General features: G+C 36.2%; 27 protein-coding genes and 2 non-coding genes across 38 annotated transcripts; 18 read left to right on the forward strand and 11 right to left on the reverse strand.

Annotated features, from left to right (window-relative positions):
• Window positions 1–1,579: 1,579 nt before the first annotated feature.
• Window positions 1,580–4,067, forward strand: LOC18012984 (putative pectinesterase 52). Its single transcript, XM_024151409.1, has 5 exons — window positions 1,580–1,825; window positions 2,212–2,371; window positions 2,487–2,705; window positions 3,337–3,587; window positions 3,681–4,067. Exons 1-5 carry the CDS (start codon window positions 1,611–1,613, stop codon window positions 3,844–3,846), a joined length of 1,011 nt encoding a protein of 336 aa, XP_024007177.1. The 5' UTR covers window positions 1,580–1,610; the 3' UTR covers window positions 3,847–4,067.
• An 82-nt stretch (window positions 4,068–4,149) lies between these two features.
• Window positions 4,150–7,562, forward strand: LOC18013059 (solute carrier family 40 member 3, chloroplastic). 2 transcript variants are annotated; one of them, XM_006394849.2, is made up of 12 exons: window positions 4,150–4,602; window positions 4,705–4,918; window positions 5,012–5,075; window positions 5,170–5,384; window positions 5,528–5,704; window positions 5,788–5,862; window positions 5,953–6,054; window positions 6,314–6,425; window positions 6,518–6,664; window positions 6,778–6,884; window positions 6,981–7,094; window positions 7,182–7,562. In XM_006394849.2, the coding sequence occupies exons 1-12, from the start codon at window positions 4,433–4,435 to the stop codon at window positions 7,476–7,478; spliced, it is 1,794 nt and encodes a 597-aa protein (XP_006394911.1). In that variant the 5' UTR covers window positions 4,150–4,432; the 3' UTR covers window positions 7,479–7,562. The 2 variants fall into 2 exon arrangements, with proteins under 2 accessions (XP_006394911.1, XP_024007175.1); XM_024151407.1 differs by having other exon boundaries at window positions 6,778–7,094.
• Window positions 7,563–7,788: 226 nt separating this feature from the next.
• On the forward strand, window positions 7,789–12,138 carry LOC18013060 (threonine--tRNA ligase, mitochondrial 1). Its single transcript, XM_006394850.2, has 19 exons — window positions 7,789–8,040; window positions 8,129–8,366; window positions 8,451–8,510; window positions 8,742–8,831; window positions 9,008–9,082; window positions 9,210–9,338; window positions 9,422–9,511; window positions 9,598–9,686; window positions 9,766–9,862; window positions 9,937–10,023; window positions 10,146–10,230; window positions 10,485–10,579; window positions 10,666–10,698; window positions 10,784–10,870; window positions 10,973–11,158; window positions 11,251–11,472; window positions 11,558–11,629; window positions 11,722–11,793; window positions 11,900–12,138. Exons 1-19 carry the CDS (start codon window positions 7,805–7,807, stop codon window positions 11,993–11,995), a joined length of 2,139 nt encoding a protein of 712 aa, XP_006394912.1. The 5' UTR covers window positions 7,789–7,804; the 3' UTR covers window positions 11,996–12,138.
• A 242-nt stretch (window positions 12,139–12,380) lies between these two features.
• Window positions 12,381–13,346, reverse strand: LOC18013239 (agamous-like MADS-box protein AGL53). The gene has a single exon (XM_006394851.1). It carries the CDS (start codon window positions 13,344–13,346, stop codon window positions 12,381–12,383), a length of 966 nt encoding a protein of 321 aa, XP_006394913.1.
• A 1,218-nt stretch (window positions 13,347–14,564) lies between these two features.
• On the forward strand, window positions 14,565–20,210 carry LOC18012079 (protein EFR3 homolog cmp44E). Of its 2 annotated transcripts, none has more exons than XM_006394853.2 (18): window positions 14,565–14,654; window positions 15,169–15,309; window positions 15,459–15,533; window positions 15,618–15,733; window positions 15,834–15,948; window positions 16,136–16,264; window positions 16,367–16,614; window positions 16,702–16,898; window positions 16,993–17,429; window positions 17,509–17,886; window positions 17,964–18,113; window positions 18,227–18,305; window positions 18,386–18,510; window positions 18,585–18,776; window positions 18,952–19,080; window positions 19,173–19,298; window positions 19,399–19,593; window positions 19,846–20,210. In XM_006394853.2, exons 2-18 carry the CDS (start codon window positions 15,175–15,177, stop codon window positions 19,969–19,971), a joined length of 2,952 nt encoding a protein of 983 aa, XP_006394915.1. In that variant the 5' UTR covers window positions 14,565–14,654; window positions 15,169–15,174; the 3' UTR covers window positions 19,972–20,210. The 2 variants fall into 2 exon arrangements, with proteins under 2 accessions (XP_006394915.1, XP_006394914.1); XM_006394852.2 differs by having other exon boundaries at window positions 18,973–19,080.
• Window positions 20,211–20,426: 216 nt separating this feature from the next.
• LOC18012049 (lon protease homolog 1, mitochondrial) lies at window positions 20,427–26,223 on the forward strand. The gene is made up of 19 exons (XM_006394854.2): window positions 20,427–20,873; window positions 21,350–21,415; window positions 21,784–21,969; window positions 22,069–22,134; window positions 22,287–22,328; window positions 22,435–22,557; window positions 22,645–22,743; window positions 22,826–22,891; window positions 22,989–23,075; window positions 23,183–23,222; window positions 23,418–23,589; window positions 23,691–23,815; window positions 23,936–24,066; window positions 24,167–24,271; window positions 24,411–24,524; window positions 24,666–24,833; window positions 24,920–25,021; window positions 25,100–25,726; window positions 25,823–26,223. Exons 1-19 carry the CDS (start codon window positions 20,427–20,429, stop codon window positions 26,003–26,005), a joined length of 2,949 nt encoding a protein of 982 aa, XP_006394916.2. The 3' UTR covers window positions 26,006–26,223.
• Window positions 26,224–26,437: 214 nt separating this feature from the next.
• Window positions 26,438–30,912, reverse strand: LOC18013054. 2 transcript variants are annotated; one of them, XM_024151287.1, is made up of 6 exons: window positions 30,354–30,912; window positions 29,919–30,043; window positions 29,574–29,623; window positions 27,840–29,450; window positions 27,570–27,684; window positions 26,438–27,328 (listed from the first exon to the last, which is right to left on the reverse strand). In XM_024151287.1, exons 2-6 carry the CDS (start codon window positions 30,025–30,027, stop codon window positions 26,706–26,708), a joined length of 2,508 nt encoding a protein of 835 aa, XP_024007055.1. In that variant the 5' UTR covers window positions 30,028–30,043; window positions 30,354–30,912; the 3' UTR covers window positions 26,438–26,705. The 2 variants fall into 2 exon arrangements, with proteins under 2 accessions (XP_024007055.1, XP_006394917.1); XM_006394855.2 differs by having other exon boundaries at window positions 29,574–29,626.
• Window positions 30,913–35,636: 4,724 nt separating this feature from the next.
• On the forward strand, window positions 35,637–38,422 carry LOC18013143 (calmodulin-binding protein 60 G). The gene is made up of 6 exons (XM_006394856.2): window positions 35,637–35,847; window positions 35,947–36,022; window positions 36,385–36,916; window positions 37,004–37,164; window positions 37,277–37,628; window positions 37,722–38,422. Exons 1-6 carry the CDS (start codon window positions 35,768–35,770, stop codon window positions 38,213–38,215), a joined length of 1,695 nt encoding a protein of 564 aa, XP_006394918.2. The 5' UTR covers window positions 35,637–35,767; the 3' UTR covers window positions 38,216–38,422.
• A 1,268-nt stretch (window positions 38,423–39,690) lies between these two features.
• Window positions 39,691–40,107, forward strand: LOC18013167 (GATA transcription factor 23). Its single transcript, XM_024151138.1, has 2 exons — window positions 39,691–39,780; window positions 39,892–40,107. The coding sequence occupies exons 1-2, from the start codon at window positions 39,691–39,693 to the stop codon at window positions 40,105–40,107; spliced, it is 306 nt and encodes a 101-aa protein (XP_024006906.1).
• A 1,308-nt stretch (window positions 40,108–41,415) lies between these two features.
• LOC18013168 (exonuclease DPD1, chloroplastic/mitochondrial) lies at window positions 41,416–43,599 on the forward strand. Its single transcript, XM_006394858.2, has 4 exons — window positions 41,416–41,443; window positions 42,022–42,662; window positions 42,740–42,945; window positions 43,189–43,599. The coding sequence occupies exons 2-4, from the start codon at window positions 42,139–42,141 to the stop codon at window positions 43,407–43,409; spliced, it is 951 nt and encodes a 316-aa protein (XP_006394920.1). The 5' UTR covers window positions 41,416–41,443; window positions 42,022–42,138; the 3' UTR covers window positions 43,410–43,599.
• A 251-nt stretch (window positions 43,600–43,850) lies between these two features.
• On the reverse strand, window positions 43,851–45,286 carry LOC18012668 (F-box/kelch-repeat protein At5g26960). The gene has a single exon (XM_006394859.2). It carries the CDS (start codon window positions 45,219–45,221, stop codon window positions 43,977–43,979), a length of 1,245 nt encoding a protein of 414 aa, XP_006394921.1. The 5' UTR covers window positions 45,222–45,286; the 3' UTR covers window positions 43,851–43,976.
• Window positions 45,287–54,242: 8,956 nt separating this feature from the next.
• Window positions 54,243–57,301, reverse strand: LOC18012669. The gene is made up of 6 exons (XM_006394860.2): window positions 56,922–57,301; window positions 56,686–56,772; window positions 56,012–56,194; window positions 55,152–55,322; window positions 55,004–55,057; window positions 54,243–54,802 (listed from the first exon to the last, which is right to left on the reverse strand). The coding sequence occupies exons 1-6, from the start codon at window positions 57,084–57,086 to the stop codon at window positions 54,767–54,769; spliced, it is 696 nt and encodes a 231-aa protein (XP_006394922.2). The 5' UTR covers window positions 57,087–57,301; the 3' UTR covers window positions 54,243–54,766.
• Window positions 57,302–66,042: 8,741 nt separating this feature from the next.
• LOC18013459 (protein DEHYDRATION-INDUCED 19 homolog 6) lies at window positions 66,043–68,504 on the forward strand. Its single transcript, XM_024151560.1, has 5 exons — window positions 66,043–66,372; window positions 67,064–67,206; window positions 67,525–67,602; window positions 67,715–67,980; window positions 68,066–68,504. Exons 1-5 carry the CDS (start codon window positions 66,297–66,299, stop codon window positions 68,172–68,174), a joined length of 672 nt encoding a protein of 223 aa, XP_024007328.1. The 5' UTR covers window positions 66,043–66,296; the 3' UTR covers window positions 68,175–68,504.
• A 211-nt stretch (window positions 68,505–68,715) lies between these two features.
• On the forward strand, window positions 68,716–68,986 carry LOC112083375. Its single transcript, XM_024151064.1, has 2 exons — window positions 68,716–68,736; window positions 68,847–68,986. Exons 1-2 carry the CDS (start codon window positions 68,716–68,718, stop codon window positions 68,952–68,954), a joined length of 129 nt encoding a protein of 42 aa, XP_024006832.1. The 3' UTR covers window positions 68,955–68,986.
• Window positions 68,857–69,007, reverse strand: LOC112083594. The gene has a single exon (XR_002897730.1). It is a non-coding gene; the product is annotated as a U4 spliceosomal RNA (small nuclear RNA).
• Window positions 69,008–69,268: 261 nt separating this feature from the next.
• Window positions 69,269–69,432, reverse strand: LOC112083566. The gene has a single exon (XR_002897703.1). It is a non-coding gene; the product is annotated as a U1 spliceosomal RNA (small nuclear RNA).
• Window positions 69,433–73,392: 3,960 nt separating this feature from the next.
• On the forward strand, window positions 73,393–78,690 carry LOC18013460 (kinesin-like protein KIN-14G). The gene is made up of 19 exons (XM_024151897.1): window positions 73,393–73,609; window positions 73,908–74,074; window positions 74,156–74,290; window positions 74,373–74,621; window positions 74,702–74,773; window positions 74,951–75,019; window positions 75,118–75,318; window positions 75,458–75,539; window positions 75,633–75,728; window positions 75,834–76,010; window positions 76,105–76,211; window positions 76,309–76,487; window positions 76,582–76,743; window positions 76,826–77,079; window positions 77,192–77,355; window positions 77,464–77,658; window positions 77,742–77,968; window positions 78,058–78,261; window positions 78,360–78,690. Exons 1-19 carry the CDS (start codon window positions 73,486–73,488, stop codon window positions 78,475–78,477), a joined length of 2,982 nt encoding a protein of 993 aa, XP_024007665.1. The 5' UTR covers window positions 73,393–73,485; the 3' UTR covers window positions 78,478–78,690.
• Window positions 78,691–79,475: 785 nt separating this feature from the next.
• Window positions 79,476–80,009, forward strand: LOC18012492. Its single transcript, XM_006394865.1, has one exon. It carries the CDS (start codon window positions 79,476–79,478, stop codon window positions 80,007–80,009), a length of 534 nt encoding a protein of 177 aa, XP_006394927.1.
• Window positions 80,010–80,133: 124 nt separating this feature from the next.
• LOC18012287 (topless-related protein 3) lies at window positions 80,134–87,056 on the reverse strand. Of its 3 annotated transcripts, none has more exons than XM_024151896.1 (25): window positions 86,711–87,056; window positions 86,113–86,292; window positions 85,912–86,025; window positions 85,634–85,792; window positions 85,370–85,544; window positions 85,148–85,283; window positions 84,936–85,042; window positions 84,708–84,843; window positions 84,497–84,606; window positions 84,272–84,341; window positions 84,120–84,193; window positions 83,945–84,040; window positions 83,777–83,869; window positions 83,514–83,641; window positions 82,947–83,181; window positions 82,684–82,854; window positions 82,516–82,590; window positions 82,273–82,407; window positions 82,063–82,173; window positions 81,807–81,986; window positions 81,541–81,669; window positions 81,263–81,358; window positions 80,932–81,114; window positions 80,624–80,787; window positions 80,134–80,538 (listed from the first exon to the last, which is right to left on the reverse strand). In XM_024151896.1, exons 1-25 carry the CDS (start codon window positions 86,788–86,790, stop codon window positions 80,337–80,339), a joined length of 3,339 nt encoding a protein of 1,112 aa, XP_024007664.1. In that variant the 5' UTR covers window positions 86,791–87,056; the 3' UTR covers window positions 80,134–80,336. The 3 variants fall into 3 exon arrangements, with proteins under 3 accessions (XP_024007664.1, XP_024007663.1, XP_024007661.1); XM_024151895.1 differs by having other exon boundaries at window positions 84,936–85,048; XM_024151893.1 differs by having other exon boundaries at window positions 84,120–84,341; window positions 84,936–85,048.
• Window positions 87,057–88,709: 1,653 nt separating this feature from the next.
• On the forward strand, window positions 88,710–89,636 carry LOC18012288 (agamous-like MADS-box protein AGL93). Its single transcript, XM_024151065.1, has one exon. The coding sequence runs from the start codon at window positions 88,710–88,712 to the stop codon at window positions 89,634–89,636; it is 927 nt and encodes a 308-aa protein (XP_024006833.1).
• Window positions 89,637–95,104: 5,468 nt separating this feature from the next.
• LOC18012762 (probable protein phosphatase 2C 73) lies at window positions 95,105–98,283 on the forward strand. 2 transcript variants are annotated; one of them, XM_006394868.2, is made up of 6 exons: window positions 95,105–95,386; window positions 96,212–96,501; window positions 96,613–96,927; window positions 97,025–97,142; window positions 97,281–97,504; window positions 97,916–98,283. In XM_006394868.2, exons 2-6 carry the CDS (start codon window positions 96,256–96,258, stop codon window positions 98,141–98,143), a joined length of 1,131 nt encoding a protein of 376 aa, XP_006394930.1. In that variant the 5' UTR covers window positions 95,105–95,386; window positions 96,212–96,255; the 3' UTR covers window positions 98,144–98,283. The 2 variants fall into 2 exon arrangements, with proteins under 2 accessions (XP_006394930.1, XP_006394931.1); XM_006394869.2 differs by having other exon boundaries at window positions 95,106–95,272.
• Window positions 98,284–102,175: 3,892 nt separating this feature from the next.
• On the forward strand, window positions 102,176–105,257 carry LOC18012763 (F-box/LRR-repeat protein 3). Its single transcript, XM_006394870.2, has 7 exons — window positions 102,176–103,095; window positions 103,301–103,426; window positions 103,517–103,621; window positions 103,722–104,121; window positions 104,225–104,354; window positions 104,471–104,765; window positions 104,865–105,257. Exons 1-7 carry the CDS (start codon window positions 102,469–102,471, stop codon window positions 105,108–105,110), a joined length of 1,929 nt encoding a protein of 642 aa, XP_006394932.1. The 5' UTR covers window positions 102,176–102,468; the 3' UTR covers window positions 105,111–105,257.
• A 5,687-nt stretch (window positions 105,258–110,944) lies between these two features.
• On the reverse strand, window positions 110,945–111,778 carry LOC18012975. Its single transcript, XM_006394871.2, has one exon. The coding sequence runs from the start codon at window positions 111,776–111,778 to the stop codon at window positions 110,945–110,947; it is 834 nt and encodes a 277-aa protein (XP_006394933.2).
• A 3,071-nt stretch (window positions 111,779–114,849) lies between these two features.
• LOC18012686 (putative pectinesterase/pectinesterase inhibitor 28) lies at window positions 114,850–117,176 on the forward strand. Its single transcript, XM_006394872.1, has 2 exons — window positions 114,850–115,852; window positions 116,065–117,176. Exons 1-2 carry the CDS (start codon window positions 114,850–114,852, stop codon window positions 117,174–117,176), a joined length of 2,115 nt encoding a protein of 704 aa, XP_006394934.1.
• A 475-nt stretch (window positions 117,177–117,651) lies between these two features.
• Window positions 117,652–119,140, forward strand: LOC112083412 (protein FAM133B). The gene is made up of 6 exons (XM_024151366.1): window positions 117,652–117,917; window positions 118,193–118,259; window positions 118,343–118,405; window positions 118,627–118,671; window positions 118,755–118,811; window positions 118,906–119,140. Exons 1-6 carry the CDS (start codon window positions 117,697–117,699, stop codon window positions 118,996–118,998), a joined length of 546 nt encoding a protein of 181 aa, XP_024007134.1. The 5' UTR covers window positions 117,652–117,696; the 3' UTR covers window positions 118,999–119,140.
• A 451-nt stretch (window positions 119,141–119,591) lies between these two features.
• Window positions 119,592–121,143, reverse strand: LOC18012687 (60S ribosomal protein L18-3). The gene is made up of 5 exons (XM_024151818.1): window positions 121,056–121,143; window positions 120,683–120,772; window positions 120,459–120,587; window positions 120,025–120,207; window positions 119,592–119,941 (listed from the first exon to the last, which is right to left on the reverse strand). Exons 1-5 carry the CDS (start codon window positions 121,056–121,058, stop codon window positions 119,783–119,785), a joined length of 564 nt encoding a protein of 187 aa, XP_024007586.1. The 5' UTR covers window positions 121,059–121,143; the 3' UTR covers window positions 119,592–119,782.
• A 1,282-nt stretch (window positions 121,144–122,425) lies between these two features.
• On the forward strand, window positions 122,426–124,354 carry LOC18012935 (serine/threonine-protein phosphatase PP1). Its single transcript, XM_006394874.2, has 4 exons — window positions 122,426–122,892; window positions 123,089–123,648; window positions 123,762–123,944; window positions 124,077–124,354. Exons 1-4 carry the CDS (start codon window positions 122,700–122,702, stop codon window positions 124,098–124,100), a joined length of 960 nt encoding a protein of 319 aa, XP_006394936.1. The 5' UTR covers window positions 122,426–122,699; the 3' UTR covers window positions 124,101–124,354.
• A 1,624-nt stretch (window positions 124,355–125,978) lies between these two features.
• Window positions 125,979–127,877, reverse strand: LOC18011706. 4 transcript variants are annotated; one of them, XM_024151336.1, is made up of 4 exons: window positions 127,584–127,877; window positions 126,858–127,228; window positions 126,444–126,766; window positions 125,979–126,363 (listed from the first exon to the last, which is right to left on the reverse strand). In XM_024151336.1, the coding sequence occupies exons 1-4, from the start codon at window positions 127,663–127,665 to the stop codon at window positions 126,237–126,239; spliced, it is 903 nt and encodes a 300-aa protein (XP_024007104.1). In that variant the 5' UTR covers window positions 127,666–127,877; the 3' UTR covers window positions 125,979–126,236. The 4 variants fall into 4 exon arrangements, with proteins under 4 accessions (XP_024007104.1, XP_024007103.1, XP_006394938.1 ...); XM_024151335.1 differs by having other exon boundaries at window positions 126,858–127,242; window positions 127,584–127,797; XM_006394876.2 differs by having other exon boundaries at window positions 126,131–126,372.
• An 82-nt stretch (window positions 127,878–127,959) lies between these two features.
• Window positions 127,960–128,523, reverse strand: LOC18011707 (50S ribosomal protein L18). Its single transcript, XM_024151622.1, has one exon. It carries the CDS (start codon window positions 128,495–128,497, stop codon window positions 128,153–128,155), a length of 345 nt encoding a protein of 114 aa, XP_024007390.1. The 5' UTR covers window positions 128,498–128,523; the 3' UTR covers window positions 127,960–128,152.
• Window positions 128,524–131,796: the final 3,273 nt, after the last annotated feature.

Here is a 131,796-nt window from a genome sequence, read left to right on the forward strand (position 1 = left end):
CATATACCATCTTAAGTTTGAAATGTAGAAAAAAAAAGGAATTGTATTGTCAAGTGGTCGTTGAAGAAGCACGAATATGAATATAAACTTTGGAATGAAGATTTCAAAGTTTTTAAGTGTATGTGGTATCATATAGGACGTAATTATGTATGCTTTTTTTGTTTGATTGTTGTATTTTTTTTTTTTTTTAACATAAACCAGAATCCACAACATTTTAATATCAACCAGATCATCAACAGAAACGTCACGAGCATAAAACTTAGACATAATATTTATGCCATCAGTGTTGATGCAGAGACATTACAATGGATTCCAAATTAAGTTTTTTTTAAGAAAAAACTTCTTCTAGTGTTGATGCAGATACTTTAGCTTGAAACGCTTTTTTTTTTCTTTCAATGGTGTCTATTTCATTGTTATCTCAGTTTTTTTTCAGCTTCTTGTAAACAGCGATTATGATTTTGAAAATCAATAAACCATTAGCTGGCTAACAAAAAAAATCTGCAACATTTTAACATGTTTATATACATTATATTATATTTATAAATTTAAACGTAAATGGATATTTTAAAATTTAATTAGTTATAATTTTATTTGTTGATATATAATTTTCAAGAGTGTAATATAATTTGGATTTTATAAATGATTTTCATATAGATTTTTTACATTATATAGTACGTGTATATAAAATAAAAATTTACATTTCAAATCTAAATTTGGTTAGCTATGTAAGCAATTAAATGATAGATTTGTTTAACTATGTTATAAGCAATTAAATGAACTTTCCTAAGAAACAAAAGGAAACAAAAAACTAATATAGAACTCAATCTTGATTTTATCTCCACTAAAAGAAAGAGAGTTCTATTAACTAATTTTTTTTTAATCATATCTTTCCACATAATAGAATTTATTAATTTGTAGTGGATTTTAAATACAGTAAATTCACTAATTAAAAGAAAAAATTAATTTAGTTATATTTTATCATTTAGAAAAGGAAAAAATCCTATATATTTTTTTTATAACTTATAGTTTTATACAATGTCTAACTATTTTGTTTTATTAAAATCCTGGAATTGCCTGTGTCTGGAATGACAATTAAATGATGGGTACTATTTTTGTAAAATGTAAATTTACTTGTTTCTCATTTCAATTTTTTTTAACAAAATGGAAATTTACTAGTATAGAAGTAAATGGAAATTTATGTAAGTTTTACCAATTTAATTAATCAAATGCGTCGAAACTCATGTGTTAAACTTTATATTTTAGCTTAAACTTTTATTCGAGGTTTTATTTACATCAGGCATAACAGTTTTATCACGTTAAAGTTCATAAAGATAAAATAGAGTCAGCAGTTCAATTAGGCACAGTAAATTCAAGAAGTTTAAACGTTCAATCAATTTAGTATATAGAGTAGTATCTTTTTAGGTTCCCATAACGAGCAAGATTAGATTCATAATATACTCTACATTAAATAGGAAAAATACCATTATCAACTTAAAGCAACAAATCATTCAACCCTCACCATAATTATATTACACTTTCATTCTTCTCCATCTTTTGTGTCTTCTTAACTTCTTTTCACCAAAAACAAAAAAAATAAAAACAAACAAAACATGTCTTTTTTGTTCATCTTCATAGCTTTGCTTCTGAGTTCTTGTGTTGGATCGTCGACAGCAACTGATTCAACTTGTGGCAACAAAGTCGTAAGCACAATCGTCGTCGACAAAACCGGTTCAGGAAAATTCCGTACGGTTCAAGCTGCCATTGATTCAGTCGGTGACATGAATTCTCAGTGGATCAAAATCAAAGTAAAACGAGGTGTCTACGTGTAAGTAAAAAGACCAGCTCGCTGCTGTTTTTTTTTTTCTTTCCAACTTTAGAACGCAGCGTTCTCGACCACGAGTTTGATTGTTTCGAGAAGATAGAAAACTGTTTTTGGTGTAGAAATAATGACCTAGCTAGTAATATGTCACTTCATCTTCGGTCTCTCCTCACTTCTGCATAGACAGATATATACTCTTATCTAAATTTTTTTTGTCTAGATTTCCGTTTTTATAGAAAACTCAAATTCAAACATAGATGCTACACACAATCCGTTCGATTTTTTTAGTAATTAGGTTTTCAATCTTTATTGTTTTTGGTTTAAAAAACTTGTTGAATCGTAATTAGTTAATAGCAAAGTAATATAACATGTTATTTTGTGATATAACGCAGAGAGAAGGTGACAATACCGTTGAGAAAACCGTGCATAATAGTAGAAGGAGATGGACAAAGAGTCACGACCATCACGTACGATGCTCACGAAGCGACTGACGTCAGCTCTACTTTCACTTCATATCCATCCCACATTGTCGTCCGAAACTTAACAATCATGGTTACGTACCCCAACCACATTATATCTTTTGACTATACTACTATGTTTTTTTTTTTGACGTAACAATATACATTAATATATAATGTATTTTTTATAAATATATGTTTGGTGGCAGAATACGTATAATCGTTTGAGTTTTCGAAGTAAACCGAGTTGGCAGATAAAGCCAGCGGTAGCGGTTGCGGTTTATGGCGATAAATCAGCGTTTTACAACTGCGATTTCTTGGGTTTACAAGACACATTGTGGGATGTTCAAGGCAGACATCACTTCAAGGACTGTTACATCGAAGGTGCTATCGATTTCATTTTTGGCAGTGGCCAATCTGTATACGAGGTATATATGTCTACATAATCTCTTTCTCTCTCTATATATATGATTATGCACTTCAGATTTTGAATGGGAAAGTGTGGTTGCTACTTTTGTTATACTGTAGCATAAACAAACTTTATCACTGTTTACACTAGAATTGTTACATTCTCACAAAGACACACTTTTTTAGGAAAATCTTTTTCAGAAAACCTTTTTTGGTTGATAGAAAGGAATAGGAAAAGGCGCCTTTTATAGAGAAAACATCCAAACATTGGACAGAAAATATTAGCGTACATAAGCATTTGTAGTTATTGTGTTGTAGGAAATAAAATTACGAAATATTATGTAGGTTTGTTTTATCCACTATAATTTTTTTTTCTTAAGACGAATAACATTCTTGGTCATCCAAAATGATAGAAAAGATTAGTTTAAAATTTGCTAGTATAATATAATGTTTTGTCAATCGAATGAACAAGTATAATACTGTTATTACACCATTTTAAATGACTATTACAATCTTTATATTGCTGTGATATTTGGTTGGCCGACATATTTCGCTGTTTTGTTCTACATATTATATCCGTTCCATCGCCATCGATTCTTCGTGTGTGTGTATATTAACATTTTAGTTAATAATATATAAAATGTTTGGCAGGATTGTCATATAAACGCAACGGCGGGAGCATTAGCATCAGAAGTGACGTTTGGGTACATAACGGCTCAAGCAAGAACGAGTGTTTCGGACCCAAGTGGGTTCGTGTTCCTACGTGGCAGTGTCTCAGGGACCACCAATGTCTATCTTGGACGAGCCTATGGTCCATTTAGCCGAGTCGTTTTCATCCAAACCGATCTCGCTTCCGTCGTCATCCCTGAGGGTTGGCACCCTTGGCACTACGCTGGCCATGAGTAAGCATATCTATATATATATATATATCAATCACATTACTATATGTGATGGTGAAAACTTTATATTAAAATTCGTTCTTTTTTTGTTGTTAGAATGAGTTTCACGTACGCAGAAGTTGAGTGTAAAGGAGCTGGATCGGATATATCTAAAAGAGTCCCATGGATTGCCAAACTTCAGTCTTTCTACAGTAAACAACGATTCTCAACCTCTACTTTCATTGACCAAGATGGATGGATCTCTAATATTCCTCCTTTTTAATAAATCTTTTGTTACATTTTTAATTATCTCCTATTCTAAAGAAATCTTGTTAAATACTGCTGTGTATTAACTGTGTTTGTACTCATGAAGGACTGTTATCTTTTTTTTTTTTTTGACAACGAAGGACTGTTATCTTTGATCGCTATTTTTCTCTAAAACGCTCTTCTATTATTTTTGGTCGCCAACCACACTCGTGGATGATTCGGTTGGCCACGTGTCTATGTATTATTGGGTATAAATAAATCTACGTGGCCTAATCTCCCTTACACAAACTCTCTCTGCCTTTCTTTTGCCCACTTGAGCTTCTCGTAACGGTGTGCTTCGCGATGAACCACCATAGATAAGGTTTTTTTTTTTTTTTTTTTGAAGTTCAAAACAAAATACTCTCTCTGGATTTTCTTTTTCCCAAATTCAGTGGCGATTAGGCCTTTAGGGGAAAAAATCCCAGAGAAGTTTTGAAGCGGATTAGAGGTGAATTCGAGTTTTGTTTGGGAGGCTGCATGAGTTTGGAGAAGCCGAAGAGAACGAACAACGACTCCTTAAAGTTGGATTACTTGAAAAAAAGAGAAGGGAGTCAATTTCTGGGATGGTTGTTTCCATGGCTCTGGTCAGGCAATCGCCGTCTTTCGATTTCCTATTTCATTTCCCGGTCGAAAGAACCCGTTTTCTGTCGCCGGCGGCTTTTTCTATAGCTCGCCATCGCTTCCCTTCTTGCAGATGGCTAAGTCTCAGCTCATCAGCCTCATGTTCTCGCAGGTTTTTGCATTCGAATTCTTCTTATATGCTTTTGTAACGATTTTTCGATTTTCTCATTACGGTTTGTGCTAAATTGCAAATTGTTCCTTTACTTGGTGATAGGTTAAACAGTTTTAGTACAAGGTGTTCGATTATAAACACAGATGTATGTCACGAGTTCGTCACTACTGATGATGAAATCCACGAGGACTTGCCAGCTCCACCTGAGGATCATTCAATTCCAATTGTTCATCTTGATACCAATATCGCTGTATCTGAATCACTGAGCTTACTCACCGAGTGTACTTACGTAGATACCGTTTTGACAGCATTGCCCGTATGCCATCTTCCCTTTGTTGGTCAAGAATTTAAATTTCCAACATTTTCAACAGTAATGCTTAAGACCAATCAATCTTCTTCTGTTTCTTAGGTATTGTCTGAGGAGGAGCAGACTGTACTTGCAGCCACGCCTGCTCATCCTGAAGGATTATATGGTTAGAGCTCTCACTAGTTTATCATATTAGAGACCGTGAATGATGTTTTTATATGGCAATTACCAAGATGATAACATTTACTTGACTTTACCAGTGTTATATGCAAGCTGTTTGGTCGGGAATTTGGTTGAACAACTTTGGAATTTCGCTTGGCCGTCTGCTATTGCGATGCTGCATCCGAGCTTACTACCTGTGGCAGTCATGGGATTTGTCACCAAATTGGCAATAATTATTGGAGGTCCAGTTGTTGGAAAGTTTATGGATCATAGTCCGAGAGTTCCTACATATATCTCCTTGAATGTCGTTCAGGTAATATTTTTATAACTAAGACGAGTTATTCAGCATAGTACAATTTTATACAAGAATCACAAATGACTTCTTGATTACTTTCCTTCAACTTCTGTCATCGGAATTAAGTGTTATAAAAACATTTTGTCGTATCTACATTTCAGGCAGCCGCTCAAGTGCTATCTGCAGGAATGATAATTCATGCGTACACGGTTCCTTCCACATTGGGGTCATCAATTCTTCTCCAGCCTTGGTTTTTTGCATTGATATTCGCTGGGGCCATTGACACACTATGTGGAATAGCATCTGGAGTCGCCATAGAACGTGACTGGGTTGTATTGGTATGTTTTCTTTGTGATGCCTTAGAATACCTATTTCATCAGAAGAAAGACCGATTCAAGTAATTTAATTTATCATTTGGTAGTTGGCGGGCATAAACAGACCAATTGCTCTTGCACAAGCAAATGCTGTCCTCAACAGGATTGATCTGCTTTGCGAGGTATAGTAATTTTCTCTATAGATTTTATCTGCTTTGTGGCCTTTGAATACCATCTTTTTCATCAAATGACAAAATTGTAATCTGAAATAGATAGCTGGGACGACGTTATTTGGCATTCTCCTATCCAAATATGACCCTGTGACCTGCCTAAAGTTTGCTGCCACTCTAATGATGGGATCTTTGCCAACGATGGTAAGTACTGATGCCCTATAAATTATTGGTTAGGCTTTTTTCCCCCTAGATAAACTCTTGTCATCAACAATGGAGTGATGCTGTTTTGTATCATACTCGCATTACTGCGTCAATAATCCATTGCTCAAATGCTAGAAGCAGTTCCAGTTGCCGAATAGTCATTTTCAATCTTATTGCGTGCTTTTTCGGTGTGTGATAATCCCTGCAAAGTGTCTTGCAATTCTGATAAACAAAATATGTTTTTTTTTTTTTTTTTCAGACAGCTCTTATATGGTTGACCAACAAGTTCTCCTCTGGAGTTCTCGACCGTCCTAAATGCTCCCAGAGCAACTGTGCTACCGAAGCACCTCGTTCTGATAATAAAAGTATTGGTAAGAAGACCTTTTACTCCAAAATACTGGGATAAGCATATAATACGACCCGAGCATTATACATCACAAGTAACAATTGCTTTGTTCATCAGTTGATATTGGCATGGAAGCTATCAAGCTTGGGTGGAAAGAATATATTCAGCAGCCAGTTCTTCCCGCTAGCCTCGCATATGTCCTTCTCTACTTCAACATCGTCCTCACCCCAGGCAGCTTGATGACTGCATTTCTAACACAACGATGTATGCTTCTTTAACCGTAGTTCTCAACGATTCATATCAAAGTTACACCGAAAAGGGAGTTTTTTTCCCTAGATTACTCACCCGAAATCGTCATTAATCTGTCTTTTCAACAGGTGTGAATCCATCAGTTATTGGGGGTTTCAGTGCATTATGTGCTGTGATGGGAGTCGCTGCCACTTTCTTATCAGCAAACTTGGTCAAACGATTCGGCATTCTAAAGGTCAAATTTTCCCCGCCATTTATTCTCTTAAATTTTAAGCATGTATTGCGTTCAAGCTGGTTAATGTTATTACGTTTGCGTTTAAAAACGATGCAGGCGGGTGCAGTAGGATTGTTTTTCCAAGCTTCACTCCTTGGTGTCGCTGTTGCAGTGTATTGGAGCTCTTCTCTATCCCAGAAAAGCCCACTCTTCTTCTTCTTGTCCATGATCGTAAGCTCGCTTCTTCTTCTTCTTCTCTCTCTCTCTCAGGAACTGTAGTAGAACAGAATTTGTTTGACCAAAAGGGAACAAATGTAGGTATTATCGAGGCTAGGTCACATGTCTTATGGCGTTGTGGGAGCTCAGATTCTTCAAACCGGAATCCCATCGTCAAAAGCTAATCTCATCGGTGCAACAGAGATATCAGTGGCTAGTCTAGCTGAATCTCTGATGCTCGGAGTAGCCATAGCCGCGAATGATGCTTCGCATTTTGGCTTTCTCGCGGTTCTGTCTCTTTTATCAGTTGTTGCAGCCACTTTGATATTCTGCAGATTGCTGAGAAATCCCACCGATGAACAAAGACGGCTCTTCTCCTTCGACCCTCTCTCGAATTGACTTTGGAACATTGAAATGTCTTGTATAGTAGTATCACTTTCGGTGTATAAATTCTTTATCTTGTTAAAGTAAAGGAAAACATGAGTTATTCTCACTAGTGTATACAATCAAACTCACAAACTCAAACATGACTTGCAAAAATTAGTCTCAAAAACCAAATGATCTAATGGGTTTTCGGCTATTGACCGAACCAAACCGAAAACAAATGATTTTAACTCGGTTTGTGTTGATTTTCCCGGTTAATTTTTTTTTCCTCCCTGATGACAAAACCCTAGCCTCACTGAGATAACAAAAACATTTTCAACGGCAACCGCACTTACCATTTGATGCTCCTCCGTCTATCGGCTCGCTCTATTCGTCGTTACACTTGCTCTTCTTCTTCGTCTCTACCGTTTCGCTTTGCGACTTCGTCGTCGTTTTGCACTGTTCCATCAATGGCAGCTAACCATCCAAAGGATGAGGCGTATCTTGCCACTGTCATCCCCAAGCGTATCACGCTCTTCGAGCAGATCCAAGCTAATCAGCTCGAGAAGCTTAAGTCGCTGCCGCACGATCCGATCAAGTACGATGTGGATGTTTATATGTATCAGAGTGTTTTGCTTAGCTAAGGTTTCAATTCTTAAAAAGGTTTTATTGTGGTGTGTATTTAGGATTACGTTGCCAGATGGGAACGTGAAGGAAGGGAAGAAATGGGAAACCACTCCAATGGATATCGCTGAGCAGATTTCAAAGGGTCTGGCAAATTCGGCGCTAATTTCAGCGGTCAATGATGTGCTCTGGGACATGAGTAGGCCATTGGAAGGTGATTGTAAGCTTGAGCTTTTCAAATTTGATAGCGACAAAGGCCGGGATACTCTCTGGCATTCTAGTGCACACATTCTTGGTCAGGTAAAGAGTGTTTAGTTGAATCTTATCTAATTTGCTAAAATATTGAATGATTCGTTTACTTTGGATATGATCTTGGTGGTGCAGGCTCTCGAGCAGGAATATGGGTGCCAGCTATGCATAGGACCATGTACAACGAGAGGGGAGGTAAGAGCAGCTTGTTTTGTGCTAATTGTTACTCCATTTCAACATAATAAAGTGTCTGCTCTTTGTATACCATGTCCTCGATCAGTTTCTGTTTTTTATTTTGTGTAATGTTTCATTGGCTATAAGAGTAGAAAAAGAAAGGAGGAGACAATTATTCTGGTTCTTGGTATTTCACTGTGATGCTGTACAAAGGTGGCTACAGCTGATGTTTGTAGTGGGTTGTTATTGCAGGGTTTCTACTACGATGCATTTTATGGTGACTTAGGCCTGAACGACAATCACTTTCCTAAAATCGAAGCAGGTGCTGGAAAAGCTGCTAAGGTATTGTTTCGTCTTTTGGGTGATATATTATTCGATTATTTGGAGCTTTCTTACAATACAAACTGTAACTATTTGCTTCTTTTCTTAAACCTTTCAAGTGATAATTGAATGAAATATGTCACCCAGCTTTTAGTCATACTTTCTATTTCTCTGATTCTCTTCTATTTACATCTCAGGAAGCGCAACCATTTGAAAGGATTGAAGTGACGAAGGATCAGGCGCTTGAGATGTTTTCTGATAATAAATTTAAGGTGGGTTATGGTGTTTATTATAGTATCTTTGGATTTGTAATGCTCCCCCTAACGGCCTTACCCCACATTCATATATGTCCCCTTTGAATTTGTTGTTTGGACTCATCTTCTGCTGTTAATTATCTAGGTTGAACTCATCAATGAATTGGCAGCGGACACGACCATAACTGTCTACAGATGTGGTCCTCTGGTTGATTTGTGTCGTGGACCGCACATACCAAACACTTCATTTGTGAAAGCATTCAAGTGTTTGAGGGTAAATTGCTACTCTATATTTAGGAGCTACATCTCCGCAGATTCTAGGTTTTTTTCCTATGCTGACCATTATATGTTTCTTAGGCCTCATCAGCTTACTGGAGGGGTAACAAAGAGCGTGAGAGCTTGCAGAGAGTTTATGGGATATCATATCCGGATACGAAGCAGCTAAAGGTACTTATACTTCTTAAAATATTGTGACAGCTATGCAGCGTCTTGCGTATGCATGATATCTATCAACTTTCTCTTGCTCGTTGCAGAAATATCTTCAATTTCTAGAAGAAGCGAAAAAATATGACCACAGACTACTGGGCCAAAAGCAGGAACTTTTCTTCTGTCATCCACTCAGGTTCGAAAAAATAAAGAGTGTTTTCCTCTTTGTGTTTCACTATACTAATATCTATGTACTCATCACCCTTGAGCTTCAGCCCTGGGAGTTGGTTCTTCCTTCCACTCGGCACTCGTGTATACAACAAGTTGATGGAATTCATCAAGGAACAATATTGGAAAAGGGGTTACACAGAGGTTATTCTAATCTCTCATCGGATATTTAATCTGCTTGATGAGTGGGGATGACTAAGTTAACCTTGCACTGGCAGGTCATTTCACCAAATATGTACAACATGAATCTGTGGGAAACTTCTGGACATGCTGCAAATTACAAGGAGAATATGTTTACGTTTGATGTAAGAGTACCTGGAAAGCTTAAGTCTCCCCTTGACTCCGCTACTCTAGCAAGCTTCTCCCTAGAAGCCAATGTTTGGCTTATACTACGTGTGAATAACTTTTGCGAATGTTCCTTATGCAGATTGAGAAGCAAGAGTTCGGGCTCAAACCTATGAATTGCCCTGGTCACTGCTTGATGTTCCAACACAGGGTTCGTTCATATCGAGGTGCGACTCTGTTCTTGTAGTGCTGTTTCATATCATCAAAAACAGATCTAGGAATGATATTAGTAGAAGAAATAAAAGTTCACTAGATAACAGAGTATCTAAACTCTCTAGTGGATTACTCGGTGTTGATTTTTTCTGTGACAGGAAACTTTGCTCCAAAGTTTAATTTGTTCTTTGTAACCTATCGTCAAGGACAATATGGATAATGTTTATCGTTGCTGATACCATGTTTTTACGGCTTATATGGTCTGTAGAGTTACCTATTAGACTGGCTGACTTTGGAGTGTTACACCGCAATGAGGCAAGTGGAGCACTTAGTGGGTTGACTCGTGTCCGACGGTTCCAGCAGGTACATTTTATATCATTGTTTACTTTTTTTTATGTATTACTTTTTCCCGTGTCATGTTGCATATAATGATCGCATACTTATTTCAGGATGATGCACACATATTCTGTACAGAGGATCAGGTTTGTGATATACTCATGTCTGACAATGATGGAGCTCCTTTTCGTCCCACTTTTTTTTTTTTTGGTTAATGTTATCTGTTTGCAGGTTACAGATGAAGTGAAGGCTGTGTTGGAGTTCATTGACTATGCGTACAAAATTTTTGGGTTTACCTATGAGCTAAAGCTTTCAACGGTACTATATCTGAAGTCTTCTTCACTGTATCTATCAAATTTTAGACTTTGCGTGATATGGCCCGATGGCTCATTATTTTCATGTTAATTAAAAAAATTTCAGAGGCCAGAAAAGTACCTTGGAGATCTGGAAACATGGGATAAAGCTGAAAAAGATCTCAAAGTAGCCCTGGATGCTTTTGGAAAAAAATGGCAGTTGAACGAAGGAGATGGGGCATTTTATGGCCCAAAAATAGACATCACAGTTTCTGATGCAATGAATAGGAAATTTCAGTGTGCTACTTTACAGGTTATGGTCCCAAACTCTTTTAGTTTTCCTTGTTTTCGCTTCCTAAAGTCAAAGCAGGAGTTAATTGTATATTTCTTGTCGCCTCATATCAGCTTGATTTTCAACTTCCGGATCGCTTCAAATTGGAATACTCAGCTGACGACGAAGCGAAGAGGCAGAGACCTGTAATGATACATAGAGCTGTGTTGGGATCGGTGGAACGTATGTTTGCCATATTGTTGGAGCATTACAAAGGAAAATGGCCCTTCTGGCTTAGTCCGCGCCAGGCCATAGTTTGCCCTATATCAAAGAAATCTGAGGAATATGCTCTAGAGGTTACATTCGTGGCTGCACTCTTTATTGAGCAACTGTATTCTTATCAACTTATTTGCTTTTCTTATATCGCATACATTGTAACAGGTGGAGAAAAAAATTCACGAGGCTGGGTACTATGTTGATGCGGACATAACAGACAGAAAAATCGATAAAAAGGTAACAGTTTTTGGGGTTCATGATCAAGTTGCGTTCTGTGGTTGGCTGGTGATTCCTAATATTGAGTTGAGTGACGTTTGTGGTGTGTGTAGGTGCGAGAAGCTCAGCTTGCTCAGTACAACTACATACTGGTAGTGGGTGAAACTGAGGCTAAGACAGGACAGGTTAGTGATTGGCATATTCCTTATTTCGAGTCTCTAGTGTGCTTAATTAATTTGTTTTGTCTGAACATTTCAAGACCATTTGTTTTGTTGGACTCAACGTTTTCAGGTGAGTGTTCGGCTGAGAGACAGTGCGGCCCACTCAGTGAAGAGCATCGAGGATTTGCTGGAGGAATTCAAGACCAAGACTGCCGAATATCAATGAGATCCAACTCGTAAAATTCATGTTTGATTTTGCTCTGATACAAACTGTTTTTACTTCTTTTGGCATAATTATAGTCCAGCCCTGATTTAAGTTATTTACTTATTGTTATCATTGAACCATTTATTAAAGTTTCGTCATTCTGATTTCTTTGACCAATTTTATTTCGTTATCTTATCCCCACAATCTGACAAGTCTAAGGAATATGGAAAAAAAAGGTAAGAGAAGCATTTATTAAAGTGTTTAGAAACTTGGAGATTTAGCATTTTAGCTGAGGGAAACAGAAAAATTACAAAGTCCAGGTTCCAGAAGAACAATGGCAGATAGACTAACAAATAGAATGCAGACCCTAATCAGAACAGCAGACCTAAAAGATAACAAGATAACATCATTGGACTCCAAAAGATGGTGTTTGATTCCACCCTCCGAACTGATCGTAGTGGAAAAGTGGGTTTAGTGTCTGCATCTGAGGAGGAATCACCATGTTGTTGCTATTAAATCCTTGTGGCCCAAGTAAATCCATACTCAGAGGAGCCGTCGCTTGGTCAAACCTTGAAACAGAGTCACCGAGTTGGTAGAAGCTGTTGTTGTCATGGTTATAGAGAAAGGTTGAAAACCTGCTCTGATGATTCGTTGTTAATGATTGATGATGAGGATCTTCAATTAGCGACGGAGATAAATGTGTTGTGAAGCCGGATGAATTAGCCGCAAGGCTCTGATCGTTAATCAGTGGAGTTGATAAATTCATCATAGGTGGTTCATTGATGAGAAGTGGATTAGGAGATATATCCGATGAGAAGAAGACAGAAGAATCCATAAAGTTGTGATTTTGCACGGTACTTGAGGATGAACCACAATCGGATAAAACCGCAAGGCTTTGGTTTGGCTTGGTCTGAAGAAGCCGAAGCTTGTCTTGGAATATCCGTAAACGAGTCTCCAACGAATGCTCAATCGCTAAGACTTTATCTGAGAATTTGTTGTCGTTTTGATCGAGAGATCTCTTCTTCTCGTCGTTGAGCTTCTTGTTGAGAAATTGAGAAAGGTTGGTGCTTTTCTTGCGTTTTTCATTGTGGCTTAGTTTGTGAAACTTCTCGGCCATGGCTCTGACCTTGGATTGATCCTCGGGCCATGTCTTGATGAGTTCTCCGTCGCGACCGTAATAGATGACGCAGGCTTGGATGTCGCATAGAGTCGAGAGCTCGTAGGCTTTGTTGAGCATTGTCTGTTCTCTCATAGAAATATTCATGTTCTTTTTTGAAGCTGGAATAGTGGAAGAGAAGGATGCTTTCTTGAAACTGGTTTGATATCTCTCAGACAATTTGGTTTTAGACTTTGTCGAAGAAGAAGAATCCATTGTCGAAGAACAAGAGAATTGGTGGGGATGAATTAGCGCGCAAGTAAAATAGTGAATAATAAACACGAAGAAGGTCTAGGGTTGTATATATAGAAATTGGAGTGTGGTTTTAATTTCCTTTTTTGGGAGCATATGATCTGTTCATTAAATGATCCGATTCAATATTTCCATTTTTTTCATATTAATCTAGCCGCGTTGATGATATCTTCCAGCAATAATAATGAAGAGCTTTGATTGGTGAGAGCTGTAGAAGCTGCACATATCCATTATCCAAAAAGAGACTCTACAACACAAATTGATATACCCAATCATTGCTTTCAACGTTTTTTTTTTTTTTGCTAACCGGTTCCGAGCTTATTTTCTCCCGCCATTAATCTATGAGTTTTAAAGGGGCTGTACTGTAGAGTACAGTTTTTTAAAAAAAGGTAGCACATCTTCTTTGCTTTTTACTACATTAATTTTTTTTGATTTCCTAAACTTTTGTTTTGTTTTTGATTTTTTGCTAAAATTCCTAGATTTTTGTTGTTGTTTAGGTTTTCTTCTCTACTGTATCACTTGCATCTAGTATCGATTCATCAAAGGAGAGGTCGATGCCAATTTACCATAAAATTAAACAACACAAAATAAAAAAACGTTAGCTAATTACCATGTTAATTTTTTTGTTGACAACCATTTACCATGTTAATTGTTTAAACTGAATTTACATAAAATACCTCCTTCTCAACTATTGCCATCAACCAACTAAGAGTACTCCACAGTTTGTATGATCCGTTTGATATTGAACATGCAAACATATGTTTTCTTTTGATATCACATCATAGAGTAAACTAGGACTTCCCCGATCAATCTATTACTAATATTCACTGTAATACCAACAAAATGAACTCAAGTCTAGTAACGAGACACGTCAAGGGGGGGGGGGGCATTTGAATGAAGTTACAATTATTTGACGGTTCTGTGAGAATTGAATAATTGTGGAGCAAATTTCCGAAAAATATTTTTCCAGAAAAAAAAATATATTCGAAAAAACCTAAATTGTTCGAATTTTTGGTTGTCAAATGTCAACAAAAACAAATCAATGGAGCTTCTGACACAAGACAGGACTAGTTCTGCTTTTTTCTAGTGAAAAAGAAAAAACATTAAAATCTGTGACATCTCACGTGCTCTCTCTCTTTCTCCTCTCTCACTCCCTCTAATTGTAGTTTGTATCCAAATCCACGCGCCTTTTTCCTCTCTCTCTCTCTAGATTAATCAAAGCAGTTTCCCAGTTTCACTTCGCCTCTCTCCAGATCCGTCCCCGAGAGCTCTGTATGCGTCTTCAAATCTCTTATCTTTTTGGTTTCTTTCGTGATTTCTCGAGATTTTCTTGTTCTGCTTACTCGGTATCCTTCGGAAATTAGCTGAAATTTGGTTAGGGTTTGTTTTTTTCTAATATCGGTATGCACATTTGTGTTTGATCTTGTTCCTCCGTCTCCAGACGTAATATCCGTCTCTGATTCATACCCTGTTTTGTTCTTGCCTTCTATTATCTTCACATTCCCTAGGTTTTGATGTTTGAACCTCGACAATTCATCTTTTGAATTTTGAATTTTGAATTTCCAAAGTAATGGGTTTCTGAATGAGGTCTGCTTTCTAGTTTATGAGTCCAGAAAGTATGATTTTTAAAAAATTCTGACTAAGCTTTTTCTTTTTTTCCTTAGCAGTTCTGGTTTGGCTTAGTTTAGCAACTTTGTGTCCTCTTAAGGTTTTCAAAAAGATTGAAGCTTTTGTCCTGTTCTTGTAATGTACTAACACCACTTTCTCTTCTTCTGAGTGTTTGCAGAAGAAAATGGGGTTTATCTCGAGGAATATTTTTCCAGCTTGCGAGAGTATGTGCGTTTGCTGTCCTGCTCTCAGGTCGAGATCTCGACAGCCCGTCAAGCGTTACAAGAAATTGCTCGGCGAGATCTTCCCCAAGTCCCCTGTAAGTGTTTCCTTGAAGCTAGTTAGTTAAAGTTTCCACTTTTCATTTGTAAATTGCTTGGTGTAATCTTTGCTTCTGGGCATACTTTCAATGTAAATTCATGTCTAGCTCTATTTTCAATTTACTTTAATGGTTTTTTTTTTCTGTAGGATGGTGCGCCAAATGAGAGAAAGATTGTTAAATTGTGTGAGTATGCTGCGAAAAACCCAATCCGTATCCCCAAGGTATAGTTTTTGTCTTTACTACTTTATTGGTGGGTAGGTGTCTTGTGTGTAAGTTGAGCAGATTGTGTTTTGTGGCTGTCACAGATTGCTAAGTTTCTTGAAGAGAGGTGTTACAAGGATCTTCGATCTGAACAGATGAAGTTCATTAATATTGTCACCGAGGCTTACAACAAAATGCTCTGCCATTGCAAGGATCAGATGTAAAATTTCTATGTCATAGCAACATCTATTGCAGCCTTCTTTTGATCATTCTTAACTTTTCACTAACACTTGTGTGTTTTTTTTCCTCTCTTATTTAAGGGCGTATTTCGCTACAAGTTTGCTGAATGTGGTTACAGAACTACTTGACAACTCAAAGCAGGACACACCGACCATTCTTGGATGCCAAACGTTGACGAGGTTCATTTACAGTCAGGTAAAATGTTGTTGAAGAAAGTTTCGTGTTTTAGTATCTAATTATCTATGTTTTATCCCTTTGTATGCAAACCTTAATTTGGAGACTTTAACAGTTTAATAACTGATAAAGTTAATGGCTTCTACACATATATGCTAGTCCATTTTAAAAAATGTGAAATATCTCACTCTTTATTTGGTGTGAGCAGGTTGATGGAACTTACACGCACAGCATTGAAAAGTTTGCACACAAAGTATGCTCATTGGCTCGTGAAGAAGGTGATGAACCTCAAAAGCGGTGTCTGAGAGCATCTGGCCTCCAATGCCTTTCAGCGATGGTACTAAAACTGGTTCTTTATCTTCTACATTCAGTCTTTCTCACTCCCCAAAAGTTTCTGTCCGGTTTTAATCAGTGTTTCTCATGTTTGTTACTACGTCAGGTATGGTTTATGGGAGAGTTTTCGCATATCTTTGCTGCTGTTGATGAGATTGTACACGCCATTCTTGATAATTACGAGGCAGACATGATCGTTCAGACCAATGAAGACAGAGAAGAGCAAAACTGTAACTGGGTAAATGAAGTGATCAGATGTGAAGGCCGAGGAACAGCAGTCAGCGGTTGTAATAGTCCTAGCTACATGATTATCAGACCGAGAACTGCAAGAAAAGATCCGACTCTGTTGACCAAGTGACTGACTTTATCCTCTAATCTTTTCTGTCATTCTTTTTTCTGTTTGTCAGGTCTCTCATTCTCTTGATTTTTCTATTGATTTAGAGATGAGACTGAGATGCCCAAAGTTTGGGCACAGATTTGTCTCCAGAGGATGGTTGATTTGGCTAAAGAAAGCACAACTCTGCGGCAAATCTTGGAACCTATGTTCAGCTATTTTAATTCTAGACGCCAATGGACTCCCCCAAACGGGCTGGCCATGATAGTTCTGTCTGATGCAACATACTTGATGGAAACCTCTGGTATCTTCTTCCTTTCTCTCGTCTTTTCTGTTAGAACATAGGTTGTTGTCTAGACATGTATGTGTACTAACAGTTCTGTTTCTTTATGTATTAGGGAGTCAGCAGTTGGTGTTATCGACTGTTGTACGCCATCTTGACAGTAAGCATGTTGCCAACGATCCTGAACTTAAGGCCTATATCGTACAAGTTGCTGGTTGTCTAGCAAAGTTGATCAGGACCAGCTCATATCTTAGGGACATAAGTTTTGTTAATGACTTGTGTCGGCATCTGAGGAAAAGCTTTCAAGCGACAGCTAGATCAATTGGAGATGAGGAACTTAACTTGAACGTGATGCTTCAAAACTCTATTGAAGATTGTCTTCGGGAGATAGCCAAAGGAATTGGAAACACACAGCCATTGTTCGATATGATGGCTGTTTCAGTCGAGGGTCTCCCTTCTTCAGGAGTTGTTTCACGTGCAGCGGTTGGATCACTGTTGATTCTCGCTCATGCAATGTCTTCATCATTATCGCCATCTATGCGTTCACAACAGGTGAACTATAACTTTGTGGTTCCTCTCAATGTGTACCAATATCGTTACAGTTCATTTAATACTTTTTATTTTCATACAGATTTTCCCAGACACACTTCTTGATGCGCTTCTAAAAGCAATGCTGCATCCAAATGTGGAAACACGTGTTGGAGCGCATGATTTATTCTCTGTAATTCTCTTGCCAAGTTCTGGTCAATCTCAGGCTGGACTTGCATCAGTGAGAGCTTCTGGTTATCTTAATGAATCCAGGAATCTGAGGAGCGATACAACCTCTGCGTTCACATCTATCGCTGCTCGATTAGACAAGCTCAGAAAGGAGAAGGATGGTGTCAAGATTGAGAAGAACGGTTATAATAATGCTCACGATGATCTTAAGAACTACAAATCTTCCCCAAACTTTCACAAGTTGAATTCCATAATTGATAAAACTGCTGGGTTTATCAATCTAGCTGATATGGTAACATTTTTCTTTGCTTACAGTTTGATGTTATGTCACATGTTTAAGCAATCGTCTGATACTATCTGGTGATGCAGTTACCAGCAATGATGAAGTTTACCGAAGATCAAATCGGGCAATTGTTGTCTGCGTTTTGGACACAATCGACTCTTCCCGATATATTACCTTCAAACATTGAAGCTATTGCTCATTCTTTCAGTTTGGTGCTTCTTTCCTTGCGACTGAAGGTCAAACAAATTTCTCCTCTTCTCTGGCTCTCTTAATGTGTAGCTTTCATGGAGGAAAAACCTTCACTTTCATGATGCTATACTTTAGCCTTTCGTGATCATTGTAATTGCAGAATCCTGATGACGGGCTTGTTGTTCGAGCCTTCCAGCTTCTCTTCTCACTGAGGAATCTCTCTTTGGACCTTAATAACGGTACTGATTGATGATACTCTCTTAATCTGATCAAAGTTCTTGAAATTGCTTATGTATAATCAAACTTTTCTCATCGCCAGGCACATTACCTACGGTTTGCAAGCGGTTGGTCCTTGCTTTATCCACAAGTACACTGATGTTCGCTGCCAAGATATATCAAATTCCACATATTTGCGAAATGTTGAAGGCTCAACTTCCTGGTGATGTGAGTTCTCAGTGTGTTTTTACCTTTTATTCATGGAGGTTGTGTATAACTTGATTATGTGGTAAAATTTTCAGGTAGATCCTTATCTGTTCATTGGCGATGACTTACAACTTCACGTAAGACCACATGCAAATATGAAAGATTTTGGGTCCTCCGGTGATAGCCAGATGGCTACTTCGATGCTGTTTGAGATTCGAAGCAAAATAGAGCTGTCCAACACTATCATAACCGATATCGTGGCAAAAAATCTATCTAAGATTTCAAAGGTAAAGCTTTTATTTTATTTGTTTCTCAGTGATCATTAGCTCTAAAGCCCCGGAGTTTGATTCTCTTACGTGTAATTGACCAATATCTAAATGATCAATGGCTTTAGACACCAAAAAGCAGAGTATAAACATGGTGTTTCTTGTGCTGATTAATTTTATATACTCTCTTGTTAAGCTCGAGGAAGCTGATGTGCAGATACAACTCTCTGAGCCATTCACTCCTGATGATGCTTTTATGTTTGGATCACGGCCTATCCTTGAGCCAAACCAAAGTATCTCCAAGGAATCGCTGTCCTTCGATGAGGTAAACTATTTCTCTCAAGACCCAGATTCGGTTTTTCTTTTGGAGTTTGATAATAATTAGAATTGTATATGCTTGTGTTTCTTTTCTTACAGGACATACCTGCAGGTTCCATGGCTGAGGACGAGGTGACAAGTGAACTCTCTGTACGTTTTCGCCCAAGATTGTCCCCCTCACCATCTATTCCTCAAGTTATCAGCATTAGCCAGCTTATGGAATCGGTAAGCGCAGACTGCATTCGACAGAAATAAGAAACTGGTCAATGTAGATTTGTTTCTTCACCAGTGTAGATTTATGATTGGTTAATGTTTTGTTGTCTAGGCGCTTGAGGTGGCTGGTGAAGTGGTTGTGTCATCTGTCTCTACCTCTCCGCTTCCTTATGACACAATGACAAACCGCTGTGAAACCTTTGGAACTGGAACAAGGCAGAAGCTCTCAAGGTGGTTGGCAACTGAGAATCGCCAGATGAATGGGCTCTACAAAAATTCTCTGGAGGAATCATCTGCACTTGAGAAGGTACACAACAGCTGAGTCTGGTAGTTTTTACCTTCAAAGCAGTCAGATTTTGAGGTCAAATGTTAATTTTGCATACCAAAAACCTACTTCTGTCTTGCTACAATATACAGTAGGAACTGCAAAACTGTTAATCTGCTCTCTCCCTCAATGATAGTGAAAAAGGTCTTGACTTTGTGATACCATATAGGCTGGTCAAGAGAAAGTTTGAAACTTTATCATATGAGGCTTACACGTTGATACCAAATGTTACAGGTAACAGAGGATGGGAGCATCTATGGGAGAGAATCTGGTGTGTTGCATGATTCGTGGTCCATGATGAGGCTGCCTCCAGCTAGCCCCTTTGACAATTTCCTCAAAGCAGCAGGAGCCGAAAGATGATGATACAGTTAACTTGATGATATGAAGTCCCTGTAGTATAAGCAGCATTGTGTGTGTGTAGTGTAATCTTATTGTTGTTATTGGGTTTGTAGAGCTAACTATCTAGGCCAAGCACAATGCTTCTCTTCTTGTAATGATTTAGAATCAGTAATCAGTAGTAGTGACTTGTTTCCTTAGGGCTAGAAGAATCTCTGTTGTTGTTAATTGTTATGATCAGTAGTTTGCTTTCTTGTGTCAAAGGCTCTTCAATGCGGAATCTTTCAAAGCTTAAACGAAAAATTTGAAGTTTAATCAATAATCCAAGATAAAGATTACCACTTTTAAAGCTTTAAAGGCCATATCTTTGACTAATGACGGTGAAGGAGACCGATCTAAAAAACGATGTCGTCTCGATGTGAGGCAAATGGTTGTTCTCTTGTCTCCTTTAAATTTGGGGTTTTGCTTCGTCGGGGTTTATGAAGGGCTTTGATACTAATCTCCGTCTACAAGCTTCTTCACTTTCTCCAGAATTCTCCAATGGTTTCTTGCCTAAAAGGCAAGGAAGCGTAAATAACCTTAAGTTAAGAAATTGTCACTCCAGATCTTTCTCTCCCACCATGTTGAAGCTCTTCTCTTCGACGGGGTCCCGAGCCCACCATTTGACTCCGGCAATTCGGGTCGGGTCTCGCTCAGTGGATTCTCCGTTGTTCAAAGCTCTGAGTCAGCTCACTGGGTTGAATCGACGATCTACTTCGTTGGGTCACCGTGCTTTCTTCTGCTCCGAGCCCACCGATGCCGCGTCCGACTCAGAGGCGGCGGCTGAGGCCGAGGCCAAGGCAGCTGAGTCCGATTCCGATGGGTCTGACTCCAAATCCTCATCAGCGATTGTGCCCACTAATCCTAGACCCGAAGATTGCTTAACGGTTAGTTCAATTGTATTCAAGCTCAATTTTTGTTTATGTTCCTTGGGAAATGCATAAGATTATGGCTTTCTGTAGTATCCACAAAATAGTGTTTAATTCTATTGGTGGTGCATTTGTATATGCTTTATTGGATCGTTGGCAATTCAACTGTATAGGCTGCAAATCTCATTCTTGTTGAAATGTTCCGAAAGTTGTAAAATCCAGGTAATATTCAGTGTTCTAGAATTTGTGTTTGTAATGACTTGAGTGCATGTTGCTTATGAGATGCCTTTCATCTTTGTTCTATTGGTGTAGAAATATCTGAAGCGTGTGCACTTGTACGCGTTCCATGGTGGTTTTGTATTTCTTATTAGCATTTTTGAATATGGATTTGGTGGTTTCTAGTTACTAGGAAAAGTATTGGCTTTTGTGAGCATTATACATTTTAATCGTTGCCATTTTATCTCTTGATGGTTCTTTCCGTTGTTTAAATGCAGGTTCTAGCATTGCCGGTGCCGCATAGGCCTCTTTTTCCTGGTTTTTACATGCCAATATATGTCAAGGTACGTTAATTCATCCTTTTCTTGCCTTTAAATATTCTCCAAAATTACTTTCCCTGGTTCAGCCCTCAAAATCTCAATGAACTCTTTCTAAATTGAATTGTATCTAGCTTTAGAAGTAGAGCCGATATCTTCTTTTATGATTGATTACGTAGCTACTATCTGCTGGTTGTATTTCTTTCTACGTATAGTTAATTTTTAGCCTCAATTGATGCTCAAAATTTTGATTTACTATTACATTGTTTCTTGTATTGTAGTATCTCCTGCAAAACTGCTTATGTCCAATCCAATCGATAACATGATCTTTAGTTTGGGAAATGTCAGACTTTGCGTCTCTGACTAGCATAGCATGTGCTTTTTCCTGTGTGCAGGATCCTAAAGTACTCGCAGCCTTACAAGAGAGCAGAAGACGACAAGCTCCATATGCAGGAGCTTTCCTTCTGAAGGATGACCCGGCAGCCGATTCATCTTCAAGCACTGACATAGAGAAAAACATAAACGAGCTGAAAGGACAAAATTTGCTTGATCGGCTTCATGAAGTTGGCACACTTGCTCAGGTACTGTGATGCTGCTACTGCTTTTAGCGTCTGTTTAGTGTCCCTATGATCGAATCAAAAGAAATAACTAACATTACGATTTCCGTACTGATTTTACAGATTTCAAGTATCCAAGGGGACCAAGTTATCCTCGTTGGTCACAGGCGGCTTCGCATAACAGAGATGGTAAGTCGGTTGACTAACAGGGTTCATAGTTTGTAGAATCTTTTGTTTCGAAAGATTTGTAGTTCAAAAGCTTCGCGACTACACCTTCACATATATTGTTTGGTTTATCAAGTCACTTTTCTTTAAGTGGGAAATTTATGTCTTTTATACAGGTGAGTGAAGAACCACTTACCGTCAAAGTCGATCATATTAAGGTACATTTCTGTTTCTATGCTTTTCCTTGTTTTGTTTCCTTTTTTAAAAGAAAAAAAAAATCTGAAGTCAGGAACCTTACTGCTTGCTCTCTCTCTCTCTCTGCAGGATAAGCCGTTTGACATGGATGATGATGTCATCAAGGCAACATCCTTTGAAGTTATTTCAACGCTGAGGGATGTCCTAAAGACAAGTTCGCTATGGAGAGATCACGTTCAGACATATACCCAGGCATGTTCTCTTCATAATTTTCACTTGTGCAAGTTAATAAGCCCGAGGAGACGAGTATCTTAGTAGATATCTTTCAAACTTGTGTAGCATATAGGTGATTTCACTTATCCACGACTAGCCGATTTTGGAGCAGCAATATGTGGTGCAAATAGGCATCAAGCTCAAGAAGTTCTTGAAGAACTGGATGTAAGTAGTTTCACTATTATTGTCATTTGTATTGTATTCCTGGCTTTTTCAATCTCTCATCTCTGTTATTTTATCGACCCAGATTCACAAACGTCTACGGTTGACGCTGGAATTGATGAAAAAGGAAATGGAAATTAGCAAGATTCAGGTACTTCATTCCCTTCTTTTCTGTGTCTTTCCAACGAAGGGGCTACTTAGCCGGTAACTCTTTGAATGAGATAAGAAATATTTTGAGCCTTTAATAGGAAACCATTGCAAAAGCAATTGAAGAAAAAATTAGTGGTGAGCAACGACGTTACTTGCTAAATGAGCAGCTCAAGGCTATAAAGAAGGTATCTTTCAGCCCGCCTCACAAATTATGCTTTCTATTTTCGTCCACATACCAAGTATGTGTGGTATATAGCATATTTGGTTGATTCATTTAAGTAATCCAATGCAGGAGCTTGGTGTAGAGACAGATGACAAATCTGCACTTTCTGGTCAGTATTAACTTAGAATATCTTTAATTCGATGTAGTCATTTTAGATTTACAAAAGAGATTTATAGATTCACTGCCTAATTGATTACTATGCATTCATGAAGCGTCAATGTCTTGGTATGAGTTCGGAGAACCATACACTGTTAAATTGTAAGGCATCTGTAGTTTACAGTCGTCTGTCTGTTCTTTACTGCAGCAAAGTTCAAGGAAAGGATTGAGCCTAACAAGGAAAAAATACCACCGCATGTATTACAAGTTATCGAAGAAGAGCTTACAAAACTGCAGCTGTTAGAGGCGAGTTCAAGCGAGTTTAATGTGACCCGTAACTATCTTGATTGGTTGACCATATTGCCTTGGGGAAATTACAGGTTTTCTACTCTTGTTTACTTTAGAATTGTATCATCTCATGGCACCATTTGTATTTGCTTTGTGTTCGCTAATTGAGGAATCTATTTTCTCAAATTTGCAGTGATGAAAATTTTGATGTTGTGCGGGCACAACAAATTCTTGACGAGGATCACTTTGGCTTATCTGACGTAAAGGAAAGAATACTAGAATTTATCGCAGTCGGAAGACTTAGAGGCACTTCACAAGGTTTGATACTTACACAGTAGTAGTGGCCCGTTTCTGATTTGATCTTGAATTGATGAAAAAGAACCTGTCCTGGTGTTATGAGCTCCGTTGCTGAAAATTTGAGTAAAAATGTGTCACCAGGGAAAATCATCTGCCTCTCGGGTCCTCCTGGAGTAGGTAAAACTAGTATTGGTCGTTCTATTGCACGTGCTCTGAATCGCAAGTTTTTCCGGTTCTCTGTTGGAGGATTAGCAGATGTCGCTGAGATCAAGGTATAACACGTTCTTTTTTTTTCTTGCAAACCTTAGTCAAACATTTACGACAGAATTCTGTCCTAGAAACGATAAACGATTCTTGTAATAACATGTTTAGGGGCATCGTCGAACATATGTTGGCGCCATGCCAGGAAAGATGGTGCAATGTCTCAAGAACGTGGGGACAGCAAATCCTCTTGTTCTAATCGATGAGATTGATAAGGTAATACTTTGTTAGTATTGTAATTAGCTTATTGAAGTTTGTAGTCATCATATGTTAGCTTCTTTTATTCATCGATGCAAAACTATACAACCACTAGTTAACGAAGCTGCAATAAAATTGTTTTATTGTTCCTCGGCAGCTCGGGAGAGGCCATGCTGGTGACCCAGCCAGTGCTTTGTTGGAGCTTCTGGATCCAGAGCAAAATGCAAATTTTCTGGACCACTATCTCGACGTTACTATTGACCTATCAAAGGTAATTAATGTTGATCAGTGACCAAATTTCATCTTTCTTTTCTTCGTGATGTTTTGATCCACCAATCAGTGATATGGATACCGTTTTGTTTCATGCGACTCTAGGCTTTTTAAATTTAATTGTTGATCCATTTCTCTACAGGTTTTATTTGTGTGCACAGCAAATGTGATAGACATGATTCCAAATCCTCTGCTAGACAGAATGGAGGTGATTAGTATTGCTGGGTATATCACCGATGAGAAAGTTCATATCGCAAGAGACTATTTGGAAAAAACCGCACGTGGAGATTGTGGCATCAAGCCTGAACAGGTCTCACACTCATCCTATTCTGAATTGTCTCCGGTTTTAACATACTTTCTTCTGGGATTTGCTCAATCTCTTTGTACTAATTGCAGGTTGATGTGAGTGATGCAGCTCTTCTTTCCTTGATTGAAAATTACTGCAGAGAAGCAGGTGTTAGGAATCTCCAGAAACAGATCGAGAAGATTTACCGTAAGGTAAGTTTTTGCGAGGAGACTCAGCATTTGTTTCCTCAAGTCCGGAGAATCTAACATCATTTTACTTCTCTCTCGTAGATTGCTCTTAAATTAGTGCGCGAAGGAGTAGTCCCAGAAGAGCCTGCAGTTGCAAGTGATCCCGAAGAAGCTGAAATTGTGACCAAGCTCGACGTGGAATCCCCAGAGAACCATGTTGACGAACCAAAGGAAGAGACTCAAACCGAGAAGATAGCTGTCGAAAAGGTTATGATTGATGAATCAAACCTTTCAGATTATGTAGGCAAACCTGTTTTCCATGCGGAAAAGATCTATGAGCCCACACCGGTTGGAGTTGTGATGGGTCTAGCTTGGACATCAATGGGTGGTTCAACATTGTACATAGAGACAACTGTTGTGGAGGAAGGGGAAGGTAAAGGAGGCCTGAATATAACAGGTCAGCTCGGCGATGTGATGAAAGAAAGCGCACAGATAGCTCACACAGTCGCCAGAAAGATCATGCTAGAGAAAGAACCAGAGAATCAGTTCTTTGCAAATTCCAAGCTTCATCTCCATGTTCCTGCAGGAGCCACTCCCAAAGACGGTCCAAGTGCAGGCTGCACCATGATCACATCATTGCTATCACTTGCCATGAAGAAACCTGTTAAAGAAGATCTTGCAATGACTGGAGAAGTCACTTTAACCGGTAGAATCCTTCCTATTGGTGGGGTAAGTGAGAAACTCCGGACACCTCCCACTGTATCAAAGCTTTTTTTGGGACATTCTACAGAATTTGCTGCAAGTTTCTTACACAAAATATTTCAGGTGAAGGAGAAAACTATAGCGGCGAGGCGGAGTCAGGTGAAGACTATAATATTTCCGGAGGCAAACCGGAGAGACTTTGAAGAGCTGGCGGAGAATGTGAAAGAAGGGCTTGATGTTCACTTTGTGGATGACTATGGAAAGATCTTCGAGCTTGCCTTTGGGTATGACAAACAACAAGACTGAAAACACACACGTCACTTTGACATTCTTACTCTGTTGTTGTCTCCATCCAAACAGGAAGACCATTCTTGATTCTTTCTTCGTTTTTCTTTCCTTGAAGACGAAAGTTATTCTGTAACATTTTTTCTTATGATTAGGGTAGTTTATTTATGTTGTTGGATTTCTTTGGTATGTAACCAAAGCAAAATCTTGAAACATCAAATAAAATTGTTTTTCATTTTCTGCTTGTCATTTCATCAACATTATCAGCGTCTTACTAGTCGAACAAGAGGAGAGACGGGAAACACACTATCACTTCATGCCGCTTCCAATATAAGACACGAAACTCCTTTTGTTGTTCCCAACGAGAACTTTGGTGCCATTTTTTCCCGTTTCCTACACAATTCCTTTTGTAGGAGAAAGCAATACTCCCTGATACTATAAGACTATATCATCTGAATGAAGGACAATTATCGCATTATTTGCATTTCGATCGGTAAAAAGATTACACATGTAGACAAAAGAAAAATAAATAATATAAAACTGTAGAAACGATAAAAGATGGAATACTCCTGAATTACATTGTGAGAGAATGCTCCTCAATATTGGCTACTTTTTCACTTTTTTCTCAGTTCTCGTGTCAAAGAAACTATCAAAAGAAGCTTCTAAAATGCCGAGGGAAGATCAGACTCAGCCAAAGCAGAGACTAACCCTTTCCTTAGCTTCAATGTTCTTCTTTAAACACCGAGACAAGATCAGTAACTAAATCATCAACCAACGTAGAGACTATCTCTCCCTCAATGTCAATGCCTTCCTCATAAGTCTCTCTCCCGAAATCAAGCCAGCAACCTTCGAAACTGCTCATTTCTTTGTCAAGAAGCTCGTCCATCATCATCTCTCTCATCTTCTTCAACCCGTGAATCTCTCTGTTCAGTTCTTCAGCTAACCAATCTCTCTGTTCAAACAATATCCCGTCTTTCCCCAATAGCCCTCTGCAGCTACCCATAAACATCTGCTCGCATTTGAGCGTTAAGCACATATTGACAAAATCAAACAGTGTCTTTCTCTTGAGTTTGACTGCTGTTGCTTCTCCCCGGCCTTCCATTTCGTCAAAGAGGCTCGCAGGTAATATGTCAGTAGCCATTCCCAAAGCGAATTCTTTCACCATCAGTTGGTCAGAACCGAGGATCTCGGATATGTACTCAAGCTCCCAGTCGAGCCTTTCTTCGTCTTCTGAATAAGTCAGCGTTATTACAGATTCTGAGAGCTCGGACTCGTCTAGTGCTTGGTGCAACTCATTTGATGAAACCCACGTGAATTCTTGATCTGATGAGGACTGTTTAATCCCTGTAATCAAAATTAGCTGCAATCAAGCTTCCTTTCAAGCCATTAGATCTAATACCTAGATCCTATTGACTGCAAACAGTTTTCTGGACGATACATGTATCTTAAGTTCAAGTTTTGCAGGACGAGTGTGGACTTCATGATATGCATCGATCTAATGGACTCTTCGGTTGGAACTTTCACGAATTAAAAATCGTGGGAGAAAAAAAAAAGACTTTGCTTGTGAAGTATTAAGAAAACGAACCATATTCTGTGGTGTGTCTGCATTCTGCGAAACCCTTGCTGCAGGAGCTTCTGAGATCATCTGCTTCTGTCACAGTGCTAATGCTGCTAACTTCTTGCTCTTCTGATTGTATCACCTTTTTTCAGAATAAACGAGCAAACTAATTAATAATGCAAAGATGTTTACATGTAGAAACAGTGCCAAGATACCAAAACTATAGAATGGTAAATATAAGAAATTGCATATATATTGGAAAACTTCATCTCTTAGGTGCATCAGGAAGGAACTAACCTGGAATTTATGTTTGTCATAGAATGAAGTGCAGTCAGAAACAGATTCACTCTCTGATAAAACTTTATCCAGACCGTTTTGGGTCAACTTTTCATACTCTGACGATGCTGAAATCATCTTGTTCACCCCATCCTTTGCACTGGAAAGTAAAGACTCATCTTGGGTCAGGCTACAGCTAGAAGACTCAAGCTTATAAGTCAGCTCTCTGAGCTTTTTCTCTAACAGAACATTTAAAGAATCGCTGCCAATCATATTTAAACTAACTGCAGAGTCTGTGTCTTGATCAATTCCTTGAATGGAAGATAGTGAATCAGATGATAAACCTTTAACGGGGGATGAGAATGTGAAGGAAATCACATCCATTTCCTTTTTCCGATCATCTGTGCCTGTGTTCAAGCCACCATCAATGGTAATGTTACATTTGATCAAATTTTCTCCCCTTTTGAGCCGTTTATCATCGGAGATCCCAGATTTTTGCAACCCATTTGGAGGTTTTTTGCTCCGGGGAAGAGTCTTTTTGCGGGACAGAGATAAAGAAGTATTCTTTCCAGCCGACGCCGTTGTTAAACCCGACTGCTTTGGTATCGATCCGCTTTCCCTTGGAACCTTGTTTACAATTTTTTTATTTACTTTGCTGCTTTTTTGGTTTGAAACAGAGGTCATCAATGGTTGGTTGTCTCTGCCGTTCTGTTTCTGGTAATTCTGCTTAAGCACACTCTTTCCCGTGCTAATGGGAGGTCCTCTGAGACCATTCTGGCTTTTGACAATGCCCCTTTTAGCTTCTGCTTTCTCTTTTTGGCTTGCAGAGTTTCTGGTGACACTTACGGGCGTTGTGTTGGTCTTTGCTTGTGCAGATACATAAGGTGGCCTCACTTTACCCTTCAGACTATCAGAACTGCTTTTTCCCATGAACTTACTAGTGGACGGTGTCATGAGCGGTGTTGAGGCTCTCTTCTCGTTTTGCTTTCCACTAGGGTCCTTAAGGTTGAAGGTATCATTGTAGATTTGGCGGCTTGACACTTTCTGTGTAGCTTCTAGTTTCTCTCTTAAATCTCGAATCCTCATAGGAACTGATGAAGGAGAATCAGATGGCGAAAACCGAGTTCTAGCAACCATCCTAGAACTTGGTTCAATCATTCTTGAAGCCGCTTCCATAACATATATAGGGTTCCTAGATGGGACAAACCCAGGACTCCGGATAGGAGACAAGAGCCTATTGTTGGTAACACAAATCGGTTTAGCCGACCTGGGAGGAAATGTCTCAGATTGAAACCGCTCAATGGGTCGGTTGCGGCCATCATTCGTTCTTGAATCCAAATGTTCCCAGGAAATTCCATCATAGTCACTACGGAGATTTACATAACCAAGATTCTCATATGCATTCCATTTGTTTGTGTTTCGTGAAGGTCTGAGGAAGAATGGATCGAGATCAGGATTAAACCGAGGTTCCTGGACATTTGGTACTGGTAGAGACTCTAAACCCATGAGCCTCGCAACCACACTCGGGGCTCTTGTCCCCTGCCCATCATCACTGGTAACAGAAGATGCACAACAGCTCGAGTCACTTCTTGAGTTGTAACTCGAATTTTTGCCAATCTCATCAACCTCAATCTGTAAAAAAGGTCACATCAAACAAAATTGCTTCTTGTCATCAATTACACTGACACGAAACAAAACTGAAGAAGACAGAAAGTCACTTGACATAAACAAGCGAATAGTATTGAGAAAACTCACGAGAGAAAGCTTTGAGAGGTTTTGAGCATTCCGTTTTGTCTGCTTTGATTCTTCTGGTACAAAAACAAGAAGAAGATCGCTTAAGATTACTGATCGAATAACCAAACAAGATAGAAAATGACTTGTTATATTTACAGCATTATGAACCGAATAACCAAAAACATATTACAAATAGAAATCTTGAAAACACGAACTGCATTGTCTTTAACCGTGATCAAAATCGTTTAAACCAGAAGTACATTGTCTTAGACCATACATTTCTACGTGCCACAGAGACTTCACAAGAACTGAACCAAACATTTCTAATTATTAGTGAGCATTACAAAGGCAATACCGCAGACACACCTGACAGTTCCGAGCTGCTGGAGGAGAAGAGCTTCTTCCGGGATTTTCCAGGCCAATCAAATAGATTTAAAAACCCTCCTCTGGATCGTTTCCTTTCAACAACCTCCATTGTTTAATTATTCCATCTACAGATTACAATCACTGAATTACTTTCATGGAATGTAACTTACAAGATGCAGCAAAATGAGATCTTGATTCGAGAACTGTAGTAGTTAACCAAAAGATACCGGACCAAAACCTCAATAATTCAGCCCAACTTTTAGCTGAAGTAAATGGAGATTAAGACAGTTTTCATCAATATTCAGAAGTGGACACCACAGGATAATACAGAACGGAGTTGTGAAGATAAGACAACTCAAATAATGTAGACATATAAAAAACTTGAATTTTGATTAAATGTTTGTAAGAAATCAGATCAAAAGTGAACCAATTTACCTATTAGCTTTACTTTGGATGACCAAAGACCTCAACTTTCACTTATGGGCTCATTACATTTGGGTTAATTGCAGAAATCCTTGTGGAGGAATCAACCGAATTCGAAGACTTTGACACGTTAACAGTAAAATGTAGCCACTGGAGCAAAACCCCAGAAATGCTGAACCTTAAGGTAAGAACAAAACGTACGTTGGCGTTAGCAAAAGATCTAACCCTAAAACCCCAGAAATGCTGCGGATTTTTCTCACTAGGGGGGTCTTGTGTTCCTCAAACCCACAACAATTGAGAATTGAAATCGATGAAAGTTAAAACATCAAGAAATTAGAAAGAGAGAGAGAGATTCTTGAGAAATGGGTCAGATCAGGAAAAGGTTAAAACAAGGGAAGAGGAAGGAAGGTAGATTTTTAAGATTTGGGATTTGGGAAGTGAAGGGACCAATAGAAGTGCAGAAGCAGCAGAGAGCTTGAAAAACAGAAACTTAACAGTGTGGATTGATGTGACGAGAGAGAAGACGAGCTCAAGAGCGAGGAGAGAGAAATTCTGCGTTTGAATTTTCCAGTCTCTCACTCCACCTCTGGAAATTACATTAAATTATATTAAATGTATGTATCCTGTTTTTATTTTTTTTTATTTCCTTGAGCCGAATTTATTTTACAGCTTTCAGTAAAAAAGTGGAATTCTTCTGCATATAATCCAAAATAGAGTATATATAGTTTCAATCTTGTGTTTACTGTATATGAGGCAACGATCTAGTATTAAATTCTAAAGGAATGAACAATAATCATAAAGAGAATAGAGTTGAATAATATTCAGTTCAATTAGCTGAATCTGTATCAAAATGAGAAATGGGACATACATACGTTTCTTCTTTTCAGTTATAGAAAAAGGCAAAAACATTTATAGTAAACAGTGCAAATGTCTAATAGTATGACAAATCGCAATAAGTTAATAATTTCCCATGGATTTTGGGAAACATAAATAAAATGGGTTTCCGGGCTCCACTTTCTCATTATTTTTTATTTTAATACGTTGTATTAATTCAATTGTATTTTCAGTTTTTCTTCTGTAACTACAACGTTATTTACCGGTATCACTGTATCAGACTCAGTACCATTCAAAGTCTTTTTTCAACATTTTGGTGACTAATGCTTTATAGATATATCATCACAAAATTCACCTTTTCTTTTCTTGTTGTTGTCGAACAGCACTGTTAAGCATTTTCTTCTTCCTCTATATATCTTACATGGTTAATCCGAAAATAGAAACACGTTTGTGTATAGTTCTCGAACTTCGTTTGTTTCAACCACACCGTACGGACTATTGTTTTTAAGCTAGTGGAAGAATGGGCACGTCAAAGTAGTTCATGTTTGAATTGTCGCATATGAATTATATCGCATGTGAATACTTTCTCCTATATATTCTGACCAAAAAAGAATAGTTTCTCCTATTTTAATCATTACACTTCGTTGCTACTATTATTGAGTGCACTTTACGTTTTACAATTCGATATGCACAAGTCTGTATATCTGTATTTTTACTCCTCTTATATTTGAATATCAAACCTAATCAAATCATGCAAAAACAAGAAAGATGGAACTAAGATGAAGTTTGGTTTAGTACAAAACAAATCAAATTGAATATACAAAATATGAAATGGAAATAAAGTTGTGATCAGGTATAATAAGTTAAACTAAAATTTATGTTGTTTGATACCAAACTGAAATTTATTTTAAGCCATATGAAAAGTACAAGAGAGTCATAATCAAAAGAATTTGTTGAGATATTTGTCTAAATTAAACTTTTGCGACTAAGATTCGATAAGTCTTTTCAGTTGGATGATAACTATCCCAAAACACATAATCAGATGTTGAGGAACATATTGTAGCTGTGAATTTGTTGCAAAACACAGCAACTTCTAATAGTCCCGTTCCACAACATCCTAAATCAACAACCTGAAATCCTGTAGCATCCATGACAAACATGCATTCTCGTTATGCGATAACAAGTTGACTGTTTCAAGAAGAAGGTTGTAGATGTTTTATTAAAATGATCTTAAAATAAGAAAACTTTGATTACCGTAGGTTTGAGGTTTTAAAATGATCTCAAGAAGATCTAGGATTGTAGATGTCAACGTAGATTAAAGTTTTTTCCAGTAGAGTTCTTGATTGACAGCAGCATATCAATATTTTCTGAGAGCTTGTCATTGTAAAGTTTTGATGCATCATTATATTTAACGACACAATCTCTTAAGACTCCTCCTGCAATGGTTCTCTGTGATGGGATACATCCTAAAGGTGGTACACCGAATACGAGTATTCTTCTTGCTCCATGTTCATCTAGTTCCTGCAAATATAACGTAAAGATATATTAAATCAAATGCAAATTGGGCTATAGTGACAACATTGTGTCCCTTTTGGGAGGTGACTTCATGTCCTTCAGGATTTTTTTTAATGTTGTAATTTTAAATAGTTATGGAAGCTTTTACAACACTTGCAGAACATTGTTTTCCAATAAGATTTTGTTTTTTTTTTAAGAACCGCAAATGGACCCGATCGAAACCCATAACTGTGCATAGTTTGTTACCTTGTTTGTTCATGTGAAAGTAGAAAAACACATGATATCATACTAAAAGTACTTGTGCAAGAAATTTCAAACTTAGTATCTAAAAGAGAATCTATACCGTCATATTCAGTTCAGAAATTTCCTGGATGCTTGGTTCACTAATACAGTATTTCATTTTTAAATAGCAAGAAAATCTAACGTGGATCTACATATACTCTGACTCATTCATGACCGTATATCCATTCGAAGAAAAAAAAATTCTAGAACGGTTTATAATATAATAAAATAAGAAAAACAATTACAAAGGTACATTATCTTTCAAAGCATTAGGTGTGGAGCAGAGAACACTGCAAAAGACAAAAGACAATCAAAGAAAAAGACGATTGAGTAGAACAAGTAAGTAAGCTTCAAAAACTTGTAGACTATATATAGATTCGAATTAATTTCTTGTATTGGTTGATTTTTAAAATTAGACAAAAGATGAACTAAACATTAAAACGGTTCGTATGCATATAGTTCTCGACTGTTTTTGTGTTTTCCTTTCCATGTTAAGAAGATTAGAACCAAATGCAAACCTAAATGCAGAAAAAAATCAGGACCAATATAAGAAACCTTTAAGACTCGTTTAACCTCTCATTGCGCAGCAAAATTAACAAATGGACTAAAATTTAGCACTGATCACAACTTTTTTTGTGTAAAGAAGTTTTGATCACAACCTTAAGTACATTTTGTTCAACTTTGCTATACGATGGTCTGGATGACACATCACCAAACAAATTAAAATAAAATAAAAAACTCAACATAACAATTTAATTATTACAGTGAAAAATATAATGAAAGACATATCGAAGGTGATTGGTTAATGAAATGGCTCGATCAAACTTAGATATCAATCAACATATAGTTTGACTATTCGGCATATCTTCGCTTCCTTTCGTGTTTCCTCGAATTTGGAAGGAAAGTTTCTTGTAATATAAAACCAACAAATTATCTCTTAAGGAACTCATCGGCGTTGATCTCAACTCTACTAAACGATTTTTTCTTACATGAAGCCCCCATTTCACTATTTTACGGTTTTCTTGTTTTTGATTGCTTAAAGCCAATTGTCCAATACATAGTGCACATCTTGATTTTCTATTTTTTGTTTTGTAAACTATGTTTGTACGAATCTGGATAATAACTAAACCATTTAATTAATATAATTGTGCATGATGACGAAATAAATAAATAAATCTGAAACTGTCAAACTCTTTTGGGTTATAAACAAAAACCTACTTTTTCATTTCTTTAAATTCTGAAACTTAATTTAAAAAATATATTATTAGCCAAAAAATTGACGTGCTAGATTTTTTCCACTAACAATTATTCAGATATTCTTTTACGTACTTTGTTTTTTTTTATCTGATATACCAATCAATTTCATAATATCATCATTGTCGTTCTAGTTTATTTTTCTTTTTTTAAGTTCCCAGTTTGTGTCGTTGTATTTGGTTTTCATCAAACAAGGACATCGGCCATCAGCCGAACGCGTAGATGGAGAAAAAAAATGTGCATCTTTTCTTCTGATTTTTTGAAACATGAATAATTATGTTGAATGTTCCAGTATTTGGTTGTAATAAATTACTTTTTAAAACGCGTTACGGCACCTAGGCTTGGTTTTGTTTTGTTTTTTTTTTTTTTTTTTTTTTTTTTTGCTTTTAGTTGACGACGAAGCCTTGTCAACGCTTATGTCTACGGCTGTTTTGTCTGATTCAGGTAAACTACGATTGTGGCCTAGCTTGGTTAGATTGTGAAAATTTTATCGTTACACTTTCCTTATATGTTTTTTGTGTTTTTACGCCCCACTGTTTCAAATGTTGATGAACAAACAAATTGGAGCGGAAAATTTAACGCAAATCATATAAAGTATTGTAATTTAAAAAAAAAAAACTCTTAAAGACTAAAACCATACTTTTGTATAAATATCTTAAATAAAACGGAGAGACTATATTTGAGAACATGATCAAACAACTCCTAATATCAGTGGGTGAGTAGGATATGAGTATGCATGTTAGCACGGTGCTCGTAAAACCATAAGAGTTAATGATTGAGAAACGGACAAAAGCGTCGAGTAATAAATAATGCTAAAACGCGTAAATAGTTACTTTCTTTGGAAAAATACTATTTCAATTAATGTCATATCAATTCTATTTCGTAAAAGATTCTTAATAGGCGTCAAATTAATTAGATGAGATAATGGATTTGTTAAGCAGAAATTGAGATAGATTTAGGGAATAGATTTAACCAAAAAAAAAAAAAAAGATCTTTGAGTTGCAGACAAAAGTTACTTATTAAATTGTTCCACTTCATATCCGACTTTTCCAATATGCAGGGATGTTCTTTCAGAGACCATTATATATTATGGATATAAATACGTGTAATTGTTCGCCGGGTCGAGAGTATAGTCTAGATTATTACAAGCTGAATTATAGTCTATACCAAGCAGCAAATAATATAATAACGAATCAATATATGACACACTACACAAGTGTCTTTATATTTAGTTTAAATTAATTAGAAAATAACTAAATAACTAACTTCAGCGTGGTTAATGAATAGCACTACAAAACTACGGAGAGCAGCGAATCTTCCTGGAAATTTCATAGTACTACTTTCGTCAATGCTATCCCTTTATAACTGGGATCCATCTTCTACTCTTTCTCAACTCATCTCTTGCTCTCTTTTCTATCTCTTCTCTCTCTCTCTCTCTCACACACACACAAAGATCCTTTTCTTTTTTTAGAAAAGACTTATAAAATCTTTTGAGATTTTAAATCTGATAAAATCTCTTTAAACCTAAAAGTGATCAATTAATGAAGATGCGAAACAGCCCTTTTAATGGGGCTAGTGGGTACAGTAGTGGCTTAAGAGCTCATAACTTAACGTTCAAGAAGTGAGTTTCTATTTTATAAACCAAATCTTTTGTGTGTTTCCGATTGATTTTCGGACAAGGGTTTTAATGCTTGTTTAATTTTCTCATGTAAAACCACAGAGTTGTGAAGAAAGTGATGAGAAATCAGACAAATAATCAATTCATGCTTCAGATGGAGAACATGCTCAGAAGAATTGTGAGTTTTCTCATCGTTCATAGTTTAACAATTCATTAATTAAAATCTTAATTAATCAGGGGACTTAGATAAATTAACCCGTTCCTATATAGCCACCAACTTTGACCGACTTCTTCTTTCTGTACTGTTTTAATATTCGTGGTTTTAAATTTTGTGGGCTCCGTATCAAACAATGAATGGTCCCTGAGTGATCTAGTTACTATACTATATGATGTATAATCAAAGTAAAACATATAACTAAATGTTACATTAATGATCGAATTTATAAACATATATATATATATATAACGAAAAGACATGTTTCTTTAAATATTTTGTATGCACAAGAACGTGATTAAATTTCTTCAAATCTTATGATTTAGGTTCGAGAGGAGTTTGATCGTCTTAGTCAACCCCATCTCTCTTCGTCGTTGTCCCCAATCGAGCGATCGCGTTCGGAAACGCCGTCGACGCGTTCAAGATTCAAGCTGCGTTTCATAAACTCTCCACCGCCGTCGATATTCACTGGAGCCAAGGTCGAAGCCGAGAACGGTTCTCCGGTAGCGGTCGAGCTCGTGGACGCCGTCACGAACGTTCGAGTCTCCTCGGGACCGCTCTCGTCTTCTCGCGTCGAGATCGTGCCGCTAAACGCTGATTTCACTGAGGAAAGCTGGAGCGTTGACGTGTTCAAACGGTATATTCTCAAGCAACGCGAAGGTAAACGCCCGTTACTTACCGGAGATTTAACGTTGACGCTTAAAAACGGCGTCGGAGTGATCGCCGGAGTCGTCGCTTTCACGGATAATTCGAGTTGGATGAGGAGTAAGAAGTTCCGGTTAGGTGCTAGGTTAACCGGTGGTGGAGCCGTGGAGGCAAGAAGTGAAGCCTTTAAGTGTAAAGACCAACGAGGAGAATGTAAGTAGCGTTTACTGCGTTTGGTCGCGGTTAATGCGTTTAAGGTGAATTACATTTTATTAATCGTTTTTTTTTTTTGTTATGCAGCTTATAGAAAACATCACCCTCCGTATCCCGGTGATGAGGTTTGGAGACTAGAGAAAATCGCGAAAGATGGCGTTTTGGCGGTGCGTTTGGGTGAATGGAAGATTAATACTGTCAAGGATTTCCGCCGTTGGTATGCGATAGATCCAAATGCGTTATGCAATGTAAGATTAATTATAAACCTAAAATAGTTGAAATCATGAATCTTCTACTAATGTAAATAAACTTGTAACCATTCACAAAACTGATTCGTTTGTTTTTATTTTATTATAACAGAAACTTGGAGGGGTCTCAAAGAGAACATGGGAAGCAATTGTATTTCACGCGATGCAATGCGTTTTGGACGAAACAGAGTATTATACCTACGACTCAACCGCTCATGACGTATCACTTAGATTCAACTCTGTGTATGAAGTGACCAAAGTGTTTAGTGGCGGTGCGGTTCGAGACGCCGATCAGATACCTAGATATCAGCTGGACCAATATAAGTGCGATGCTTATCAAAACCTTGACCGCTTTAGAGACGGTAGGACCTTTGGGGATTATCCACAAAGGTCCTTACAATGCCCGCCACCAAATCCTGGATTTGGCATTGCATGTCCTGGACTGCACCACCTCGACATTCAAGGTATACAATTTTATTCTAGTCACGAGTCTAAGCTCTTTTGATATTCTTAGACTTAATAAATGATTCGATGTTTTTACCTTTTTGGATATTTAGGAATTTCTGATCCATCAGAGTCTTCGAGGTCTCTTTACTTCACAGCTGCAAGCTCCACGGTCCAACCCGAAATGATTATGAGTTTCGATAACTCACCAACCACAACGTTTCATATCGACGGAAAATTCTTACAGAGAAACAGCTTCAGGGTAAGTGAACACGATCCGGTGCACGGCGAATCACAAACTGTGATGACAAGAGGTTATAATGTCGAGAATGACGGCGCTTTTGCTTATGATCAGTATCAGGACATGGCCTCGAACTGGTCACCTGGTATGATGCATTTTGCGGAACAAGAGTTTGACAGTTTGTGTGTTAGCGTGTCTGGCACGGAAGAAGCTGGAATGTTTGATGTTCGTATTGCAAATATTGTTGGGTCTCCGAGAGCTAGGTGGTGTAAGGTTAAGGCAGCTTTTAAGCTCCGAGAAGTTTGGAGACACACAACTGCCAGAAAACGAGGGAAGGCTTGTAAGAAACCTTGCCTGCTGTATTAGATCCAGACGTTTCTTTTGGTGCACGAAAGTTGTGTGTGTGTGGATATATGAAATATGTATTTATGTTTGTATTTTTTCCTTTTGATGGAAAAATAGGGTTAGATAGATGGATCCCGGCCACTGACTGTTTCAAATGGTTTTATAAGTTACGGGGATTAGTCTTTGTGTATATACCATGTTTGATATTTATCACCAAATCTGTCTACATTCTTATATTTTAAGTATTTGTGCTGCCCTATATCGAAATGGTTTTATAGCAAAAGGCTTCTAAGTTGTAGCCTATATTAGATTCAAAGGATTCTTTCGGGGCACGAAAGGCTATGTATAAGTATATGTAAGATATATATTTTTAAAAAGTGGTTTTTTATTTTGACAAAATCAATATACAATTTTAAAATGTTTGTAGATATATGCTGCTTTTCTGCCTTCGTCAAGAATTATTTTGATCACGGGAAGTTTAACTTTTCAACGTATTACACTATTGCAATTTATGGATATGCAATTTGGTGTTCTATGAATGTTTCGAGAATGTCCTCCAACAAAGTGTAGAATCATTATCCTTTTGGCTTTGCCAAAAAGATGTTAAGTAACTTTCTTCCAATTCACCATATAATAGTACTCAAAACATATACTTTTAAAAACAGCATCGTAATATATACCAAATCAACTTATTCCATGAGCTCTCATAAAATAATCAACTTTCAAATAAAATCCCCACTTATTATATTAATCAAAAAGTTTGATAATTGGTTGGAACTTCAAATAATCTGTTTGGACAGACTATTTTTATTGCCTTGCGTACTTTTGCTTTTCCGCGAACTGATCTAGGAAGAACACTATTGGCCTCCTAATCCCCAAAAAAGTCTATGAATAAGTGATAACATTGCTAGCTTTTGCTTCATTCCTTTTTTTTTCTCTGTCTTCATGTGAACAAGTTTGCAGAATCTGTGGTTTCTTTTACTTTCTTTTCTCTAATAGACTAATACACACACACACTCAAATTATTAAAAACAATTCCACAGATCCCGGTCTTGCGTACTGCCACTTGGCTTTCCACCCGACAATAATTTGGCAGATGTTTTGTTTTGTGTCAATAATCTTACCAGAAAGGCCATAATCATTATTGAACAAAAAGAGCGGCCAAGGGCATTTTTGTCTTCGTGCCCCAGTCGCCCTGGTTTAAAATGGTTTTTAAGGAGCTCTTAATCCTTTCTTGATGACTCATACGGTCATACCACAACAAAAGAAGCAATCTTCCCACAGTTTCTCCATATCAGTTCTCTAGGGTTTATAGTGATCAGACCTCCAAAAGAGAAAGGACCTTTCTTTTGCTCAGAGTTGTCCAGATAATTGGGATATATAGTTCTTGGCTACTACGGTATCAAGGTTGATTCTTTCAATTCCATAGATCTAAGAAATCTTGATCTTGTTCATCCTCTAATGTGTCAATGCTGGTTCTAAACATTTATAGATAAATGGAAGAAGAGAAGGAGACAATTAGATGTTGCAGTGATTGCAAAACCACCAAGACACCAATGTGGAGAGGTGGACCATCTGGTCCCAAGGTCTTTTCTCCTACCTTCAATTAAAATAATTATAACTTTGTTTGATCTTACAAGAAAATCAAGAAGTATTCTTTAAGTTGTTTTTTTTTTTTGTGGTGGTGGAATTCGCAGTCACTTTGCAATGCATGTGGGATCAGACTCAGGAAACAGAGACGATCCGAGTTATTGGGTATTCGTATTATTCAAAGCCACAAAGCCTACAAGAAGATAAACCCATCACCATCATCACATGGTGCCGTGGCTTTGAAGAAACGACGGAGTCTAAAGGAGGACGAACAAGCTGCTCTATGTCTACTCTTATTGTCTTGTAGCTCTGTTTTCGCCTGAGAGAAAGAACAGAGTGTTTCGCCGAAAAGACAGTTTTGTCCATTATTTTGTCGACCCTCTTTGGGCCACTCTTTTGAGGATATATGTATGTATAATTTAACGAACTAAGGTTGGGGCAAATTTGGCGCCAACGGGCAAATTGTAGGTCAAATCTCAAATGAATGGAATTTAGACCCAAGCATTTCGGTTTTGGCTTTGCATTGACTTTTCTGACTCGAGTTGCTTGAGATTCGATTCTGGTTGGTACATTAACATTTTTAAGAATACGATTAAAAAAACATTAGGGGCAAGAATTCGTAATTTTAGCTTCGTCAAATGAACGTGAGATAAGATCTAACACCAACAAAAATGCCCGGTTAAGTTTTGGTATATAACTGTTGTCTGAAATATGGTAACAGAAAAATTATTATATTTGCGACAAAATTTACAAATGGGTCTGAATGGTAGAGAGCTTGTGTATGGGCCTCCATATCAAATTACATAGGTTTCTGTGTAAGTCCACAACAGATTCCGGGTTAGCCGAACCAAACCAGTTCTTTTCTTTGAGTTAAGTAATAGAACATGGCGTTTGAACAACAAACAAACAAAAAAAGTTAGAACATGGCGTATTTTGTTTTGAAACTCTTTGACAAAATTTTCCTTTTTAATTACCTATAACAAACGTTTACGGATATTTCTGACCGCTCCATTTATGTTGTCGACTTACAACAAAATGCTGCATTATTTAGGTGTCAGCAAAAAAATAAAAAACAAAGAAATACATTAGAAACAGAAACAAGCTAACTAAAAAAAGTCATATACGCAAGTTCAACCAAGTGACTTGTTGGGATGTTTTTCCTAACATGTAGGAATATTCCTTCCTTTGCTTGTAGATAACATTATTATTTTAAGAACCGGGATATTTAAAAAAAAAAACAAACAAAACATTAAACATTCTCCAATAAGTCGATGATTGGATTACCATAATTTAAATGTTGTAGTAATCATAATTCATTTATGTTTTTAACTTGGATCAGTTTTGTATTAGAATAGTTTGAATAATAATTTCACAATTTACTACCTGAAATGCCTAGGTCGGATGAAATTTGCCAAAGAGTGGAAAAACATGCATGTATCACCCTCCTACTTAAAAAAAAAGCAAACTCGGATCCTAGATCCGTATTTGTCGGATCGGGTACAGATCCGAATTAAACGGGTCTCCCTCTCACGCGAGCGAATTACTTCAATCTCCTCCATTCTGCTCTCTCTCTCCCTCTTTCTCTATAAACAGTCGATTCTTAAAACTTATTTTAATTTAGGAGATTTGAGGTGTTGTTTCGAGTTTTGATTACCACAGGCAAGTATCTTCTCCTTTGGCTTCATTTCTCGTTCTGGGTCAGTTTAGTTGCTCAAACCTTTCAGAAATTTCGCTCTTTTCCGGTCTCTTCGATGAGCACGATTAGAAGAAAAACTCAGATTTTGCTCGATTCATTTCGTCATTTCTACAGTTTCTCAGTTGTTTTCGATTCAATACCGGAAATTCGTGTATGTTGATGCTGAATTACTCCTTTTTTTCCTCTACGATTTGTTTGGATGCTGATAAAACGAGGAAAAACCTATTGCTTCCCCGGTGTCAAGGAACAATTTTTATGCCTAAAGGCTCGCCATAATTCATTGGCTTGAATTTTGTGCCCGATGCTAAAAGTCTGTTTATTGATTTTTCAGATTGGATTGTCAAAATCTTGCTTTTGATTTCAGTAATTTCGTTTTCTCTGCTTGCTTGCTTGCTTTCTTCCTACTATGCTCAGAATAGAGAGTAAATTGGGTTCTATTGTCCTTTTCTTGTTCCCTTCTATCATTATATGTCGATCACAACGGGAAACTTCGAAAGTTATTAAATTTCCTATTTTTAATCTTCATTCTCTGGATCTACAGATCGGAACAGTGGTTTCTTCTGCTGGCAATCTTCTTACGGAACAATAATATTGTCATTTTGAGTCTTGAGCATATTTGAGGGAGGTAAAGAGAGAAAGAGAGAGAGAGAGAGATCTGATGTGTGTCTCACTCTCGCAAGTCTCTAGATTCAGAATCCACTTATTGGTAGGAAGTTCTTGCTGTGAACGTGTCCATGGCTTGCTCAAGAACAACTCAAGCCCTAAGGTGCTTGACGTCAGAGCTTCCTCGGTTGATGGTAAGAGCAGATGGATCAGAAGAAACGTGAGTACTACTACACAAGGTAGTAGAAGCAAGACCAAGAGCAGTGTGTTGGGAGGAGCAGTTCCCGTTACCAGGATCATAGATGCAGAGAGCAGGACCAAGATACAGCCTTGTGAAACTCTTCAGCAACGGCTAGCTGAAAACAAAGACCTGTCTAAACTCCTCACGGTTATAGTCACTGATCTTGAGACAACCGGCTTGAGTAGGGTAAAAGAGAGGATTATCGAAATTGCAGCTCAGGATCTAGCTGGTGGTGAGTACAGCACATTTCAGACTCTCATCAACCCGAATGTTCCTATATCAAATGCACATATCCATGGAATCAGGGATGATATGGTTTGTAGACCCGAGGTTCCAAGGTATATACACTCGTATATATATTCCTTGCGTGGCTTCCCAATGAGATCAAAAACTAATGATGGTTTAATGTTGATAGGATGGAAGAGATGATACCAATATTTCTGCGGTATGTTCAGAGTCGACAGAAGCCTGGAGGCTATGTGATGTTTGTTGCACACAATGGCAAACCATTTGATTTCCAGTTCTTGGTCAATGAGTTTAACCGTTGCTCTTACGAGATTCCTGATAACTGGCTGTTTTTCGACTCACTCCCACTTGCCAGAGAGATCATGAAGTCTGTAGGTAAAAGTTCCTCTGCTTGTATTTCACTGAGATGAAAAACAAAAGCCTGTTTATCACACTGGATAGTTATTTTCCCTTTCCTCGACCTGCATAGTTTAGGGCAAAGCTGCAAACTGGACTCTGCTTGTTAGGATTAACAGAACAATCATGTTTTCTTGTTCGGGTATATTGTTGATTGGTTTGGTCTGTAGAGCTCAGAAACTGATAAATCTGGTTCTGTTTCTTATTCTTTCTCTTGCGCAGATGCAACAGTCAGGCCAAAATCGTCATTATCAGCTCTGGGGGATTACTACAAGATTCCAAGAGATGGTCAAGCTCACAGAGCCTTGTCAGATGTGTTACTCTTATCTCGGGTGTTTCAAAAACTCACCATTAGTTCTAAGCTCACACTCTCTGATCTTGTCCTCCGCTGTCTCACCGCAATCGAACTTACTACTGCCATGGCAAAGAACAAGAAGCCCTGAAACATTTTAGAACCATTGATCTCGTAGCTTCTTTTTGATATTGATCTTTGTTTCTATTGGTTCTCTATATAATGGATGTAACTCTGCAAAATATCTCAGTTATGTAACCCATTATTTAATTTATCTTAGAATCATAAAAGTGAAAAAAAAACAGATGTATTTTCATTACTCAGTAATAAAAATATTCAATACAATTCATTGATAATATTTACTGCTTCAATTTGGGCACATCCCTAATAAACCACAATCCCTAAGAAAGATTAGTTTGTTAATCACTATCTCCCAATTCAAAGAAAAAAAATTACAGAATCTCTTATCTTTGAGTACAAAATCTTAAGCTCAAATCCAAAGTGATAAAGAGACTTGTGCATACTCACTCTGAAACAAATCAGCCAATAAGGTCACGAGCTCGAGACGTCGTTGCCCTTTTTTCCTCCTCGAATATCCAAACCACTTATAGAGTCACATGCACCTATCATAATGATTTTGTTTTTGTCCCCTTTATAACCCGCGTACGTTAGACTCTTTCCACATATCTTAAACTTAATCCTACGCCGTAGGCCCACTCTACCACTCAACACACGCGCAGGCGGCGCGTGTAATCATCTCCGGCAGATCCGCCGCTCTACTCCACTCTCCATCCGCCGTATCGTACAGCAACACAAGGCTTTCTCTCAGCCCTCTCTCGCTCCTCCCACTTCGCCGGAGCAAATCGTCGATGCATCCCACTACCTGAACCACCGCCACTTTATCTTCCACTCCGACGCAGCTAAACCTCACGGTTCCGTCTAATCTCACCTGTGCCGGCAACGGCGGGCTTTTCAATCTTCTCCACTCCCCGAATCCGCCGCCACCACGACGCCCATCGAATCGCCAGAACGAGAGCTCCACCGCGTGGCTACTGAGCACGTACACGTGTCCAACCGCCGCGCACGCCGCCACGACGCATCCACCGCCGGGAACCGAACGACTCCTCAGCCACTGACGCGATTCCACATCGAACAGATCCATGGAGCTTGCGTAAACGTGCGCCGCCGAGGCGCGTGAGGTCTCGTTCCCGATTTTTAATCCGCCGATCACGTAGAAAACTCCGTCGACGGCTGCTCCGATGCATCCGTATCTCTTCCGCGCCGCTTGAGTGACCACTTCCCACCGATTTTTCTCCGGATCGTACTCTTCCACCGCCGCCGTGACTTCCGAACCACCACCGCCACCAGCAACGTAGATCTTACCGGAAATGACGGCGATTGCGAATTTTTTGCGAGGGAAAAGCATCGGCGACCTCAAGTTGAGAGTTCCCATCCACGAATCGTATCTCAAAACGGCATTTCTGCTGACAACGTAAACCCTAGGTCCAATCGCCGCCGCGCGAGCATGAGGCAGGCTTCCATGGCTACCGTCGAAGCAAACGGAGCTACTGGAAACAGCGAGTGAGACTCTCCAATTCACAATCTCGGACTGGAACTGCAAAACCGCCGCGAAAAGTCCGGAATCGACGGCGGAGATGGCGAAGAGAGAATGCCGGAGAAGGCCTAGACGACGGCGGAGATGGAGGAAGTAAGGAGAGAGGAGGAGGCGAGACCAGCGGCGGCAGACGGCGGTGAGAGAAGGAATTGAAGAGGAAGGGACTCGGGAGAGACATTCGAGCAACAAATCGTCCGGTAGAGAAGCGACGGTCGTGGCCGTAGCGGAAGGATTAGCCACCGTCGAGGAGTGGTGGTGGATCGGAACGAGTGATTTGGCGTCGGAGGGATTTGGTAAGCAAGATTTCATGAGCCATGAGAAGTGCCGAGAATTGCAGCTCTCTGACATTAGAGATTTTTCTTCGCACAACAAAATTTAATCCTAAAATAAGAAATAAATTTAATAAATGTGTGCGAGTTACCGAGTTGAGAGGGAAGTCATTTAAAAAGTAAAAGACTTTACATTAAAAAAAATATATATATACAATTCAACCACTTAGCTTGCGTTTATGGTTATCGATTAATCCTTTTATGATTTTATTAAGGGTATTGATAAAGTAATCACTACTACTTCCTCTATTTCATATGATTTTCTAAGTTTTTTTCTTGTTTCATAATATTTGATTTCTTGTGTGTAATTAATACATGTATGTTTGTAATTAATGCAATGTTTCCATTTTCTATTGATGGAAAAGTTAAAATAATATTAATAAAAGTAATAAATTAATTATAAAGTAAATTAATTCAAAAAGACAAAATAGAAAATAATTAAATATTTATTACTTCTTAATTTATGTGCAATATTTCAGAAAATCAACTATTATGAAAGAAAGAGAGTACAACTTTTTATTGTTTGTAGTAGATCTGGCATACATAAAATTCTACAAATAAGATAGAAATAGAAAGTTCAGTTGTTAATCTATCGTTAAACAATAATCAAACTAAGTATTCTGTACTGGAGTGTTAATACTAGCTAGTTCATCGCAAAACTATTTCGGCTAAGCCAAAGCAAAATTGGATATTTATTTGTCTAGTGATATAGTGATATCTTGTAGAAAATGATAAGTTGAGAATAATTATTTATTTTTTTCTTCCTAATAACTTATATTTATTTTGAAAATTTAAATTTTTTTTTAAAATTTGATAATAAAACATTATTAATATATTCCGATACTTGGATATTATTAAAATTTAAATCTTCTGTGCAACCTTTCTCTCATTTTTGGTCTATCTTCAGTGAAGTGGATTATATAATCGGCTTTAAATATATTTTTGTACAAATTTGTTTAAATTGACGGTCTAATATTTTTTTTCTCTCTGATTTGGATTGTAAAAAAAAATGAGTGAAACTCTGTTAAAAGACAGTCAAATTGTAAAAAAAAATTAGTCAAACTTTGTAATTTGACTGTTTTTTAAAAAAATATTTACATTTTTTTGTAATTTTCTGCTATTATAATGTTGCGTTTAAACTTACTAATTTTTTCTAATAGTAAAAAGACAGTCAAAATTTTTTTGGATTGTAAAAAAAATATAGTCAAACATTGTTTTGATAAAAAAAAAAGTTAGTCAAATTTCATATCGAATTGTGTATTCTTTGTTTAACATTTAAACCAGAAAGAAAAATTATGTATTTTCAGTAGAAAAAGAAAGTATATTTGATGTCGTTAGTGATACAAAAGCAAAAGCATAACTACCAATTTTGAAATAAAAAATATATACCATATACTACGTTATAATTAATTACAAAACTTTTCAACATTGGTTATGCAATAAATCTTGCATTAAACTTGAGATATTGATTGTTTTTTTTGGGTCAATATATTGATTGTTCATAATGATAATATATATACAATAAATTGTTTTTGACAAAATTTACAAATGTCAGATTTAAATTATATTCTTGCACTTTTATTTGAGACTAATGCTAAATGGTACTCTCTACACTTCACTAAAAGCTAATTGTTTTTTAATTAGTCTTAAATAATTTTCTTTATCATCATTCCTTTTTAAAGAAACTATGAAAATAACAAATACGGAGTAAATGTTAGTACTTTTTTGTTAAAATTTTTTTTTTCACACGCAAACATGGAAATCAATTAATAGTCAAAGATTTCGAAAGACCAAAAGATATACTACATACTACATATATATGTGTATGTAAATATATATGTATATATATATATATAGAGCCTCTCGTTAAAGTCCAAAGAAATTAAAAATAAAATCATCTCTATTTCTTAACAGATTTGATCATACAAAAAAGATATTATGGGTCGTAACTTGTTTATTTGTAGTGATATTAGCAGTTTCATTGTCCAGTCACAACATTCTGACCTCAGATACATTTGTTTTTTAATTTTTAGTTAGCGTTGATCATTTTAAAAGCAATAGCTAAAACCATGTCGAATTTGTAATGGCCATGTGTTTGTGTTTTTGTGCGTATATATAAACATGCATTCAAAAGTTTCCGTATATATATCAGTGTTCAAAAAACTGTCAAGTCGGCGGCTAGGCGGCCGTCTAGGCAGCTGTTCGGGTTAGCCGACCCGATTTTCATAAAATCAATAAAACAAATTTGGTTTAGTAATAAATCGGAACAAGTCAGAGAAAATCGGAAAAGTCGGACCAAATCGATAAAATCGATCAAATCAAACTAATTATTTTAATCCTTTTTCAATCAATTTTTATGGTTTTAGATGGCAAACCAACATCGGTTTACAAAAAGAAGAAAATAAAATAAAAAATGAACAAATTAGATGTTAATAGACTTAATTGTCTAGTCTACGTCCAATTTAATGCTAAGTTCTTGAACAAGCTATAGAAGATCAGAGATAAAAACAATGATGTGATTCTTGATGAGGGAGATGAAAGTTTTTCTGAAGAATGGTTAGTCAATCCACTTGAAATCAATGAAGAACCTAATGGTCATCCTAATTACCAAACCAAAGTGATGAGCCTAGCGGAGATATCAATTCTGACGATGAAAATGATATAGCCATTGATTTTGAATTTGAATCTGAAATTGTGCAGGTGGTGGATATGGATGTGTTTGAAAAATAAGTTAGATAGATTTCTCTTTGCTTTATATTTTTAAAGTTGTATATTAAAATTTACTTTTTAGTTTGAAGAATTTGATGATTTTTAGTTTGGTTTCTATGTTAAACTTTATTCTATAATTTTATTTATCAGTTTTTTTTATCTTTTTATTAAAACATAAATTTTGATAAAGTAATTTTCACGAAAACAATTAAAACTTTTTTTATTTTTTAATTTCAAATTAGTGTTGATCATTTTAAAAGCAATAGCTAAAACCATGTCGAATTTGTTGTTATGGCCATGTGTTTGTGTTTTTGTGTCATATCACACGTCTAACCACCGCTTAGCGATTTTTAGAACATTGATATTTAAACTGTCTTTTTATTGGTATGATATATAACTATATAGAGGGATATGTATATGTTTATATCTATTACAATTGTTTAGCATTTATGTCGGTTTGTGTAGGTGCAGAGATCGAAAAATTCTCATATGACCACTGCAATACTCTGTGTTCGGATACCTATGGATGGTTTGAATGTCAACATGACTGTTCTATAGCTGGCTACGAAGGTTTTGGGAGTTGTGCTTCTCGTTCTCCTAAAGAACCTCAGCGATGTTGTTGCCAAACCGAATAGACTCATCTTATAAAAATTGGCTATTATAATGTTCTTTAAGCTATTGGAATTAGTTTGTCTTTCGTGTTTTATTTGAAGTAAAAGCGATGAAATAATAACAATGATCTAGTATTATATTTATACATATGCTTTGTTTTTCTTCACATCTAATATTATATAACGTAATCAAAACAAAACAAAAAACTAATAAAGCAACAAAATACCAAAACTAAAATACATAATATAGCTCGATAGAACATGAACTGCATTTGACTTGAGCTTCTCCGGACCCCCATAATAAAAGGTAGTGTTGCTCAGCTTCTTGGCGCCGTAGTATGAGGAAGTTACTCCTGCCACGAGGTCTTGAAGCGGCTGAAAATCACTTTCAGACAATGCTACTGAGATGTTACGCATATACGCAACTTTTCCCAAGCCGCTATCGGGAAAATAACCCGACCCCATCTGTGTGATAGTGTGCCGGCCAAAAGTGTGTTTGTTAATGATCTCGCCGCCCCACTCTACTTCTTCAGCGTAATGGGTTTGGAGGGTGAAAAGGAAAGCCGGCCAATATCCTACCGGTTCGAGTACTCCATGGTCAGGATGACGCCTAGCCACCAACTCCGAGCTTTTGATCCTATAATTGTGATTGTTTATGTACTCGTTAGAAAACATTTATGTATATAATAAAACAAAAATAAGAGAAATCTCCTAACCTTCCACATTCTGATAGTCAAATCGACTTGGGTGCCCCCGAAAACGGACGTTTGAGAAATGGCCCCTTCAACCATGACTATCCGACTTGTTGTACGAAACCGCCGCACCGGAGTTGTTAACATCCCGTTGATAAGCTTCATAATGTCTATTACAAGAAGAAGAAGAAGGAGTTAGTTACAGAGCCGTTGGAAGAGGTTAACGGCGCAACGGCTAGTGCTGAGCTGGCAAGAGGATAAGATCAATCTAACGGCTATGCATAGACTCGGAAGGAATGAGAGGGTTTGACCACGAGGAAGAGAGTCAAAGCTATATAAGAGTGTAGTGAGCCGTTAGGAGAGTTTATGCAAATTGTATTCTAGTTTCTGTAAAGAGAGCGTCATGAGCTCTAGAGGATCGTTATGAGATCCTGGATTCGAGAATACATTTGTAATTGATCTGTAATTCTTCTCTCATATCAATAAAGAGTACATTCAGTAGCTGAGGGAGATCAAAACTCTATCATTGGTGCGGTGACAAAAGACGAATCTAACGCGATGTCAAATCGAGAGGCGACACCGACGAATCTCCAGTTCGCCGACGAAGAATCGGAGCCAGCGACGGAGCTAAGGGAACGAGTTGAAGAGATTGTGTGAATCCAAGGTGGAAACAAAGACGAGAATGTCAGCGATGGACGAGAAGCTAAACGCGATGCTGATGATGATAGAGAAGCTGATTCCAAACGCGAATAAGGACGGACGCGAGCTTCCGATAGACCAGAATCATTGAATGAGCAATTCCAGGTACGATCTTCTCAATTGGAACATAACCAGAATGATCTACCGCTAGGTTATCGAGCTGGGAATTTGAATGTAGCGAATAGAGAAAGCATGCTCAAAAAAATTAAAATGCCAAGCTTCGATGGTACCAAACCGTATGAGTGGATAACAGATGTGGAACATTTCTTCTTTGTGGGACGTTATGTTGAATCAGAGAAACTGGATCTGGTATCTTTGAGCTTATCAGGAAAAGTGAGGAAATGGTTTGGATGGGAGGTACATCGGAATGGATTCAGAAATTGGTCAGAGTTTAAAGAAAAGTTGCTGCTACGTTTTGCTGAATCAGTGGACGACGAGCCAGAGAACAGATTGTTGTCAATACGTCAAACAGGATCTGTGAGTGATTACGTATCGGAGTTTGAGGAGCTGTCATCATTGGTATCGGGTTTAGAAGACAGATATTTGATCAAGATTTTCTACAAAGGATTAAGTCAGGAAATGCAGGAAGTGATACGTATGAAGGAGCCAGTGGGGTTAAGGGCACATATTGCTGCAGTTCTGAAAATGGAATCAAGCACTTTCTGTAAAGTGGTGGGTGATGCAACTCGTACAGAATACAAAGGACAGATTCGCAACACCGGGCAACTAAGAACTTCATCTGGATACAACAGCAACAGATATCAAGCCCAACGCGAAAGTACAGGAGGAAACTGGAATGGAGTGGGGGCTGGAAACAGTCAGAATAAGCCACAACCGAGCGGAGGTGAACAGAAACTGAATAAATAATCCCAAACAACAAACAGACAGGAATTGAGACCAAGACAAAGGTACTCAGACCTGCAACTAGATGCGATGAGAAAGGAAGGATTATGTTTTAAATGTGGAGCTAAATGGTCCAAAACACATGGAAGAGAATGTCCAATGAAAGAACTAAAGATATTAACAGTCATTAATGGGTATGATATGGAAGTTCTTGGGGAAGAGGAAGACGCATACGAAGGAGAGCAGGCACTAGTGGTGCAGGAATTGATGGTTTTAACACTAAGCTCATTTTTGGGACTTCATTCTCCTAAGACTACTAAACTCTATGGTAGGATTGGGAAAGACGAGGTGGTAGTCTTGCTCGATAGTGGAGCATCACACAATTTCATTTCACCAGAAATTGTGAACAAGCTACAACTGAAACTTTGTGCGGATAGTTGCTTGGACGTGTTGTTAGGCAATAGGATTACAGTCAAGGGCACAGGCATATGCTGAGACTTAAACTTCCAGTTGTCATCTGTTAACTTCACGTCAGACTTCATCTCGTTAGAACTAGGAATGGTGGATGTAATACTGGATGTTCAATGGTTAGAGACATTAGGAAAATGTGAAATAGATTGGAAGAAGCAAGAAATGTCATTCTGGCATGAAAGAGAACTAGTGACATTATACGGTGATCCAAGTCTACATTTTCCTACTCTATCACTGAAAACCTTGTTAGCAAAGTCTATTATTGAAGAGGAAGGTGTAGAACTCTTTAGTAAAGACTTAGCAACATCTACAGAGATTCCTAGAGTGCCGTTGGGAGTAACAGCTGTATTGGAACAGTTCACAGAAGTTTTCAAGGTTCCTACAGGGTTACCCCCATTCAGAGGCAGAGATCATGCAATAAACTTGAAGCTTGGGGTCTCAGATATCTCAGTGAGACCATACCGATATCCACATGCAAGTAAAATTGTTATGGAACAAATGGTTCAGGATATGTTGGCTTCAGGGATTATCAGACCCAGTAATAGTCCATTTTTGAGTCCAGTGCTTCTGGTTCGAAAAAAGACTCTTCTTGGAGGTTCTGTATCGATTATAGAGCTTTGAATAGAGCAACAGTTCCTGATCGCTTTCCAATACCGATAATAGATCAGTTACTGGATGAGTTACATGGTGCCAAAATCTTTTTCAAAGCTGGACCTTCGATCAGGGTATCATCAAATAAGGATGAAGGAATCAGACATTGAAAAAACAGCCTTCAGAACTTTAGAGGGCCAGTACGAATTCCTAGTCATGCCATTCGGCTTGACTAACGCACCTGCAACATTTCAAGCTCTTATGAACTCAATATTCAGAGAATTCTTGCGTGACTTCGTGTTGGTTTTCTTTGATGATGTGCTGATTTACAGTAAAAGCATGAGTTACCACGCAAGACACCTTACAGCTGTGTTGAAGGTTTTTGAAGAACAACAGCTTTTTGCAAATAAAAAAAGTGCTTATTTGGCCAGAATCAAGTGGAATACCTTGGCCACATCATTTCGGAACAAGGAGTGGCAACAGATGCAGTGAAAACGGAAGCCATGAGAAAGTGGCCTACACCAAGAGCCGTGAAACAGCTTCGAGGATTCTTAGGTCTCACAGGATACTATCGAAGATTTGTTAGAAATTATGGCAGCATTGCAAGACCTTTAACAGAATTATTAAAGAAAGATCAATTCTTATGGTCTGAAGAAGCACAGAAAGCGTTTGACAAATTGAAGGAGGCGATGATAACAGCACCAGTGTTGGCTCTTCCGGATTTTGACAAAGTATTCATCGTAGAATCAGATGCATCAGGCTATTGGCTAGGAGCAGTTTTAATGCAAGATCGCCAACCTATTGCTTTCTTTAGTCATGGACTAACGGCTCGGGAACAACTAAAACCGGCATATGAGAGAGAGCTGATGGCCATTGTGATGGCAATTCAAAAGTGGAAACATTACCTTTTGGGTCGAAAATTTGTGGTACACACGGACCAGAGAAGCTTGAAATACTTATTGGAACAGAAAGAAGTCAACATGGAGTATCAACGTTGGTTGACAAGATTGCTAGGCTATGAGTTCGACATACTCTACAAACCCGGATGTGAGAATAAGGCAGCCGATGGGTTATCAAGGATACCTGAACCACTTTCAGCGACAACAAACTCTATGCTATTGGCTTTAACAGTTCCATCTGCAGTACAGTTACAAGATCTGTATGAAGAGATAGCAAGGATTCAGCAATACAGAATTTAATACAACAGCTAAAGGAGGAAACAGATGAGTTCTCATTACAAAGTGATAGAAGAGAAACTATGGTACAAGAAGAGACTAGTGATTTCGAAAGTTTCCAAATTCATTCCCTTGATTCTTCGAGAATGCCATGACAGTCAGATGGGAGGCCATTCAGGGGTTCTGAAAACAAAGAAACGAGTGCAACTGTTATTTCACTGGGAAGGATTACAACGTTCAGTACAGCAGTATGTAGCAGAGTGTGAAGTTTGTCAAAAGCATAAATATTCAACATTAGCACCTGCAGGATTGCTGCAACCGTTGCCCATACCAGTGGCTATTTGGGAAGACCTGTCAATGGATTTTATAGAGGGATTACCAACTTCTCAAGGCTTTAATGTGATAATGGTTGTGGTGGATCGGTTAAGTAAATACAGCCACTTTCTCAGCCTCAAACATCCATTTAATGCCAGTGATGTTGCTTTAAAGTTCCTGAATGAAGTGGTAAAGCTACATGGGTTTCTGAAGAGTATTGTATCAGACCGTGATAAGATCTTTTTGAGCAACTTCTGGAAAGACCTCTTTCGTCTATCAGGCACGCAACTGAAGTTTAGTACGGCCTTTCATCCACAGACGGATGGACAAACAGAAGTTCTCAATCGGTGCCTGGAAACTTACTTAAGGTGTTTTGCTTCGGGTCATCCTCGAACATGGCACAAGTTTTTAGCGTGGGCAGAGTTGTGGTACAATACTTCGTTTCATTCGGCCTTAAAAACATCACCATTCAAAGTTGTCTATGGTCGGGAACCACCAACACTCATTTGCTTTGAGCAAGGATCTACCAACAACTTTGAATTGGAAGTCATGTTAAGAGAGCGTGATGAAATGTTGGAAGTAGTTAAAGCCAAACTAGAACGAGCTCAGCAATTAATGAAGAACAATGCGGATAAGAAACGCAGGGATGTGGAGTTTGAAGTGGGAAAATGGGTCTTTCTTAAACTCAAGCCATATCGACAAAGCACGGTGATTCGAAGGTTTTGTCAGAAACTAGCCGCGAAGTACTTTGGGCCATACCAGATCTTAGAACGAATTGGCAAAGCGGCCTATAGACTTGATCTTCCCACTAACTCTAAAATTCATCCAGTTTTTCACGTTTCCCAGTTAAAAGCAGTAGTGGGAGCAAATCACACCGTACAACCAATGCCTCTGGTGGATTCGGATTTGTTAGAAACAGAGCTGCAACCGGAGGATATACTAACTTCGAGATACACGGAGAATGGGGGTATTGAATATTTGGTGAAATGGTGTGATCGTTCAGACTTGGAGAACACTTGGATATTGTCAAAAGACTTTGTGAAGCAATTTCCAACCTTCAAGCTTGAGGGCAAGCTTGCTCTCAATGGGGGAAGTATTGATAAGCTTCATAATGTCTATTACAGGAAGAAGAAGAAGGAGTTAGTTACAGAGCCGTTGGAAGAGGTTAACAGCGCAACGGCTAGTGCTGAGCTGGCAAGAGGATAAGATCAATCTAACGGCTATGCAAAGACTCGGAAGGAAGGAGAGGGTTTGACCACGAGGAAGAGAGTCAAAGCTATATAAGAGTGTAGTGAGCCGTTAGGAGAGTTTATGCAAATTGTATTCTAGTTTCTGTAAAGAGAGCGTCATGAGCTCTAGAGGATCGTTATGAGATCCTGGATTCGAGAATACATTTGTAATTGATCTGTAATTCTTCTCTCATATCAATAAAGAGTACATTCAGTAGTTGAGGGAGATCTAAACTCTATCACCCGTCTCGTTGTATGCATCAGTCTGCAATAGTATAAACTAAACTTTTGATAAACTGGAATTTTTTACAAAAATTATTTTCATCGCTCAAATCATTTTTATAAATTTAACAAGATTTTTAATAAAAGCATATTTATGATAAAAGAATCGAACATATAGCATATCTACCCAGTTAATAGAGGTAGACAATAATTTGATTCTAGTAGTATTTGAATTGAAACATACCGTCCAATAGATAAAGAATCGCGGCTGATAGTCATGATATAAGTATGGATAAACCTATATAGTAAAAAAAAAAAAAGATTAATAGATATGAAATTTAGAACTAGTAAAAATAAAATAAAATCATTGTTTTAATTAAGTAAAAGCCAACCTGCCAGCCAGCCTCGATACTGTTGACGTCGTTGTTGTTGTAGGAACCAGAAGTGAGCCAGATCTGACCCAAGCTAAACTCATCCGACCCCTCTATGTGTGGATGCCATACGTTCATAGTTGCTTGCGTTCCATATATTTTTGGTCGTTTTTTCATTCTGCCTATTGCATACTAGATTTACACACAAAAAATTATACAAGTTCTCAACACGTTAGTTTTATGAACTCTATATGATAGATGAAAAAGAATATAGAAAATGTGTTAGAAATTTTTAATATACTTTCATGCATTCAATTTTTCGGTATAGTACTCTAATTCCAGTTTTTCAGGTTTTCAGTGTTTAGAAAATAGGCTCTATGAAAACTGGGTTATAATTTGGTTTCACTTCGGTAATTCGGCTAAAAAAAATATAGTATAGATAGAAAGACAAAGACAGTTAATTTTGTTCACAAAAATAAAAACAAAACTCACTCAGTTCAAGCAAGAACCTATCTTAGTGGGCTGCCGTTTTCTTCAACCTTTTCGTTTGGGCTTATTATTACGTTACTGGGCTCGATTTATTGCCCTAGATCTTGGTTGGTTCATATAAGCTTCTTTATATATAGGATATATATAGCTATATATCTAAGTTGTAATAGGATTAAAAATAAACTCAGCCTTCTGGTTACTGCACTTTTTCATTTTCTACTGTAATTAATTTCATAAGAATACCTTTTCATATATAAAAATAATTCATGTTATAGATTTTAAATAATCTTTAAATGTATATTTCTATATATTTAAAAGAATAATATTAATTCTAATTTTGGTCAGTAAAAAACAAAAAATCAACCACGTATAATATATATATATATATATACCTCGTGATTTTTGGTGGCTCTGTCCCCGGAATTAGAGCTAGAAGTCTGGTTATGATGAGAGAGCACCCTTCTTATTGGAATCGATCCTTCGGGGCATTTGGTTCCGCTCTGGTGCCAAATTTGCCAACCATATCCCATTTCCGTTTCTTTGTTCACCATATATGGTAGTTTCGTCGGTCGTTCCTATATATATTATATTTACAAAACAAAACAAAAACAAAGAAGTTTATTAGTTTCTTCCCTGAAATAACAGTTCGACTATTGGAGGAATTAAGAATTCGAAAGTCTCATTGTTTGGTTGTTCTGTTATTTTGCGTTCTTGTTAAATTTCTTCAGATATTTGCGATCATCGATATCAGGCCCATCTCTAAGAGAGGTGCTATAACTGTCGTCAAACACATAGCTTAAAACAAGTGCCCAAATTCTATTTATTAATGACCAAATTGACAATCAGTATAAATGAGATGTTGAGGATTTTTTTTTTAAAAAAGAATTTAATTAAGGTGTGGTATTATAACACAAAACCCATAAATTATTTGGGCAGTCCCTAGTCGTTATTAACTCTAATTAAATTTGTATTTCATATTATTGGCCTGTGGTTTTTTTTTTTTTTTTTTAACAAAAGTTGGCTTATGGTTTTAATAAATAATTTCAAAACGAGTAAATACAAAAACCTGCAGTGTATGGTTCTTGAGAAGTGGATGCCGAAACGCCGGCTGTTCTTCTCTTTTGACGCAGTCGACAATATCGCCGTCGGGGCTCTTTTTTTATATCATGAAAAGAACAAGTCAGTCTGTTAAAATGTGTGTAATGTATAAGGTAAATCAAATTAATCTATCAAACATTTTTTTTTTTCGTTTCTTTGAACTATAAGTAATTATCAGACCTAAGTATTAAGTAGATTTTATACCTTGATCGTTAAGACCGGGGTTGGGTTTGAGACCCCAACTGCGAGGCAGAGGGCGAGAGCCAGTAATGAGGCTGCCGCGAGGGACAAACGTCGATTTTCACAACCGGAGGGAGGAAACACAGCCATGGCGGAGAAAGCAGTCACCATCAGGACCAGGAAGTTCATGACCAACAGGAAGAGCCAATGTTTCAAAGGCTGAGCTGAAGGAGAAGTTGGCAAGGATGTACATACGAGGTTAAGGACCCAAACGCTAACTTTGTCTTCAAATTGAGAACCTACTTCGGAGGTGGTAAATCTTCTGGATTTGGTTTGATCTATGACACCGTCGAGATTGCAAAGAAATTCGAGCCGAAATACAGACTGATCAGGAACGGACTTGACACCAAGATCGAGAGATCAAGGAAACAGATGAAGGAAAGGAAGAAGAGGGCGAAGAAAATCCGTGGTGTTATGGTGGCCCCAAGAAGAAGTGAGATCGATGTTGAAGACAACAGCAGAATTAATTATAGGGTTTTATTCTGCATCATCGCTTCTTTATGGCCATGTTTGTGCTTTGTCATTGTCACACTCGTTTTATCTTGTTTTGGGTTTTGCTTAAGGGTGAGAGCTAGAACCCATTTGCTAAAGATGTTGCCTAATACATTTATTTAAAAGTTAACTTCAAAAAAAAAAAGCGTATCAATAAATATTGAATATGCATGCTTTTTGCCCTAATTAATACTTATCAATTAAGTTAGTTCGGAATTGTAGATACCTTCCGGTTTTGGTTCCCGCGTAGTTTCTGCTGGCTTTGATCGCTTTAGTGTAAATACAGTCTCTGATCGGAGAAACGTGAGCTTACGAACGAGGGCACAGATACTCCCAAAACCCTATGTGTAATTTGGTTGTCCACTTTCTCAGTTTCAGGTCACTTCTCAAACAACCATATACTGTATATATAATACTCGCTCGTCCACTTTTTTTTTTCAGGTCACTTGTTAATTTATCTTTTGATTCAAATTTGGTTCATTTATTGTGTAAGAATTTGCTTTACGTTATTTCCATTCTAGAAAAGAAGATGAAGAAAAAATTGACATGTACACAAGATGAAACAAACAAAGAGGAGAAGATGCCTTTTAACTTTTGTTCTTGGTTTTTTTTTAAATAGATTTCGGGATGCCTTAATTATAACTTGTATAATAGATTAGGAATAGTTCGATTATACAAAACCTATATATTCTCGTATGTTTTGGATACTGATTTGTAATTCGTATAATTATATCATTTCTTAAGAAAATCATAATTTTGTAATTTCACATCAATTCTGATTTTATCAATATATTTTTGTTAGTTTTTTGAAAATTATTTAGAAAAACATATGTAACTACTTTTAGTTTCAAATAATTTGAAATCATTATGTGTGGACAGAGAATTGATACCAGAAACATGTTTTAGTTTAGTTTTGTAAGTGGAGTTCACTTATATGAATGACCATATAAGAATGTTTTTCGAAACCGGACCTTCGTTTTCTTTACATCCGGAGCACCATGCTGTCCATGCATATATATAGATAAAGTCATTACGTAAAAAATAAAATTGGATCATCCCAAAATGGAAATCTGCGAACAAAAATTCCACGATTAAGTATTTAGTGGATAAACCACTCTCTCTCTCTCTCCACACAATTTTATGTTTATTTATTTATTTTGTAATGTCTCTTTATTATATTACACTTTTACCACCCAAAAATATGTTGGTGATATAATCAGAAGAATTAAAAGATTTAAGTGATGTTTTTTTTAAAGATTCATATAAAGGTAAAATTTTATTAAGAAAAAGCTCGAATGAAAATATGTTTGATGGTGTCAAGTGGGTTTGGCTTGTTTAAAATAATTAGTCAAATTTTAGTGAATCTTTAATTTTTTACCGCAACAAAAGTATGTGTCAAAAATAAAGGAGTGAAGGGTAATTAAGGGAAATGAGTGTGGCTAAACAAAGCAGAGGGACCGTAAGATATGAAGGGTCCAGTGAAAGGAATTAAGGAAAAAGAGAGTTGTGCAAAACTTTGCAAAAGTACATATTCCACCAGAAATATATAAAGAGGGTACATAATCCGGCCTGTTCTAATTCTATATTACTATATCATAAGAAATTGCATGTCAAAATATTGCGTGTACTTCAATTAACTAAAATTCAACACAGTATGGATAGCTAAAAAAATATGGCCAAGGTCCAAGACAAAAGGGAAATTTGAGAGGCAAATAATTCTAATGGCGAAATAAATTAAATATTGCTAAAAAATATAAAATATACTGTATAAAACAAATAAATATTTCTAGAAAACATATTCCCTGGATTTGTTAGATCAAGGGACTTAACCTCAAAAATCTACGATTTTGTTTATAAAAATATCAAATTAAATACAGATATATAATATACATCCTAATTACAATTTTGTCAATGCTAACTCTTATAAAAGAGAAACTTCAGCAAATTTCAGACATTTCCATCCTAAATCGAAACCAAATATCTACAATTGTACTTCAAATTTTTTTATTAAGACATTTCCATCCTAAACCGAAATCATAGTGTTTTGGAGGATAAAAGGGAAACTTCAGCAAATTTAAAATTTTCGTTTTATCTTTATAGATTCTACTTTGCATTCACTTTCACTACTTGTCAAAAGTAGCTTTCACAGTCTCAAGTTGGCTTTAAGTGTGCATGTCTTTGCAACAATTGATGTAATCTGCGGATATTCCCCCTCATCTCGTTTAATGATTAATATTTTTTTCTGGTAAGAATTTTAATGAATAACTAGATTCTAACTCCGTGCATCCGCACGAGAATATTTTTTATTGTTTAACAAATTTTGTAATATAATTTGTGTTTTTGAGTTTAGATATAATTATTTTTATAAATATATTTTTTAATAAGTGAAAATATTGATTTTTGTGTTTAGATATATTTTTATAGTATTAAAATAAATTATGATTATAAAAATATAATTTTAACATGTCCGCTAATATTAATTCAAAATGAACTATTATAAAAACATAATTTTAATTTTTCCGTTTATATTACCGTATAATATAAATATTTGTTAAAAGTTTGAGATGTATTAACAGTATTATTTTAGCATTATAGTTTTCTAAAATTTAATCAACGAAGAGAGTTTACAACTAGTTTTTCAAACCACATTATAGTGTATGCAATAATTTTTAAGTTTTTATGTTTTTATTTTGTATGAAAAATATATTTTCGATATACATGTATAATTCAAAATTAGTGATTTTAGTTACCAAAATATTTTTAACTCGGTTTTTATATATATTTTTAGTTCTATAAATTTTAAAAAATATATTTTTAATATTTAAATTATACATTTAAATTTTACCTATTATTTTATTATTAATTTGTAAATAAATCATAATCGTAAATATATTATATAAACAACATAAATATCATATCATTTACATCATATAAATATTTTATATTTTAAATATGACCATTATTTTTTATATGTAAATTATTTTTTTTCAAAAATTCTACATATTTTTGATAAAAATGTTTAATAGTATAGAAATTATTTAAATTAGAATCTTTAAATCAAATCTAAATTAATATCTGATTTATTATTTTTAATCAAATCAAATCAAATCTAAATTACCTATATTTAAGGAACTCTAAAAATATTTAAATTAATAACTAATTTTCGAAATTAAATATAAATAATTATTAAAATTATTTTTAAATACTTAAAAAAAAATTAGGAGTGTTTGGAAGCAAGTACTAAATATGCTTTTGTTTTAATATAATAGATTCAGTAACATATAATGTTGCAGTTCAATCAAACCAAAGTCGATTTGATTTGGACAACATCAAAAAATAGCTTAGAATTTCAAAGAAAATATGTTTGTATAAATTGGTTTGGTTTAATCAAATCAAGATTGAATTGTTCGAGAGATTTAGTCAATTTTAGTGAGATTTTTTTTTATATGTTATTTGTTGTGACAAACAAAAAAATCTTTGTTCAGTTTTTCATTTGCTAGCTCCACTTATAAGTCAAATGAAAAGTTAACACAACTTATTCTTGTAATGACTCTTATAATTTTCTATTTACTTATTCTTTTCTGGCGGTATGACTAGATCATTACCAATTAGAATTCTTTTTATTTTTCATAAAGTAATCACAATTAGATTCTTAGAGAGAATCTACACATCGATTATGAATTCAACAATAACTAAACAATATAAACGACACAAGTCTTCTATTAAGGTCAAAAGCAGCTACTAGAAACACAAGAAAAGATTCGGAGCTAGGTTTTTAATTTGATGAGTTTTTCTTCGATTATATTTTTCTTATATATAATAACAGTATAGCAAAAATTCGAACATATTCGAACTGAAACGGTTGTAAAAGAAATTCGCTATATTTCGTACGAAATCTGAAATCATACCGTACCAAGTTTAACGATGAATTTAGTGACTACACTAGAATCTGGTCTTGCAGCTCTTTTACGATTGTTCGTGAGATGTGAATATTAACGATCATTTAAAAGTAATCCCCATTTTGGTTTGGAATCTATAAAACTATAATGACAACTAATAATAACAAAATTAAATTTTAGCCTAACATTATACCGGCTCTGAAAACAATGCATTGGCCTCGAGAGTAGCATTTATCATTTTAAAAGAAGTAGCTAAACTTGTTCTTCTTTCTCTTTATTTGTCGGCCGCTAAACATGTTCTTAATAAGAAAGAAAGCTTTTATAAAAAAAGGGCTTAATTTAGATGAGAATCGGTAATGGCCTGCTTATGTATGTGCATCAGTGCGTGTATATATCTGGCCATTGTATACGAAAAAAATGGACAAGAACTATTATTTAGACATATTATATAATGAGTATAATATTCATGTGAATTGAGGTATATGCAGAAATTGAACTAGCAAGACTTGGAGATTGCCCATAAGGGTGTTGTTCATCATACAGAACATAAGAATGCATCATGGTCTTCATGGACTGTGCAACGTTAAAGTTCAAGTTCGGAAAATGTGTTTCCTCGATGCTGTTTGCACCAGTTTGATATTTGCTTCTATCAAATTTTATATGATATACTTTTCCTTAATAGTTATTGATATTGATCTGTTGTCTTCGGCAACTACTTACTAAATAAAAGCTATTTTCTAATTTTTATCACAACTTTTCTTCTTAAACGTCAAAATTCATAATTGCCACGAGCCGAATTAAATAGGCGTTTGCGTTTTATAACTTCACGTTTAGGTTAGTTACATTTGTTTATTGTAGTTGTTTTATTATTTATTTCGCAGTTACTACAAAACAAAATGTAACTGTTAAAGTAACGGTAGATGAAAGACCAATTCATTTACACAATCCAATGCCCAAATAATTACAAAAGTATATTCCATTCCCTTAATTTGTTTTAAAGAAAAGGTTACGGTATATATGACCCGACCGTATGAGTCTAATTCCAAAAGTATATTCCATTCTTTTGTTTTAAAGAAAATGTTCCTCTTTCTACTATTTTCTTTCACGATCCATCTTTCTTCAATTGCTGTATATTACTCCACCCATTGTCCTTTACGACTTTATTGTTCTTCAATCAATTCAAACTACCTCTCAGAATTTTAATGTCATGAAATTACGTGAACATTTTCTTTTGCAAAATCGCAAAATAGCTAGAAAAGTTTTCATATAAATTTTTAATGGTATCGAATAAATAAAGTTGATTTATATGTTGTGTCAAAAAGGATAATTTGATGTTAATTATATAATTATTACGCTCTTGCAGTTTTATTTTCCAAGATTATCGATGTTGGCATAGCCGCATAGGCATAGGTATGGTAGTTTTTTTCATTGTTTCCACTTTCCTTGATATTATATGTGTGATTATCACAAGATAAAACTTAATTACATGTTTGTTATACGGGACCTTTGTTATACCGATCGTGTAAATCTGCTGGTAGTTTACTAATTTACTTAAAAGCCCATAAATGAATTAGGAAAATGATAGAATACATATGAAAATATTTTACAAATGGCATGGGTGTAAGAATATTGATATATTTAAAGTTTTTTTCAATTAATATATATTCATTTTGTTTCAAAAAGAGTGTCATTTTAACATTTTATTTTTGTTTTACAAAGAATATCACTTCGTATTTTCAATGCAAATATTTTTTTTTAAATCTAATTTAACTTTATTGTTTTAATGTATTAATTAAAGAGAGAAATTTTGTTTAATGTATTAATAAGGGATAGAATAGAAATTTTATTAGTTTCCTTAATTTATGATGTGTCAAAATGACACTATAAGATAGAGGAAGTAGAAGATAAGGCTCAACAAAAAAAATATAACAAAAATAAAATTAAACAAAAGTAACACTGATTCGGTTTGTTATAGCTAGCAAATACTTGTAGAAAGTATCAATACTAAACCCTAAGGTTTCGAGAGAATATTGTGATTTCTAAATGATGTGATTTTTTTCTCGGTGTTAATGATGTTATTTTTAGTTCGATTAACAAAACTGATGAATATAATTAAACAATAAAATCATAAGTACAATATTTATTAATATAATAATAGGAAATATTTGTTTTAGTGTGATATTTCATGTTGTGATTTGAGAAAAAAAGTTTAATCTTAAACTACATCAAATATGGTGTAATTTATTATGTTCTCATGATTGGAGAAGTCCTTAATCAGCACAAGATCATTGTAAATGCAAAAGAAGTTGAAAAACAAATCCATGGAGGCAGAGCATAATGTGTGTTTTTTAATTTTTTCTTTAATGTCCTTACTGATCATACCTTTAGAAACAGTGTTTCTATAACCGAAATAGAAAACAATTGCAAGCAGAAAACATGTTTTGCAGAAAATATACGGCGCGTAAAAGATTATAACGCCATGCATTCGTGCGGGCTGTTGAAAGCGAGAGATTAAGTTTTTTTTTTTTTGGTTAAATCGAGAGATTAAGTTTTTTAAAAACTAATTAATTTACATGTGATATAAATTCAATTTATTCATAAGAAATTTATTTAATATAATCTATTATATTAAAACAGAAGCACTTTTAGTGCTTGCTTCCAAACACTCCTAAAGTTTTTTAAAAATTATTTTATTTAATATTTATATTTAATTCCGAAAATTATGTATTAATTTATATATTTTTAGATTCTCCTTAAATATAGGTGATAATTAATTTAAAATATTTATTTTATATTGATATTTAATTTCGAAAATCAGTTATTAATTACGAAAATTTAGATTTAATTTAATTTAAAATATGATTTGAGGTAATTTATAAGATATTAATATGATTTAAGGTAGTTAAATGAACAAGTTAGCAAATTTATAAATATATCTATTTTTATAATAACACAAATGGTACTTGAATATCTTATTATATTTTATTACAATTAAATCGCCCTAAAATATCAAATATTTAATATTAATAAATATTTTTATAATTTTTATATTATAATAATATGATAAAGCAAGTTAGAGTTATGCATTTATAATTACATTTTTATACAAGTTAGTTTTTAAAAACATGTAAGATATTAAAAAATAGCTCGACATCAGAATGATTAAAACTTAACACATTTCATTCTTATTATTTTTTTATATTTGAAAAATTAAAAAAATGAATATTCTTGATTTAAGAAAATAAATAAATAATAAAAACAACTTATATCTAAACAAAAAAATAAATACAAATTATATTAGAAAAAACAAAAAATTCTCGTGCGGACGCACGAGGTTAGAATCTAGTATTATATTGAAGTCGTTTCTCACATTCTATCCAAAGAATTTTAAAAAGAAGGTCACTGTGCTGAAGCCTAAAAAAATTTTAACTAACAAGGGCCCAAAATTCTATTTGTTAATTTGTTGACAAAAATAAAGCTATATGGGACCTGGTTCATGATATTCAGAGGCTGAAGAACACTTGGTACTTAGTTCTTTAAAACCGATCCAACAGTTGTGATTATTGTTTATGGCATTAACATTACATGATCATTTATTATCATTTTTTATTATATTTTGCTCATATTTCACATATGTTTTATTTTTCTTTCTGTGTTACGCATATGTTTTATTTTCTTTTCTGCATATATTTTGCTTATAATCAGGGTCGGATCTGGCCCAAGTCCATTGAAACATTTGTTTCAACCCCTAAATTTTTTAATCCAATTTAACTTATAAAAAATTTTTTAACTATAAATCTTTTTTTATATAAAACTAATTATAGGCCTTCATTTCTGTTTTTGTTTTCAAATCCCCAAAATCTTAGATCCGGCCCTGTTTATAATATATTTATTTTTATCTATTATTCATGTGTTATTGTACCTACTAAAACTCAAGTACTAGAGTAGAATATAGACACTCTAAAATACATGATTGAGCTAGTTCATATTAAAAACCATTCCAATGCAAATATCAGTAGCTAGTACAATCCAAACATTACCGAGATACAAGGGAAAAACAAAATCTAAAAGAGTGAAATACAGAATAACAAAGTCCAATATAGGATAAACTACGTTCGAATTAAGTTGCTCCAGACCCTGTAATTAAAATGACTACTATTCAACTTCTTGCCACAATGGTAACCAATCACAGCCATAGTAAATATAAAAAAAAATTATTTATTTATATAAAAAAACTAAAAGTCAATTCTATTAGGAAGTATCTCCCTGAGCTGTGTACTCTTAAAAACCTCCTCTTTTGGGCTTACAATTCTGTAAATGTGCTCGAATCATTACCCTAAATTGTTTGGTTAAAACATAAAATATGTTAACAAAAAAACCTTTCAAACAGTAAAAAAGCTCGGTTGCGCGGCTAAGTACTTCTGTTTCACCTACATACCATAATTAAACCATTAATATTACGACTCGTTCAGGCAACAGCACGACGTTTTATTAAAGAAAATCGTGTCAACTTTATATTACCAGAGGAAAATACACGGCGGGTAAGAGGTTTAAACGGCATGCATTCGTGCGGGCTGTTGAAAGCGAGAGGTTAAATTTTTTAAAAACTTATTAAATTACATGTAATAAATTCATTTGATTCTTAAGAAAATATAGAACTCGTCTCCTGTCTCTGACACTCTATCCAAAGAATTAAAAAAAAAAGAAGGCCATTAAAAAAAGAGGAAAGACAAATTCCAGAAAACAGACGCAGAATCGTCGTCGTCTTCGTAATCCATCTTTGCATTCCGTCGGAATCTTTTGATTTCATAAATCGGAATATCTGTTTTTCTTTGTCCGGCCAAGAATCATTTTTCCCGGAAGCTAATTGTTGATTTCCCTGGATTCTTCAAATTTTATTTAATCTGTTCTTTGTTGAAAAGTGGATTCTTGAGTTTCGATTGAAAAAATGGATTCCGATTCCTGGAGTGATCGTCTCGCATCAGCTTCAAGAAGATACCAGCTGGATTTCTTGTCGCGATCTGGTGAGTTGAAAGAAAAATGTGGATTGTTTTATTTGCAAATAATTTTTATTTGAGATTTGATTTTGTTGCCTGAAATGAAATGTACGAAGGAGAGAAGTGATATGGTTGCGATTCTATGCGAAAGTCACTGTCTTAGAACTCTGTTATTTCGTTTGATTGATCAAAGATCGAGGTTGAATAACAAAATGGAGATTTTTTTTTCAATGTGTTTTGTTGATGTTGAATTGGTTTTCCTCGATTGTTTAGAGGAAAATGGAGGAAAATCCATCGGAAAAAATTCTGTCTTTGAGGCATTTTACTCATGTGAGGATATTAGGGGACTAAGCGTGTGTGTTAGTTATACGGAGATCTTCTTATTGGGTTTTGTGATAAACTTCTCAAAAGCTGGAATCTTGATTCTTGTTTGACCAACAAGAAATACAAAACTTGTTGTTGGTAAAGTAAAACGTGCAAAGCTAGTTTCATCTCAAAAGCTAGACATCTGTGCCAGGGAAGATTACATATTTTGATGTTCCTTCTAATCTCCATTTATATTTGTATATTGTAACTGCAAGAATGGAACGCATTTTTAGTACTCCCATTTTTGTCTAGGCTCTGTTTTGTCGTTGTAGCATTTCGGAATGTTCTCTTTGCTCTGTAGTTTTGCGGTATTTGACCATTTGTCCTTCTTTCTTTTTTTATGAAAATGCAGACAATTTCTTGGGGTTAGAGGAGATAGAAGGAGATGATGATTTCAGGGAGGAGTATGCTTGCCCGTTCTGCGTAGACTATTTTGATATTGTGGCTCTATGTTGTCACATAGGCGAAGATCATCCTGCGGACGCAAATAATGGGGTAAATTGTTCCCCAATATCATTCTGTTTATTGTTTTCATCACCCATGATACTTTGTAGATTGAGCAGAGCACTGTTCTTTGCTTAGTAGTCGCTCCTCTTGGATATAAGATATTGAAAGCAGCCAAATTTACAAACACTGATGAGCTGTGAAATATTTTGTTGTCAGAAAAAAGATTGGAGTTGCCAATCGGTTTGCTTTAGACAAGATATCAATTATAGGATTGTCAGTAGAGTTGTTACTATAGGAAGATTTGTTTTTCATTATGCGTTCCAACTTGTGTTTAAATCCTGGAGATTGACATTTTGTTCCTTGTAGGTATGTCCTGTTTGTGCGGTGAGAGTGAGCTCTGATATGGTTGCTCATATCACCCTTCAACATGCAAATATGTTCAAGATATCCTTTTTTTTTTCCCGACCAGTTTTTTATATTTTTTTTTAACGATCATTTACATTATTGTGATTCCTCAAAAGAGTTGTGTTTCATACATTCCTTAACGAAAACTTACGTGACGCGGAAAAGGAAATCAAGAAGAAGCGGTGGGGCTCAATCCATGCTATCGATCTTGAAGAGAGAGTTTCCTGATGGAAATTTTCAGAGCTTATTTGAAGGATCTTCACGTGTTGTATCTTCTTCTTCGTCCAGTATAGCTGCTGACCCTTTGCTGTCTTCATTCATTTCGCCAATGGCCGATGACTTTTTCATTTCCGAGTCAAGTCTATGTGCAGAAACAGGTTCTGCCAAGAAAACATATAATCAGAGTTTGCCTGAACGGTATGCTTAACTCGTTCTCAGGTTGAATATATTCTCATTTCATATATCCCTGCTGAATAATTTTTGTCTTGACTGGATTGTACAGAAATGTTGAAAAGAAGTCACTTTCAGCAGAGGATCACAGAGAAAAGTTGAAACAGAGCGAGTTCGTTCAAGGGATTTTGAGCTCTGCGATTCTTGATGACGATTTATGAAGGAGAAACGTTGTAGCAACTTTCTGACGATTATTGAAATTCAGCAATTGGGAAAATGTAACGTATTTTTTCGGGGTTTGGGTTGAGAGCAGAATAATGTTTAAGAGCTTCGTAACGAAGAGGCAAGAGAGACATGATAGTATTAATGTTAACTTATGGAACACATTTTCTCAAATGAAGACACGAGTTGTCTGTAGACTGTAGGTCGTAAGAAGACAACAGGGAAGAAAATGTATGCATTTGATCATATATGGCACTGTGTTCTGTTCTTGAGATTTTCAGTATAGTTCCAGTTTGCCTCAGTGAATATTAGTGTGGTGTCTGTATTACATTTTTTTTCTAATAAATTATGAACATCTTTTTTAATTTGGACAAAGACGCATGATATTTGGACACAGCCTAACAAACAAGTTACTGAACTATTTAGCAAAAAAAAAGAAGCAAGTTATTGAACTAGAATATTGAAGGGATTTACACCGGAGCCAGAGGGAACCTTTCTAATGTGTTATGAATATCACCAAAGGAAGTATTTTTAAAAAACATGGTTATTGTCTGGCTGTATGTAAGACGTTGAGAGACCAGTCCAATTTACCACCTTCCTGGTCAGTTTTTTTTTTTTTTAAATTCAAACAGATGCGGTATATATAATTTAAGAAAAAAATATTAGACTAGATGATTGTAGGGCTTTACCCCGAAGGGAGCCCTTCCAGAAATTCTCGAAGGCCCAAGACAAGCTTAGGCCCAGGAGGGGGTTTGGAAATAGTTTTCAACCAGCAATAGACGCGCCTCGGTTAGTACCTCATTAGCTGCGTCATTGCCCCAAGCGCAAAGATGAGTTTTAGTGAAGGAAAGCCTCTTTATTTTATATCCAAACAAATCCGACCAACTTGCTATATACTTCCGATGTGGGATAATTGAATCAGAATGGTGTTTCAATTTTTTTTCTTAATACAGTCGATTTACTTACGAAATAAATTTTGCCCAGAAAACATTTTATTAGCATTCCGTGACAGAAACATAAAAGTTAAATAATTATTAAGTTTCTTTATTAGCATTCCGTGACAGAAACATAAAAGATTAAAAACTGTAGAATGGTAGGGACCGCGCGAACGCAGGCCCCCTCTGCCACAAATAATGACGTAGGCTCTTCCACTTGGGAAGACCTTAAGCTAAGCACCCTTCCGATATGTGCAATGGAAGTCACTAGCCTAGGCCACTCGTCTTCTTGATCACGAGTTGACCCCGTCCAGGTAAGTGATTTGCTCAATGTCTTCTCTTCTTCTCTTATACTCTGCTTCCTCACCCATTCTTTTCACGTGTACCCGATGTGGGATATATTAACGCTCCTCACATGTACAGTCTTGAAATGGCAAATATATTTGGGTTTTATGAATTCATGGCCCGAAAGCTATAGGCCCAGTTAAGTATTTGAGAATCTGCAAATGAACCAATCTCTAAATTAAGTCTTATAGTATGAGAAAAAAGAAGTGTAAGCAATTTAGTTATGAGCAGTTAAGAGATTGATGAAATAAGAGAATCAAAACAGAAGAGTAATACCGCCATACGTACACTTCATCGATCAAACACTAGTTGCTCTTGCTGCCTTCGTTGATCTACTTTGGAGCACAATGGAATAATGGATGAAGAAGAACCTCTTAGTCGAACTTTAAGGACAGGTGTAGAACCTTCACTAAATCCTCCCACCAAAACGTTATTGAAAAAAAAGGCACAACCATATATATTTCTAGGCCATATCCGGCCATTAATTTAGAAATTAAGAATTGTATTGATTTGTAGGGCAAGAGACTCTTATATGATCGATTGATATAGGAAATTGTCTAGGGTATCGTGGTAGTTAAAATATGGAAGATTGAATAGTGTAGTAGTTCTAATGCCCAGCTCATCGTTTTTATTTGTCGGAATTTTTAGAAGTAATGATTAAATTAAGAGAATCATAATATGAAAAAATTTCTTTATTTTTTTTTAATAATTAATCGCGCATTATATATCTCCTTATAAAAATCGACCATTATTATATATTTTTCACTAAAATTGTTTATACCTTATTCTCATAATGTATATCGTAGTTGGAACATAATTTTTTTGCATGTACACATTTTTGCTTAAACAGTTCATTCAATCACTTATTGAAGACTGTTAGTGGTCTACGTACATATATCTAAACTTGCGTGTTTTCTAATATTTCCTAAATTATTATGAAAGAGTTTAGACACTGCACACAAAAGGGAAAAAAAGAAGAAGAACATATACTTAGTTGCTACCATAACAATGGCTGTTGTGATCTGACAGTGTTATACCACAACATCTATTCAAGGCCAAAGTGTTTAGGTCGGGAGAGACAGTAGACCTTGTTTGCTATTTTGAATGTTGTAATCCCAAAGAAAAAGTAGACACTTGAGGACCCCCTCCAAAACCCTCACACATCAAAAGTGTTTTCCAAGTACATCAAATCATTATCCTCTAACCTCTTTTGTCGTGTTCCGTCGACAGGTTGATTATCTATCAATTATGTTAACTGTTATTGTCTATTTTTTGGTCAGACCATTGTTTAATCTATTTATTTTTAAATGTATATCGTCGCCCTATACAATACGCAGTGTTGATCTCATATCATTTCGTTTTATTTCACACTTTGAGAAGGGTTATTGGTCTAATAATTTAAATTAGTTATATAGCTTTCATCATTCTTTAGATTCTCATTGATAAATATTTATATGTGTGGAGTTCAAACTCTTTGTGGGGTTAGATATTGAGTTTTGTTTACGGTACTTTAAACATGAAAATATACAAACTTAAATATTCCATTATACACATAATTTACAACTCTTTTGAATAATAACAATTGAAGCTTGCAAGCTTCAATGGAATATGGAAAATAATAGTTGAATTACCGTAAAAACATTTAAAGTGGAAGTATAATTTACTAGTAACACCTTTAGATATCTAAATAGATATAAAATACTATGTGTATATATAAGTTGACTATGACATGTAGTTCAGGTGTTTGTTAGTGTTCTCGGAGTGCATATCATCCGAATTTAGTCCAGTCTAATGTATTTTGTTGGAAAGAAAAATCATTTGTAAGAAACTGGAAGTGATGTTTGGTCTGTGTTTCCTACTAATTATAAGGAAGCAAATGAAATGATTTCGTCCACTTGACACTTTGACAGTCTAAAGCATAACTAGCTATCTCAACTATTAAAATTACGAACTTAAGGGCTTAATTGTTAACAATTTATAATTAGTGGCCCCAGGTCAGAGGCAATAATCCATTTATCTATTATTAAGATCCATTGAACTGAACTACCCACAAACGAATTGAATACATACAGACGTCGTACCATACATACACATTTATACATGCATATATATATATATATATCATAATATCAAAAGAGATATCTAAGCAAAGTTATACTTTTACAGGTTGGTGTGTTGTGTGTTTGGCAAAAGGGTTCTGTTCACTTCTAAAAGTATACTCAAAAATTCTAAATATATAATTTTGGTTAAAGGCAAAAAATCTGAATATTTTTCTGAATATTATATGTTAATAGTCCACTTCAATGCCAATCAAAGACCGGATAATAATAAAAACTAATATAGTAGGGTTTGTTCGTTTACACATAATCTTCTATGGTTAGACCTTAAACATGGAGAGATTTTTTAAAGTTCAGTTCTATATATTAATATTCCGACCAACTAAATATTACAACACTTGTAGATCATGATTTTCGATTTATGGGGGAGGTGTTTAAATGCAAAACTACATGTAATTTCAGTTTTAAAGTTGAAAGAAGAGAAAATGTGGGAGGTTCTGAAATTGATGTGTACTTTTGATCTGAACTTGCGTGCCTAATCCTCACTTTAGCCAGCATGTTTCTGGGCTACCTTTAAAAAGTGGGCCCATTCAATTTTCGGCCCGAGTTTTTGTTTAATCCTTAAACTTAAAACTAATACATCGATAATTAATTACCACGGCTATCGAAAATACGCGCCTTTTTTTGGGTTCGTTTCCGAAGCTCCGGTTTGAATAATTATGATCAGGTCATCGATGTTTCTATTTTTTTTTTGTTACCACTTTCAAAACTGTATGAAAGTGCATGAACAAATTTCAAACTACCAAGAATTTTATGATACATAAAAATTTTCACCTCATAATAATTTACAATTTTAGTAATAAAATATACTTCTCATTTACGAAATCACTAAAAAGATTTTATGATCTAAAATGAGCTAAATTTGAAGAATCTATGTATGGATATTAATGCTTTTGATATACCCATAGTTAATTCTTAGCTATAAAGGTATAAATGTATTAGATAAGATTTTGTAATCACACATTTCCAAACATAACCTTTATTTAACAACATTAAAATTACAACAACTCAGCCACAACAGTATATTCAGATGCACCAATCTTATAAGTAATTATTTATAATTAATTCACTCAATTCAGATGCACCAATCACACTTTAAGTTACATCAATTTATAGGTGTGCAGTTTACATATGTATTCAATTCACCAGTTGGATATACCTCTATATATACATTTTATATAGCATATCATTTGATTTATCCTGAAATGTACATATATTATTCAATTTGAATGAACAAAAAAAATACTAATAGAGGTAATTTCGTGATAAATTTTGAAAATTATGTTTTTGTAGTATTAAATTGCAATAATAATATGGTATTTTATATACAAATCTAAATTAAAGTACTATTTATTTTACCCGAAACAGTAACACACCATTTTTTTTTGTCGCTAGTAACACACCATTTAATTAGATTTTCTTATGGCGACAATCAACAGTAATTAATAAAGGTTTGCGTTTGAAAGATGTATATGGAATTTTATATAGCCTCTAGAACTGCCAAGAAAGAAAGAAATCGAACCGAAACAAACCGAACCGGGACGTCTGGAGATATATAGGTTCGGAGCGTAATGCGTCTCTTTCTCCTCCTCCGCTAGATTTTTTTTGGGTTTTTTTTGTTTGTTTTTGTTTTTGTTTTTTTTTTAATCTAAAGAGAGAGAGAAGAAAAGGGGTGAGAAAGTGTGAGCGAGAAAGTGAGGGAAAATATTCATTTGAAAAGACCTTCTTTTTTTTCTTTCTTCCGTTGCGCTTCTTCTCCTTATATAATCCGCAATTTTCTCTCTATCTTCCTCACATAGATTCTTCTCCCTCAACAAACAACAAATAACCTCATAATTTCACCCAAATTTTTTTCCTTCGCTGAGTTAGTTAAAAGGAGAGGCCTTTTTGTTTTGATCTCCGAATCCCTGCACATGGCGACATCGGAGATGAATGATCTTTCGTTCTCCGTAGTTTCCATTGTGGAAGATGTTCTTCAACAGCATAGTAGCCGATCAAGCGACGTTGGGTTGCTACCCCGGAGAGTCGAGGAATCTTGTGAGTTTGCCGATATGTTTCCTAGATCCTTTATCGTTCAAAAATCCTGGACTTTTATGAAATTAGGAGCTGGGTTTTCTTTAGGAAGTAGGATTTTGTAATAAAAATAGCCGGAAATACGATATCTCCGGTGAAATTCGGATCTATCCACGAAATGGGTTCACAATGATTTTTGCAAAAGAAGCTCCTTTGTTTAGAGAATTTTGTTCACGGATTGGTTTATTGCGTTATGTTATTAATCGAAACCTCAAGCCTCAATGTGGCTGGTTCTTAATTTAGTCCAATGTTTGCTATGTAGCTCTAAGAAGATACGAAGCTGCCGGGTGGCTTAGAGAAATGGTCGGAGTTTCTAGCGGCAGAGACTTTCCGGCTGAGCCTTCTGAAGAAGATTTTAGGCTTGGACTGCGAAGTGGGATCGTTCTTTGTAATGTTCTTAACAAAGTTAATCCCGGGTCAGTGTCAAAGGTAAATTTTTCACACTTTTACATACAAATCGCTCTACTTTGATACATATATATATGTGGAGAATTAACATCTTCTTTACAGGTTGTTGAAGCGCCGGATGATGTTGCGGATGGAGCTGCACTCTCTGCTTTCCAATACTTTGAAAACATCAGGAACTTTTTAGTTGCCATAGAGGAAATGGGCTTGCCATCGTTTGAAGCTTCAGACATGGAGAAGGTATAAAAAATGGAAGACTTGAAGAAGATACAGACGTGTAGCTTTTCCATAATTGATTTTGTTGTAACATACAATTTTTCAGGGAGGCAAGTCTGTAAGGATAGTGAACTGCATTCTTGCACTTAAATCATACAGCGATTGGAAACTGAAAGGTGGGATTGGTCCGTGGAGGTATGGAGTGAACATGAAGAATAATTTTGGATCGAGAAAACCATTCGTTAGAAAAAATCCAGAGCCGTTCATGAGTTCCATCTCAAGAACTCATTCTAGTGAAATCACATCAACTGATCAACATATGTGTTCTGATGTTGGGCAAGATCTTAGTGAAAAAGTAAGTGAAAAAGTGGAAATGTTTGTTTCTATGGCATGGGTTGTGGTTATTGATAAAAATGTCTCTGTTTTACTCTGCAGGGAGATTCTAGATCTATCAACGCGCTTGTTCGCTCATTTATTTCAGAGAGAAAGCCTGAAGAAATTCCAAGTGTAAGTATTCTGCTTGTATAGCTGTCTTTGCTGAATGAAAGCTTTCTTCTTGGCATTGATCTGTGTAAGCTTTTTAGGAGATTGTTAGCAATCCTAAGCTCAGGAATTGTTTGCAAGACTAATAGGCACCATCTCGAAACTTCTTATTGATCTTTTTTCCTATTTCAATCTGCTCAGGTTGTAGAGTCTGTGTTGAACAAAGTTATGGAAGAAGTCCAGCAGCGGTTGTCAATCCACAATGAAATGGTGAGGGCAAGTGAAATCAGTTATGATGTCATTTTTCTGGGGTGAAAAAAGTACAGCCAGTCCAATGTTTTGATCTGGCTTTCAATTTTTTTTTTCAGATCAAAACAAGTTCAAAGCCTATTCCAGAAGATGATTCTTCCTGTGAGACAGTGGTACGGTCTCAGCAGCGTGACGTAAGACAACATGAGGAAGCAAAAGAAAACAGTCCGTCACAGGTCGTACAAGAAAATTTTCAAAGACCAAATACTGAACGCTACGAAGAACAGGGGATTCTTCTGAATCAACAAAAACACATCCAGGTAACTTCCATTGTGTTGCAACTCTATGGCGTTTTAGGATCTAACACCATAGTGTGAAAATGGTTGCTTTTTACATTTCTATTCTCAGTATAGCAATCACAAGTTAGAAGGAGTTTGAACTTTGTTTTATTTCCTACAGGAGTTGAAGCAAAGTTTAAATACTACAAAAGAGGGAATGAATTTACTGCAGATGAAGTATCAAGAAGATTTCTTTCACTTAGGTGTCAACTCAGATCATGTTCTTGCTATGTCCTTGTTCAGGCCTCAATGTTAAAATGGTGAAAATATAATGTGTTTTGGGTTTTGTCACTCAGGAAAGCATTTAAATGGTTTAGCTTATGCGGCTACGGGATACAAAAGAGTTCTTGAAGAAAACCGCAAATTGTACAATCTAGTGCAGGACCTAAAAGGTAACTTGACAGAAAAAAGTTTGATTTGTGTCAGTCATACTTGGAAGATCTTGGATCACTAAGACAGTTCCATTTAATCCTTACCTTACACTTGGTAATGATTAGGAAATATACGAGTGTACTGTCGGGTTAGGCCATTTTTGCCAGGGCAACCAACTACTTTGAGTACCGTGGAACACATAGAGGAAGGGACTATCACGATCAGATTACCACCGAATTATGGGAAAGAAGGACGAAAACCATTTATGTTCAACAAAGTCTTTGGTCCTTCTGCAACACAAGGTTATCGAAAGGCTTTGAATTTATGTCCCTATAATGTTTATTTGAGTCTGTTTCTCCGTGAATAACATTAGTGGATGAATCCCTTGTTCTTCAGAGGAAGTGTTTTCAGACATGCAGCCTTTGGTACGGTCGGTTCTTGATGGCTACAATGTCTGCATCTTTGCGTACGGCCAAACCGGTTCGGGGAAAACTTTTACCATGGTAAGAACTGTTACTATGCTTGTGTTTGTGATCTTTTGCTGATGATTAGATAGTTGTTGATCCAATATACTACGGATTTTTTGAATAACTACTCTAGACAGGGCCTAAGGAATTGACTGAAGAAAGCCTAGGTGTGAACTACAGGGCACTGGCAGATCTGTTTTTTCTATCAAATCAAAGAAAAGACACGACCAGCTACGAAATCTCGGTTCAGATGCTTGAAATTTACAACGAGCAAGTTAGAGATCTACTTGCCACAGACGGCCCAACTAAAAGATATCCTTTCGATTAGCAAAAGTTTTACTGTGTCTTCATCTCTTAAGCACTGTGAGATAGTTTGGTTTTTGTTTGATCTTTAACTCGTGATTACGTTAGAAATCAGAAACAACTCTCACAATGGAATAAACGTTCCGGAAGCAAGTCTAGTGCCTGTCTCATCGACGGCTGACGTTATACAGCTGATGGATATGGGACATATGAACCGTGCAGTGAGCTCTACAGCCATGAATGACAGAAGTAGTCGATCTCATAGGTTTGTTTGTCCTTTGTATTCTTTCATGATTACTCTGTTGCATAATATGTTCTAAACACCCAATTCTTCATTTCTTTGGCAGCTGTGTCACTGTTCATGTTCAAGGCAGAGACCTCACGTCTGGGACTATCCTCCATGGCTCTATGCATCTGGTTGATCTTGCAGGAAGCGAGAGAGTGGACAAGTCCGAGGTGACTGGAGACAGGCTGAAAGAGGCTCAACACATCAACAAGTCCCTCTCGGCTCTTGGGGATGTTATCTCTTCGCTTTCACAAAAGACATCTCATGTGCCTTACAGAAACAGTAAACTCACACAGCTGCTGCAGGACTCCCTCGGTAAAATTCTCAAAACCCTCACAACTCGTCGCATTTGTGTATATACTCGCAACTCGAATTTTATACAAGCATATTTGTTTTTTTTTTTCAATTTGTGTTTGTAACTTATCAGGTGGATCAGCCAAGACGCTTATGTTTGTCCACATTAGTCCAGAAGCTGAAACTCTTGGAGAAACAATTAGCACTCTAAAGTTTGCTGAAAGAGTAGGGAGTGTCGAGCTAGGCGCTGCTCGTGTGAACAAAGATAACTCAGAGGTCAAGGAGCTTAAAGAACAGGTTTTTAAACCATACACTATGACCAGACTTTGACTCATTTTCTGTTTTCGTTTACTCTCCCCATAAAGTATCCTATCACTAATCTGACAATGTTCTCGGGGTTTTCAGATTGCTAATCTTAAAATGGCTCTAGCGAGGAAAGGAAATGGCAATGATATACCACCAAGCTCTATACCGCTAAACCGTGAGAGAATATCCAGAAGAAGATCACTTGAAACTCCTTCCATTCGACCCAAAATTCCTACCTTGGGAAATGCACCAAGCAACCTTAGGCCCCAGATTATGGATCTAAGTGGACCAGAGGTAGGCTTTGCCTTCTTTCAGGAGCAACCAAAGTTGTTGAATAAAACTAATTAGACTTATGTCCATATATGTAATATATGCAGGCTTTTAGCGATACAGCATCTTCAAGAAGACACAGCTTAGACCTTCATGAGCTAATGCAATCACCTTCTCCGTCTTGGCCGAGGAAATCGCTCAATGTAAAAGACGAGGACAGAGAATCTAAGTCAGGGGAGTGGATCGATAAGCACGAAGAGTCAGTCCAAGCTGACATTCCAAAGTCTGCCGAGAAATTCTACCAGTCAATTACCCCACCACAACAACAATCACTGTATGTAACCAAGAACATTTTCTACTTTACATTTTTTTTTTATCTCTGCAACTTCTTATTCTTGAGCTCTACTATCTTGCAAATGACAGAAATGGTGGGAAGCAAGATTTTGAAGTGCAGAGTATTATAGATAACGAATCTGATGAAGGCACAACTAGCGATTGCTCAGACTCTGATTTGATGTGGCGATTGAGTGTTCAAGTGAATGTGCCCAGAGTTTCTAATATGCAAGGCTCAGCAAACCCTAAACCAAAGAAAATTCAGCCCAAAACTACTAAGCCCTCAGAAACCAGGTACTATATATATATATATATATATATACACTTTATTTATGAATGTTTGCAACAGTTTTATTGATTTAATAGGGAATTTGAGTCTTTTCTTGTGGCAGAAGTTTAATCCCTTCGCTGATTCCAGCACCAAGCAAGAGACCTCCGACCACCGTGAGTTCGCAGCCGCAACGACCAACAAGAGATGGAAAACGCAGACTGAGTTTAGGCAGCAAGTGAACATGTTTTCACCAGTTTTATAAAACAAAAGAAGGATACAGAAAGATTTGTTTTTGTATATTGTGAGAAAGTGCTATCTGTTTTGGCCGACACTCTTTGTGCCATGAAGGTAAAAAGTCTTAGGTTGGTGCTTTGAGTGTAGAGAAAACGATTCCTTTTTTTGGATTTTTGACTTGTGTATGCATATATATAATTTGATGTTTATTTAAACAACCAAATATAGCAAAAAGGGGAGACAAATTTAACAATGAATCCAAAGCAACTATCAACAATCCATATGCTTTTGATAAAATTAATGGCACATATATAACCTAGTAAGTTAAGAAATCATAATGCAGTACAAGAAACTTTCCGGATCAACCACAATATCTAAAAGATCAATGACTTGTAGAATCTGCTTCTGCAAAGTGACCACTTCTCATTTCAATAGTTGTGAGTTGTCTTGTTTTCTGCAAATCATTTCTATCTCTCTCTCTCTCTTTATTTCTCCGGTGACGGCATAGCTCGGGTTGCGGCTTAGGGCTTCGCTTCCTCTGTTTTTTCCGATCAGGAGATACATACGCACTTTGACAAAAAGGACAAGAGAAGATGGGCTTGGGTCAGGGGAATTCTTTGGTTTCGGGCTAAACGTGTAATGGGCCACAGTGAAAAAAAGAAGTTTAATGTAAGAAAAAAAAACTTAGTATAGATTTACTTTGGATGTTTCATAAATATCAAAAATTTATACCGCGAACAATTTTTTTAAAAACAGTTACTTACAGTTACCACTAAGAGGACTATGAGGTGTAGTCAACCCACGTTTCTGAAATCACTCCGATTTCTATTGAAATACAACTCTCTCCACAACACCACAACTCTCCATCATTTATTGAATAAATGACGATAGTAGTATCATCATCAAACTCTCCAAACTCTAAAATCATCACTGAGGCGAGCAAAATTTCTGCCAAGGATCGTGCCTGCGTCCTGCGTCCACATCGTGGAAGTTTAGGCTTTCCATGGATCAAGAGACGCTCAATATCAAAATACCTAAAACATCAGAGAAAACCAGGAGGAAGAAGAAGACGAATACAGATCACAAGAAGAAGATGAAAGAAGAGAAATGGAAGAGACATTTAATCAGAACCAGGATGGTTTTCCCGGTTAAGAAGATGACTTCAGTGATTTCCGGTGTCTTCAGTCGCAAGAAAACACTTGCAGGTGAAAACAGAGGAAAGAGAGATGGTTCTTCAGAAGAGATTACTGAAGCTGATGAGACCTTGTCTGTTGGTAAAGCTAAACCCAAGCAAAACCTACTTCAGAAGAAGGAGAGTTTTTGGGAAAGCGCAAGAGTTCGACTGAAGATACTCATCTTAGGGCGAAGATTAAGAACGAGAAAAAGAAGAAGAAGAAGGAGAAGAAGGCTAAATGAGGGTATTGGAGAAGATGAGCTGTGCAAGAAGAGGATACTTATGGGTGAAAGGTGCAAACCGATAAACCGGTCAGGGATTTTGCAGTATGATGGTGATGGCATCCTCCTACCCGAGCCATGACCGTTGATCGTCTCATATTGTTCATGTCGGTTTTAATTAATGGTAGTGTAGTTTCAATTTCTTGCCAATTTACTCATTAGTCACAGTCTTGTTGCTTATTCACTCTGAGAATTAAAGATAGTTATACAAACTTTATTTCTTACCATTGTTACCAAATTCAATATCATAAGAATCTTGAAACTAAGGGCTACATTTGAAGATCTAATAATACTGCCTAAACCTTGATAATAATAATCAACAACACTAACTAACCAACCTGGAGGAATAATGATGGAGAGAATTGAGATTAATTACATGGACATCTATGAGGAAGCCATTTTGGTTTGTTCATCTTTGTAACTGTTCTGGAGTTTGGTTGCTTGTGGTGGATGGTGAGGTGTTGATGGCTTCAGAGGGTGGAACAATCCCCCACTTGCCTTCAGCCTCGGTCGGTTCTATTACCTTAACTGACCCATCATTCAAGCCGACCGCAAACTGGTTTGGCTCTTGCGGGTGAGCTGCCACAACTAGAGGGGACAAGCTTTGGTTCCTGAGGAAGCAACGAGAATTAATATAAAAAGAAGTTTATAAAGCAGGTTCAAGACCGAATCTGATGAAATGTTGGATAAATTTACCCTTGAGGCAAGTAGGCGGATGGAGAGATACGACATCTTAATCTGAGAGTGTCTGCGTCGAACACTCCAATGTTCCCATCGCGGAAAGTGGTGTAGATCAACTGGCTGTTGCACGCATACACTGCTGAAGATATAGGAGCAGACAACGAGTCTTGTGGAATCCACTGAGACATGGAAACAAGAAAACATAAGTCAATATGTACAAAATTCAAAACAATTATTTGAGAATTCAGGTATGTATGATATTGCATTTTCCATTTTTTGTGTTTACATATATGGATTTAGAGAGATGATCTCATCATATTTACCTGTTGGATACATTCCATCTTGGAAGCATCAAATATCACCAATTGTGTCTCGTGGACTGCGAGGATACGGATCTGATCCACATGAAACTGAACACGTGTGTCTCCATTGGAGGCTTTTCCTGCTGGCGTTTGTATTGAAACGGATTTTCTCTTCTCCCATGTGTCAATGCTCCAAAAGCATATCTAAGAGAGGAAGCAACAGCAAGAGTAGCATCCTCTTAAATTATATAATCGAACGGTAGAAAATCGAACAAGGAAAAGGCACAAAATAATATAGCATCGTAGTTGAGATATTTCACTACAGGACAACAACATGACGCAGCATACACACCTGTGCATCAGCACCAGATGATACCAAGATATTGAGGGTTGTAGAAAATGCTAAGCCAGTGATGCGTTTCTGGTGACCCTTTAGCTTTGATTTGACCTGATGAAACACAGATGCAAGTGGAGTGAGCTCGTCATATAATTTTTTAAGGCAACATCTAGTAGGGTAAAAATTAAAATGTGAAGCCATATCAACCACTTCCTAAGAAAATGTTGACAAGTTTTAACTCGTCATAGATCATAAAAACAAGTCAAGTGGCAATGGTTCTATGGACTACTTACCTCATCCACTCGGACATTGTAGATGTGAATCGTGGAGTCCTCCATTCCAATGGCAATGATATTGTTGTCTTGAGGATGGAACGCCAAAAATGTTGATGCCGGTGGAGGCGGCATGAATGTTGTCATCACCTGCAAGGCCAATAGATTTCTTTAGATATTAGAACCACCAAAGGAGTTTTTAGGATTACAGTGATAACATGTTCAGCTAGATCTTGTGGCTTTAGTGGCCTTCTTTAAAGTCCATATTTACATGTAGATATATGTACCTTAAAAGTCATCATGTTGAACAACGAGACTTTTCCTCCAGCAGCCGACATGACATATGAGTCGTTCTTAGAGAGAGCTATGCATGGGGCCGCCTCTTCAAGGTTTACACCAGAAACATCGTTGGTCATGAGAAGACCACTGTTTGGTTGCCAATGCTGAGGAACAACACTAGCGGTTGCCTGCATGATAAACGGTACTTCAATAAAACTGCACACAGCATGCATTGAGCTCTCTCTAACTCTCGTTTATGCTTACCTTTCCACTAGGGTTCTGCTCACTGCGAACCCATTTCCAGAATCTCTGAATACCATTAAAACCTAGTGCTAAGATTCCAGAGCCGGAATTTGTATACAGAAGCCGAACGACCTGCTTTGCCATGAGAGGAGAAACGTAAGACTTAGTTTTTTAAAAAAAAATTAACTTTAGAGAGTAAAATATCTTTCTAAGAGGATTAATTCCGCAAACCTTTATGGAAGAACCAGCTGTATCGGGTAAAGTTGCTTGGCGACACTGGGTAGGGTCCAAGATTTCAGCTAATTGCCAAGATTTTGGTTTGTCTGTTGACTCATCGATTCTTGGCTTTGAGGGATCAACTCCATTCTTGAGGAAATGCCAAGAAAATATGTATTCAGAACAGAAGATAAGAATTTATAAAAAGGGATCCCTTATAAAACTGGTAAGAAAGATAACATTTAATGGATGATTTACCAGCATTGGTGAGAGTCTAACAGGAGAGCCTCGTTCAACTTTACAGCTGACAGATGCAACAGGAGCTCCAGGAACCTAACAGAATACCAACATGTGTAAACCGAGACAGCTTGCTACGACAGTGGATATAATGAAAGGAAAAGTAGACTACAAAGTTAGAAACGTTACAGCTTTGATAACAGAAGAATCGACTGGAGTCCTCATCGTTTCAAATGCTGAAGTTTCCATGGCTCTCAGAGATCGGAAACCAGCAGGATTTGCTAGGATCTTAAATCCGTTATCTGCCGTAGTAACGGCTAGAAGATTGCCTTCCCTGTTATATCTCAAACGAGGAAGAGCCTGAAGTTGAGACAAGTTAGCATCCAAACCTGAAAACAAGAACACCAAAGCAACAAGCCATAGGAAAGAAAAAAAGAATCGATGGGACTAACCGGAAGTCCACCCTCAGCATCAATGCTAGTCAAAACATTGATGTTATCCATATCCCAGAACTTGATCTGCCCATCTTCACCAACAGCCAGAAAGTGGTTCTTTGAGGTATCGAACTGGACCACACCTGCCAACTTTTTCTGAAACCCAAGATAGGTCCTTTTAATTGATCCTTCACTTTCGTTCCACTCAACAAGGAAAGACTCTCCCTCTTTACTCGTTCCACAAGAGAACAATCTGACGACAAAAAATACACGACAATTACATAACATCAGAAAGAACTAAAGCAGCAACAGAAAATAGATATTTTGAAATAGATAGATTTTAGTTTTTTGCTGAATCAGCAAATAAATGCAAAATATTTGGGAGAGAAAATGTATATTTAAGCTTACACACACACAAAAAAAAAAAAAAGATTGGAAACTCAAGGACACAACTCAGTATCTTCAGGAATAAACAAATCTCAATGAAGAATTTGAAGATTTTAGAAAGTAGAGTGAAGAAGAAGGATTTGATAAGCAGTTCAAAAGGATTAGAAGAGGGAAAATTTACAGCATTTCGGATCTTACCTAGTCCCATCAGCACTGTAAAGCATCGTTGTACACCATTTACCGGGAGCATCATAGTCAACTCTGGAACCCATATTATCATAAAGCCAGGCCTTTATTTTCCCATCTATGGCCGTTGAAAATATGAACTGAAATCCAAATAAGAACGTGTTATACTTTGGAAAAGAGCAGAATTCCATAGGCAGGATCTGTTATACGAAATACTATTGGGGTCCGTTCAAAAAGATGGACAAAACAATACAATAGATGATCGAATGCCACACCTGAATGTTCTCTTTGTGATGAGGGCAAATGGAATATACAGGAGCATCGTGACCTTCAAAGGTAAAATGCTTCCTACCTGAAACATCCCATACCTGTTCCACATTGATCAAGTTAGATAGTTGCAGTAGAGACGTCTAACAGTAAAACCCTGCAATTTTTATTCTCACCTTGATTAGCTTATCATCTCCGCAAGTAACTACACACAGTTGTCTGTTTGGGTTGGCGAAAGCCAAGTCGTTCACAGCACCCACATGGGCATCAATCTGTGAGAAAAAAGTGATCCAATTTTATGGGATATTGTTACATCACATTGTTTCTCATAGGCATCAAATGTATGCTCACCTCAATATGCTGGCGAATATCATTAGGTCCAGAGAAAGCATACAAGTGAATAAGATGTTTCGTATATGCAACCCCTGCACAAGAAGCGACTGAGACTGAGACCAGAGACCAGAGACCAATTAAAATTCCACAATTCATGCTGAGAAACTTACCAATGAAATTTCCATCTGGACTCCATGCCACGCGGGTGACAGATATTGGTGTTTCTTTAGCAACTAAAGCCTGAATGAGGCCCACGAATGGTAAATATAAGATCCTTGCACAAAAACTAGTTTGCTGATATGTTTTGTCTCATCACTTCTCACAGCCATATTGTTGAAATCAAGGCTTTTTAGATCAAACACATAACTAAAAAATTATTAGCTGTAACGACAAACCTGAAACTGAAGTGAGCAATTAGCCATATCCCATATTTTGAATGGCCTTGAAACCAGCTTTTCTCGGACAGCGAGTTCCCACAATGTGATTTCTCCGGTCGCAGACCCGACTGAAGGAACGCAAATGGTCATTCAGAAAGCCAAAGAACAAAAGAAATATAACTTTAAATTGAGTTTAGAGGTCGTATTCCAAAGTTGCAAACCCCCATACCAAGAAGTGACGTATTTTGCATAGGGTGGAACTCCATGCTTGTCACAGTGGACCCTTGATGCAACGCTAGAGCCGCCTTTAATGGTAAGTCATCCAACGACCATGGAGCTAGCTGCCTAGGAGCGGGATATGTCGCCTGGAAAATGATAAAAGCTAAGAATTTTGAGAAAAATGCAAGAATCATACAGAAAGCTGTCCAGAAAGGGGAAAAAAGGAATTTTACGTTACCTCCTCTACAGATGGGGCAGGGCGGAGACGCTTCATTAGTTCATGATCAGGATTCTGATAATCTACTATACCTGGCGTTGCTGGTGGTGTTCTTGGTCGCTTCAAGACTGACACTTTGGAAGAAAAGTAATTAGTCTAAGAATGATATAGAACGGGTAGTTTACTGATAATTTCCGAAAAAGAAGAAATCTAGAAGATCGTCACAAACTAACCTTGATTCTGAGGTAGAGGCATAGACGCAGGTGTGGCAACGGCAGCTTGGACAGCAGAAGCACCAGATGCAGTAGCCATCCAACTAGCTAAAGCACCAGCATTAGCAGCAGCAACAGCAGCACCAGGAGGAAAGGGCTACATTTAATACAGATTTCCTCAAATATGAAGATTTAATAGATTCAAAAACATGAATAAAGCAGTCAAACACTGAGGTTTCTTACACCATGAGCTCCAAGAGACGGAAAAGCTGTCGGCTTTGTCAAAGTTGCAACAGGCTGATTGACTGGTGAAGGTGCCAGAGGACCATTAGAAACTGCGCACGTATGGTCTGTGAATAGAGTTTTAATATCTGGGTTTGGCCTCGGATTCTTGCACAACTGGTGCTGCCAATTAAGGCTGCAAGAGAACACGTGCACCATGAATCCCCCAATAAGTAAGTCAGTAACATATACTATGGTCGTGAGGAGAGAAGAAAAGAAACACACCTTTGATTAATCAGAGTCCGCAGTCTCGAAGATCTCAAAGTAGGGAACATCAATTTATCACGGAAAAGAGGATTTGCTTCGATTAGCTTCTTTAATTCTACTAACATTATGCCCCGAGCAGTTTTAGTGTCTCCGTATTTGGAAAGCTGCTCATTTTCCCTACATAATAGAGAACCAAATTCCTGAATACCATTGTTGTCAAATTCAATCCATAAATGGAGTGTCACACTCTCTTTCATAGAAATGTCTACAAGCTGACTAGATTCCATATCTCGTACCTGAAGTTGTGCAAAGTTAAAAGTTGAGTAATTTCTTTGTAGAGTTCCTCGTTGAAAGTGGAGAAGACTCTCAGGTCCTGCACCAATATCTCAACGGCTTTGGCCTTATCTTGCCTGCAGAAGAGACATGAGATGAAATCACACTCTGAAACTACAACAAGAAGAAATGTTAAAAAAATTAGTCGTAGGTTATTTATATACCGATCAAGAGCCTCGAGATACTTCTGCTTTCTAATTTCAAAGAATATCTTCATTGAGTATCTGTTATCATCAACCTTGGTAAACCCAGACAAGTACTTCTCAACTTCATCCCATTCTCCAGCAAGAACTTTCTCATCGAAATACTTGGTATTGAAGAAGAATCCTGACTCTTTCTCGAGCCTGTAGGACACAGTAACAATTCAAAATCAGCAAATCCCAATTAAAAATCCTGTCTTTGCAGCCTCCCAGGGCAAATGAAAAACAGAAACTCCCTTAAGAACTCAGGCTAATCAAACATCAAATTCAGGATAATTCATCAAAAATAGGATTCTATGGATTCAACTGGACCTTTTCGATTACTTCTGAAAAATCAAATTACTTTTTTCTTTTTCGCTCTACTCTGATTCAAACACAAATTTTTCAAACTCCATAACCATCCATGTTTATTACACGAACAAGTGTTTTTTTAATAACGACATAGGTTTATTACGAAACAGCACTTTTAATACTAATCAAAATTCAGCATATTATATAACTCAATATATTTGGGAGTTTCAATTGAACTTCTTCTTCTTCATATATACAAAAAAAGACTAACCTGTGCACAGACTCCTTGAATTTCTCTTCCTCGAGAAATTGCAGTATGAGAAACACCAGCTCTCGGCTCAACGACGACATTTATTACAAGCTTGGAATCTCAAATCTGACGTCAAACAAGAAGATACACACAAAACACACGATTACGTCTGAATCCGAGCTCGGTGAGAGCTCTGGGGATCTAAACAAGCCAGACGAAACTGATTGGAGCCGAAATCACGACTCGGGTTTCGAGAATTTCTAGGGTTTTGAAGAGCTTGCTTTTAGAGAAATGGAGAGAATAAATAAAGGAGAAGATTGGGGAAGAGAGAGAAAGAGATAGAGAAACTTGACCTCGCTTTCTTGGACGCGTTCTTCTTCCAGAGAGAAAGGTCTTTCATCATTTACCGACTTATCAGATATAAGCGGAGCAGGCATCGGTGATATGCAGGTTAGCTTATAATGTAAGTGAGTTAGGCTATCTTCGAATGGAGTGATAAGCGGGCCTGGAGATGGAGTGGCGGATTCGAAAACAAAATTCAAATATTGTGAATATTCTGTGCACACGTCCAGTCTGGTCCCCACATTTCTCTCTCTTGTGATGTCGCTCTCAGCTTTCGATGCGCTCTTGTTTGGCTTTCTCATTTTCTCCTTCTATTCACCTTTTTTCTCGCGATATATTAAAGATCTCCTTTTCGTGATTTCAACGAGAACGTGTCATTTACACGGTGGACAAATTCAATATCTCACAAAGTCACATCTGCAAATAATAATAACTTCAGTATCTTTTTTTAAAAAAAATAAAGACATTATATAGCTTCAAAAATTTTGCTTTATATACTGATACACATTTAGACCATTGTAAAAAAACGACGAATAGCATACTCGTAATTTTTTTTTTTTGGCATTCTTTGAAAATATTAACCTAATGTATTCAGTACAATCTCAGAAACAGAGGACAAGATACAACAAACAGAGGTCAAAGCAAAACAAGAAATTCAAAAAGAAGCAAAAAACAGAACATCAAATTACAAATTAATATTTTACATCTCTGTCGAACATATCCTTTAGCCAACGGGATGATTTATAAAATTCGAATTAAGCTACTAATGAAAATGAAAGACATAGTAAACATTACATACTTACATATTTTAAAAGTTTTTTTATCATACCAAATAAAAGTTTGTTTTTTTTTTTCTTTTGAACAGCCTTGAGTTTGTATATAAATTCTTGAGTTGTATACGACATCATTTCATCAGATTAGATGTTTGTCTAAGCCTCTTTCTTGTATTTTGCATAAAAAATGGCGATTTTTTTATCTCAAGATTCAATACTATTATACTATCATTGCTAATTGATAGATTTCTACCATTTTATCATTAAAAAGAATATTGCATTTGGCTTCCGGAGAAGAAAAACATATCATCACCATCTTGGGACATGAGTAAGCTATCATGCACCTTAGATCTTTTTGGGTCAGAATTTCTATGCACTATTAAACATATTTAGAAAAACTGTTAGAAAGTAATAAATGGAAATCGGATTTAGTTGAAGTCATCCTTACTTATGTTTTTCTCACAAGTGAAGAGAGAACAGAAAATACAAATAGACGAACAAAAATAAAACGATTTCGGCCTGATTAGTCGAGCCATCAAGTAGGCTCGGTACAGCCAAACGAAAATAAATTAGGCTGTGATTTTGGAGGAAAATGATTGGTATATCAATTTGTGTTGTAAAGTCTCTTTTTGGATATGGGCAGCTTCTGCAGCTTCTACAGCTCTCACCAATCAAAGCTCTTCATTATTATTGCTGGAAGATATCATCAACGCGGCTAGATTAATATGAAAAAAATGGAAATATTGAATCGGATCATTTAATGAACAGATCATATGCTCCCAAAAAAGGAAATTAAAACCACACTCCAATTTCTATATATACAACCCTAGACCTTCTTCGTGTTTATTATTCACTATTTTACTTGCGCGCTAATTCATCCCCACCAATTCTCTTGTTCTTCGACAATGGATTCTTCTTCTTCGACAAAGTCTAAAACCAAATTGTCTGAGAGATATCAAACCAGTTTCAAGAAAGCATCCTTCTCTTCCACTATTCCAGCTTCAAAAAAGAACATGAATATTTCTATGAGAGAACAGACAATGCTCAACAAAGCCTACGAGCTCTCGACTCTATGCGACATCCAAGCCTGCGTCATCTATTACGGTCGCGACGGAGAACTCATCAAGACATGGCCCGAGGATCAATCCAAGGTCAGAGCCATGGCCGAGAAGTTTCACAAACTAAGCCACAATGAAAAACGCAAGAAAAGCACCAACCTTTCTCAATTTCTCAACAAGAAGCTCAACGACGAGAAGAAGAGATCTCTCGATCAAAACGACAACAAATTCTCAGATAAAGTCTTAGCGATTGAGCATTCGTTGGAGACTCGTTTACGGATATTCCAAGACAAGCTTCGGCTTCTTCAGACCAAGCCAAACCAAAGCCTTGCGGTTTTATCCGATTGTGGTTCATCCTCAAGTACCGTGCAAAATCACAACTTTATGGATTCTTCTGCCTTCTTCTCATCGGATATATCTCCTAATTCACTTCTCATCAATGAACCATCGATGATGAATTTATCAACTTCACTGATTAACGATCAGAGCCTTGCGGCTAATTCATACGGCTTCACAACACATTTATCTCCGTCGCTAATTGAAGATCCTCATCATCAACAATGGACTCAAGATTCATTAACGAATAATCAGAGCAAGTTTTCAATCTTTCTCTATAACCATGACAACAACAGCTTCTCTCAACTCGGTGACTCTGTTTCAAGCTTTGACCAAGCGACGGCTCCTTTAAGTATGGATTTACTTGGGCCACAAGGTTTTAATCTAAGAAGCTGCAGCAACAACAACATGGTCATTCCTCCTCAGATGCAGAACTAAACCCAGATCAGTTCGGAGGGTGGAATCAGACACCATCTTTTGGATTCCAATGATGTTATCTTGTTATCTTTTAGGTCTGATCTTCTGACTAGGTTCTGCATTTTATTTGTTAGTCTATCTGCCATTGTTCTTCTCGAACCTGGAATTTGTAATTTGTCTGTTTTCCCTCAGCTGCTCTATCTTTTAAATTTTTTTTCCATAGTTCTTAAATCTAAGCTATAAGATCAAATTTATAGACTTGTCGGATAGTGTGGGGAGAAGATAACGAAAATAAAATCGCTCAGAGAAATAAACGAAACTTTATTACGCTTTAATGATAAAGATAAGTAAAGACTTATTAAATCTGGTCTGGCTCGGATTAGAAATGCATAAAACTGTAATAAGACTTTGGGGTTTGATGGACATTTCCGCCAGTTTCTCGGGAGTTAAGGATATCCTGATCTCTTGTCAGAATGTAGACATATATATATATATAAATATATAATGTTGTATTTATGAAATCCGATTCGTATCCTCTTGTTTTAGCTGAGCACTGATCTCTATCATAACACGAACATAGAACCGCTACAGCAGTTTTGCAGCCTGTCCTATTTGGAAGTGACGTTTTGGCAATCCTACCTGGAAATTCTGCCTAGCTAGACTTCTTGAGAGCTTTCCAAATCTAAAATCACTCGTCATTTTGGTCGTGATGACTTGCACACCCCCTAGAGTTTAACTTAAGAAACGAGTAGTTGTTTCTATATTTATTCATTTTATGTTTGTTTTTTTCTTTTCTAATAGGATATTGGATATGACCAGGGAATATGAGCAACCAACACTCTCATCGGTGCCTCGGTGTTTGGTGTCATCGCTCGAGTATGTATAGATAAATAGCATATTCCATATATATGGAGTTCCTACTGAAGTGGAAGTGGAAACTTTTAGAGATTTCACTAGTTTTAGGAAAATTTGTTCTGCCTTGTTCCATGCTAGAACAAGGATCATGTCCTGTTGAATTTGGATTTTAGTTTTGTTGATTATGATGTTTATATGAGCTATCCATAATAAAAGCCTGAACACGCTAAAAAAAACCATTTTTTGACTCATTGTTCTTTGCCCTTTGACCAAGGTAATTATCAAACTCTGTCGGTACCAACTATACAATCAGGTGGTTTCAGATTTTACCTAATTCAGAAGATGTTTTGCTTCTTCATCGTTTCCTTCTCTCTCTATTGATTTATAACTTTAAACTCTCATTGCTTTCTGGTTCAACATACATAGATCAAAAAAAGATTAGGGGACCGGAGATAGATTCACGGATCTTGAATTCAAGTCAGAGGTAAGTTTGTTTTCATCTATCTGTAGTTGATTAATTTCTCTCTTTGTTTTGTGACATTTTTTTTGTGTGCGTCCAGTAAACCGAATCAATGGAATCTCACTTTCCGATTTATTGAACCGGTTTTCTAAAAAAATCACCATAACTGGTTGTATAGTTATGGGCCTCTTATGCCCAAATTAATGGGCTCTTTTTGCCCCAGCATGGTGCAAATTTCGACTTTTCCTATTTCCCATTGCATAGAAAGTCGTATAAGCTCTAGAAACTAGCCAGTGAAAAATTACTCAATGGGGCTGGCTGTCACACAGAAAAAAACACTCAACAATTGTCAAAATACTCAAAGATTTTCCGTGAATTTTTCACAAGTTCTCTACTTCTTTTTCTATTTTTCCACGACACCAAATGTGTAACGATTGTTTTCTGATAAAACAATACCCAAAATTATAATTTATGCTACTTTTGTGTTCTTAAGCTGTTTATAAAGTATTTGCTAGTAATTTCTTAATCATATAAATTAGTGTAAATACATTTCATCATCTTAGCAGAAAAGGATTTAAAAAAATATATATATATATATATTGCACATAATTATTTCGGTGAGGAATAAAAAGGCTATTGCAAGCTATGTTGCGAATGAGAGAAGTGGAACAGAAGAGTACGGTGCACAAACACGGAAAATCCTTTATTTCATTGCACCGTCCCACATGTGATTGCTGGTCGCCACGTGTTGACCACTGGATGGAAAGTTTTTGAGCTTTTAGGTTTGGGCTCGCGAGTGGGTCCAGCGAGGACCGAATTTTATCATGTGGTTCTCGAGTCTCAACTAAGGTTCGGTTGCCGAATTGGAACTTCCCCTTAAAAACGGGAAGCGATGAACCGAGCGTCTCTAATTTGCTCACACCAATATAGTGAAGAGTAGTGATCCTCTGTTTCTCTCGTGTTCGTGCACATACATAGGTCACATGACTCATTACCACGTAGGCTTCTCAGATCTAACCTAATGATAAAATTAAAAACTTTCTAGTTCCGCAAAATTAGAAAGATGCGTGAAGATCTTTTCGTCAGTTGTTCTATTTTTAGTATCTTATTGTTTTTAAAATACACTAGTATTTTTAAAGATAGATATTTAAACTATCCAACCTGTCTTTCATTTTTTTACCGTCAAACAAATAATTGAATTGAGAAAATGAGAACATAGAAAAGATTTTATGTGCATGATTGTTGCCGACATATTGGGGATTCATCCAACGAATACAGAAAATCAGTGTTTGTTGTTTTCTTGTGCGTGATGGGTCCCAACCGGTCATACACAGTCCCCATAAAGTTGGTCCCACTGTATGTTCCCTTGGGGAATGTGAAAAACCCGAAGGTTCATGCCCAGTTTCGTCACGGCGTGTCTAATTATTGCGACCTGATCTTCGATCCGGTTTACTCACTCTGTCCAAAACAAACTACAATTATCTTTATCAAACCGGAAATATATAGTCATGAAAGATAAACTAATCAAACCAGACCAATCAACCGTCTACCGTGAGTCCGTGAGCTGTCTATTCGATCAAAAATAGTAGTTTATAACAACGATCATACAACTTATACTATTCGAGATATTTGTGTGTATTTTTTTGTTCACGAAAGATATTTGCGTGTGATTAATGATTTTTATTAATATTGCTTTCGTTTGAGAGAGTACACGAAGCATCTCAAACGATCTCTTTCTATTAAATTATATATGCATGCACCTTTATAAATAAAGTATTGCTTTTTATAGTTTCAATGATTTAGGTACAACACATGGACCATATTATCACATGTCACAATATTATATAATTGTTTATATAGTTTACATTATAGAAACTGTTTATCCATACTTTAGAATCCTTATGTTAAACGTGTATGCTATACGACCTACGTACTTTATATGTATTTTGCATGGTCAGATTTGGTCCACTAGGCATTCACCCATTCAAGTAAGTATTCTCAATTGGAGTCTTTGGAGATATGGTAATTAAAGTCGAGACTTCGAGTGGTAGAGTCGTAGAGGACTCGATTTATCAATAACAAAAAATATACCGCTCATATCTGTCTCTGTACCTAGATTTACAAGGATCTAAGAAGAGTTAGAAAATACTTAGGCTTCTTTTTTTTTGTTGCCAAAAGAAAAGAGGCTTTTAATACATGGGAAAACAACATATAAATTTATAGCTATTTTTGTTTACCAGCAGCCGGTCCACGAAGGTCGAGATGTGAGAATTTTAATATTGTAGAACGAATTTGGAATTGCATGCGTAGGACATTTCTTTTTAATGACGTATGTCTTGTGGGGTATTAAGGTACAGTTGCAAAATATATACGTTTAAACATATATGATATCATACTATACACTAGATATAAGTTCAATAACTAGACCTCAAAATTTATAAAAATTGAGAGATGAAATTAAAGGTTTATTGCTAATAAAACTAAACACCTTTATTTGTGGCCACTAGTAGAATTCGTTTTTAAAACACTGAACACTAGTAGACTTATTAAGTGACAAAAGTATTAATCGTTTTTTCACGTAATATAAATTAGGTTGAGTTTTATCCTCACTCAGAGTAAAAAAAAAAGGCATAGGGACTAATTTGTAGTTTTTTAATGGAATTACAAGCGTTTGTTAATGTCAAACGTTTGGGTTAAGGCAAATAACAATCAGTGCACTTCCTTTTATTAGACTTTATCAAAAGTTAGAGAGCATCATTGTCAAGTCATTTCTACCAATTTCATGCTTTTTCTCTACCATCTTGTTTGGTCGGTAGTCAAAATCCGTTGCCAAAATATAATCTCTAAGATGTAATTTACACACCAAAAAAATAATTTTACAACACTAATTTTAATCAACTGAGTTAACTTTGCAACAATAAATATGACAAACTTTGAAATTAGTTTGGATATTGACCTAAACATCATTTGGTTAGAAAATTAAATGGTATGTAGTTATTTTCTGATTCTAGGACCCATAATTTTACCCGGAATTTGATGTCAGCCGATAAAAAAACTGTTTAATTGATATATTTAATTTGTATGTATATAATTTGCTCGTGTATTTAAATGTCACTTTTAAAACAATATTTGTTTATTTTACTTTTAAATCGTTGTCGTTGACATACGGGAATATAGTTACCACGATAATCATATGACGCAAAGCCAAATAAAAGTAGTAATACCAATCATAACAATTTTTAATTATATTATATCAATCATACCATCATCAAATAATATGATGATATATATCATATATGTATATATGATTGGATTCCCTAACTATTGAATTTGATTTTATTTACTCGCTTGCCCATCTTTTTTTTCTTTGCCTCTCACTTACCTAATTTATGCCAATTAAAATGATTTTATACATTGTTTTTGCTATTATTCGTATAATAATTGCATAACCACAACGGAACTGTTGACATTCTCTTTCTAGGGATAATGCTAAACAATGTATATATACATAAGTATGTAATACGTTAATTTCTTAATTTTCTTATCTTGTTCGTTAATAGAAAAATAGTTAACCTTTGACTTCCGCGATAGCTGAAAAGAAAAAATGATCAGAAAATAAGTGAAAAAATCATAAGCAGTGAAACTTTTTTTATAGAAAACATTTGATTTGTTTTCGTTACTGTGATACTTATTGAACTTTATCTACTTTATTTGACCCTTCATGCAACGATTGGGACACACTTACCATGTATACGATTTTCATTTATTATCATATAAATGTAAATAGCAGATTTGAATGGCATCTTAAATTATTTAAATTCTTTAACAAGACAAAACAAAATGTTATGGTTGACAAGAGAATTGTTTATCTCCGAAGTTGTCGCTGTTTCTTATAATCCCAAACAAGATTATACAATTTGTTCTGAATCAAAAAAATATCGTGGACATTCACAATAAATAAATACTACATACACATCGGAGAAAAGTTTATAATTAAAAATGTAAACGTTGATAAAAGAATATTAAAAAAATATAATTATTGAAATTATGATCATATTATCATCCACAAAAGACCAAGACGATGTCGTCCATTTCTTTGTCCTTCTCCTGCCACAAGATAAATGACAGAGAGAACACCGTACCAGAAAAATTAACTTTTATTTATAAAATAATTTCAACACCTTTCCTTAATTGTTCCATTTAATCTGTTTCGCTCTCTTTGGAGCATTAAATGGATTCTGATATTTTTCTCTCGCTCCATTAGCTAATTCTTCTCCGTTGGGTGCTACGTCAGCTTTCCCGAGCTTACGTCATCTCTCCGGCGTCTCTGAGCTCTTTCAAGGTCTCTCTTTCTATCTACATCTCTCTTTACACATCGAAGAAGAATCTGATTGGTCTGTAACAAATGGAGAATGTTTAAACAAAAAATGAAGATCCAAATGTAAAAATAAAGAAGGTGAAGAGAAACTCCCTTTCTTGGGTTCTTCTTCTTCTTCTTCTTCTTTTTTCCAGTAAACCTTTAGTATTTTTAGATCTTCAATATTTTCAACTTCTGAATTTTAAAAACTAAGGCTTTTTAGTTTTGATAGAAAAGGTTAATTTTGGAGTAAAATTTGTGTCCCTTTGTCACTTCAAGGAAAATGAAGATTTTTGCTCCTTTTGTCTTAGTTCTGGAAAATTTTATCTTATTTACTGATTACAAATTGGAAACGCTTAACGTATGTCTGAAGCAAATCTATGGAGATTAATTGTGTGTTTGCTTCTTTTAGCCTTTTAGGTATTCATATTCAATATATATTAAGCAACAGCATGCTCAGAAAGTTCTGAGACTGTGATAGATGTTTATTTTATTTTCTTGTTAGTTTTCCCGGAAAAAGCAAAAGAGAGAATCTTGGAATCTTGCAACTTGTTTTCCATTTCCTTATTAAGAAATATCTCCAAATGTGTTTTCTATAAAGAGAAACTTGATTTCCCTTCTAGTAAAAATCATATATACATTTTGAACTTTTATCTCAAAAGATAACTATTGATAATCTCAGAAGCTTGTTTCAATGGAATTCCATGTCAGACTTAGGAATATTCTTCATCTTTTTTGTTTTGGTTGTCTCTTAAATTCTTTAGATTCTCAACACTATGACCATCTTAATACTTCTAAGTTTTAACTTTTAACCTCCGTTTAGATTTTAGTTTTCCTACTTTTCGACATTATATTATCTTCCTCTAGCTCTTAAATTATCCAAGTATCTAAAAGATTTCTGGTATCCTTTTTTATTATTAATAGATTCAGGATCATCTTCAGCTTGACGAAAAGATTACTTAAAAAGAATGGGACATTTTTCGTCGATGTTCAATGGATTAGCTCGATCCTTCTCGATCAAGAAAGTGAAGAACAACAATGGAAACAGCGACGCTAAGGAAGCTGCTGATGAGATGGCGAAAGAGGCGAAGAAGAAGGAGCTGATTCTGAAATCATGTGGTTACGTATATGCAGAAGGATCTAATAACTCGGCCTCTGTTTTCTCCAAACGCGGCGAAAAAGGCGTTAACCAGGACTGCGCAATCGTTTGGGAGGTATATCACTACTCTCTCAAGTTACTAACGTTTTTGCCACGTTTTTTATTTTAGTTTTTCTCTTTCTGCGTTTGCGTTTGTTTGTTAGAACTGTTTATCTTTGGTAAACAGGGATTTGGGTGCCAAGAAGACATGATATTCTGCGGAATATTCGATGGACATGGTCCATGGGGTCACTATGTAGCCAAACATGTAAGAAACTCAATGCCTTCGTCGCTTCTGTGCAACTGGCAAAAGACTCTTGCTCAAGCCACATTACTAGATCCTGAGCTAGACCTCGAAGGCTCTGATAAAGGACTCGAGAGATTCGACATATGGAAACATTCGTATCTCAAGACATGTGCGTCGGTTGATCAAGAGCTTGAACATCACCGCAAGATCGATTCTTACAACAGTGGGACAACCGCTCTAACCATTATCAGACAGGTAAAACGTATAAAAGAATATTAGTCTCCTATTGTTAGTAAAAAATCTTTGAGAGTTTATACATGTTCACTGATCAATGGTTTCTTGCTGTATTTAGGGTGAAATTATTTATGTATCAAATGTAGGCGATTCACGAGCGGTACTAGCCACGGTTTCAGATGAAGGAAGCTTGGTTGCTGTTCAGCTCACCCTCGATTTCAAACCAAATCTGCCTCGTTAGTTCTCTCAATCTCTCTTAAAGTTTACCATACTAGGTCTTGAAATTTTGGATTCTGTGGTCTTATATGAATCTTATTCTAGCAAATTCTTGAATCTTGATTCATGTGTTTGTTTTGCTGTGATAAAAAAAACAGAGGAGAAGGAGAGGATAATCGGATGCAAAGGGCGGGTTTTCTGCCTGAAAGATGAGCCGGGAGTCCACCGTGTGTGGCAACCGGACGCAGAAACACCGGGGCTTGCAATGTCGAGGGCGTTCGGAGACTATTGTATCAAAGAGTATGGATTGGTCTCAGTCCCTGAAGTCACTCAAAGGCATATCTCTGCTAAAGACCACTTCATCATCTTGGCTAGTGATGGGGTAAAATCTTTATAAACCTTTAGAACTAACAAACAATACTCATCCACACTTCCACACACTCTTATAATAGTCAAAAAAAAAAAAAAAAAATTAAAGCCAAACCCGCCCTGCAATGCTAGATGAAATCGGTTTGGTTTTGATTTGAGTTTTTCTGAAAATATCTACTGTAAAGTAGAATATATTATAGATCGGTTTGAACGGTTTCAATTCGGTTTTGGATTTTAATTAAATAGATTTTGAAGGATCAAAAGAATACAAATTCCAGTCCTTATCGGATATATATAGATATAGAACGGTTTAGACCCTTTTGTTTTGGTTTGGGTTGACTTGGTTTATTCTGATTGTATAGTTTTATTATCTATTTGTATAATTATTGACCAATCTTTTATTGTTGTTGGTTGAATATGAAAGATATGGGATGTGATCTCTAACCAAGAGGCTATAGAGGTCGTCTCTTTGACGGCTGAGCGGCCTAAGGCAGCTAAACGATTAGTGGAGCAAGCGGTTCGTGCTTGGAAAAAGAAGAGACGAGGAATCGCCATGGACGATATGTCCGTTGTTTGCCTCTTCCTCCATTCCTCCTCTTCTTCATCGTCATCTCTATCACAACACATTCATCATGCCACGACTTTTAAGTAAAAATTTGCGTTGTATATAGATCAGCGATAGCATTGCGTTTGTAACATTCGTTTTAAACTTCGAAATGCGATTATTTGGTTGCAGCCATCATGAGTCGTTTCATACGTCTCATTATGTACTAAAGAGAGAAGAAGAAAAGAACGGTGCAATGAAGAAACCATAAGAACAAAATATCGGTTCAATACATAACATAAAAGATAAAACCGAACATTCTAGTGGACTTAAGTATTTAGTTCTGCAATGCTAGATGCTCCATTTTATTTAATGGGCTTGGCCCAATTAAGTTTAGTTAGTGATTCCTTTTTCTTGCTAGGACAAGGGATCCTAAAAGGCTAAAACAGCAAATGCAAATAGACGATGACTCTAACCTTAACACATGATATGATGAATATAAAATGGCGACTAGAGAACATATGCGGTAGATTCGATCAATATTTGCATAGTAGAACAAAATCAACACATATAGGCGCACATGTATACTGTATGGTAATTATTTTGAAATTTTATATGGACCATAATATATGAGGTGACACATGAGCATAGATTCGTATTCCGTGTTTGGGAAGACAATGAACTCATCTTTGCATTTGATGTCATCATATGAACAAAATCTACATATTCGTTGTAGTCTAGGACCAACAAAATGTGATCATCATATCATAAGTTTTCCCTATATAAAATCCCCACAACTCTTCACCTTGTTTTAAATCAATCAATGTTGTATCATATCATATGGAAAGGAACTCGTAGTCATATTACCACGTACGTATATATATTTCTCCACGGTTCACAATATTCTTATATATATATATATATATATATCTTAATTATTTTAAAATACACTTATTATGTTGAGATTTTTTTAAAAATAGTAAATGTTTTTAAACTTTCTTCTTGATTTGTATGAAAATGCTTTTTAAATATATATGGACGTGGAGATATTCTTTTTCTCTACATTGTTGGGTTGGGTCTTCTTAGAAATTTGTTTTTATCGATTCGCTTAAGAGTTAAGACACCATTTTTTTTTTCTTTTCATATGATAAAAAAGAAAACAAATTTGTTTTACGTGACTAGTATTTAAAAGATCGGATAAAGGGAGGATAAATATGGGTGCATCGGTCCTCCCCAAGCCAATGGTCAACAAAAGGAAGTCAACGGAAGGAGAAGAATGTGAGAAGCGAGAATCTCGCAACTTGTGGGTGAAGGTAAGTCTTTCCCCTTTGTCGTTTTCTTTCTATTTTATTTATTTCCAGGCTCAAGTCGGGTAGATCTTATTCTGGTCAGGTATATCACAGCCAACTATCTACATTTAACTATTACCTTATGTTTCATCCTTTAATTTTGACTTTTACAATAAAACTGGTTTTCCCTAAAAAACTTAGTTTTATCTGTAGACTATAGTCACACTAAATACCAAATCACTTCATACGTAGATTATATCTCATATTCCAAATTACGCAATCTACTAGTTTTTACTTACATGGAAAAAATTATACTGTTAAAGTGTTAATATATGAAGAGTTAATGTGGTTTAGCCTACATTCATTTAGGTTTTCATCGTAGTTACCTACTAATTTCATTTAGGTTTAGTATATATATTCAAAACTAGTAGTTAGAAAAGCAAATTAATTATATGAACGAAAGATCAAAAGTGTAACTAATTGTAACCCATTTTTTATCACTCTCTGAGGTTTGAGTGGTTGAAAAGTTGACTTTCATGGAACGTAAAACTGAATATATTTCTTTGACCTGATATTCTTGAATCGTCTAAAAGACAAGAAAGTCTCAACAAATCACACACATATATATATATATATATATATTTCCCTGATGTCATTCGTTCGATCCTAATATTTGAATGATTATAAACTATTAGTTATTGAGAGACTCAACCATTCACCTTTTATGAGTGACATTATAAACCAAGATTTATAGATTGAGCATCTAAGATTTTTGTTTTCATCTAACTTTTAGAGCTTAATTGCCTACTATTATGTATTCGAATTTCGAAATATAAGAAGTTTATAGTCTTCAAAAGAGAAAAAAATGTACATCTTATTTAAGATTAAGTGTGTATTGACAGGTGGTGGAACAAATATGAGTTAGTATATTAATCAAACAAAATTAAAACTCATATTAGTTCTACCTCCTGCTGAAGCCCACATTAATCTGAATAAGATTTTCTGACATTTACACACCGTATAAATATTTGTATAGCTATGTATTATATGTAGGAAACTAGGAACTTACATTTCATTGCCCATATGTATTTCTTTTAAAAGAGAAATTAAATGTAAGCCCCTTCGAACCAAATGGATATTCATACTCAAGTTCTAACTGGCTTATTTGACGCAAAACCCGAAAATATCGCTGTAAATATATTTATCTCGCTTACACATCTTAGAAAACACTAATAACAACGAAAACATATACTATAAACTATAAAGAAAACGTCGACAAAAAAAAAACTATAAAGAAAACATTTTTTAAAAAAGTTCTTTGTACGACTATCCTCCATCATATGCACCACTAACTAATTCTGTAGTGTTTTTTTTTTTTTTTTCATAAAAGGGTTTTCAAATTAAATGCAATGGAAAATATTTCAGTGGTATGTTTTTATTGTCACATAGTTTGATAAAGTTAGTAAGAAGAGCTTTACAAAAAAATTAGAAAACTAAAGAGAGGAGAGGAGCTCTAGAGAAGACTCTCAAGGCTATCTAATTCCGTTAGTGTTATATATGAATTTACTTATGGAACACGAAAAGAAACATGTACTGTTTTTTTTTTTTTGCTAAGAAACTGTTTTTTTCTTTGTTAAATAAGAAACCTATTCCTGTTTATAAATGCATATATATGAGCCGTTCTATTCTATAACTAATTTATTTAGATGGACATTTGGACACCGAAGTGTTTCATTGCCATTAGCTATTATATATAGTTAGTTCGCTTAATTAGTTGAATCAAGGATAAATGAAAGTCTAATTCAACGAATTTATATTATCAACAAACAGGCTGAAATCATTTTATTCAGCCAAAAAACGAAAAGAGAATACAATGCGAGAACAGACTTCAGACAGAGACAGTATTCAGGAATATATTATGCTAACTAATTTTCTGAAAGTAAATTATATTTCGTTAATCCAATAAGAAAATTCGAATAGAAGTTCACGTATGCATGTGTTTGTCTAAAAGTGTGTCAACTTCTGAAGAACCGTACGCAAAAGTACATAAATTAAATCAGTATTAGTTATTTATGTTAGCACTTATTAATGAGATGTGCATGCAATAAATAGTAAATAATGAAAAGCAGATACTGTATGAGATAATAACCAGCACAAGTCCCAACGTGAACCGTCATGCGCTGTGCCAATACCGCAATACGTGACTTTGGAAACTTGCAATTATAAAACTCAGATACACTAGATTTGTTTTGTTTTTTTTTCGTTGTCAAAACTCAGATTAGATTTAAATGCTGATTGTTTTTTTTTTTTGTTCGAAAAATGCTGATTGTTTAATGTTTATACGTATTGCACGGCATCGTTTTTTAAAAGCAATTTGCGGATCCCACATTACTCCTCTTAAACGGTCCAGATTATATCTAGGATCTGCCACGACGATCTCGCGTAGTATCCACGTCAGACCAACGAAGATGCTTTTCTTCATATATGTATTTTAATATCTCTCGTTTATGATATAGTTTGGGTCAAAGAGATAGGTACGGTCGATGCACGTTACGTGGGACCCGCAAAGGGGGCAGACCTAATTTCGGTACAGTAGAGTATAAATCACCTGCTCTTGATCCCACGATTAGAACTCTCGTAAGCCACTGAGATAGTGCCACGTGATTCTTTGTTGGCAGCCGTAAACGGATCTCTGACTCGAAACACCAACACTTGTATTCCGTACTGAAGTAAAACTAGGGGCGTTTCCGTCATTTTGTATAGTCTCTTCACGGTTCTTTCTCTTCCTCTTCCTCTTCTTTCTTTATAATGAACACGAAAATTAAAGAAAATTGAAATTAGAGAGGTTCGGTTTTGTTTTTCTCACCGGAAATTCCGAAGGTGTGACTAATCGGAGTGATGAACCCGATATTGAGAACCCGTTACCGAATTCGGATCCTCGAAAAACCTGTTCACCACTCTCTACTCTATCTCCGAGCTGTGTTTCTCTTCATTCCAACTTAACAAAAAAAAAAGCTTGAGAGATTTAAGCTTTCACCGAGAAAGATCTTTACTTTTTGCTGATTCGAAACGCAATAGAGGAGAAAGCACATTTTTTTAAGAAAGATTTCGACTTTTTTGTTTGTTTGTTTTGTTCTGTTGCAAATGTCGCCTTCTCCATCCATTTTATCCGTTTTGTCGGAAGATCTTCTGGTTCGGGTCTACGGGTTTCTAGACCCGGCGTGTCGGAAAACGTGGCGACTCATCAGCAGAGAGTTTCTCCGAGTCGACTCGCTGAGTCGGACATCGATCCGAGTCCTCCGGGTGGAGTTTCTCCCGGTGCTTCTCTTCAAGTACCCGTATCTCTCCTCCCTCGACCTCTCCGTCTGCCCCAAACTCGACGACGACGTCGTTTTGCGCCTTGCACTAGACGCCGCCGTTTCGACATCGCGACTGAGGTCACTGAACCTGAGCCGGGCCACCGCAGTCCGAGCCAGGGGACTAGAGACGCTTGCGCGTTTGTGCCACGCTCTTGAGCGAGTCGACGTGTCTCACTGCTGGGGATTCGGCGACAGGGAAGCTGCGGCGCTTTCTGTTGCGGCGGGGCTCAGGGAGCTGACGATGGACAAGTGTTTGGGCTTAAGCGACGTCGGATTGGCTAGGATCGTCGTCGGGTGTAGTAATCTCAGCAAGATTAGCTTGAAATGGTGTATGGAGATCTCCGATCTTGGGATTGATCTTCTCTGCAAGAAATGCAAGAACTTGAAATCTCTCGATGTCTCGTATCTTAAGGTTCGTTTAATATATCCTCTCTCTCTTTCTCTTTCTCTGTTTCGGCATATGATTCTTCTTAAAGCTTCGTAGTGAAATTGCATAAATTTGAAAACTTTTGGGATTGATTCCTGGAATTTTGGAGGTGGATTCAAAGTTTCAATCTTTGTAGATCAATGTGAGATTGCATTATCTGAACAAAAATCTGGTTTTGATTTCGATTCAGATCACGAATGATTCAATACGCTCCATTGCTTTGCTGCAAAAGCTCGAGGTTTTAGATATGGTAAGTTGCCCTTTGATAGATGATGCTGGGTTACAGTTTCTTGAGAATGGTTCTCCTTCACTACAGGTACCGTTACTATTTTGCCTCCACACATTATAAAAGAAGCTCTCTCAATTAAATATTCGATTTTTAAAAACATGTAATAACTATAAACAGGAGATTGATGTCACAAGGTGTGAGCGCGTGAGTTTGTCCAGCTTAATCTCTATAGTCAGAGGCCATCCTGATATTCAACACGTTAAAGCCAGTCACTGTGTATCCGTAAGTTTTCGATCAAGCCTTGAAGTTAACTCTAAATGCGGAATCAGTTTGTTATAATGATGGAGGGGAACTCACTCTCTTTAATCTTTGTGATTCACAGGAAATCTCTGTGAGCTTCTTACAGCACATAAAAGCTTTGAAGCATCTCAAGACTCTAAGGATCGATGGAGCTCGTGTCTCTGATTCCTCTCTTTTAACCTTGAGCTCTAGCTGTAGATCCTTGACAGAAATCGGAGTGAGCAGATGCGTTGATGTGACGGATATTGGGATGATGGGGCTTGCACGCAACAGCTTAAACCTGAAAACCCTAAACCTTGCGTGCTGCGAATTTGTGACAGATGCAGCCATCTCTGCTGTAGCTAAGTCTTGCAAGAATCTGGAGACTCTGATATTAGAGTCTTGCCATTTGATAACCGAAAAAGGTCTTCATTCGCTCGGATGTTACTCCAAGCTTCTTCAAGAACTTGATCTTACTGATTGTTATGGCGTAAATGACAGAGGTAAACAAAAACAGATACATGTAAATTCAGACTCCATTTGTGTTTTAAGATCTTTTTATGGTATCTTACCTTTCTTTGTTTGTTTTGGGAATCTTTACCACAGGGCTGGAATATATCTCAAAATGTTCGAATCTTCTAAGATTGAAACTTGGGCTCTGCGCAAATATCTCAAACAAAGGGATTTTTCATATCGGTTCTAAATGTTCAAAGCTTATAGAACTTGATCTATACCGGTAAATTTCCTTCCCTCAGACCTGATTTGAGCCTTTTTTTCACGGTAGATTCTTGATGGAAAATGTTTTTCAATGCATGTTTCGTTTTCTGATCGGTTCTGGTTTTTTGAGTGTAGCTGTGCTGGTTTTGGAGATGACGGTTTAGCAGCTTTATCCCGAGGTTGCAAGAGCTTGAACCGACTCATTCTATCCTACTGCAGTGAACTAACGGACACTGGTGTTGAACAAATTCGCCAGCTAGAACATCTAAGCCATCTTGAACTCCGAGGGCTAAAGAATGTGACCGGTGCTGGTTTAGCTGTAATTGCCTGTGGCTGCAAGAAACTGGCTTACTTGGACCTCAAACTCTGCGAGAATATCGATGACTCTGGCTTCTGGGCGCTCGCTTACTTCTCAAGAAACCTAAGACAGGTGAAAAGAAAAACACCATTTACAGGCTAAACCGATTGGTTTTTGGTAAATTTGGAATAACATATTTGATTCTTTGTGTTCGTGTGTTTGGTTTGGCAGATAAACTTGTGTAATTGCTCGGTGTCTGATACGGCTCTATGCATGTTAATGAGCAATCTGACTCGGGTTCAAGACGTTGACTTAGTCCACCTGAACCGTGTGACTGTGGAAGGGCTTGAGTTTGCTCTAAGAGCCTGTTGCAACAGGCTCAAGAAGCTTAAACTTCTCGCACCTCTCAGATTCTTGCTCTCATCTGAATTGCTCGAGATGCTTCATGCTCGTGGTTGCCGCATTAGATGGGAATGAAGACAAACCAGACGTTGTTTCTCGCGTTAGTAGACTGTTTGTAGTCGTTCAAAGTTTTCAATGAAGCTTTAGTAACACTTGAATGTGAATCCATATGGGTTTAAAATAGGTTGATATGTAATAGCTCCATAAACAAATCGTTATGAATGGCGGTCTCATACACTTAGGGTTGAAACAAATTCATAACAATGTCCTAGGTTAATAAGGGCTTAAGAGTTATACCATAACAATGTCCTAGGTTAATAAGGGCTTAAGAGTTAAAAATGATCTTATATGTTGGAATTTCACATGATTTGCTTGTCATAGGCAGGGGCTAGAAGATCCATAACATTGTTCTTGTTATAAAGTAATCAGAAACTGATTAACTATTGTCATCAAATAATATCCGATATAGGGTTCTATAAGGTTATGTCTAGAAAGTATTATCACTAAATATAACTATATAATAGTGAGTATCCAGAGGCATCCACTAGTTTTACGTCAGACAATACTTATCTTTTTATATTATGATATTGGGATTTTTGACAACATTATCCTTTTCACATTATGATATATAATGACAACCAATATATTACTATGAACTATGTGCTGGAGACAGAAAGTCCCATTTTTCTCATTCATATTTTTTACTATTTTTCAAGATTCATATAACTCAAAACAAAAATTGAAAACTACAACAACTAGCATGACAGCTTTAATCCAAAAAGAAACTTACATGACAGATCAAATTGGATACATTTTATAGAAAACTATTTTTTTTGAAGGTTTTGTTATAATTTATAAGTATAATATTACACCAGTCATCATTTTTGTATTAGTTATAAATTATAGAAAACAAATTTTACCATTTTCTCTATATTTGACTATGTTTTATTATATTAAGATATATGTGTATAAGTTTGAATTTTAAAGAGGGAAGTGTAATGTAATAAAAATGTATATTCTCAGAAGTATGTATATATCAAATATGTATATGCATATATATATATATATATATTAATAGATACAATGTTCTTATACAATCTGACAATGTATATTATGTAATATTTGTTGATACTGAATCCATTCATTCAATTTATTACGAGGAACAAATGTTTTGTTATAACTAGTAGCTTTTCTAAAATGATATAGACTCCAAATACTGGTACGTATATATAAATTACTATATAGCTTAGGAACTATTCATTTTTTATATATGATATGTGATGTGTACTTAACTTGAGTATTTTGAAATAGCAAATTTTGATTATTATAAATAATGTTACAACATAACATGAAATGAAAATAAAGCGGCAATCATTATTCTTTTGAAAAACTTAGGATTACATCTAGAGAGACAAATCAGTTCCCCAATCTTTAGAACCATTGATGATGGAACTCTTTTCTCCGAAGTTTGGAGTAAGATCTACCGAGTAATGGTCACGACGTCTTTCAATGGTTGAAATGAGATCTCTTGTGTAAATCTCCGGAATATGAGCATCGCCACGATTACGAACAAGGTCGAGTAACTCACGTAAAAATGAGATTGAAGGAGATGAAGAAGATTCTTCAACATCAACACTCATGGTCAAACAACCATGTTTGGAACTATAACGAATGTTCTCAAATGGCTGGACATCTGACTTGCGTAAAGGAAAATCAAAGGAACGAACACTAGTACGAGAGCTATCAAATGACATATCATCTAAACCAGCTTGCAAAAATTCGGAAATGTTTGAGTACCGATCAGGGTTGAAGAGGCTAGGTTGCTCCGGTTTCTTCTCTTTGCGTTTCATCTCCATGTCTACACTTTTGTGAACACAATTTTGTGGCTTTGAATTGAGAAAAACTCTTTCTTGTCTAAACCCTAGATTGTAGGACAATATATATTTTATCAGACAATAACTCAAACCCACTTTGCATTTATAGGCGATCTTTCATTTCTATATGGCCTGCTTTTGCAGTAGCACAAATGATGACCGAAAGACTTATGTCTTATCTATTAGTCACAAGATACGCTCTTAATTAAGCTTATCTAGGTATTTATGGTATAATATTTCTACGGTTTGACAAATACATTACATTATTCGACCAAAAAACAAGACAAATACATTACTGTCAAGAAACTAGAAAAAGTTATTTTCAAATTATAAGGAAACAAATTAGGCCCAATATCATCAAATTTGTTTCTTGAATGATATTTTTATGTGCGCTTTTATTGCTTTCATAAAGTTTGGTAAATCAAATGTACAGCAAATTAATAGTCAATAATGAGTTACATATTGTTAAAATGAGTCATAAAAATCAATAATGATACATGCATGTAATTATGTCACTGATGATGGAAAAAAATACAGAATTTTCTGAGGGAGAATTAGCTTAAAAGGATCTTTTCTAAGTTAAACTTTTTTTCCAGTACTCTGGTAAACTCATATTATACTCGTACATGTAAAAATGTTGATATTTTTTTTAAGTGCTAACACGTTTAAAAAGAGAAAATCTCTTCTAGGAGCGGCCTTTTAAGTGCTCATCTCAAGTTTTTTTTTGGCTTTTTATTATTCTAAAACAACATGATATTAAGAACAAAAATGATTACAAGTTTACAACACACAATAAGCCCATTAAAATAATGTTATAAGTTTATAATTTTTTTTATAAAAAAACTCATATATTCTGTTAAAAACTCACATTTTCATATTTTTCTTTCTTTGAAAAACCTAAATATTCTTCTTTTCTTATAATCGGCAAAACTGGTGTTATTTCTGGAAATAATGAACATATTAAGATTAAATAAACCCTATGTATAGAAGAAGAAAAACCCTATTTTAAGTGAATTATGTCGTTTCACTCTCGTTAAATAAACAAGATGAATACATGTGCAATACACAAGTTTAATTTCGAATAATATCTTTATTAACTTATTGTGTGAAGAATGTTTGAAATTCTTAAGAATATTATATACATTTTAAAAAACAGGATTAAATTACAAAAAATTGACGACAGTAACAAAAATATCTAAATCATCTTGAGATTACATCGCCAATTCGTCATAAATCCCCTATATTTCATATACATGGTTATGCAAATATGCACTACGTCTATTTTTTTTTTATAATCATCATATACTCATATAATATTAAAAATCAATAGAATTGTAGGAGCTTCTTTAATTTTTATTTTTTTACCCATCTTATTTTATTTTGAAATGCTTAATCTTAGTCCTACATTCAAACATTTTCCTTTTGATCATCCTCATTAATATATTTGTAGAACTTAAACACGAACTAGCTGAGGTTTATTGGTGCTCATTCTTGAGCGATGTAAAAGAAAAAAAAGAATGAAATCACCAATATCTATATATAAATATATGTATACATATATATGATTGAATTTCAGAAACGTAGCTACCTGCTTCTGACATTGCTTGAGCCATCTTCTTATCACCAATAACAAATCTCCATTCTTTACCACTCTCTCTTCCTCTTGGCAGTAAAACTCCCATAACCATAAACCATAACCCACACCATGTTATTTTCAGTAACATAAATTCGAGGAAATGTTTTGTCCATTATCGTTTGAACATGATGCTATGACGACCTATAAAATGATGATTAATTACTATTGTTTTAGCATTATTTTCTCATCATCAAAGTAATTTAATTGTTTCTTTTTGCACTTCTTAATACAACATGTAGATCATTGCCTGAGGTGAATTTTCGAAAGATTGTTAGTAAGATCTTACGTGGTTCGACATATAGCTAACACAACAAGAACAAAAATATAAATTCAAACATTTTTTGAAAATTACTTTCATTTCTGTTGGATAAACTTGCGTTCGTCGGTGGCAATTGTGATACTAAGAATCTATGACATAGACTAAATTAATGTTCTAAAAGAATGCATTCATCTTGCATTTGAGTTTTGAAAAGTCGGGTTTAAGATTCTATTGTGTTATAAAGGAGATCAAATTAAGAAAAGCCATTCAATTAGCAAGCTACCGAGTAGGTTAAGTTAACCAATCTTTATTGTAATACTCTAGATATCTTTTGAACAGAGAGCAACCAGTAATACAATGACCAGAAGGTATTAAATCATCACTAGCCCAAAAGTTTTCGATGCTTTTAACTTTTCTGAAAAACTCTTTGATACCAAGATTTGTCACTCGTGAGGAGGAAAGATATCAATTTTTTTTTTACATAAGACTTGCATAATTTCCATAACTATGTCGTAAGTAATGTTGATGTGTTGTAAATTTGAAAGGGTGGAACGTGTGATATAAGAAAGCGAGCTGATGTGTTAAGCTTTTGTAAGATTTACCGAGCCTTTATAAAATATATATATATAGGGTTTATTAAATGTTAATGTATTCGTTATTTTCAAAAACAACGTCAGTCTTCTTACTAAAATACACAATAACCTTTTATATATTTTATAAAACGATCTCTTCTAATTACTGTTAAACTATTTTAAACGTTTTATTATAAATATAGTACAATATATTTTTGATCAAGTTCTTGTGAGATTCACCGTATTTTTATTCAATATATAGGGTTTATTAAATGTTAATGTACTCATTACATTTTAAAACAATGTTAGTATTTTTTATAAAAATAGACGATAAAGTTTTCATAAATTTTAGGCAAAAAGATATTCTCTATAACTTTTTTAAATATTCAAAACGTTTCATTATAAATACAATATATTTTTGATCATTGACATAACTTAATTTTTTTTTTCCTAGATAAAGACATCTCACATTGTTTTATGCTCTTTGTTTAGAGGGTTTGATGCATACCGTATTTATATTGCGCACAGTTCATCTATATCACGCTATGGTACGTGCTTCATATTGTAATATATACATCAATATCCGGTCCTGAGACTTAAGTTTATGTCATGTGAGACAAACATATTATAAATACAAACTCTTATAGTCAAAATGAACTTATTACTATAGAATATCCTTGAAATATTTTTCATTTCTTCTTTAGTTGAAAGATCTGCAAAATAAAATCAGAAGAAGTTTGGTTGGCAAAGTTACACGCCTCAAATCATGGAGTTCACTTTTTTTTTATTTTTTGTTGCTAACGTAGCATTAGCTCGTGTTCAACTGGCTTTTGGACTGCATGCGAGGAGAATATACGTTGTTCCTAGCTACATAACTAGCGTTTATTCGGTACTATACTTATAGTCATTGTTTCCCAAAAATTCATAGTTTTTTCTTCTAAACATAGACGATAATTTTTCGGACATAATTTCTGGTAAACATAAAATCTACTTTTTGGAAATTTGAGTCAACACGATCTCTTCAAATTACTTTTTAAAATATCCAAAACGCTCCATCGTAAATGCTAGACTATTTTTGGATGATATGATGATTTTTATTTATAAGACTATATGCAGCGTACCATGTAAATATACATGAAACTCGAATAGGTTCGATCGATCATAAGTGAAACACTAACATCTTTAACAAAACAAAAAAGTATTGATTTATCGACAGGGTTGAAAATCAACACACATAACCTCCATAATCTTGGTAGATGAATATTCAACCATGATTTTTGAAAATTGCAGAAATGGTAGAAGATTCTTGATATATAGATGGGCAACAAGAAAAGAAAAAAAGAAAGGAATCAGACATTTAAAAACAAACTCAATCAAACACGCATTACATCTGAATAGAAGAAGAGATGCTACAGACAAAGGAACATTTAAAATGAAATAAACTAAAACGAAAGAGAGAGAGAAAAACATTCCTCATGATAGAGACAGAGATGTGATGGAGAGAGAGGTCTGTAATAGATACGAGACCTCAAAATGAAAAATAGATTACGCATAGGACTAAACGATACTCAAAGGGATAGAGATAAATCAATGCCCCATCCTTCAGCGTTCCCTTCTTTTGGCTGATTATCATCATCATCATCATCAATCTCCTCAATTTTGGCCTTCCCAATCTTTGAGATGAAATTCTCCTCGACCAAAACATTCTCTTCCGAAGGATTGGTGGTTAGAGGAGGATGAAAAGGAGGAACGTTCATAGGGATCATCGGGAGATTGCTGATGTTGGAAGGGCTGAGCTCAAATCCCCTTGAAGACGAAGAACCATTGGTGAAAGTGGTCCCGTTGAAGAAGCGAGTAGGAGTGATGCGAGGAACAACGGTCATGTTCATGTCCCCGAGTCCTCTAGGGAAAGATGAGCAAACGCTGCGTTTCATCAAAGGTTCAAGAGTGATCCCAAGATGGTTTTCGTTGGATAAAGCATCTTGTGAATACCCACCTAAGAGCAAGTGAGGCTTGTCCAGGTAAGGGGGCAAAAAGGCGAGTTCGGGGTAGGTTTCTTCCATCTCCTTCCGCTTCTTGTCCCACTGGCGCTCTTGCTTGTGCGCGTTCTGGTGACCACCTAGGGCTTGAGAGGTTGAGAACCCTTTGCTGCAAAACTGACAAGTGTAGATCTTATTGGACTTCGACGGGTACAACGTCATGATCTCTTTTCCTGTTCGGACAGCACCAGATCTGACACTAGGGTTCTCACTCGTCCTTTCAGACATAACCTCCTGCTCAGCAGGAGACCCTAGTCTCAAATTGGTGCTCTCCGTTGCCTTCTCCCTGGACTCTTCTTCCATGGCCAAAATAAGGCCTTGGAGCTTCTCGGTTTGGGTGGTGGAGGAGCTTGAAGAAGACATAACTGGGCTCGCCATGGAACAAATATTTTTTTTTTTTTTCTTTTTCGGATTGAGATGTGATCTTTAACTCTTTGTGCTAGATTCGGAGAAATGAGGACACTATTTATCGAGAAGATAACGTTAGTGTTAGTTAACTATTATGGTATAAAATCTCCAAAAGGGTAAAACTAATTAAAATCACAGCTACTACTATGAAAATCATATCTCAAAAGTTATGATTGTTTCTTTAACTATGTTGAGTTTACTCTTTTTGTCTAACAAAATGATTTTTTTTTGTTAAACTGTACTAATTTTTCTTTTCATGACAAAGTAGCAACTGTAACCAGGCAGGCTAAGACAAAGCTGTCTAAGTATAATGTTTATGCAAAGTTAGTTTTTCCATATATTACGTACATTTCACTTTGTATTTGCAATGACTATACATTTTCTACAAAATTAGTGAAGAATAAGATAATTCTTAAAATATGTTTGGTTTCTAACCATCTTAATTTTACTCTTTTTATTTAATAATTTTCATCTATTTTTATATAATTATGTATGTTATTTCTGTGAGTAAAAATATATTTAACTTTAAATTTTAATTTAAAATAAAATAAGAATTAAGAAGCCAACTAGTCAAAGTAGCATCTGTCACTCTTATGGAAGGATTGTGTTATTCTTCACTAAATTGAAAATATGTAATCATTGCAAATACAAAGAAATTGCAATGTAATATACGGAAAAACTAAACTTGGAAGATGTTTATAAGTTTCATAACAATTGTACTTAGGCAGCTGTCTTACCCTGTTTGACTGTTGCTTATGTGTCCTTAGATTAATTAGTAAAAAATGTGAGTTTCTTCTTTATTTAGTTTTCCGGTCATATTCAACTTTTACTTTCTATGTTCTGATTGGGAGAAATATACTCAAAAATAAATAAAAATTATAACAAAATGATGCATGGACTAGAAAGAATCCAGGAAAAAAAAAGTTTGAATATCTTTAGTGTTATTTATTTCTTAACTAGACTACATAACTATTTTTTAACAAAATAATTATATATACAGTTATGTAGTCCGATTTAAGAAAAAAATAACAGTAAATGTATTCAAACTCTTTATTTCCTGGATATAACTATTGGTAAAAAATATCTAAGATACATTTTATGATTACTGATTTATTACTACATAATGTTGTTTGTTCTTATCCTTTTTTCCACGAAGACAGAACAGCATTATGAAATCATTCCTTTCTGTGGGCAATACCAACATTTTAAGGAGAAAGTTTGCGTCCTGTTTAGGAAGAGATTTTCTAAAACTATCTCACACATCTTAGTACAGCTAAAAGTAAAGCTTACTCTTACGGTATGTCTAAAAGCTGTAAGCCTTGCTCCATATGTCCAATTTTATTTATCTTTTACTATTGTACACTTTTATTCATAAAACTACTATATAGTTATAATACTTTTGACATATTTTTAAAGCCATTCATTATTTATCTTTTATCTTTAGATATCTAGCAATTACATTGATTTTTTTTTTCCTATTTGCCTGACCTTATCTTTTTGTTTACCAAATATATGTACTTTTTGTGCAACTATGATTTCACATTTTTTTACAAAAAAAAAAAAAAAACTATGATTTCACATTTTCAAAATTGGAATGAAAACTCTAAAAGTAACGTGTGTGTGTGTATATTATCATAAAATTCATGTTTTGTATACATGAATGTATATATATATATTATATTACACATATGTATATGTATAAGATATGATTAAATTTTTCTAGAACTTCATGATACCAATAAATCATATTGTTTACCAAATGTTGTTTTTTGCAATATTTCATTATCTAAACTAATTTCTAACTACGAAAATTCATAAAATAGCACAAATCTGGACTTAAAGTTAAAATTTCTATCCTACTATAAGTTTATAAGTTTTCCACTTTTCAGGCCCAATATAACTTATTATTTGTAACTTGCAACAAATTAAACGGTTCAAATGGTAGACTAAAAAACAATAAAACTAAACAATAAACCAAGTCGAATAACATAAGAGATCTCCTAAAAGTATGGATGTCATTGGTTTTACTAACCTGAGTGACCCTATTAAAATTGTAGCATTTGTTTGATCATCGAATCAAAACAGCTCTCGGATCTTCAAACCATGCCTAGTGAATTACAATTAATCGAATCAAGTATGCACAACGACTCCTGATGAAGGATCTTCTATTTTTGGTGATCGCTTGTTGAATCTTCGGTCTTTCCTAACATTCTTTGTCGTTGGTCATCTTGAATTGGGGAGAATATGTTCTTCAAGTTTTTTTTTTGCGTTCTCCTCCCTTTTTCTTTACTTTAAAACTTTCTTATTTATAGGCAAATATCAAATCCTGATTTCTCTAACGATAGCCGTATCATAATCATAATTTCATACTATCAATAAATTTCATTTTTTTCGAGCGTTTTGAAGCCATTTAAAAAAGTAAAAATATATTACTGATATCTAAATTTGCTAAATTCAATCGATTTTCATTTACAATATTCTTCTCAAAAAACGAAAAAAATGAGATATGCCTAATATATAGAGGGTAAAGTGTTTTGACAAAAAAAAATTGAATATAATCCTGTTCAAAATATTTAACTTATAACATTCACTACTTTGTTGTGAACAAAAAACAGTTTTATTTTTTTAAGTTAGTTCGATTACACCTTAAATGAAGATTATCAAATTTTCCCTGTTTAGTAACTCATAAAGAAAAGAAAAAAATCAGAGAGAAAAAACAAAACCACAAACCTATTTGTGTCTCTATCTCTCTCGCTCTTAAGCCGAACGAGTTTCCCGCCAAACCTCATAAAACAGAGCAACCAAAACGATGAACCTCTTTATCTATCGGAAACAAAACTATCATTGCAAATGTTTAAAAAAACTATGCAAAGTTCACACTCCTAAGGAGGCTACGTAAGCTTCAAAACAGGAGTCTATACAAAAACAATAAACAGCTCTTAAAAAAAACAATTCAACAAAAAGAAGCTGCTCAATATATATATATATACATTTTAAAAAAAAACAAAAAAAAAAATTGACAAAAAATGGCATACGGATCCTACAACGATGATTCGAAGAGGAAAAGGAGCTACGTAATCATCTCCATCTCCTCTGCTGTTCTGATTTCTATGATTGTCGCCGTTACCGTCAGCGTCAATAAGAACGATAACGGAGGTAACGAAGAAATCACGACTTCTGTTAAAGCCATCAAGGATGTTTGCGCGCCAACGGATTACAAGAAGACTTGTGAAGATACTCTAAGGAAAGACGCAAAGAACATATCTGATCCTTTGGAGCTCGTGAAGACAGCGTTTAACGCAACGATGAAACAGATAAGTAACGTGGCGAAGAAGTCACAGACGATGATTGACCTACAAAAGGATCCAAGGACAAAGATGGCTTTAGATCAATGCAAGGAGCTAATGGATTACGCAATCGTCGAGCTAACTAAATCGTTTGATGAAATAGGGAGCTTCGAGCTTCACAAGATGGACGAGGCCTTGATCAAGCTAAAGATTTGGCTCAGCGCGACGATAAGCCACGAGCAAACATGTCTTGACGGGTTTCAAGGGACACAAGGGAATAATAACGCAGGTGAGACGATGAAGAAGGCATTGAAAACAGCGGTCCAGTTAACGCATAACGGGCTTGCAATGGTCAGCGAGATGTCGAATTCCTTGGGACAAATGCAGTTTCCTGAGCTGAATAGTCGTCGTTTGCTTTCTCAAGATCAGTTCCCTTCGTGGCTTGATGTGCGTGCGCGTAGCCTCTTGAACGTTCCATCGTCTGAGGCCAAACCAGATATGGTGGTGGCTCAGGACGGAAGCGGTCAGTACAAGACGATCAACGAGGCTTTGCAAAATGTCCCCAAGAAGAGGAACGCAACGTTCGTTGTTCACATCAAGGAAGGAATCTATAAAGAATATGTCCAAGTGAATAGAAGCATGCCGGATCTGGTTTTCATCGGCGATGGCCCTGACAAAACAGTTCTCTCCGGCGATAAAAGTTTCAAGGACGGTATTACAACCTACCGTACCGCCACCGTTGGTAATGATTTTTTAATGATATCGATCTCATATCTATTAGTAATGGACCTAACTTACACCAAAAAACTAGCTAGAGTGAGAGGCTTGCCACGCATTTATATATTGTCCATAAATCTTCTATATCATCAATGTAGGACAAATCATTCTAACAATTTTTTTTTCTTATTAAAAATTTGTATTTTTGAATTGAGTTTTAATGGTTGATTATTGCAGGAATCATTGGAGACCATTTCATTGCCAAGAACATGGGGTTCGAGAACACGGCTGGGGCCATAAAGCATCAAGCAGTTGCGATTAGGGTTTTATCGGATGAGTCTATATTCTACAACTGTAGATTCGATGGTTACCAAGACACTCTCTACGCACATTCTCACCGTCAGTTTTACCGCGACTGTACTATCTCCGGAACCATAGATTTTCTCTTTGGAGACGCAGCCGCGGTATTCCAAAACTGTACCTTATTGGTGAGGAAGCCACTACCAAACCAGGCATGTCCCATTACAGCACACGGACGTAAAGATCCGCGAGAATCCACAGGGTTTGTGCTTCAAGGGTGTAGAATTGCTGGAGAATCTGATTACTTGGCGGTCAAGGAAACTAGCAAAGCTTATCTTGGAAGGCCATGGAAAGAGTATTCAAAAACTATCATCATGAACACTTTTATCCCGGATTTTGTTCCGGCCCAAGGATGGCAGCCATGGCAAGGTAATTTTGGGCTTGACACGCTCTTCTACTCGGAGGTGCGGAACACTGGACCGGGTGCACCAGTCACGAACCGGGTTACTTGGCCAGGAATCAAGAAGTTGAGTGAAGAAGAAGTTCTTGAATTCACTCCATCTCGGTACATCCAAGGTGACGCTTGGATTCCGGGTAAAGGTGTTCCGTACACCCCAGGTCTTTTCACCGGAAACGGTTCAGGAACTGATACGGCTTCCTCCAATTCCACAACTACCGGTCCAAGCGAACCAGGCTCGGCAAATTTGACCGGTACTGTAGATAATACAGAAACTGGTTCCAGCTCTGGTATAACAGGGTTTGGTTTGATAGATTCTCCAGCCGCTGCACCAGGAGCCTCCATTAAACCCAATGGTTTAGGGTCACCTTCAGCTTCTCCATCAACAACTCCATCAGCTTCACCTTCAGCTTCACCATCGGCTTCTCCATCAACAACTCCATCAGCTTCACCATCAGCTTCACCATCAGCTTCACCATCAACTTCACCTTCGACTTCTCCATCGGCTTCATCTTCAGTCTCACCTTCTGCTTCCCCTTCGCTTTCACCTTCGGCTTCTCCGAAAAGTTCTGTTATGAGTGCGTCTAACTAGAGGTCGTGTGTGTATTTGTGCTGTCTACTCAAGAGAAGGATCAATATTTCGACAAACCTTATGGACTTTGTAAATGAAATGAGTATATATGATTAGATTTGTAAATTCAAGTTAAATCTTCCCGGTATATGTTAACTTCTTAGAAGTTAAATTAGTACTTCTTGTTTTTTGGTTAAAGGCGGATACGGTAGCGATTAAACATAAATTGTAAAATCACAAGATACACAAAGATTTGTGTTTTTGTTTTGTTTTTAGGGCTGGGCCAGATAGCTGATTTAGGCCCGAGATGCGTGTTGTTGACTTTACAGATCCAGCTTATAACTTGTGTAACTTGTAAGCGAGGATTCTTAAATTGCATGAAACACCTCAACCTTTGAATCCTTATAACTAAGCACCTTAAAGTCTTTTATTATACTATTAAGCCCTCTAGTTATTTCCGAACCCATATACCTTTCTTACATATTTGAGCCAAAACCCCTTAAGATCTAAATTTTTCTTCTTCTTGATTCTCATCTGACCAATGGCGGCTTCCTCGTCCTCTTCTTCCTCGTCCTCCTCCGACGTTTCCTCTGATTCTGCAGACTCTCATCGCCGCCGCAAGGATCGCCGTCGCCACCGTAGAAGCGACCGTGACAGGGACTCGCTCAAGGTACGGAAGAAGAGCAGGTCCAGCTCGAAACGACGCCGTAGACGCCAGCACCCCTCCGATTCCTCTGATTCTTCTTACTCCGATTCCTCCAGGTCCGTGAATTTCTTCAAGCAATGCTATCACCTATCTCCCGCCGAGAAATACGATTGAAAATCCTAATTTCATGTTTGGTGTTTTGAGTTTTTAATTGCTTTTTCGTTTCTGGATCGGAGCACCTGGTTTCAAGTTTTGATTTTGTTCGTCGATGTTTGGTTTTTTGGTTTGGTTTCATGGAAACTGGTTTGGGAATATAGTCAATAGAACTCTATAGGTTGATTCAAACAGAGACTAGAGAGCATAAAAAGTGTTATTTGCGATTTTGTTGCAGAGGTGAGAGCTCAGATAGTGAGGACGAGAGGTCACGAAGGCACAAGAAGCATGAAAAGCCAAAGAAGGTTGCTTATTTGCTCGATTCTTAATCATTTGATGTTCTCTATTAATGGTTGTCAGCTTTATAAGTAACCTTTCCGTTTGACAGGCCAAGGATAAGGAGCGAAGCAAGAGTCATCGTCATAAACGTCACAAGAACAGAGACAGAAAGGTAGGAGCTTTTTGTCTCATTACAATATTTGCTTAGATAAAACTATTCTTTTGCCTCGGATACAATAAAAGTTTCCATCAAGATGACGAGTTACTTATAATACTTCTTTTGCCTTTCTCTGTGGCCTCTTCGAACTTGGAGCTGGGGTTTGGTGACATGATCAACCGGGGACATTGTTGATTTTTTTTCTTTTTGGTCCTGGCAATGTGAGTCTTGTATAGAAAGGGGAAGGAGAAGGAAGCAGCGGGCCTGTTAAACTATCAAAGGTACTAAAGCGATATTCCCAAAAGATCTAAACTTTACGTTTCCTTGCCTTGAGTTTCACTGTTATTTTTCTTTTCTAATTCAGTTTTTGAGCCGCGACAAAGGCGATGGTGAGCGTAGAAGTGCTGTATCTGGGAAAAAAGTCAGTCGAGACTCTCTCTCTCTTCCTCTCAGTCTCTTAAGTTTTAATCTTACACTGTTTGTTGCTTACGTTCTTCTTCTGTGTTTGGTTACAGATTCTGCTGAAGGTTGACAAGTCCAAAGAGGACAAAGCTGCAGAGAGCAAGAGAAATGAATTGCTCAAGTTCTTGAATGCAAGTTTCGACTAGTTATTTGTTTGCTTTTTTTTGTCTCAATGAAAAAATCTCGCAACGAGAAAATGTAAGACAGTGATTCAGACTCGTTTTGTTTATCCAGAGAACCAATCTGTCATGGAATTGAGTTGATATTAAAGCATGTTGAATTTGTTTCTTTTGCATGTTTGGTCTTAAAACTTTTTTTGCCCACATTGTTCTTATTGGAAACCCGTGAAATTGTTACTGAAATTTATCGGTGCGTATATCAGACCAGTTACAGCTTCCAAGATCCACCATCCAATCTGGAACTTTTGAGCCAACTCCTTCATGAAGTTGTGTTCCATTTGTTGGAGTACATATAACTTGTAATGAGAAACCTTTGTGTATTCTAATTCCATTATGATTATGGAAATTACGTAGCATATCGATTCTGCAATAACATTTTCAGTCTCCAATTCTTCTTAGCCAATTACAGTCTTACGTTCAAATTAGGTTTGCAGCTGTATTAAAAGATTGTAAATTGATCTGTTATGTATTGTAATTTATCCTCACTTGGTCATTCAAGAAGTAGAGATTCTCCTTAATGGAGAATATGTTATTCTTCTGACTTTTAAACAATCTCAAACAGGCTTTTGTGGTACTAGTAAATTAAAAATGTATTAGGCAAAACATTTAAAAGTCGATTAAAACAGAAAAACAGGAAACTTGAAACAATGTCTGAAACAGGCAAAGAGGAAGCATAGTGTTCTCTAGCAAAACTTCGATTCTGAAGCCAATCATAACGAAACAACACAACTTCGGAAACAGCAGATATTTCTTAGACCTTGAATCCACGACTCTTTCGCCTTCCTCTAGCTTTCTCAAACTTCCTTCCCTTAGACCTAACATAGGGCTTAGTGTTACTGTGTGGCACACCAGGAGCAAGACCAAAGTGCTTCACTGCCTCACGCGAGTTCTTAGGTCCTCTAAGTAGAACCTGTCATAACACATTAACATTAGCATGCTTAAACTTCAAAATCCTAACAATCAGATAAAGATGCTTCATTTCATGTTACTCACCGTGTTCTGGCCCAATGGAGCTTTAAGGGCAAGCTGGTCAAAGGTTAAGCATTCTCCACCAGCTTTCTCAATCCTAGCCCTAGCCCTCTCTGTAAACCTCAAGGCAGTAACCTTCATGGCAGGAATCTCGTGAATTCTCAAATCATCGGTTATAGTTCCAACCAACACAGCAATCTTACCCTCCTGCAATTAAACAAAAACTTGTACCATTTCAGTAATCGTAACACCAAACGATCTAGAGAATAAAAAATCTAACCCTGCAAGTAAGATGATAGTGCCTAGGACACTTATTCTCTCATTTACAAACATGATAAGGCAATATCAAAACTCTAACTTTGCAAAACGAAAACAGAATTCGTAGAAATGAGATCATCTACGACAGGGGCGTATCAATCAATACATAGAGGACGAGAGAGAGTTTCCAAGAATCAAACCTTGCCCTTCATGAAAGTGACGAGCCGAGAGAGAGAAAGAGGAGCCTTGTTGACTTTGCTCATGAAAAGCCTCTTCAGTATCACAGCATTGAACTTGCTTCCAGATCTCCTTACCAAAAACCGGTAGAGCTGCCAAAATCATCAAAAACATGACCAAATCTCAATAAACCACTGTACCGAAAGATTCAGCTTACAAGTCATATAGAACCTCTAAAAGTTTTTACCTTGACGAGAAGCTTGAGGTAGACATCGTCGGACTTTGGAGCTGTCCTTTTGGTTTTCTTGCTCTTACCTCCTGCGATAAGATCGATACCCTGAAACAACGAGAAAACCCAAGAATCAACCTCGAAAGCAAGTTTCTCTAAATCAAAACTTCAAAATACAGAGAAACGGAAATCGCATAACAAGCTATCTCGCAAATCCATAAACTAATTAGAAATATGGACGCCGCAACTCGTAATCTACAAAACTAGATTCTAATATCGAAATGCATAAAGCAAATGGAACAATCATCCGCTAAAATCACCAGATCAAGTTCATCGTTAAAAACATAGGAAACTCAGAAACGGAGATCGAGCGAAGGAGATGAGGAAGTACCATGGCTTTGTGCTGTCGAGTGACTGCTAGGGAAGCAAGACGAAAATGATATTAGGGTTTATGAATTTATAGGAGCAAGCTCGCTCGCATTTTAGGTCTCAAAACTTCGTCTTTGCTTTAGGCTCTTTGGGCCCAAACTACAAGCCCAATTATTAAACATTCATCGGCCCGAGATATATGACGGAGAACTTTGTTTTCAATAAAGTCAATATAATTTGTCATTTTATGATTATTAAAAACAAATTGGAATGCTAAATGTATCAGCCAACAAGAAAAATAAAATAAAGCAGTCGATTAATTTGTCGACAATATGTATGTATAAACGTTCACGAAATGGCGTAATGAGAAATTAGATATTCATATCCTATATCTCAAAGGAATAGTATGTGTTTGACTAATTTTGAAACTCAAAGTTGTTTATGTATATGAGTTTCTCTATCTCACTTAATTATTCACAAGAGATTGAGGAAATTCAGGTCAATCCATAGCCTTGCCTTGGAAGGTTTCAGCAAACTCTCAATTTTCGCTGGATGTTCATTTGACTCTTTATTTTAAATCAGTTGGATCCCTTTGACATCAATGTAAGCATCATTAGATTAATAAGTTCTAAGAATAAAAATAATATGGATAGAGATTGTGGGTTGGTAAAGGTCTGGATGGTTTGCAAGTCAACTTATTAATTTTTTGTAAAGTTTTAAAAACATTAAACAGATAAATATGATACATTATAATAAAAAGAAACTCAATATTATTCATAAATTAAATAGAGAAATATATATACTCCATTTTTACTTAAAAACTAAAAACAAATCGTCAGGTGTGCAAGCTGCAAGTTGCATGATCAGTTTTTTGGCGGCGATAACGATAATGTCTTTGGCGAGAGGTTCCAATGCGTTCCGTGACAGTTTCTTCCAATCTACCATTAGCCTTAAGATTTTTGATGGACACCGAGCTATTGGTGCCTAATCACGATTGTTACTAGCGTGAATCTCGAGAATTCATTATAGACTGCGACCATGATTACGGTTCCGTCAAACAACATACCATAAGTTGCTGCAATGGATTAGTTCCCGCAAAATCCATTTTCCCCATTAAAATTATAAACTCTATTCACATACTAGAACAATATGTGTCAAGACCGCATATTTTCAGTTCCTAATTACACCCTTTATAGCAAATTCCGAACAATCTAATACGTGTTAAATGAGAGAAGTTTCATGAGTATATGAAGTGTGTATATCCTTGAGAAGATTTTGGGGTGTATATGCATTTCCTATAAATCAAAGATGATTTCTGAAATGCTTTTAAAGTTTTGGATTTCTTTTTCATTTTCCGCGTATTATAATCTTTCTTTCTTGGTTGTTCTTTTCTTATCTCTCTCTCTCTACCATTTGATCTTCTTTCCTCCTCTGAATTTTTTTAAGACAATAGAGATTTTTTCTGGGTTCGTTCTCATTGTTTGACCCTCCTCTTCTTCTCCACGGGAAATTTCAAAGGGACAATTTTTTTTTGATTTTTTTTTCTTTTTCCTTTTGGTGACTTCTCCGATCGGGTCTTTATTCGTTTTCATCGCCTGTTTTGGCGCAAACCCTTGTATCAATTCTGGATTCAGGTGACAAAATTGGGATCTGAAGAGAGAAGACGATGATGACGAGCATGGAAGGAATGGTGGATAAAGGAGTGCTGGATGATATTATAAGGAGATTGTTGGAAGGTAAAGGAGGGAAACAGGTTCAGCTTTCCGAGAGCGAGATTCGTCAACTCTGCTTTAACGCTCGTCAAATCTTCCTCTCTCAACCCAATCTCGTCGAGCTCCATGCCCCAATTCGTATCTGCGGTAATCTCTCTCTCACTCCCCATGATTTGAGATTGGTTGATTGACGATGAAATTGCCTAATTTGGGTGTGAAATTGCCTAATTTGGGTGTGAAATTGCGAATTTAGGGTTTCTCTGTGAATTTGAGCATCTGGGTATTGCAATTTCTAGTGTGTAGCTCTTGTCTTGACGTTTTCTTCGATTTTGGGGGATCTCAGGTGATATCCATGGCCAATATCAAGATCTTTTGAGGTTATTCGAATACGGAGGCTATCCTCCGTCAGCAAACTTTCTCTTCCTCGGCGATTACGTTGATAGAGGCAAGCAAAGTCTCGAGACCATATGTTTGCTTCTTGCTTACAAGATTCGTTACCCATCGAAGATTTACCTCTTGAGAGGTAACCACGAGGACGCTAAGATCAACAGGATTTACGGATTCTACGACGAGTGCAAACGGAGATTCAATGTACGCCTTTGGAAGGTATTTACTGATTGCTTCAACTGTTTGCCCGTAGCTGCACTCATTGACGACAAGATCTTATGCATGCACGGTGGGTTATCACCAGAATTGGACAACTTAAACCAGATTCGAGAGATTCAGAGGCCTACAGAGATTCCAGACAGCGGTCTTCTTTGTGATTTACTTTGGTCGGATCCTGATCAGAAGATTGAAGGGTGGGCTGATAGTGATCGAGGTATCTCTTGCACTTTTGGAGCCGATAAAGTCGCTGAGTTCTTGGATAAGAATGATCTTGACCTCATTTGCCGAGGCCATCAGGTAAAAACGTGAAACAAACGAACCTCCACGAGATCAATCTGTGAAAGTTGTTCTTGATTCAGATATGAACAATTGAAAGTTCCTCACCATATTTGACATGTTTTATGTTGCAGGTAGTGGAAGATGGGTACGAGTTTTTCGCAAAACGGAGATTAGTGACGATATTCTCAGCTCCAAACTATGGTGGGGAGTTTGACAATGCTGGTGCATTATTGAGCGTGGACGAGTCTCTTGTTTGCTCTTTCGAGATTATGAAACCTGCCCCAGCTTCTAGCAGCAGTCAGCCTCTCAAGAAGGTTCGTTTCTACCAAGAAAATATATAGATTCAGGGCTATCTTGTAACACGATTCTTCACCTAGAACAAACTGAATGAAAAACCTTATTTGACTCTTAACAACTATTGTTGTTCATATGTTTCTCTTTGTCAGGTACCGAAAATGGGGAAGTCTTGAAACTCGAGTCTTCTCTCTCAAGAATACGGTTCCACATCTCAAGCTAGTCTCAAGATTTAGACTTTCATTATAACTGTGTCTGTGTCATCAGTTATGGGTTGAAATGCAATGTAAGAACCCAAAGGGTCCTTGGTCATAAAAAAAAACTTCTGTAAAAAAAAAGTTGAGAAATCAAAAACACGTTTCGTTTTATGTGTATAGATGCAGAATGATCTTTCTTCTGAATCTGGAGATTTTGATCTCCTTTTCTTTCTTCTTTTGACCCTTTTAGTTTAAAGTTAGAATTTTTTCGTTGATATGTTTTATTGCTTATTTTTATTTTCTTGTTCTACAAACCTTTTTGCATATGAGCATATCATCAAGGCATCACATTTTCTTTGATTTTTGTTGGCTCCAATGTCCACTATGCATAGACAAACAATAAAACACAGAAAAACCAGAACAATATAGCTCATCGGATTGTGAGTGGGTTTCTGTTAAGTTTTATTGACAAAAGCAACGAATAATAATCACTTTTCCTGTAAATTATTCTTCTACTATAGAAGCATATGATTCATGAATCATCCTTCTTCCTTTGTTTTACTCATGAATAATCCTACTTGCAAGTAATTTAATCCTCCTTACGTTTATGAGTTGCCCTCGTCCCTGCAACAATTACCAAAAAAATTAGAAAAGAAAGAACTCAAGAAGCCATGACGCCACCCAAGATCCGGATTTAGTCATCTCCCGTGACTGCAAACGCAATGGCAAACATAACAACAAACGCAAAGGCAAACGCGATCGCCATCGCATCCCTAATTTCTCAGGACAGGAACATCTCTCTATGTGATAAACGGGCCAGGATTGTGAGTTCCATGGGACTTATAACTTGGCTCGCAAGCGAACACATGTAATATGCTGACCAATTTTTTTTTTTCAAAAGAGAGAAAAGGAAAATTGTGGCCGATCTCGAACGTAATAGAGAAAAGGAAAATTATCACCTCCTCAACAATGACAACAAAGAAAAATGTTAATCCTTAAACCCAATTCTATCTAAAATTTGGAAAATAGAAAAAGGAAAACTCTGCTCTATATAGCCAATTAGGGTTGTGGTCTATTAACAGTTATCACCATTAGTCTCTCACTTTTCCTCTCTCCCTCTCTGACATTCGGTCTCTAGTTCTTCAGTATTTGGTCTCTGTGTTGTTTTTCTCAAAAAACCAATGACTTTTCCAGATGATTTTCCACCACAAAGTACAAAAGATGTGAAGAGAAGAAGCAGGAAAAGAAGAATGGTAAAAAGGAAAGAACTTGAAGAACTGATTAGCCTCGCTACCAGAGCCGCTCATGTTGCAAGAGATAAAGGATTTCACACCGTCTCTCCTGAAGCCATACGATGCGTTGAAATTCTCAGACTTATGCGAAGCTTGCCTCTAACCCCTCGACTTATTACCAAAACTGACGCCTTTCGCTCTGTTCAATTCCTAGCCAAGAATGGTAACCCTATAATCCGCTCTGTGTCAAGATCCGTCGTCCTTCACTGGAAGGACATTCTTGCAAACAAAGTCAAGTAACCTTACGAGATTCTTAAAGGGTTGTGCTTGGAAAACGAGGACGAGGAATATTTCAACATCGATGGGAGAGTATAAAGTTAGTGTTTATTTCCAAAAAGGTCTAACAAAATTGTAACAATTTCTTATGAATCGCAGAGTCATATGTATTCTTCTTTTCTTTTTGTTGCCTAGTTCAAAGTTTATCATGGTTGCACATGAACCAAATTCATCTTACTAAAAGAGAGTAGCATGATTGAAGGCAGAATTGTATAATTGTACATCAAACTGACAATGATGGGATAAAAAGCGATGATTATTTAATATGGGGTCAAAAACATAAATAAGTAAAATTGTCCTTTGTTTCTCTCTGGTGCCTCAGCTTGTTTTTTTTCTTATGTATTTTGTTTTCGCTCTAACGTTTTCTGTATAAATAGACAAACATTATATCACAGTAATTCACGCATTTGTCAAAATCTCACTTGAGACAAGCCCTTTACGTAGTAAAGATTCGACTTTGATAACAGTCAATTCATGGCTTTTGCAACTACTGTTGTAAAATATCCTTCCATAAGCTTACTCAGCCTGTTCACTGGTGAAAAAGAAATCAACTTTGAACTATTCTTCTATTTATAGCTGCACTGTATGAATTCCCGTTCACGTTCCCTCCCAATCGTCTAGCGGCCTTATGAATCGCAGCTAGCCGCTGCTTCTGATTACGGTTATGCCATTGCCTGTACCACCTAAAGCAAGTGTTAGTACGCTGAGGTGTTCCTTAGAGGCTTACTTAGAGAGAAGAAAGGAAAAGCCAAACCTGATCAAGAACATTCCTGCTACAAGAAACGAAACTCCCAAAGAAATCTTCTGAATCGTTGTCATTACGCGAACCCATTGCAAAAGATCTTTAAAACATGATAAAGTCTCAGTCTTTGAAGCGGTCTTCTTTCGAGTCTCTCTCGACCATGATTCCACCACTGATTCTAGACTTGCTTTGCTTCCGTAACACGGTTCTTCTCTGGAATCATCATTTGTTTGAACGGAAAAACCAGCTGCTTCGCAGAATGCTGTGCCATTGGACTCCCAATTTGAAGCCTTTACGCAGATGATGTCGTCGTTGACTCCACAGGGGCCAATCATCTAAACACATAAAAAAACCATTAGATTCCAAATTCCTATGTCCTTGCATTTGTCTATCACAATCATCTAAACACCGATAAATTGTTCTTACCTGTGTAAGTGCATTACTAGCGAAGTATGCGTCTTTGCAAGCTTCAAAGACTTTGTTACAAAACGACGCACAAATTCGAGGAGGCCCTGGTTGAATTCCAACATTTGGATTACATATCGAACACTCCAGTAACTCGAACAAATGCAGGCAATCTTGACTAGCTTCTCCGTAAGTGGCCAAGTTTCTGACAGCTACGAAAGCAGAGTTTGTCTGAGCAGAAGAGCAACAAGTCCTTTTACGGAACACCCGGCACAGAGTTAGATCCTTGGATCCTCTGCCAACAGATTTTGGAGGCTTTCCTTCTGATTCATATGGCTGAAACCGCCCTCCTTTAGAAACGCATACTCCTTTCGAATCCGGTTTAACTGCACCTGAGAACATTGTTCTACAACCATTCTTAAGCAAATACAACCCCCAAAACCAAGCATTTCACTCAAATTGAACAAATTTTGTATTGCAACGAGTTCCATGAGTAGCCCAATCTCAAAATGGAGCTAGCAGAACACTGAGCCCACATGAACAACAACAAGCTGAGAAGGAACAAACGCAAAACTCAATTTTTAATCAACTTGGTTTGCTTGCATCGGACTAGTCAAGATGATCCAAACGAAAAAAGCAAAAAAGATTGAGACTTTGAGATATGAAATTCAATAGCCACTTTCTGAAATCTAACCAGCAGATCAAATGGAAATGTTAACAAGAAGAACCCTAAGATTTGATACTAACCGGACGAGAAGGAGATCAGGAGATGAAGAAACAGGATCGGACTCTGAATTAGGAACAACCTCTTCGTTAAACATCTTCCCATCTTTCTCAACTGAATCTAAGCTCGAAGCAACAGAGAAAGATGAATACGAGAGTAGTCGTGACTAAAAGTTCAACAAGTCTCTCCTGCGAGGAAGAAAAATACGGGCCGACCCGAATACCCGATTCTATACACTCCCGTCTAATTTGGTTTTAGAATAGAATCTCCCTTTTTATTGATTTAGCCTTTCTATCTCTCTGTCGCGGAATTTTGTTGTCGTAACTCTGGGAAATATTCAACCCCTTATATTATAGTATTATAGTAATACTCTAGTGGAAATTTTAAGAAATGAAATTGATGTAATCTACTTTTATTGCAATAGTCAAAGCTTATAACATTCGTTCTCTTTTGAACATTTTTTTTTGAAACATGGATTAAGCAAGGCTTTCATTGTGGCACCAATCCGTCTGATAAGCCAAAAAAAGGGACAATATTCCGAGTTATAACAACATGAAATTGATTTGGCTTCATTGATATTATTGAATGATCCTCAAAGCAGCTTGACGCCAGCTTCTCTGACAGAATCAACCACGGCCTTGACTTTACCATGATACCTCTGCTCTTTCTTCATGTGAATGGTAACAGCTGGAATATCTTTCATCAAGAGTCTTTCCCCGAGGATTTTACCTATCTTTGCAGCAGCAGCCACGTCTCGTGTGACACCCATTGTCTCCCTGAGTGCTTTCTCCTGTGAGCTCGCTGAGCAAGCCACCGTGGCCGTTGGTGAGTGGATGACTTGGGCGTGAACAAACTTGTTCGTGAAGTGCATTTTCAAGACGTAAGGTTTGAGGTAGTCAAAGAGACGTGGAGGTCTCACTGCCGGTGGAATCACCATCCTTCTCTCTCTATCTCTCTCTCTGAAAGTCTGCAAGTTTTAACAAAGTGTAAACCCTTTAAAGAGAGAGAATCTAATAAACATTTACAGGCATGTGAAAGAACTAAGAAGAAAACTCTAATTTAGCTAATGAACAACGGTCCATGAAATTAAACCTGGAAGTCGTAGATGATGCAATCATGCAAGCAAAGAGTATCACGAAATTGCATTATAGTGAAGTGGAATGCAGCAAAATTAACATAAGCAGAGGCATGTTAATATCACACTATATCTAGAAATTAACCATCCCATGTTTAAGCTAAATCTTCACGTATATATCGTATCAGACAAAAGACTATGTGTGATGTGACACCTCCTGGTTATATAAATCCCCATTGCTTCTTATACCAAAACCAAACCTAGACAAAAATTCAAGTTCCTACGTCTTTGCTCTCCAACGATAACCAAACGAACAACATTTTACTTCTTCAAGACATTTCATCAAACAGTTGGTGTGTATCAGTTTGTGACTAAACCATAATCATAAACAATAGTCCAAACACACATGTTTACGGAGTTACCCAAACCTGAAAAGTTGCCATTCCTTTTAACTGGATCAATCAGTACAACATTGCCCATGTAACAACCATAACAGAGAAAATTGAACAATCAAAACCAATCACATATTTAGTGCCTCCCCAAACTGCATTCTTGAATTACTTGACATTTATGATGAGATCGATAGCAAATAAACAACGTTCCAAAACGAAAATATAACAAAGATGAATTCATTTCCTTTACTACTCATCCATCAAAGTTAAATGGAGGAACCAGTTTTCATTTGAAATTCTAATTCAAAGACGGGATCGAAATGTGGCCCAAAAGTAAGTCTACACGGAGCTTCAAATGGAGAATTTTCACCAGATGCCCAGCAAAAAATATTGAATTTTGATCAAAACGAAACTTAAATCCAGTAAGAAATTGGTTCCAGATTCTCAAGGTGAAAGCTCGATAATCCTAGAAAACTAATCAACCGTAAGAACTGCCAAGAAGACTGGCAATGTTCCAGCTATTCAACCAATGTTTCGCGTACCTCGACGGAGTCCGGCGAAGTAGAGATTGAACAAAACGACGACGAGGATGACGGAAACAGGTGAAAAAAACCCTAGACGAGAAATTGGGTTTTGATCAACAAAATGAAAAGTGAGCCCATTTTTGGCCCACTTCATAATTTTTTTTTTTTTTTTATAAAAGTATATAACAATTCGGTTCGTTACATGTGCAGTGTGACATTCCGATTTTTTAAATATATAATATATGTCGTTTTAAACACAGGAAAACAAAATTGTACCCTCCAGTGTTTTTTTCCCGTCTCCACAAGTACATGACAATATTAACTTACGCAATCTACGTACATATGAAGTATTTACGAAAAAAAAAATATATATATATATAAATATATGCGAATTTTCGTTTATTTTCACTTTATTTTTGTAATTATTAAACTGTTACTGAGAAAAGAGACAGAAGTAAGAAAAAAATGAGACAGAAGTGAGAGTTAATGGCAGTGAGTGAAAGAGAGAAAGTCCCCCGCTTTCTTAGGCAACTTTGCCTCAACCACCTTTCTTCTTTTTACCCTACACACATGCATACATTTTTTATAACAATGACGTAAGCAAATCATTTTTAAATCCCTTTTTTTATCAGTACATTCTGTTAACATTTTCTCCACAAATATAAATCAAGGTTACTGAATGTATATTTAAGGGAGAGAATAAAACAGATTTTGTCTGTCAGAGTTAACAACAGTCTTGAAACTTTAATATTCCGATATCCATTATCCATAATATAAAGTAAAATAGTTCCCCTTCTAACAGATAGTTCTATACTTCTATTAAAACCTCATCAGTTATTCGGGTTCGGGAGAGAGATAAACAAAAGAGGCTGTTTTTCACAGTTTCAATCCTCTCCACGGAAATTCATTTGGGGTCAAGAATCTATATATCTCTAACTTTTACCAAGTCTAGTGTTATCTAATAAAAAAAAGTCTTGTTGAATGACTTATATTTTAGAAACAACTTAATATGGTCATATGAGTATATTGTTGCATTCGATAACACATGATTAAAATGCCCATACCACACCAAAAAAAAAAAAAACTACAACTATCAATGTATAATTCAAATAGTTCTTTTATATCCACGATACATATGCATAAAGTAGTCCAATAGATATGAACTCGGAACGTGTATGTGTACATTCTCTTCTCACCGTGGACAGCTGCCTATTGGGGGAGGGGGAGACACACGTGTTGGAGGAGTAGAACACGTGCGAAAATATGATCAACATGTACCGATAGATCTCATTTGTGCTCGCACGTGCCCTGCTTCTCCAGCAAGTGTTACTCACCCATTACATTTCTCTCACATTAACTCCATAGATCCTCCATGGCCACGTATATTTATATATAGAGGGAGAGAGAGAGATCTGTGTGTGTAGAGGAAGAGGCTTAGAATAAAATATACAACTTAGAATGAGGAGGAGGCAAGAACTCCTGCTTGCTCATTTACGTACATATATAGTGGGCTTCAAGTGTTTGATAAAATGAGGCAAAATTCATATTAAAATAAATCCCCAAAACTAAGAAAATAAATGGGAGCAGAATTAAAGTGATTGAGTCTTGAAGTGGGATTTCTTTAAATGTGGATAAGAAGTAAAATGGCAATCATATCACAAAGTCTTTCCATTACTTTAAATGATCTTTTATTTTATCTCAGAGATGTATATACAACACGCATGCGTACATAGATACGTAAAACGAGACCTCACAGATACGTGAGATTTAGTTGGAAAATTCCCAACCCCTCACGACGTAATTTGAGTATAGAATAGTAAAATAGACCAACTTATTTTCGCTGGTAGAGATAATTAAAAAAATTGATTATATATTAACAGAATCGACCTTTGACCATGGGATGGCAGGAGGATATCAGATAATTGATTTTCAATGGACAAAAATTACAATTGGGTAGCTTGTAAGAATAGCGATAATATTTTGAGCATTATTAATAATGAAGTAGTTTAGTACGCAATGTATGTAATAGAGACAGACAGTAAAGATAGGTGACGAGCCTGGGTCAGTTTATGTCTACTTCCTGCCGCCGAATCCAAGTTCAAGCTTCACTGTTTTATCCCAATTTCTTACTTCATTGTGACGTCACACACTCACACATGTATATATACATCTCCTCGAAGAAAAATAACATATATGTATCAACCAAGCTGCTACGTACTAAACCAGGAGTTCAAAATAATAAGGG

Source organism: Eutrema salsugineum, unplaced genomic scaffold (assembly GCF_000478725.1).
Source record: "Eutrema salsugineum unplaced genomic scaffold, Eutsalg1_0 scaffold_6, whole genome shotgun sequence".
Lineage (NCBI taxonomy): Eukaryota > Viridiplantae > Streptophyta > Magnoliopsida > Brassicales > Brassicaceae > Eutrema > Eutrema salsugineum.

What these genes read in the sequence shown, in the direction of transcription:
- LOC18012984 (XM_024151409.1), top strand. Translation starts at nt 1,611, where the DNA reads ATGTCTTTTTTGTTCATCTTCATAGCTTTGCTTCTGAGTTCTTGTGTT. An exon ending in TCCGAAACTTAACAATCATG is followed by an intron (nt 2,372 to 2,486) that starts GTTACGTACCCC and finishes GTTTGGTGGCAG; the next exon opens with AATACGTATAATCGTTTGAG. An exon ending in TGGCACTACGCTGGCCATGA is followed by an intron (nt 3,588 to 3,680) that starts GTAAGCATATCT and finishes TTTTGTTGTTAG; the next exon opens with AATGAGTTTCACGTACGCAG.
- LOC18013059 (XM_024151407.1), top strand. Translation starts at nt 4,433, where the DNA reads ATGGTTGTTTCCATGGCTCTGGTCAGGCAATCGCCGTCTTTCGATTTC. An exon ending in CCGTTTTGACAGCATTGCCC is followed by an intron (nt 4,919 to 5,011) that starts GTATGCCATCTT and finishes TCTGTTTCTTAG; the next exon opens with GTATTGTCTGAGGAGGAGCA. An exon ending in TCATCCTGAAGGATTATATG is followed by an intron (nt 5,076 to 5,169) that starts GTTAGAGCTCTC and finishes TGACTTTACCAG; the next exon opens with TGTTATATGCAAGCTGTTTG.
- LOC18013060 (XM_006394850.2), top strand. Translation starts at nt 7,805, where the DNA reads ATGCTCCTCCGTCTATCGGCTCGCTCTATTCGTCGTTACACTTGCTCT. An exon ending in GTGCTGGAAAAGCTGCTAAG is followed by an intron (nt 8,832 to 9,007) that starts GTATTGTTTCGT and finishes TTTACATCTCAG; the next exon opens with GAAGCGCAACCATTTGAAAG. An exon ending in TTTCTGATAATAAATTTAAG is followed by an intron (nt 9,083 to 9,209) that starts GTGGGTTATGGT and finishes TTAATTATCTAG; the next exon opens with GTTGAACTCATCAATGAATT.
- LOC18013239 (XM_006394851.1), bottom strand. Translation starts at nt 13,346, where the DNA reads ATGGATTCTTCTTCTTCGACAAAGTCTAAAACCAAATTGTCTGAGAGA.
- LOC18012079 (XM_006394853.2), top strand. Translation starts at nt 15,175, where the DNA reads ATGGGGTTTATCTCGAGGAATATTTTTCCAGCTTGCGAGAGTATGTGC. An exon ending in AGATCTTCCCCAAGTCCCCT is followed by an intron (nt 15,310 to 15,458) that starts GTAAGTGTTTCC and finishes TTTTTTCTGTAG; the next exon opens with GATGGTGCGCCAAATGAGAG. An exon ending in CATCTATGCGTTCACAACAG is followed by an intron (nt 17,430 to 17,508) that starts GTGAACTATAAC and finishes ATTTTCATACAG; the next exon opens with ATTTTCCCAGACACACTTCT.
- LOC18012049 (XM_006394854.2), top strand. Translation starts at nt 20,427, where the DNA reads ATGAAGGGCTTTGATACTAATCTCCGTCTACAAGCTTCTTCACTTTCT. An exon ending in GACCCGAAGATTGCTTAACG is followed by an intron (nt 20,874 to 21,349) that starts GTTAGTTCAATT and finishes GTTTAAATGCAG; the next exon opens with GTTCTAGCATTGCCGGTGCC. An exon ending in GAATCCTTCCTATTGGTGGG is followed by an intron (nt 25,727 to 25,822) that starts GTAAGTGAGAAA and finishes AAAATATTTCAG; the next exon opens with GTGAAGGAGAAAACTATAGC.
- LOC18013054 (XM_006394855.2), bottom strand. Translation starts at nt 30,027, where the DNA reads ATGGAGGTTGTTGAAAGGAAACGATCCAGAGGAGGGTTTTTAAATCTA. An exon ending in ACCTCTCAAAGCTTTCTCTC is followed by an intron (nt 29,451 to 29,573) that starts GTGAGTTTTCTC and finishes CCTTTTTTACAG; the next exon opens with ATTGAGGTTGATGAGATTGG. An exon ending in CAGACACACCACAGAATATG is followed by an intron (nt 27,329 to 27,569) that starts GTTCGTTTTCTT and finishes TTTTGATTACAG; the next exon opens with GGATTAAACAGTCCTCATCA.
- LOC18013143 (XM_006394856.2), top strand. Translation starts at nt 35,768, where the DNA reads ATGAAGATGCGAAACAGCCCTTTTAATGGGGCTAGTGGGTACAGTAGT. An exon ending in TAAAGACCAACGAGGAGAAT is followed by an intron (nt 36,917 to 37,003) that starts GTAAGTAGCGTT and finishes TTTGTTATGCAG; the next exon opens with CTTATAGAAAACATCACCCT. An exon ending in GCACCACCTCGACATTCAAG is followed by an intron (nt 37,629 to 37,721) that starts GTATACAATTTT and finishes TTGGATATTTAG; the next exon opens with GAATTTCTGATCCATCAGAG.
- LOC18013167 (XM_024151138.1), top strand. Translation starts at nt 39,691, where the DNA reads ATGGAAGAAGAGAAGGAGACAATTAGATGTTGCAGTGATTGCAAAACC. An exon ending in GTGGACCATCTGGTCCCAAG is followed by an intron (nt 39,781 to 39,891) that starts GTCTTTTCTCCT and finishes TGGAATTCGCAG; the next exon opens with TCACTTTGCAATGCATGTGG.
- LOC18013168 (XM_006394858.2), top strand. Translation starts at nt 42,139, where the DNA reads ATGTGTGTCTCACTCTCGCAAGTCTCTAGATTCAGAATCCACTTATTG. An exon ending in TGTAGACCCGAGGTTCCAAG is followed by an intron (nt 42,663 to 42,739) that starts GTATATACACTC and finishes TAATGTTGATAG; the next exon opens with GATGGAAGAGATGATACCAA. An exon ending in AGAGATCATGAAGTCTGTAG is followed by an intron (nt 42,946 to 43,188) that starts GTAAAAGTTCCT and finishes TCTCTTGCGCAG; the next exon opens with ATGCAACAGTCAGGCCAAAA.
- LOC18012668 (XM_006394859.2), bottom strand. Translation starts at nt 45,221, where the DNA reads ATGTCAGAGAGCTGCAATTCTCGGCACTTCTCATGGCTCATGAAATCT.
- LOC18012669 (XM_006394860.2), bottom strand. Translation starts at nt 57,086, where the DNA reads ATGAACTTCCTGGTCCTGATGGTGACTGCTTTCTCCGCCATGGCTGTG. An exon ending in CCCCGGTCTTAACGATCAAG is followed by an intron (nt 56,773 to 56,921) that starts GTATAAAATCTA and finishes ATATAAAAAAAG; the next exon opens with AGCCCCGACGGCGATATTGT. An exon ending in GAGCCACCAAAAATCACGAG is followed by an intron (nt 55,323 to 56,011) that starts GTATATATATAT and finishes GTGTAAATCTAG; the next exon opens with TATGCAATAGGCAGAATGAA.
- LOC18013459 (XM_024151560.1), top strand. Translation starts at nt 66,297, where the DNA reads ATGGATTCCGATTCCTGGAGTGATCGTCTCGCATCAGCTTCAAGAAGA. An exon ending in GGATTTCTTGTCGCGATCTG is followed by an intron (nt 66,373 to 67,063) that starts GTGAGTTGAAAG and finishes ATGAAAATGCAG; the next exon opens with ACAATTTCTTGGGGTTAGAG. An exon ending in AATCAGAGTTTGCCTGAACG is followed by an intron (nt 67,981 to 68,065) that starts GTATGCTTAACT and finishes TGGATTGTACAG; the next exon opens with AAATGTTGAAAAGAAGTCAC.
- LOC112083375 (XM_024151064.1), top strand. Translation starts at nt 68,716, where the DNA reads ATGGTTATTGTCTGGCTGTAT. An exon ending in TGGTTATTGTCTGGCTGTAT is followed by an intron (nt 68,737 to 68,846) that starts GTAAGACGTTGA and finishes ATATTAGACTAG; the next exon opens with ATGATTGTAGGGCTTTACCC.
- LOC18013460 (XM_024151897.1), top strand. Translation starts at nt 73,486, where the DNA reads ATGGCGACATCGGAGATGAATGATCTTTCGTTCTCCGTAGTTTCCATT. An exon ending in ATCAACAAAAACACATCCAG is followed by an intron (nt 75,319 to 75,457) that starts GTAACTTCCATT and finishes TATTTCCTACAG; the next exon opens with GAGTTGAAGCAAAGTTTAAA. An exon ending in TGGATCTAAGTGGACCAGAG is followed by an intron (nt 77,659 to 77,741) that starts GTAGGCTTTGCC and finishes TAATATATGCAG; the next exon opens with GCTTTTAGCGATACAGCATC.
- LOC18012492 (XM_006394865.1), top strand. Translation starts at nt 79,476, where the DNA reads ATGGATCAAGAGACGCTCAATATCAAAATACCTAAAACATCAGAGAAA.
- LOC18012287 (XM_024151893.1), bottom strand. Translation starts at nt 86,790, where the DNA reads ATGTCGTCGTTGAGCCGAGAGCTGGTGTTTCTCATACTGCAATTTCTC. An exon ending in TTCAAGGAGTCTGTGCACAG is followed by an intron (nt 86,293 to 86,710) that starts GTTAGTCTTTTT and finishes TGTGTCCTACAG; the next exon opens with GCTCGAGAAAGAGTCAGGAT. An exon ending in CGTCTCTTGGAGCTCATGGT is followed by an intron (nt 85,284 to 85,369) that starts GTAAGAAACCTC and finishes TATTAAATGTAG; the next exon opens with CCCTTTCCTCCTGGTGCTGC.
- LOC18012288 (XM_024151065.1), top strand. Translation starts at nt 88,710, where the DNA reads ATGGATTCTTCTTCTTCGACAAAGTCTAAAACCAAATTGTCTGAGAGA.
- LOC18012762 (XM_006394868.2), top strand. Translation starts at nt 96,256, where the DNA reads ATGGGACATTTTTCGTCGATGTTCAATGGATTAGCTCGATCCTTCTCG. An exon ending in ACTGCGCAATCGTTTGGGAG is followed by an intron (nt 96,502 to 96,612) that starts GTATATCACTAC and finishes TTTGGTAAACAG; the next exon opens with GGATTTGGGTGCCAAGAAGA. An exon ending in TTTCAAACCAAATCTGCCTC is followed by an intron (nt 97,143 to 97,280) that starts GTTAGTTCTCTC and finishes TAAAAAAAACAG; the next exon opens with AGGAGAAGGAGAGGATAATC.
- LOC18012763 (XM_006394870.2), top strand. Translation starts at nt 102,469, where the DNA reads ATGTCGCCTTCTCCATCCATTTTATCCGTTTTGTCGGAAGATCTTCTG. An exon ending in ATGGTTCTCCTTCACTACAG is followed by an intron (nt 103,427 to 103,516) that starts GTACCGTTACTA and finishes AACTATAAACAG; the next exon opens with GAGATTGATGTCACAAGGTG. An exon ending in ATAGAACTTGATCTATACCG is followed by an intron (nt 104,355 to 104,470) that starts GTAAATTTCCTT and finishes TTTTGAGTGTAG; the next exon opens with CTGTGCTGGTTTTGGAGATG.
- LOC18012975 (XM_006394871.2), bottom strand. Translation starts at nt 111,778, where the DNA reads ATGTCTTCTTCAAGCTCCTCCACCACCCAAACCGAGAAGCTCCAAGGC.
- LOC18012686 (XM_006394872.1), top strand. Translation starts at nt 114,850, where the DNA reads ATGGCATACGGATCCTACAACGATGATTCGAAGAGGAAAAGGAGCTAC. An exon ending in CTACCGTACCGCCACCGTTG is followed by an intron (nt 115,853 to 116,064) that starts GTAATGATTTTT and finishes TGATTATTGCAG; the next exon opens with GAATCATTGGAGACCATTTC.
- LOC112083412 (XM_024151366.1), top strand. Translation starts at nt 117,697, where the DNA reads ATGGCGGCTTCCTCGTCCTCTTCTTCCTCGTCCTCCTCCGACGTTTCC. An exon ending in GGCCTGTTAAACTATCAAAG is followed by an intron (nt 118,672 to 118,754) that starts GTACTAAAGCGA and finishes TTTCTAATTCAG; the next exon opens with TTTTTGAGCCGCGACAAAGG. An exon ending in GTGCTGTATCTGGGAAAAAA is followed by an intron (nt 118,812 to 118,905) that starts GTCAGTCGAGAC and finishes GTTTGGTTACAG; the next exon opens with ATTCTGCTGAAGGTTGACAA.
- LOC18012687 (XM_024151818.1), bottom strand. An exon ending in ACCTCAAGCTTCTCGTCAAG is followed by an intron (nt 120,588 to 120,682) that starts GTAAAAACTTTT and finishes TGATTTTGGCAG; the next exon opens with CTCTACCGGTTTTTGGTAAG. An exon ending in TCACTTTCATGAAGGGCAAG is followed by an intron (nt 120,208 to 120,458) that starts GTTTGATTCTTG and finishes GTTTAATTGCAG; the next exon opens with GAGGGTAAGATTGCTGTGTT.
- LOC18012935 (XM_006394874.2), top strand. Translation starts at nt 122,700, where the DNA reads ATGATGACGAGCATGGAAGGAATGGTGGATAAAGGAGTGCTGGATGAT. An exon ending in TGCCCCAATTCGTATCTGCG is followed by an intron (nt 122,893 to 123,088) that starts GTAATCTCTCTC and finishes GGGGGATCTCAG; the next exon opens with GTGATATCCATGGCCAATAT. An exon ending in TCATTTGCCGAGGCCATCAG is followed by an intron (nt 123,649 to 123,761) that starts GTAAAAACGTGA and finishes TTTATGTTGCAG; the next exon opens with GTAGTGGAAGATGGGTACGA.
- LOC18011706 (XM_024151334.1), bottom strand. Translation starts at nt 127,657, where the DNA reads ATGTTTAACGAAGAGGTTGTTCCTAATTCAGAGTCCGATCCTGTTTCT. An exon ending in CCTGATCTCCTTCTCGTCCG is followed by an intron (nt 127,243 to 127,583) that starts GTTAGTATCAAA and finishes GAATGGTTGTAG; the next exon opens with AACAATGTTCTCAGGTGCAG. An exon ending in CTAGTAATGCACTTACACAG is followed by an intron (nt 126,767 to 126,857) that starts GTAAGAACAATT and finishes TTATGTGTTTAG; the next exon opens with ATGATTGGCCCCTGTGGAGT.
- LOC18011707 (XM_024151622.1), bottom strand. Translation starts at nt 128,497, where the DNA reads ATGGTGATTCCACCGGCAGTGAGACCTCCACGTCTCTTTGACTACCTC.